This window comes from Canis lupus, chromosome 2 (genome assembly GCF_011100685.1).
Source record: "Canis lupus familiaris isolate Mischka breed German Shepherd chromosome 2, alternate assembly UU_Cfam_GSD_1.0, whole genome shotgun sequence".
NCBI lineage: Eukaryota > Metazoa > Chordata > Mammalia > Carnivora > Canidae > Canis > Canis lupus.
The window spans coordinates 43,397,807-43,541,985 of record NC_049223.1 but is presented as its reverse complement, the minus strand read 5'-3'; the positions used below and the strand labels follow the sequence as shown (position 1 = coordinate 43,541,985).

General features: G+C 39.0%; 1 protein-coding gene, 1 long non-coding RNA gene and 1 pseudogene across 5 annotated transcripts; 1 reads left to right on the top strand and 2 right to left on the bottom strand.

The window, feature by feature from the left end:
- Nucleotides 1-26,883: 26,883 nt before the first annotated feature.
- LOC100687542 lies at nucleotides 26,884-28,390 on the bottom strand (annotated as a pseudogene).
- Nucleotides 28,391-28,513: 123 nt separating this feature from the next.
- LOC111092278 lies at nucleotides 28,514-32,980 on the top strand. The gene is made up of 2 exons (XR_005355535.1): nucleotides 28,514-32,275; nucleotides 32,827-32,980. It is a non-coding gene; the product is annotated as an uncharacterized LOC111092278 (long non-coding RNA).
- Nucleotides 32,981-43,364: 10,384 nt separating this feature from the next.
- On the bottom strand, nucleotides 43,365-116,240 carry GPBP1 (GC-rich promoter binding protein 1). 4 transcript variants are annotated; one of them, XM_038530637.1, is made up of 13 exons: nucleotides 116,134-116,240; nucleotides 113,585-114,588; nucleotides 83,816-83,935; nucleotides 71,202-71,325; nucleotides 70,852-71,075; nucleotides 67,608-67,674; nucleotides 66,488-66,547; nucleotides 59,635-59,819; nucleotides 58,894-59,031; nucleotides 57,207-57,374; nucleotides 56,580-56,767; nucleotides 49,893-49,995; nucleotides 43,365-44,318 (listed from the first exon to the last, which is right to left on the bottom strand). In XM_038530637.1, exons 3-13 carry the CDS (start codon nucleotides 83,876-83,878, stop codon nucleotides 44,160-44,162), a joined length of 1,479 nt encoding a protein of 492 aa, XP_038386565.1. In that variant the 5' UTR covers nucleotides 83,879-83,935; nucleotides 113,585-114,588; nucleotides 116,134-116,240; the 3' UTR covers nucleotides 43,365-44,159. The 4 variants fall into 4 exon arrangements, with proteins under 4 accessions (XP_038386565.1, XP_038386566.1, XP_038386564.1 ...); XM_038530638.1 differs by lacking the exon at nucleotides 116,134-116,240 and adding an exon at nucleotides 115,841-116,039 and having other exon boundaries at nucleotides 113,571-114,588; XM_038530636.1 differs by lacking the exon at nucleotides 116,134-116,240 and adding an exon at nucleotides 115,841-116,038.
- Nucleotides 116,241-144,179: the final 27,939 nt, after the last annotated feature.

The following is a 144,179-nucleotide window of genomic DNA, read 5'->3' as shown; positions in this document are numbered from 1 at the left end:
AGGGGAAAGGGCACTGTGTTTCCCAGGAACAACAGGGCTGTGGCACCTTCATACCCCTTTCTTGGGTCCATCTGATCCCAAAGCACCTCTCCCAGTAACCAACGTATTCCTTCCCTCTTGCACGAAGCCCTCTCCTCACTCTAGAAATGAAGGAGCAGCAGGGGAAAAGACCCTCCTCATTATCTGAAGCAAGACAGGTTTCCCTTGAAGCCAAAGGTGGGGATATGAAGGGTCCCTGCCCCTGGAGGGAGGGAGGAGGAGGACAGTGCAGGACACATTCCTCAGATTTCTCAGGCTCACTCAGCTCTGTTTTCTTGGAAAGCTTTTCCCGAGTAAACAAAAATGGAGCTTTGGGATCTCCGAAGCCACCATTCACCACAAAACCTATGATTTACAAAGAAACTAAATGATACAGCGGAGAAGCCTTCAGCTGAGGTACTCTGGACCACAGGGCCTATTTTCTGGAGGAGATGGATGCTGTGTGAAGGGGGCTCTGGGGCGGAGTTGCCTCGGGCTGAGTACATGAAGATGTGGGTTTGCTGTGGTTCATAGAAAGTAAAAGGGAAAATCTAGAGAGGTCACTGGTCACCGTGTACAAACCAAAAACCCACTGAGTCTACTGTGGTCTTTAAGAGATGTGGGTTGAGGGGATCCCTGGGTGGCTCAGCAGTTTGGCACCTGCCTTTGGCCCAGGGCCTGACCCTGGGGACCGGGGATCGAGTCCCGTGTCAGGCTCCCTGCATGGAGCCTGCTCTGCCTGTGTCTCTGCCTCTCTCTGTGTCTCTCATATGAATAAATAAATAAAGTCTTTAAAAAAAAAGAGAGATGTGGGTTGAAACTCTACCACTCCTGCTTGATAGAAGAGGCGATGGCCATGACAGCAATATTATTATTAAGGCTTATGGCTTTTATAGCTTACAGAGTGCCTTTGCACATGCGATCTCATTCAATCCTAGTCTTCATCCCAGGCAATAAACAGTAGTTTTTACAATCCCCTTTAGAAAGCAATCATTAATAAAGATGAAGAAACTCAAGACATTTTGCCCAGATCACACCCCCATGAATCAGCTACTTAATTATGTGCCACTCATTTCTTGGTTCATATGTCCTAAGGGGTTTCATTTCATCTGCTACTGTCAGGTCACTGAGACTTAGAAAATAAATAATGATATTAATATTACCTAACCAAGTGCCTGCTACTACACTTATTGGAACCGTGTGTGTGTGTGTGTGTGTGTGTGTGTGCGTGTGTATGGCATATTCTATAGGATCTTCTTGGTAATTTTTTTAGTGGATCTGAATTCCAAATGGACTCATGAAGACCTTTATATCAGTGTAGTTGTGCTGAACTTTTGGTGAATACATGAATGAATGAATGACTGTCAGAAGGAGCACTTGCAATGTTCTAGCCTGAACATTCATCCCCTGAGGAGCTAACCAGAACCACCTGAAGTGGGTTGAGTTTCCACTCTCCCTGCCTCCACCAGCCATGCACACATGCCAGGGGCCCACCTCCAGAGACTGTGGTTCTGTGAAAGACGACACAGCCTGTGGATCCACATGCTTCAAACAAGACCCGGAAGTGCAGACTTCTGATTAGGAGCCACCTTCTAAGCTAACTCCTTCCTTTAGCAAATGAGAGGTTATGTGACCTGCTCAAGGTCACACATTTTATGGAGAAGAACATGGTAACCCAACACTCCAGGCTCTGGCAGAGGAAAACATCATATGGTACCAAGACCCCAAATTAAAGTCACTTAAGCAACCAAAAATATCATACGGTACCAAGAAAACATCATATGGTACCAAGACCCCAAATTAAGGCCACTTAAGCAACCAAAATGTAGCACATCTTTTTTTCTCCTGCTTGGATAGACTATGGAAAGTTCTAGTTAAGAAGGTAACCTGGGAGAGGGGGGCGGGGGTGTGTGCCTGGGAGGCTCAATAAGTTAAGTGTCTGCCTTCAGCTTAGGTCATGATCCCAGGGCCCTGGAATGGAGCCCCACATCAGGCTTTCTGCTCCACGGGGCTCTCCTACTGCTTGCCACTGCCCCTGCTCGTGCTCACTCGCTCTCTCTCTCTCTCTCTCTTTCTCTCTGTCAAATGAATGAGTAAAATCTTTTTTAAAAAAGGAAGAATAAGAATGACAACCTGGATAACAATTCCCAGACTTAGGTGATATCGAGTAAAAGACCTAGCCATATGCCATTTAGCCTTTGGCTATACAGAATGTCCCTCAGCAAAGTGCAGGGCCTCAGGGTCTTCCCTGAGCATGCGCACACCTAACCTGGTCTCTGAGTCCTATCACCTGTGTGAGGGCCTTCGTGGACTCTGTACTGAGAGACTTCCACTTCCTCATTTCTCAAGATGTAGGCAATGAACTACTCCAGCTGCTTCTCTCTGGAAGAGGTGGTGTGTCCTTGGAGGATCAACGTGAGGAGCCTCTGGAAAAGGAACTAGGAGGGTTCCCTGCGAGGGCCCCAGCGTGTGTAAACATTACAAGTGTCAGCTACTATATGAGAATGTGCTTCTTGAGAAAATATGAGGATATGTTGAGGGAAACATTGAAAATATTGAAAACTATCATTCAGGGAAGAGTGGCTCTGATATCAGGGCCACCTTTTTAAGAAGATATTTAACAAACACATCGGATCTTTAAGAAAACAATCTTTTTTTGCCCTGCTGAATTTTGTGCAGACCCTGCCCTGAACGGTGGTTTGCTGCCCCCTCGTGTTCATCTTTTTATTTAAAATGTTTGACAAATCTTTATAATAATCCTTACTGTTTTCCTTTCCTTCCTGGTCTTTCCAAAGAAAACTGTTCCTTGAGTGTCACTGAAATAGCCAAATTAAATCATAACTAAGTTAAATTAAAGGCTCTTCTTACTACATACATGACAGTTACTTAGAACACAAACACGATTTCTGTTTCTCTTCCAGTTGTCCTTCACCAACCAGTGCCATCAACAGGTTAGGAAGGAGTCCAAGGACCACATGACAAAGCCAGAACCACAAAAGTCACCACCATTTCACTTCAACATGTTCTCTTTAAGGAGAGGTTAATTCTCTACCTGAGAAAAGCTATTAGCTACCCCAGCACTTCCCAAATCAGGCTGGGCATCTGCAGAGCAGTATTTAGACTCCTGGGCCTCAACCCCCGAGACTTCTGAATAAGTAGATCTGGGACAGTTGTATTTTTTAAAACTCTTCAACTAATTCCATGATAGTTTCAGCTTTGAAAACCGCTGAACTACGAATGAGGACCGATGTGTATAGAAAAGACCTAAAGGACAGGATAAAAATTTAAAAAAAAAAAAAAAGTCAAGTTTCTTGATGGCAAATGAAGCACTGTAGTTTAGGATTTTGTCTATGGCCAAAAAAGGGCCTCTCTACGGTGATTCTGGGATCTGACACCCAAGGTGAAAGGATCCCTAGTATGGGTGGCGGTGGGCGGGAGTGGCGGGGGATAGAAGCACTGGAGAAAGAAGCTTCTGCTGCTAGTCTGCCCTGTTCCCTCTTTGATCCTATTCTCCATAGCCAGGCAGTCACCATGTTCTGCTTGTTCTTCCTTGTCAATCTCTCTGAAACGCAGCCCTTCCCTGTCTATAGTTCCCACTTTAATTCTAGTAACAAGGAAGGGACAAGGTCAAAAGAGAAGGGGACCTCTTCTAAAACATTCCTCTAATAAAACCATTTACTTATTCCCCTTTTATTAGGGGAACCATTTACATAAAGATATGCTGCTGGTTCTGTGTTTTGTGTTTCCAAGGATGCTTTCCACAGATTCACACTGGGCCCCGCCTTCAGAAATCCTCCAAAAAGTAAAGGGACAGATACATTTGGTTTACTGTGGCCAACTTAGCACCCATGTTATCTCTTCAGTCTTTTCAGGACTTCACTAAAGTAATAGGAAATGCATATGAGACATATAAAACCACATGGACAGGGGGATCCCTGAGTGGCTCAGTGGTTTACCACCTGCCTTTGGCCAAGGGCGCGATCCTGGAGTCCCGGGATCGAGTCCCACGTCGGGCTCCCAGCATGGAGCCTGCTTCTCCCTCTGCCTCTGTCTCTGCCTCTCTCTCTTTCTATGTCTATCATAAATAAATAAAATCTTTAAGTAAATAAATAAATAAAACCACATAGACAAATTTATAGGGGAGGACACAAACAGCAGATGACCTGCTGGATGGAAGAAACTAAAGAAATATAGGAAAAGTTCCCAGAACTTGAAAAGGCCTCCTCAATGCCTAAAAGAATAAATGAAGGAAGACCGACACAAAGTAATACTTTCACAAAATTCCATGGGCCTAGGAATAAACAAAGATAAAAGCAGGTCACATTCATAGGATCAGGAATCAATGTGACTTCAGACTTCTCAACCAGAGACACTGAAAGGCAATGTAGAAATTCTGTAGGGGAAAAGATTACTAACCTGGAAATACATATTGGGCCAAAGTATCTATCAAGAAGTAAGACACAGTCAGACTTGCAAGGAATTCAAAATGGTAAAGGTGCACTCCCTTTTGGGAAGGTTCTGGAAGATGTGCTCCAGAAAATGAAAGAATAAGCTCAGAAAAGGAAAACGTGTTAAAAGATAAACCAAGGCACATCAAAATTTTTAAGAGTTTGAGTCAAAATTAATTTGATCGGTCAGCATCAAACCAGAGGTGGTTAAGAGTGCTCCTCCAACAGGAGCACGGCAAAGAATTAGATAGAAAAGGTGTGGAAGAGAAGAAAGGAAAGTATATAATTGGCTAAAGCTTAAAAACTGGTTGGCTGTCTGGGACTGGTTGTCTCTACTGTTTTAGTTTTGTAACCTTGAGGCATTTCCAGGCTTAGATTTGGGTTTGCTTGCATAGGCCACCACAGCATTAGAACCTCTTCAGCCTAGTGGCCTCCTTGTTTCATTAATTTACCAGACAAAGGGGATCTAGGCAAAAGGAGCTCCAACAGAGTGAAGGGGTGAAGGCAAGTCAGAGGACAGGAGCTCTGCACGGGCTCAGAGCACAAGCAGTTCAGCTTAGGGCAAGAAGACAGAGAATGGGGAAGATATTTTTGGTAATTTGGAAAATATCATTTGGCACTTGACAATTTGATGATGTGTGTGCAAAATAAGTGCCAAGTGCACAACAAAGCTAAGCCAATGAAAAAGTGAGACAATTAACACCAGGTTAACCAAATTTCACATAAGGAAAAAATCACTCCCATATTAAGCTCAGCAATGAAGAATATGGTTTACAAAATGATGTCAATGTTATGTATATCAAGAGGTTGAAAAAAGGAATGGGGAGCCCAAAAGGCAAACCATCTACCATAATATAAAGCCAATAGCTAATGTTTCAGATTGATAAATTCAGAAACATGACTTAATTTTTTGCCTCTGAGAGATAGAGGTGAAAGGGGCCCATTCTCTGAATTCCTCTTGATAGCTTTTGAATTTTGATCCATATAAATATATTGCTTTTCTGGAGTTATTCTATTTGTTAAAGATTCATCAAATGGATTTCCTCTGGAAGGAAAACCAATGAACTGCTCACAGTGGCTGCCCTTAGTGAAGGGAAATGGGAGATGAGGGAAGCAAGTGAGAGAGAAAAATATGTTTCACTAAGCATCCCTCTGTATTTTTTAAATCTGTACTTTGATGTTATATTATTAAAAAGATACATGATTTTTTCCAAGGCAAAAGAAACAAGAGTTGAAAATAGTTGCCCCTGTGCAGTAGAATTGGAGAGAATTAAGGGGTGGAGAGTGTAGGGATATTTTGTATCATTTTCTATTTTTATATACAAAAAGATTTGTTGTTAATGTTTTGGTATATTTTTTAAAATATGCGTATGTTATTCTATGTATAAATTTTTAATAATGTTGGGACGCCAGGGTAGCTCAGTGGTTGAGCATCTGCCTTCGGCTCAGGGCATGATCCCAGGGGTCCTGGGATCGAGTCCCACATCAGGCTCCCCTCAGGGAGCCTGCTTCTCCCTCTGCTTATGTCTCTGCCTCTCTGTGTATGTCTCTCATGAATAAATAAATAAAATCTTTTTAAAAAAAATATTTTTTAATAATGTTAATGAAAGCTGTGGTGTGGTTTCTTGGACACCAAAGTTTAAACACTGTATAGGCAGCACCATTAATTTAGGCAGGCAAAGGTGATTCTGATCCGCATTCTGGAGCCAGGGAATCTCCCAATCATGGAAAGTTCTTTGGCCCCCTCTGCTGGTAAGTGATACAACTTGTCAAGGAGTCTGAGAGTACTTGAATGTCTTCACTAAAAACCTCCTATAAGCTAAGAAATTCATTAGTTGAGTAGTTTCATTTCTATTAAAAATCCCATTAAATTATCTGAGAATGTTCTACATTCCGTAACAATGTCACGGAAGGAAATATTCCCATTTCACACTTTTCTGTGAATTCCAAATAACTTTTTTCCCCTCAGCCATTATTTTCACATTCTCCAATAAAATCTGGGGACGCCTGGCTGGCTCAGTTAGTAGAGCATATGACTCTTGATCTCAGGATCATGAGATTGAGTCCCAAGTTAGGGGTAGCATTTACTTTTAAAAAACTTAACAAATAAATAAAATTTTTTCTGGTACTACTCAAAGATGCTTTTCTTTCATGCTAGAGCTGCAAGAGAATGCCAAATAGTAAATTTAAAGATTTTTTTTCATCCTTGTAGTTAAGTTCCAGATGCCATATGGACAGAAACAAGTTCTCTACATATTAGTCTTTGCTGTCTGAGGGGACTTCCTCTACCTCCTGCCTCAGATGTGAGGAATCCCTGGAGAGAGCCCAGACACGTAAAAATCCACCTAACCTCATCCATATATCTACAGAGAGTTAGCAAATACCTTTATGGATTTTCTCTATTTTTGATTACCTAAGTATTACTAGTTGGCTTTAAAGATTAGACCTTTTTAAGTTGTCACAACATCTTTTAAAGGAAATTCCCCAAATATTTTGAAAGTTTTTTTTAATTACATACCCTATAACCCCACAATTTCACTACTTAGTGACTCTCTCAGAGAAACAGAAACATGTATACAAGGCTGCAAAAGTGGAGACTGGAATTGTTTGTAATATCTAAAAAATGAAAACAATCTAACTATTCATCAGCAGGAGAGTAGCTAAAGTAGATGGTTGATTACTTAAGCTATTCAGCATTTTCAAAGAATAAGGTAGTTTACGTGTGCTAACGTGGATATATATCCAAAAAATACGGTGAAGGGGAAAAAGTATATTGTAGAAAGATCCATACAGCATGATGTCACGTATTTTTTTAATATTATAAATTCTCTCCATGTGCATATATAACCATGTAAACACATGGAAAATACCAGGAGGGCCACATACTAAACAGATAACAAGAGAGAGGGAAATGAAAAGGGCCTGGAGTGGTATTCAGAGATGCCAGCTTACAAATATATGGACTCGTTAATTGAGTAATTAAAAATTGATGCAAAGGTAATCTTCTCTCCATCCCCACCCAATCCCACGTCCCCAAAAGTAACCAACCTTAAGAATCCTTCTATAACTTTCTCTATGCTCATACAAAAATATACAACTATGCATGTACATATACTTTCTTCTTTTTGATTTTTTAAAATAGGATTAGACGACACATAATATTCTATAATTTCCTTTTTCCACTTAATAATATTTCAAAGATGGGGGCACCTGTCAGTTAAGTGTCTGACTTCAGCTCAAGTAATGATCTCAGGGTCCTGGGATCAAGCCCCACTTCAGGCTCTGCACTCAGCAGGGAGCCTGCTTCTCCCTCTGCCTCTGGCCCTCCCCTTGCTCATGCCACTTTCCTCTTAATCTCTCTCTCTGTCTCTCAAATAAATGAGATCTTTAAGGGCAGCCCAGGTGGCTCAGCGGTTTAGTGCCTGCCTTTGGCCCAGGGTGTGATCCTGGAGATCCAGGATCGAGTCCCATGTCCGGCTCCCTGCATGGAGCCTGGTTCCCTCTCTCTGTGTCTCTCATGAATAAACAAATAAAATATTTTTTAAATAAATAATAATAATTAATAATAGTTCAAAGATGCCTCCTCAGGTAACATATATATTTTATTATTTCTAATAGTTTCACAATAATCATAGTATGGATGTATCATGATTTATCCAAAATTCCCTTATTCGGGAACATTTCAGTTGTTTCTAGTGACTTTTTGCTACCATATCATATAGATATATGAAATATACACATATATCATTTATATGTAATATAGTGACAAAAACACTATAATTACATATGCATAAATATATACTCATGTAAAAAAAGAAAAAAGAAAGAACCATTAACAATATCTTACATCCTGCCATTTATTGAGGAGTATTAGATCAAAGGGCATACAAATTTATGGTTTTATTAGATAATGAAAGCTATTTGTTTGTTGGCCATGAGTGTCCTATATTTTAATATAGCTAACGTTCCTCAGTCTCATCCAGAATAAGGCAACCTTCTAGTTCAAAAGCTGACAGGCTTTCTCTAAGTTAAGGGGAAGGGGAAGCTAAGACCTAAAGAGATTAAATTATTTATCCAAATCACACAGAGCTAAATACATAAACTGGTAACTACTTGCACTGCAACTGCTTGTTAATCAAATTTTCTGCTTTTCACTGGACTTTAGCTGCAAGCAAGTAAGTTTGGAGTTTCTTGGGCTACGATGAGGACAAAGCCTGCCTGAGAGCAAAACAACACAGAGCTGCACAGAGCTGACAGGCAGCAATGGCTCCCTCCCCAACAATTCCAGTTTATTTTTTTTTAAGATTTTTATTTATTTATTCATGAGAGACAGAGAGAGAGAGGCAGAGACACAGGTAGAGCGAGACGCAGGCTCCACGCAGGGAGCCCAACGTGGGACTTGATCCTGGGACTCCTGGGCCGAAGGCAGGCACTAAACCGCTGAGCCACCCAGGGATCCCCAGCAATTCCATTTTAAAGATAACTGCAGTTTACTTCTCACCATTTGTAGCCAAAAAAATTCTGACTAATTCACCACATTCCCAGTCACATGGTTCTTTCTGCAGAGAATTTTAGGTTTTTTTTTTAAGATAACTGACACACTACAAAACTATTCAAAACCATGGAACTATCTGAAAACATAAGATTAATAACTATTTAATAAAACAAATGCCTGGGCAGCCCTGATGGCCCAGCAGTTTGGTGCTGCCTTCAGCCCAGGGTATGATCCTGGAGACCCGGGATCGAATCCCACGTGAGGCTCCCTAGATGGAGCCTGCTTCTCCCTCTCCCTGTGTCTCTGCCTCTGTGTGTGTGTGTGTGTGTGTGTGTGTGTGTGTGTGTGTCATGAATAAAATAAAATATTTAAAAAAAAACAGATGCCAAGTTCACAGGCTAGTGCGTTTCTTTCCTTTAGTACACTAAGGAGGGCCTTATTTCAGTGAAAAGCAGAATGAATTGAAGTGGGATGGGGAACAAAAAGACCTTATGGACTTCATAGGTTGAGAGATATAAGCATTCTATTTTTTTTGTATTATATTTATTATTTTTTTAATAAATAAATTTTTTATTGGTGTTCAATTTTCCAACATAAAGAATAACACCCAGTGCTCATCCCGTCAAGTGTCCCACCAGTGCCCGTCACCCATTAACCCCCACCCCACCCCCCGCCCTCCTCCCCTTCCACCACCCCCAGTTCATTTCCCAGAGTTAGGAGTCTTTATGTTCTGTCTCCCTTTCTGATATTTCCCACACATTTCTTCTCCCTTCCCTTATATTCCCTTTCATTATTATTTATATTCCCCACATGAATGAGAACATACATTGTTTGTCCTTCTCCAATTGACTTACTTCACTCAGCATCATACCCTCCAGTTCCATCCACGTTGAAGCAAATGGTGGGTATTTGTTGTTTCTAATGGCTGAGGAATATTCCATTGTATACATAAACCACATCTTCTTTATCCATTCATCTTTCGATGGACACTGAGGCTCCTTCCACAGTTTGGCTATTGTGGACTTTGCTGCTATAAACATTGGGGTGCAGGTGTTCTGGCGTTTCACTGCATCTGTATCTTTGGGGTAAATCCCCAGCAGTGCAATTGCTGGGTCGTAGGGCAGGTCTATTTTTAACTCTTTGAGGAACCTCCACACAGTTTTCCAGAGTGGCTGCACCAGTTCACATTCCCACCAACAGTGCAGGAGGGTTCCCTTTTCTCCGCATCCTCTCCAACATTTGTTGTTTCCTGCCTTGTTAATTTTCCCCATTCCCACTGGTGTGAGGTGGTATCTCATTGTGGTTTTGATTTGTATTTCCCTGATGGCAAGTGATGCAGAGCATTTTCTCATGTGCATGTTGGCCATGTCTATGTCTTCCTCTGTGAGATTTCTCTTCATGTCTTTTGCCCATTTCATGATTGGATTGTTGGTTTCTTTGGTGTTGAGTTTAATGAGTTCTTTATAGATCTTGGAAACTAGCCCTTTATCTGATACGTCATTTGCAAATATCTCCTCCCATTCTGTAGGTTGTCTTTGAGTTTTGTTGACTGTATCCTTTGCTGTGCAAAAGCTTCTAATCTTGATGAAGTCCCAATAGTTCATTTTTGCTTTTGTTTCTTTTGCCTTCAGGATGTATCTTGCAAGAAGTTACTGTGGCCAAGTTCAAAAAGGGTGTTGACTGTGTTCTCCTCTAGGATTTTGATGGAATCTTGTCTCACATTTAGATCTTTCATCCATTTTGAGTTTATCTTTGTGTATGGTGAAAGAGAGTGGTTTAGTTTCATTCTTCTGCATGTGGATGTCCAATTTTCCCAGCACCATTTATTGAAGAGACTGTCTTTCTTCCAATGGATAGTCTTTCCTCCTTTATCGAATATTAGTTGACCATAAAGTTCAGGGTCCACTTCTGGGTTCTCTATTCTGTTCCACTGATCTATGTGTCTGTTTTTGTGCCAGTACCACACTGTCTTGATGACCACAGGTTTGTAGTACAACCTGAAATCTGGCATTGTGATGCCCCCACATATGGTTTTCTTTTTTAAAATTCCCCTGGCTATTCGGGGTCTTTCCTGATTCCACACAAATCTTAAAATAATTTGTTCTAACTCTCTGAAGAAAGTCCATGGTATTTTGATAGGGATTGCATTAAACGTGTACATTTCCCTGGGTAACGTTGACATTTTCACAATATTAATTCTGCCAATCCATGAGCATGGAATATTTTTCCATCTCTTTGTGTCTTCCTCAATTTCTTTCAGAAGTGTCCTATACCCTATTTAGGGTATAGATCCTTTACCTCTTTGGTTAGGTTTATTCCTAGGTATCTTATGCTTTTGGCTGCAATTGTAAATGGGATTGACTCCTTAATTTCTCTTTCTTCAGTCTCATTGTTAGTGTATAGAAATGCCATTGATTTCTGGGCATTGATTTTGTCTCCTGCCACACTACCAAATTGCTGTATGAGTTCTAGCAATCTTGGGGTGGAGGCTTTTGGGTTTTCTATGTACAGTATCATGTCATCCGCGAAGAGGGAGAGTTTGACTTCTTCTTTGCCAATTTGAATGCCTTTAATGTCTTTTTGTTGCCTGATTGCTGAAGATAGGACTTCCAATACTATGTTGAATAGCAGTGGTGAGAGTGGACATCCCTGTCTTGTTCCTGATCTTAGAGGAAAGGCTCCCAGTGCTTCCCCATTGAGAATGATATTTGCTGTGGGCTTTTTGTAGATGGCTTTTAAGATATTGAGGAATGTTCCCTCTATCCCTACACTCTGAAGAGTTTTGATCAGGAATGGATGCTGTATTTTGTCAAATGCTTTCTCTGCATCTAATGAAGGATCATATGGTTCTTGGTTTTTCTCTTGCTGATATGATGAATCACATTGATTGTTTTACGAGTTTTGAACCAGCCTTATGTCCCGGGGATAAATCCTACTTGGTCATGGTGAATAATTTTCTTAATGTACTGTTGGATCCTATTGGCCAGTATCTTGTTGAGAATTTTTGCATCCATGTTCATCAGGGATATTGGTCTGTAATTCTCCTTTTTGGTGGGGTCTTTGTCTGGTTTTGGAATTAAGGTGATGCTGGCCTCATAGAACGCATTTGGAAGTACTCCATCTCTTTCTATCTTCCAAACAGCTTTAGGAGAATAGGTATGATTTCTTCTTTAAACATTTGATAGAATTCCCCTGGGAAGCCATCTGGCCCTGGACTCTGTGTCTTGGAGATTTTTGATAACTGCTTCAATTTCCTCCCTGGTTATTGGCCTGTTCAGGTTTTCTATTTCTTCCTGTTCCAGTTTTGGTAGTTTGTGGCTTTCCAGGAATGCGTCCATTTCTTCTAGATTGCCTAATTTATTGGCGTATAGCTGTTCATAATATGTTTTTAAAATCGTTTGTATTTCCTTGGTGTTGGTAGTGATCTCTCCTTTCTCATTCATGATTTTATTAATTGAGTCTTCTCTCTCTTCTTTTTAATAAGGTTGGCTAATGGTTTATCTATCTTATTAATTCTTTCAAAGAACCAACTCCTGGTTCTGTTGATCTGTTCCACAGTTCTTCTGGTCTCGATTTCGTTGAGTTCTGCTCGAATTTTAATTAACTCTCTTCTTCTGCTGGGTGTAGGGTCCATCTGCTGTTTTTTCTCTAGCTCCTTTATGTGTAAGGTTAGCTTTTGTATTTGAGTTCTTTCCAGTTTTTGAATGGATGCTTGTATTGCGATGTATTTCCCCCTTAGGACTGCTTTTGCTGCATCCCAAAGATTTTGAACGGTTGTATCTTCATTCTCATTAGTTTCCATAAATCTTTTTAATTCTTCCTTAATTTCCTGGTTGACCCTTTCATCTTTTAGCAGGATGGTCCTTAACCTCCACGTGTTTGAGGTCCTTCCAAACTTCTTGTTGTGATTTAGTTCTAATTTCAAGGCATCATGGTCTGAGAATATGCAGGGGACGATCCCAATCTTTTGGTATCGGTTCAGACCTGATGTGTGACCCAGTATGTGGTCTATTCTGGAGAAAGTTCCATGTGCACTTGAGAAGAATGTGTATTCAGTTGAGTTTGGATGTATAGTTCTGTAGATATCTGTGAAATCCATCTGGTCCAGTGTATCATTTAAAGCTCTCGTTTCTTTGGAGATGTTGTGCTTAGAAGACCTATCGAGGGTAGAAAGAGCTAGATTGAAGTCACCAAGTATAGTATAAGTGTATTATTATCTAAGTATTTCTTCATTTTGGTTATTAATTGGTTTAAATATTTGGCAGCTCCCACATTCGGGGCATATATATTGAGGATTGTTAAGTCCTCTTGTTGGATAGATCCTTTAAGTATGAGATAGTGTCCCTCTTCATCTCTCACCACAGTCTTCGGGATAAATTTTAGTTTATCTGATATAAGGATGGCTACCCCTGCTTTCTTTTGAGGACCATTTGAATGGTAAATGGTTCTCCAGCCTTTTATTTTCAGGCTGTACGTGTCCTTCTGTCTAAAATGAGTCTCTTGTAGACAGCAAATAGATGGGTCCTGCTTTTTTATCCAGTCTGAAACCCTGCACCTTTTGATGGGGTCATTAAGCCCATTCACGTTCAGAGTTACTATTGACAGATACGAGTTTAGTGTCACCATGATATCTATTCAGTCCTTGTTTTTGTGGATTGTTCCACTGAACTTCTTCTTAAAGGGGAATTTTAAGAGTCCCCCTTAAAATTTCTTGCAGACCTGGTTTGGAGGTCACATATTCTTTCAGTTCCTGCCTGTCTTGGAAGCTCTTTATCTCTCCTTCCATTCTGAATGAGAGCCTTGCTGGATAAAGTATTCTTGGTTGCATGTTCTTCTCATTTAGGACCCTGAATATATCCTGCCAGCCCTTTCTGGCCTGCCAGGTCTCTGTGGAGAGGTCTGCTGTTACCCTAATACTCCTCCCCATAAAAGTCAGGGATTTCTTGTCTCTTGCTGCTTTAAGGATCTTCTCTTTATCTTTGGAATTTGCAAGCTTCACTATTAAATGTCGAGGTGTTGAACGGTTTTTATTGATTTTAGGGGGGGATCTCTCTATTTCCTGGATCTGAATGCCTGTTTCCCTTCCCAGATTAGGAAAGTTTTCAGCTATGATTTGTTCAAATACATATCCTGGCCCTCTGACCCTTTCGACGCCCTCGGGAACCCCAATTAAATGTAGGTTTTTCTTCCTCAGGCTGTCGTTTATTTCCCTTAATCTATCCTCATGGTCTTTTAATTGTCTGTCTCTTTTTTCCTCAGTTTCCCTCTTTGCCATCAACTTGTCTTCTATGTCACTCACTCGTTCTTCCACCTCGTTAACCCTCGTCGTTAGGACTTCTAGTTTGGATTGCATCTCATTCAATTGATTTTTAATTTCTGCCTGATTGGATCTAAATTCTGCAGTCATGAAGTCTCTTGAGTCCTTTATACTTTTTTCTAGAGCCACCAGTAGCTGTATAATAGTGCTTCTGAATTGGCTTTCTGACATTGAATTGTAATCCAGATTTTTAATTCTGTGGGAGAGAGGACTGTTTCTGATTCTTTCTTTTGAGGTGAGGTTTTCCTTCTAGTCATTTTGCTCAGTGCAGAGTGGCCAAAAACAAGTTGTATTGGGAAAAGGAGAAAAAGAGAGAGAAAGAAGGAAAGAAAAGAGAAAAAGAAAAAAGAAAAAAGGAAGGAAAAAAGAGAAGAAAAAGAATGAAAAAGAAAGAAAGGGGGGAAAAGGGTGGGGGAAGCAATCAGAAATCAAAAAAAAAAAAAAAAAAAAACACGGGGGAGTATCTTCTGATTCTGTGTACTTTAAGTCCCTTGACTTAGCCTGGAACTTGTCCGTCTAGCTGGTCTTCTGGGGGAGGGGCCTGTTGTGCTGATTTTCAGGTGTGAGCACTTGGGGGAGCTGCTCTGCCCCCTGCCTGGTGCAGGGCTCAGTGGGGGTTGTTTACCCCGTGAGGCCCCTGGAGGAACAACCCCAGTGGCGGAGGCCAGGTCTGGAAACCCGGATTCATCTCCCGCAGGAACTACTGAGCTCTCCGTCTGCAGGGCCTGGAGGCTCCGGGGCGGGGCCGCTGATCTGCTCAGCTCGGGGCAGGAGCGTCCTTGCTGTCCTGGGCCCTCCCAGCCTCTGCCTGTCCCGGGGGAAGGCCGGATCCTGGGCTGTGTCGGGGCGCCCTGTGCTCCGGGGCCTGCGCTGTTGGATTCGCGCTCCGCCCCGCAGCCCCCTCCCCGCGGAGCCGCCCCCGAGCCCCTCCGAGCTGCTCTCAGGTCAAGGTGTGCGCGCTGCAGCCCTTAGGGAGCTCGGCGCACTCTCCCGGGGCGCAGGTGTCTGTTACTGTCCCCGGGAGCCCGAGGGCATCCCCGCCCTCCCGGGGTCCTGCTCCAACTCCCCGCGAGCCCCTTTCCGCCCAGGAAGGTTGGTGCAGCTCCTGCTTCTCCGGGTCGGGGCTCTCATGTCCTGGGGACACTCGCCCCGGCCTCAGCCCGGCTCCTCGCGGGGCCCCTCCCCCTTGGAGGCCTTTTGTTTCTTTTTTTTTTTCCCCGTCTTCCTACCTGATAGAAGCGCGAACTCTTCTCACTGTAGCATTCCAGCTGGTCTCTCTTTAAATCTCAGGCCGAATTCGTAGATTTTCGGGATGATTTGAAGGTTATCTAGGTAATTTGGTGGGGACAGGTGATTTGGGGACCCTACTCTTCCGCCATCTTGCCCCTCCTCTAGATATAAGCATTCTAAAATCAGAATGCTCTCCAGAAATCTTCAAGTCACTGGGAGACAAATAGGAGGATGAAAAGTACCTCTCTGCTCTTTACACTTGGACACTTGGAAAGTTCATGTTCTAAACTAGCTGATAGGTTGCAGATATGAGTTTAGCAATGCACAGTGACAGTGGCCAATTGTTTTTGTAAATAAAGCTTTATTAAAAACATCCACACTCATTTGTTTCCATGTTTTCTAGGATTGCTTTCTCATTACATAAGTAAAGTAACTACAAGAGAGTGGGCAAATAACCTACAAAGTCAAAAATATTTACTATCTGGGTATTTAGAGAAAACTTTTGCCAACCCTTGAGCCAGAAGGTTGCCTTGTTCTGGGTCAAGTTGAGGAATATTGGCTCCCTCACAATTAGGACCCTCATGGGTTAGACCCTCATGTCAAAGCAAACATTTCATAATGCTGGAATTCCCATTATGTGCAGGCCCTATATTCCATGCTGGGAGTATACAAATCAAGACCACCTAGCCCTGACCTCTAGAAGTTTTCTATCTACTGGGGAACATAAATATGTAAACAAACAGCACGCTTGACAAGGGATTTGAGAGTTATACATTTAAATGAAGCAATATAGAAAGAATGCTTGGCACAATGCCTAACATGTAGTAAGCAATTAATAAATGATAGCCCTTAACATCTATTTTTATTGCAATTCCCCAAATGCCTTGAGAGCTACCCAATCCTGCCTAGAGAAGACAGAGGTGTTTCTTGCAGAGGTGCAAGGTTAGATGTTGAAGCAAAGGAACAAGAAAGAACCCAAGGGGGGGCGGGGATAGATGGTGGAAGAGTAGGGTCCCCAAGTCATCTGTCCCCAACAACTTACCTAGATAACTTTCAAATCATCCTGAAAACCTACGAATTCGGCCTGAGAATTAAAGAGAGAACCGCTAGAATGCTACAGTGAGAAGAGTTCATGCTTCTAACAAGGTAGGAAGATGGAAAATAAAAAATAAAAAAGAATCCATTGGGGAAGAGGCCCCCGGAGGAGCCGGGCTAAGGGGGGTGGCGAGAGCCCCCAGGACAGGAAAGCCCCGTCCCAGAGAAGCAGGAGCTTTACCAATCTTCCCGAAGGGAGAGGCCCTTGCAGGGAACTTGGGCAGGATCCCAGGAGGGGCAGTGGAGCCCCCAGGTCCCCGGGGTCACTAACAGAGGAAGTGCACCCTGGAGAGAGCAGGCCACACCCCGCGGGCCAAGCTCCCCAAAGGGCCTGGGAGCAGCTCAGGCGGCCACTCCGTGCGGAGGTGGCTGCATGGCCCCAGAACGATTCCAGCAGCACAGGCGCCGGAGCCCAGGGCGCTGGGGGACACAGCCGGGATCCTGCACTCCCCCGGGGACAGGCAGAGGCCGGGAGGGCCCAGGACAGCGAGGGCTCCTGCCCCTGGTGCTCTACCCCTGCCAGCTGTGCAGGTCAGCGCCCCCCCCCCCCCCGCCCCCAGAGCATCCAGGCCCCTAAGGACTGGGAGCCTGCGGTGGTTACTGCGGGAGCTGACTCCAGGGCTGGCGAGCTGGCCGCTGCCACTGTTGTTGTTCCTCCTGGTGTCACCTTGTGCCTGGGACTGAGCAGGGCCGCCAGGGAGCAGGAACCTCGCAGGATTAACAGCTCCCATTGAGCCGTGCACCTGGCAGGGGGCGGGGCAGCTCCCCCAGGTGCACACACCTGAGAATCAGCGTAGCAGCCCCTCCCCCAGAAGACCAGCTGGAAGGACAGGGGAAGAGCAAGTTCTTGACTGAGCAGCGCTGGAAAGCTCTAGGGGAAGTTGAGGGATTTACAATGTATAGAACCAGAGGATACCCCTCCTTGTTTTTTGTTTTTGTTTTTTGTTCTTTTTTCTTCTTCTTTTTTGTTGTTTTTTTTCCCCTTTTTTTCCTCTTTTTTTTCCTTCCTTTATCCAGTACAACTTTTTAGCCACTCTGCACTGAGCAAAATGACTAGAAAGAACTCACCACAAAAGAAAGAATCAGAAACAGTCCTCTCTGCCACAGAGTTACAGAATTTGGATTATAATTCGATATCAGAAAGCCAATTCAGAAGCACAATTATAAAGCTACTGGTGGCTCTGGAAAAAAGGATTCAAGACACTTCATGACTGCAGAATTTAGATCTAATCAGGCTGAAATTAAAAATCAACTAAATGAGATGCAATAAAAATTGGAGGTCCTAACGACGAGGGTTAATGAGGTAAAAGAACAAGTGAGTGACATAGAAGACAAATTGATGGCAAGGAAGGAAGGTGAGGAAAAAAGAGAAAAACAATTAAAAGATCATGAAGAAAGGTTAAGGGAAATAAATGACAGCCTCAGAAGGAAAAATCTATGTTTAATTGGGGTTCCAGAGGGCGCCAATTAAATACACTTACACCAGAAAGTGTATTTGAACAAATCATAGCTGAGAAGTTCCCTAACTTGGGGAGGGAAACAGGCATTCAGATCCTGGAGATAGAGAGGTCCCCCCCTAAAATCAATAAAAACTGTTCAACACCCCAACATCTAATAGTGAAACTTGCAAATTCCAAAGATAAAGAGAAGATCCTTAAGGCAGCAAGAGACAAGAGATCCCTAACCTATATGAGGAGAAATATTAGGTTAACAGCAGACCTCTCCACAGAGAACTGGCAGGCCAGAAAGGGTTGGCAGGATATATTCAGGGTCCTAAATGAGAAGAACAACCTGCAGCCAAGAATACTTTATCCAGCAAGGCTCTCATTCAGAATAGAAGGAGAGATAAAGAGCTTCCAAGATAGGCAGAAACTGAAAGAATATGTGACCACCAAACCAGCTCTGCACGAAATATTAAGGGGGACTCTAAAAGAAAGAGGAAGTCCAAGGAAACAATGCACAAAAACAGGGACTGAATAGGTATTATGATGACACTAAATTCATATCTTTCAATAGTAACTCTGAATGTGATGGGCTTAATGATCCCATCAAAAGGCACAGGGTTTAAGACTGGATAAAAAAGCAAGACGCATCTATTTGCTGTCTACAAAAGACTCATTTTAGACATAAGGACACCTACAGCCTGAAAATAAAAGGTTGGAGAACCATTTACCATTCAAATGGTCCTCAAAAGAAAGCAGGGGTAGCCATCCTCATATCAGATAAATTAAAGTTTATCCCAAAGACTGTAGTGAGAGATGAAGAGGGACACTATATCATACTTAAGGGGTATATGTAACAAGAGGACCTAACAATCATGAATATTTATGCCCCTAACGTGGGAGCTGCCAAATATATCAATTAATAACCAAAGTTAAGACATACTTAAATAATAATACAATTATACTGGAAGACTTCAACACGGTGCTTTCTGTAAATGACAGATATTCAAACCACAACATCTCCAAAGAAACAAGAGCTTGGGGGATCCCTGGGTGGTTCAGCGGTTTAGCGCCTGCCTTTGGCCCGGGGCGTGATCCTGGAGTCCCGGGATTGAGTCCCACGTCGGGCTCCCGGCATGGAGCCTGCTTCTCCCTCCTCCTGTGTCTCTGCCCCTCTCTCTCTCTCTCTTTCTCTATGTCTATCATAAATAAATAAATAAATCTTTAAAAAAATAAAAAACATTAAAAAAAAGAAACAAGAGCTTTAAATGATACACTGGACCAGATGGATTTCACAGATATTTACAGAACTTTACATCCAAATGCAACTGAATACACATTCTTCTCAAGTGCACATGGAACTGTCTCCAGAATAGACCATATACTGGGTCACAAATCAGGTCTCAACCAATACCAAAAGACTGGGATTGTCCCCTGCATATTTTCAGACCATAATGCTTTGAAACTAGAACTCAATCACAAGAAGAAATTTGGAAGACATTCAAACACGTGGAGGTTAAAGAGCATCCTACTAAAAGATGAAAGGGTCAACCAGGAAATTAGAGAATTAAAAAGATTCATGGAAACTAATGAGAATGAAGATACAACCATTAAAAATCTTTGGGCTACAGCGAAAGCAGTCCTGAGAGGGAAATACATCGCAATACAAGCATCCATCAAAAAAACATTAAAAAAAACTCAAATACTAAAGCTAACCTTGTACCTAAAGAAAATGGAGAAAGAATAGCAAATAAAATCCACACCCAGCAGAAGAAGAGAGTTAATAAAGATTCAAGAAGAACTCAATAAAATAGAGACCAGAAGAACTGTGGAAGAGATCAACAAAACCAGGAGTTATTTCGCTGAAAGAATTAATAAGATAGATAAACCATTAGCTAGCCTTATTAAAAACAAAAAAGACTCAAATTAATAAAGCACAAATGAAAAAGGAGAGATCACCACCAATACCAAGGAAATACAAACTATTTTAAAAACATATTATGAGCAGCTATACGCCAATAAATTAGGCAATCTAGAAGAAATGGACGCATTTCTGGAAAACCACAAACTACCAAAATTGGAACAGGAAGAAATAGAAAACCTGAACAGGTCGATAATCAGGGAGGAAATTGAAGCAGTCATCAAAAACCTCCAAGACACAAAAGTCCAGGCCAGATGGCTTCCCAGGGGAATTCTATCAAATGTTTAAAGAAAAAGCAATACCTATTCTACTAAAGCTGTTCCAAAAGATAGAAAGAGATGGAGTACTTCCAAACTCATTCTATGAGGCCAGCATCACCTTAATTCCAAAACCAGACAAAGACCTCACCAAAAAGGAGAATTATAGACCAATATCCCTGATGAACACAGATACAAAAATTCTCAACAAGATACTAGCCAATAGGATCCAACAGTACATTAAGAAGATTATTAAAAAAAAAAAAAAAGATTATTCACCATGACCAAGTGGGATTTATCCCCGGGGTGCAAGGCTGGGTCAACACTCGTAAAGCCATCAATGTCATAGATCATATCAACAAGAGAAGAAACAAGAACCATATGACCCTCTCAATAGATGCAGAGAAAGCATTTGACAAAATACAGCATCCATTCCTGATCAAAACTCTTCAGAGTGTAGGGATAGAGGGAACATTCCTCAACATCTTAAAAGCCATCTTATGAAAAGCCCACAGCAAATATCATTCTCAATAGGGAAGCACTGGAAGCCTTTCCCCTAAGATCAGGAACAAGACAGGGATGTCCACTCTCACCACTGCTATTCAACATAGTACTAGAAGTCCTAGCCTCAGCAATCAGACAACAAAAAGACATTAAAGGCATTCAAGTTGGCAAAGAAGAAGTCAAACTCTCCCTCTTTGCAGATGACATGATACTGTACATAGAAAACCCAAAAGACTCCACCCCAAGATCGCTAGAACTCATACAGCAATTTGGCAGCATGGCAGGATACAAAATCAATGCCCAGAAATCAGTGGCATTTCTATACACTAACAATGAGACTGAAAAAAAGAAATTAAAGAGTCAATCCCATTTACAATTGCACCCAAAGGCATAAGATACCTAAGAATAAACCTAACCAAAGAGGCAAAGGATCTATACCCTAAAAACTATAGGACACTTCTGAAAGAAATTGAGGAAGACACAAAAAGATGGAAAAATATTCCATGCTCATGGATTGGAAGAATTAATATTGTGAAAATGTCAATGCTACCCAGGGAAATGTACACATTCAATGCAATCCCTATCAAAATACAATGGACTTTCTTCAGAGAGTTGGAAATCATCTTAAGATTTGTGTGGAATCAGAAAAGACCCCGAATAGCCAGGGGAATATTGAAAAAGAAAACCATATCTGGGGGGGCATCACAATGCCAGATTTCAGGTTGTACTACAAAGCTGTGGTCATCAAGACAGTGTGGTACTGGCACAAAAACAGACACATAGATCAATGGAACAGAAGAGAGAACCCAGAAATGGGCCTTTAACTCTATGCTCAACTAATATTCGACAAAGCAGGAAAGACTATCCACTGGAAAAAAGACAGTCTCTCCAATAAATGGTGCTGGGAAAATTGGACATCCACATGCAGAAGAATGAAACTAGACCACTCTCTTACACCATACACAAAGATAAACGCAAAATGGATGAAAGATCTAAATGGGAGACAAGAATCCATCAAAATCCTAGAGGAGAACACAGGCAGCACCCTTTTTGAACTTGACCACAGCAACTTCTTGCAAGATACATCCATGAAGGGAAAAGAAACAAAAGCAAAAATGAATTATTGGGACTTAATCAAGATAAAAACCTTCTGCACAGCAAAAGAAACAGTCAACAAAACTAAAAGACAACCTACAGAATGGGAGAAGATATTTGCAAATGACCTATCAGATAAAGGGCTAGTTTCCAAGATCTATAAAGAAATGATTAAACTCAACATCCAAGAAACAAACAATCCAATCATGAAATGGGCAAAAGACATGAACAGACATTTCACCAAAAAAGACATACACATGGCCAACAAGGACATGAGAAAATACTCCGCATCACTTGCCATCAGGGAAATACAAATCAAAACCACCAAGAGATACCACCCTACATCTGTGAGAATGGGGAAAATTAGGAAGACAGGAAACAACAAATGTTGGAGAGGATGTGAGAAATGGGAACCCTTTTGCACTGTTGCTGGGAGTGTGAACTGGTGCAGCCACTCTGGAAACTTGTGTGGAGGTTCCTCAAAGAGTAAAAAATAGATCTGCCCTACGAACCAGCATTTGCACTGCTAGGGATTTACCCCAAAGATACAGATGCAGTGAAACGCCAGAACACCTGCACCCCAATGTTTACAGCAGCGAAGTCCACAATAGCCAAACTGTGGAAGGAGCCTCGGTGTCCATCGAAAGATGAATGGATAAAGAAGCTGTGGTCTATATATACAGCGGAATATTCCTCAGCCATTAGAAACGACAAATACCCACCATTTGCTTCAACATGGATGGAACTGGAGGGTATTATGCTGAGTGAAGTAAGTCAGTCGGAGAAGGACAAACATTATATGGTCTCATTCATTTGGGGAATATAAAAAATAGTGAAAGGGAATAAAGGGGAAAGGAGAGGAAATGAGTGGGAAATATCAGAGAGGGAGACAACATGAAAGACTCCTAACTCTGGAAACAAACAAGGGGTAGTGGAAAGGGAGGTGGGCTGGCATGGGACTGGGTGACAGGCACTGAGTGGGGCACTTGACGGGATGATGGGATGAGCACTGGGTATTATGCTATATGTTGGCAAATTGAGCTCCAATTCAAAAAAAAAGAAAGATTTTAGATGAAATGATATGAAAAATGCTAATTTCAACCTTTTTTTTTTTTTACATGAGCAACTAAAAATTTTATATGGTTCCAAAAAAAAGGAACCCATGACTCCAGGCCTGGGGGATTAGGCTGTGACTATGAAAAAATTCAGACGTGTCAGAGCAGCGGGTGAGGTGGAAGTCTGAGGCTCACCTCCTAACCCATCCGAGACCCCACCCTGAAGAATCGCTCCTGTTGCTAACCAACAACCACCAGAGGGAAGAAGAGGCAGGTTCTGTGAAAAGCTGTTTCTTTTTCGGATATAGAAGCCTCGACAGGGGCCTGGGTGGCTCAGCTGGTTAAGCAGCTGCCTCCAGTTCGGGGCTTGATCTCCGGCCGTGGGTGGGGTCCCGCGGCCGCCCCCTGCTCGGCGGGAGCCTGCTTCTCCCTCTCCCTCTGCCTGCCACTCCCCACCCCTTCGGTCATAGAAATAAATAAAATCAGGGAAAAAAGAAAAAGAAAAAGAAAGGAAGGAAAAAGGAAAGGGAGGAAGGAACATAAGCACGAACGCGACACGAGAAAAGAAAAGAGGAAAAGACCGAAAAGACCGAAAGAAAGATACGAGAGAGAAGAGCAGCGCAGCTAAGAAAGCGTCAGAAGCCCTCCCACTCCAGACCAAAAGCCCACCCAAGCCCAAATGCCCGCAGCAAACCCAACCGAAACGACACGCACCTCCCGCCGCTCCACGCCCAGAACGACCCAACCACTCAGAGCAAAAAAGAAAAAGACAAGACCCGGAAAAGTTTGTAGGCTGAGCGGAGAGACTAAAGGGCGGGAAGAGGACAGGACGCGCCGGCCTGAGGACACTGGGCCTTCTTCAGAGAAAGCAAAGGCGGGGGGAGGGGGTTGGTTTGCAAACCAGCGCGGGGCGGGGCCGGGGGGGGGGGCGGACGCCCCCGCTAGGCCGGGCTGTGCGGTCCCGCGGCGCCTCCGAGCGCCAGGCCCCCACCCCGACGTCTCCACCGCGCGAGGCCCCCTCAGGCCGCACCGGCGAGGCGCCTCCCAGGGGTCGGCCCGAGGTCATGACCTCCCGTGACCTCCGCCCCCCGTCCCCCGCGGCCCTCTTCCGGGCGGGGCGGCAGCGGCCGGCAGGGGCTCCCTCCCGGCGGGGCGGCCGTGGGGGCGGCGGGGCCGCGGCGAGAGGAGCCGGGCGAGGGGGTGACTCCCGAGCGGCTTCCTCAGTGGAGCGGGCAGGGCTCGGTGCCAGCGGGCTCCGCCGACCACTGAGGCTCGTTGGAGACGTCGAGGCAGGTCCTGTGCGTGTCCTGTAAGGTCCCCCGGGCCCCTGAGGGGACGACGACGGCGGCCAGGTGCCCATACTGGTGAGAGGCAGTGTGTCCACCTGGCCTTCAGAGATGGAGACGGCAGCTTTAGGAATTTGATCTGGTTGTGCGGAGCGTACATGTTGGCGGAGGGAGGCAGCACCGTCAGCCATGAAGAGATGGACGCGGGCCGCCAGTCAGGATTCAAACCAAAGTTTCTCCAAACCCAGTGTTAATGACCTTAACGTTTCCCAAAGCGTTCTTAAGTGGTTAGCCATTGATGTCAGGCCTTTGACTCTTTAAGTGTGATCTCTATCTAGCCACTTGCCAGCATTTGACACCATTTTCTACTTCATTACCTGGCTCTACTCTTTTTTTTTTTTCTTAAGATTTTATTTATTTATTCATGAGACACAGAGAGAGAGGCAGAGGCACAGGCAGAGGGAGAAGCAGGGTCCTTGGGTGGAGTGTGATGCGAGACTTGATCCCGGGACCCCAGGATCACAACTTGAGCTGAAGGCAGACACTCAGCTGCTGAGCCGGCCAGGTGCCCCACGTGGCTCTACTCTTATTGGGCGCTGCTGCCCGCGGCTCACTGCCTGTCATATACCCTACACCTTGCCTTCCTGTGCTGGGATGCACCTCGGCCGTAGTCCTCTCTCAGCCCTAACCTGTCTACACAGGTCCTTGTTAACTTCCTGCAGATAGATAGATGATAGATAGATGGACAGATAGAATTTTTTTTATAGTAAAAGGACCATCTTTATTTTTTAATAGATTTTATTTATTTGACACAGCATGCACAAGCAGGGGGAGTGGCAGGCAGAGGGAGAGGGAGAAGGCTCCCCACCAAGGAGAGAGCCCGATGTGGAGCCCAATGCGAGACTCCGTCCCAGGACCCTGGAGTTATGACTGCAGCCGAAGGCGGACACTTAACCAACTGAGCCACCCACGTGCTACAACGACTGTCTTACTTTTAATCAAGTTACAGAAAAAGGCCACACTGCTTTGGAAAGCACTTGTCGCAGCAGAAGACACAAGAGTGTTTTATAAGAGAATATTTCTAGAAGAAAACAGGCACCAAGCGTATCCCCGATTTTGCCTTCTGCTTGCCTTTGGTGGAAGGCTTCTCCATAACCTGGGTGGGGAGGCTACTTCACCCAGCTGACTGGGGATGTCATAGTGCCCCATGAGGCTGTCCAGGTGTCTGCTGAAGTCTGCCACTCTCTGCTTCTGGATTTTGGATGCTTTCTTCAGTAGTCTTTCCATTTGTTCCAGTTAAGGACACTAGAGGGAAGAGTGGATTGTCTTTCTGTTCCACCTAAAGAATAATAGTATAGGGGTGCCTAGATGGCTCAGTCAGTTAAGCATCTGCCTTCTGCTCAAGTCATGATCCCAGGGTCCTGGGATAGAGCCCCATGTAGGGCTCCTGTTCAGCGGGGAGTCGGATTCTCCCTCTCCCTCTGCCCCTCCTGCTCATGCTTCCTCTCTCTCTCAAATGAACAAATTTTTAAAATCTTAAATGAACAGTCTCTTTCTTTTGAAGTTTTCTTAAAGAGAGCCCCCCAAATTGCATTAGTTTTAGGCTCCACAAAACCTAAAACACCCCACCTAAGCTGGGATGGTGTTTCGTATGACAGCTTTAACAAACTATCACAAACTTGGAGGTGTAAACAACACAAATCTATGATCTTACAGTTGTATAGGTTTCAGAAGTTTACACTGGTCTCACTGGGCTAAAATCAGTGGCACAGAGGAACTCGTTCTGGAGGCTCTAGGGGAAAATCTATTTCCTTGCTTTTTCTAGCTTTCAGAGGCTGTCCACACTCCTTCACTTGTGATCCCTTCCTCTATTTTCAAAGCTAGTAACAGTGGTCAATTCCTTCTCACATCCACCACTCTGACATCCAGTAGCCACATCTCCCTGGTACTCTCCTGCCTCCTTCTCATTCATCTTTTTTTTTTAAGATTTATTTATTTAGGGGATCCCTGGGTGGCTCAGTGGTTTAGCGCCTGCCTTCGGCCCAGGGCCTGATTCTGGAGTCCCGGGATCGAGTCCCACATCCAGCTCCCTACATGGAGCCTGCTTCTCCCTCTGCCTGTGTCTCTGCCTTTCTCTCTCTGTGTCTCTCATGAATAAATAAATAAATCTTTAAAAAAAAAGATTTATTTATTTATTTTGAGAGAGAGAGAGAGAGTCATGTGTGCCTGACTGGGGTGAGGGAGGGGCAAAGGGAGACAATCTCAAGCAGACTCCCCACTGAGTGTGGAGCCTGACCTGGGGCTTGATCCCACGACCCTGAATTCATGACCTGAGCTTTTTAAAGATTTTATTTATATATTCACGAGAGAGGCAGAGACATAGGCAGAAGGAATAACAGGTTCCCTGTGGGGAGCCAGATGTGGGACTCGATCCCCATACCCTGGGATCATGCCCTAAGCCAAAGGCAGACGCTCAACCACTGAGCCACCCAGGCGTCTCAGCCCTTCCACTTTTAAGAGTCCTTGTGACTACACTGGACCAATGTAGATAATCCAGGATAATATCCCTGTTCATCTGCAGTCTTTTTTTTTTTTTATATTTGAAATACAACTTTATTCTGGTTATAAATGAAAGAGAATGGAAATAACAATAACATGTGAGATTTCACCACAGGATATTGTGATGTGACAATAGTAGTCTTATATTTGAAACTCAGGAAGAAAACAGCTGCATTCCAAAACAGCTAAGTGTGTGGGTCCAAAAAATGTAGGTACTGTTTAAACTGCCACATTCACTCTGAAGCCGATTCATCTCCGTCCCAGAGATTAAGCGCATGTTCTGCTCAGCTGTATAATCAAGTGCCAAACACGCTGCACCACTGACATCGCAGGACCGTTGCCCGTAAGACGAGGCTCCTGATGCTGGGCTCCAGATGTACCTTCTCACAGGGCACCATCCTTCCCCAGGAGAGCAGTTGTCCAAGCAAGTCTAGATCATGCTCATACTGTGCTGCCAAAGCTAAGTCCACGACAACCTCTGGAGGGGCAAGAGCAGGCATGGCAACAGACTCTAAGCTTGGGCCTCCAGTTAGTTCTCCAGCAAGCCACAGGAAAGGCTTTCCATAGCTGTGGTTACTTTTGGCAGAAATGTCATGGTACTGAAGGTTCTTCTTTTGGTGGAAGACAATAGATTTTTGCCTTAACTTTTCTGTCCTTCATGTGCACTCTGTTGCCACACAGCACAATGGGGATGTTTTCACACACTGGTACCAAATCTCTATGCCACTTAGGCACATTCTTGTAAGTAACCCTGATGTTACATCAAACGTTATCATGGCACACTGAGCTTGGATGTCACAGCCATCTTTCTACCCAGATTTCTCCTGACCAGCCATACCCCATATATTGAACTTAATAGGTCCTCTTTTGGTATGAAACATAAGGGGATGGACCTCAACACCCAAGATGACTACATACTTCTCGAGTTCACCAGTCAGATGACATTTCATGAACATAGTTTTTCCAGTACCACCATCGCCAACCAATACAAGTTTGAACTGGACTTGGGATTCTCCTTGGGCAGCCATTGTGCTGTTGCTTCCAGAAGCATCTCTGGCCCACGTGACTGAGGGCTAGAAAAATGGCAGAGGCGCAACTCAGATGCTCCCGAATTGCAGTCTTATGCTATGTGAGATAACATAGCCACAGGTTTGTGGGATTAGAACATGGACATCTTTGGAAGCTGTTCTGTTCCTACCACAGAGAAGATAAGCCTGGACCGCTCTGCACCAGGCTTCTCCACATCCACACCTGCACCCACTCCCAAAGGAGGAAGCCATCAACAAAAGGGACAATAAGGAGGGACAATACCGCAGGGGACAAGGTAGGATGTATATGAAAGAGGAGGAGGAGAGTAGGAGAGGGGGAGAGAGCACTGAAGTGCTAGAGACAATAAGTCTCTGACTACCCCCTGTTCTTCCTCAGTATTGATCAAACACCTTTTCTGCTTGACAAACTTGAGATCAGGATCTGTCACTTGCCACTAGCAGAATCCTGATTAATGAAACAGTCATTTAGTGAGAGCCTACTATATGGCAAGACACTGTGTGAAACACTGCATGAGCAATTGCATTTTCTGCTCCTCAAAACCACACTGCAAAATATTAGTTTTTGCGTTTTAAAAATGAAGAACCTGGAGTATCTGGGTGGCTCAGTTGGTTAAGCTTCTGACTCTTGGTTTTAGCTCAGGTCCTGATCTCAGCGTCCTGGGATCAAGCCCCACGGCAGGCTCCATGCTCAGCAGGGAGTCTGCTTGAGGACTCTCTCTCTCCCTCTCCTTCTGCCCCTCCCCTGATTGTGTTCTCTCTCTCTCTCTCTCTAATAAATAAATCTTTAAAAATAAATAAATAAATAAATAAATAAATAAATAAATAAATAAAAATAAAAATGAAGAACCTAAGGCTTTATGAAGTACCTTGTCCCAGGTCAGGCTCTAAGGCTCTAACCTAAGTCTATCCAAAGGATTTAAGCAGAATTTATAGGCAGAATCAGGAGTTTTCCTTCTGTGGATCATCTACTTCTGGAAGTCACCCCTAACTTTCTGTTCAATGGTTCTCCACCCAGGAAGACAGGTTTTCTACTGGTGTTTTAACTGTTCCTAACTAGGTCCTGACTTAGACTAGAAGTCATCAAAATAGGAAACTAAGTCAGTCCCATTCATTTCTCTCCAAGATCAACCCCCCTCCAGATTTTGCTAGCTAGTCTCTCTCTCCAGTGACCCCTTTCTGAATTCCAAATCTGTATGACTAACTGCTTTCTAGACATTGCCATTTGAATGCTTCAAATTCAACATCTGAAGTGGACCCTCTTTTTCTCTCAAAATACACTCTTCCTTCTCAATTTATTTATTTTTTTTTTTTTAAGATTTTCTATTTTTAGACCTGATGTGGGGTTTGAATCCACCATCCCAAGATCAAGGATCGCATGCTCTTCCAACTGAGCCAGCCAGGCACCACTCTCAGTTTCTTAACGGATGACACAACCACCTAAGCCAAGCACAGAGCGATATCCTTGACCTCTTGATTCTCTTACTAACAAAATCCTAGCGACTCTCTCTCCTTAACACCTCAATTTCATTCCTACTGCAATTGTCTTAGTTCACTTCTTTTCCATTCTTTGCCAGTATTATTCCAACACTCTGAACTGTCTCCCTATTTCTCATTGTACCCTCTTCCTAGCTTTTCTTTACACTGTGGCCAAAGTGATCTTTCTAAAATATATGTATCTGCTCATATGACCTCTCTTCAGTAATTCCTCACTGCCTCCAGGACAACATCGCAGATATTTTCATTGTCAAAATTTCCGTCTGCTACAGTGGCCTTTACCCATTCCTCCACACACATTCCTCTAATACTGCTCACACACTAGCTCTTGCATTGAAACACCCTTTCCTCCACCATCCAGCTAACATTTCTCAAAATAAGGAGGAGAAATTTACATATTTGCAGGGAATTTTCTGAAATGCCTTTATGCAGATCACAGTAATATCTTGGTTTTATCTTTGCTCTCCTCTCCCCTATTTATGTTCCCAGAGTCCAGGACAGTGGCTGATATATATTAAATTCTCCATAAATACTTGTTGAAGTAACAAAACAAAATATTTAAATAATAGAAGAGTAGTCATATTATAAATTGGGTATGCTTCTCCCCTAGAGTTTTCCCCTAGACAAACAATTTTAATTCTTCCAACCTTTCCTTTTAATCACTTTAGTGAACATCCACAGAAAAGGGGAAAAAATACACTCCAGCTTCTTCACAATGAATTGAACTTGGACTGGGTATTCCTAAACCAAGTATTTCACTCCTGGTTCTTTTCACTCCTGATTCTTTCCACTGCACTGATCATCAGGGTGATTGAATGATCTAGAAATATTTTTAACAACTTTAGTAGTAAAAGGAACTCAATACACCTTATGTCATGTCATCACATTTGCCGAATTCCTTAATAATAACTGGGGAAAACACCAACATTTTCTATTTATCTAAGAGTTGCCTGTGAGTAGGGTCACCCTTGCTCTTTTGGATCGAAATGTGCAAACCTACAGATTCACAAAGTAAAAAACTCATCTATTTTGGAAGAGACAGTAACAAGAAAAAATACAAAATGAAGATACAAAAATATTCTGTACATACATAATACGAAATAAATGTCTCACTCAAAAGAAATGAAGATCCAAAAAGAGGTTAAATAGTGAAGAATTAAATCAAAGCCCAAAGGTAGCATAAGAATGCTACAGGAAAGAGAAAGAAAGAAAGAAAAGAAAGAAGAAAGAAGAAAGAAAGAGAAGAAAGAAAGAAAGAAAGAAAGAAAGAAAGAAAGAAAGAAAGAAAGAAAGAAAGAAAGAAAGAAAGAAAAGGACTCAAATATACAACTCACCTCTCTCATCAGAAGACTAACTGCAACAATGTGAACCACTCAATTTTTCTTGGCCACAGGAGAATAAGAAATGGTGGAGTATAGTAGATTAGTCAACTGAATAACTGTAGTGAGAAACCATTTAGTAACAAATATTGACATTTCAACCTATATTAACATGAAATGCAAGTGGGTATAGAAGATATCCAAATAACTTATTTGACTTATGCAAGATAATTTGGAGTGGAAGAAAAGACTAATTAATACCTAGAAATAGCAACCTAAACTCAAACTGGGCTCAAGATTTAAAAAATACTACTACTGCTAATAATAATACATGCAGTATTTTTCTACATTGCTTTGCAATATTGTGCCACCTGAGGGCACTAAAGGCTTAAAAATATTTTCACCACGTTCGCCACTGAAATAAAGTTGTTCAAATTCTTTTCAATGAACATTTGTTGAGCATTGTTCATTTTTTTAAGAACAAAGAGACGAAAAAAAAAAAAAGAACAAAGAGACATAATGACACAAACACAAATAAAATATGATCAGTAGCCTTAGTGAATGAGTGGGAGTGGCCTTAGTGCTGGCTGCAGAGGAGAATGTCATGCTCCATATTAAATACTGTCATTTGCCAGGCTGGGCCCATAATTAGTGTCATTTGATATGAGTATATTCAATCTATCCTAGACATTGCTTCTCTAACTAGGGCCCAGATTCCCGAGAGTCTCTGAAACTCTTAGAGGATTGGTTCAGTTCACACTACTTTCATTATAATACCAACATGTTTCTGCTTTTGTCACTTTTTTTCTGAGGCATCTGTAGTGTTTTCCAGAGACTTCATGATGTGATAATGTTATTGCTCTGCTAATGAAATATGCTTGTATATCGTGGTTTTTTTTTAAGAAATTTCTAAGGTAGCAAGGTGATTCACTCCCTCATTGGTGCAGGTGCGGGGGTGGAGGGGGGGCCTCCCCAGCTGGAGTGTGGTCAAGAGAGTGTGCAACATCCTTGAATCCATGCGCGAGATCTTCTGTGCCCCTAGGGACTCTGGCTCACCCCATGGCAGATTCCCAGTGCCTCTTGGGCCCTGCATCTGCCCTCCCCACCACCAGCCTGCACCAACTTTTCACACCCCTAAAGGCAATTCTCCTGTTTGCTGAGATTACATGGTGGCTGGTGATTCGGATCTGCTTCAGCACCTCCACACCAGGATACTCCTCCCTGACAGTGGATGAGATGATCCTTGCTGGGGTTTTTTGCAATCTATATGTGTGACTTGCACACCAAGATGCAGATCATCACTGGCCTTGGAGTGATTTCTTCCACACCCTCATTGCGGCCATCCTCTATCCAATGACCTCCTTGTTGTCCTTCTTGAGAGAGGAAACCACTCCTAAATCATTGCAGGGTTACTGGGCCTAATCCCTATGTGCCTCTTTGGTATAATGTCTATGCCTCACCTACCCTGTGACAGTAAGGACATACAGCAGCCCCACTGACTCAGTGGATGGCCCAGTGTAGGTGAGCTCCCTTCATTTCTCTCTGCAGCCTGCAAAAAACACTTTCATCGAAATAACTCCTCCTTGTCCCTACAACACTCCCAAGCCAACTCCCAGCCTCTTACTGAAGTAAAAGTGCCTTTATGGAGAGACTGTCTTCCCACCTGCCTCCTGGTTTGGCCATTTTTATGGGTATGCCTCTGCACCCCACCCTTCCTTCTGTAGTATCCAAAAGGAGACACCTGTTCTGCCTAAACTATGCGTCAAGTTAAGCCACAAAATTAAGGAAGAGGGAGCCTCATCAGATTTCAGATTCGAGGCCCCAGGTTGTAACCCACACCACAGGTGGTTCTGTGGAGGGATAAATAAACAGGTTAGAACATATCAGAATGAACAAATTAGTCCTTCGGTCAAAACAAAAATTCTAAGGTAACTGCTTCAGACTATACATTTTGTGCATTTTCAAAGATTAACTCTGTTCTCTGTATTCTTACTGGGCTCTTGGTGGCTATCTTCAGTTAAACTTGCTATGGTTTCTGCACAGTATCCAGTAAATCATGCTTTTGGAACCCACAAGTTTTTCTTACACCTCTGTGGAAACATTACTAAGTACACGCTGAGATCTTGATTCATGATATTTTTTAATTCTTAAAAACTTTTTCTAGATTTTTTGTATCTGAAGTATTATTTTGTAACTTAATATTTCTTGCTAAAATTAACTATGTATTTTTCTTATGTTTAAGGGGAGTTGGCTTAACCTAGGGAGATCAAATAACTGATTTTCAACAGTTCAGAGCTACACTGCACATAAAGATGTTGAAAGTAATGAACTCATGGAAGGAAGGAATCTACTCCAAAAAAACTGCAAAAAGCTATACATAAAGTTTAATGAAAACATCTTCCTCTCGGCTTTATGGATGTTTTTAACTTGCTGTGTCTTATTCAGTAGAACTCTTTCAAATAGTTTCACCATGTTACTTAAATGGTAGCATCAGTTTGAGCCCCAAGAGTAAAGAAAAAGTTTAAAGAAAAAGGAATGGAATACTGTACTCCTGGTTAAATAGTGGGCCCAAAATTCATGACTACCCTGAACCTGAGGATGTCACTTTATGGAAATAAGGTCTTTGCAGATGTAATCAGCTAAGATGGGTCATACTAGATTAAGCCCTAATCCAAGGACTAGTGTCCTCATAAGAAGAGAAAGCAGGAACAAACAGACACACACAGGGAAAGCAGCCATGTGAAGATGGAGGCAGGGATTAGAGTTATGTTGCCACAAACCAAGTGATGCTAAAGATTGTCAGAAGCCACCCAAAGCTAGGAAAAGTGAAGGAAACCTCTTCCCCCAGAGACTTCAGAGAGGGTATGGCCCTGCCAACACCTTGATTTCACACTCCTAGGCTCCAGAACTGTGAGATAACAAAATTTATATTGTTTAAAGCATATATTTTAAACATCAAAGTCATGAGCTCTTTAAAAGCCAAAAATTATTTGTACCCTGCTTTTCCAAACCCAAAATATAAAAGCCACTGAAACATCAAACAAATCTTTTGTATTGCACTGACTGGGAAAAAAACACTTATCGACTGAGAGGCTAATTTAAATCCCTGGTACAACTGACACTGCTGAATACAGGAAGACTCAGTATAGAAGTCCCAGGAGTGCCATTTTCCAATGATATGGATATTGATATTATCCATGATAATGATATTCATCAAGTAAAAATTTTAATTGTACTGTGAAGATTCAGTTAATAGCCCATCTTCAAAACTGTACTTGCCTTACAAAAGGCTGCATCTATAGATGTGCTGAACTTAACTATTTTGCTTATATTCACCTCGTACTTAGTGCCAATTCATTATCAAAGAATATCTTCTTTTACGTGAATACTTGCCAACACAAGTGATGCTGAGGTAGTCAAAGCAATGACTAACTTTTTGAATCACAGAGTTTATACTGCAACAATTATGTTGAATATTTGCACTGATAGTACAAAAGAAATGAGTAAATTGCTGGTACGTCACTTTGAATCGAGGTGGTGACACCGAACAGTATCAGTAATCATTTTATTTTTTAACTCCCAGATATTAACAGTAAGGGAGGAGGGAATAACAGCTTCACTTAAGAATGTTCTGCTAAAACAGTAAAAGTTGCTGATTTTGCTAGATTTCAACCCTGGAGTACATATCTTTTTAATATTCTCTGTGATGCAATGTGACGTATACCTAAGGCTAAGTGTACCAGGTCATGTTACTCACATTTTGCTACCAGAAAGTATAAGGCAAGTAAATTACACAAAACATTTAAGTGAGAGTAGCTTACATTATTTATGACTTTGAGATGAGTTACAATGAAAAATAATTAAAATTTTAAAAATATGAGCTAACAAACTTAATTTACTTAAGACCATACAATCTAAGTCAAAGGGACCATTACAGTCATCTAGGGCAAGATTCTCCCAAATGAAAGAAGTCCTTCACAGTATCTATGAAAACTGGTCACCAAGCTCTTGCTTGAATACTGACTGCCACTGCTCATTCTCTCACAAGCAAACTATTTCATAAGAACTCTAGTAAAAAGATTTCTCATTCAGTGACTGAACTCTGCATCCCTCCAACATCCTTGGATTGGCCCTAGTTGTTTCATTAAGCAGAAAGCACATTGACTTAGGAAGTTAGAAGACCTCATTCAAGTACCAATCAGTGCACTCATGTATTCACAGGAAGACTTTAGGGGAGATTATGAACCTTCTTGAGTTTCACCTTGTACAAATGGGGAATACTCATACTTTCCACTGCACCCAGCAAATGGTTAAGGTTCAATGTTTAAAACTTCTTGGTAAACATGTTTATCCATGAAATACCCATTTAGAAAATTATCCTGCTAGAGTTCTTTCCATTGAGATACACAGAAAAAAAATTAAGTTGATATTTCTGAGTGGACTATGTGCCAAGTTCTCATAAAGGCCTTACATGTATTTTTTTGAGACAGCTCCAAATAATATCCCATCTTATACTTCAGTAAATTGAGGCACATACAAGTCAGATCATTCAACCAACACACAAAAACTACCCAATTAATCTCTTTTCCTAATAATACTTTAAATACTTGAAGACAACTTTGCTACCTGCTCTCTACTGGCCTTATCTTTTGGGCACCCTTGCACAAAAAATCTATTGCTCAGAATAGCCTGGCCAGGAAGCTGGCTCAGAATCCTGTAGTCAAAAGCAATTGATCAGTGGACCTTCTGAGACTCAAGAATGCCTATGCTACTCAGGTACAGCAAGGCAAACACTCATGAACAGCCACCCAGCCTGGAATGAAAGACATTCCAGAAGAATCCAACCTCTCTTCATAATTATCCCCAAGTCAAAAAGAACAGCTTGAAAATTTGTCAGTTAGCAGCTGTAATTTCAGAACTTTTGTCTACCAAATCCAAAGCTAAAACTCAAGGCAAACAACCAATATTACTCTCAAATGTTTTCACTAAAGTCACATCTTAGTAAAGAAAGAAATGTGATTTTTATTTTTCTGACAGACACATTGGAACTGGACCATCCAAAAGACTAATATTCCTTTCAGAGTAATATTGGTAGGCTTTGCATCACAAACATGCAGGACAGAGCTAGGCACTGAGAAAGCAGGTGCTCAGTGTGTGAATGATTTTGGTGATGCTGCCATTGCTTAAAGCATTTTTAGAATACTTTTGGTTAAGTTCTCCTAAATCAAGTTATATGTTTAACTATCTTTGATAGTAGCTCTCCTTAGCCTTACAGGTCACTATTTAACAAGTGGAATTCCTTCTTTCTCCCAGTTGTGAAATAAACCATAGAAAAGTGCATAAACCATGAAGACTTTGAATACATTTTAAGTGTAAATTCAGTATATTTTTAGAAATGTCAAAAGCATTGTTCAAAGAGAGGTTTTTGAAAAAAAATTTTTTTCAGGTATTCTGAATTGTGCCTAGCTATCTATTCAAAGAATTCAAGATTTAGCCTCCCTGGACTTAGTTATATCGATACACATATATGGGTTAAGGAGATCATGTTTCTTGAGCCAAGGCCACATCTTTCTATCTTTGGATTTCCTCATTCACTAACATTACATTATGTTTATGGTAATTCCCCAAAATCATTCAATTATTTTTTAGTAAACTTTCAGATTTACTTTGGACACAGAGGGGAGAAAAAGGCTTATTATTAAGAACAAAATTACTTCTTAGAACTTCATTTTTCAAAAAAAAAAAACTTCATTTTTCTTTTTTTTTAATTTTATTTATTTATTCATGAGAGACACAGAGCACGAGAGGGAGAGCAGAGACACAGGCAGAGGGAGAAGTAGGCTCCATGCAGGGAGCCAGACATGGGACTTGATCCCGGGTCTCCAGGATCATGCCCTGGGCCGAAGGCAGCGCTAAACTGCTGAGCCACCCGGGCTGCCCAGAACTTCATTTTTCTGAAGTCACTATGGACTTCATCAACTTTCCCCTGACATGCCTGGAGCAGTTTGCCTCTTTCATTGCTAACATGTATTCCTCTACCTAGACAATTCTTTACCTAAAGTCACACCTGGAATGTGGCATTCACAAGTTAACCCTTCAAACTGTCCTGCAGGGTTTTTTTGTTTGTTTGTTTTTTGTTTTTTTCTTTTAGTAAGCTCTATACCCATTGTGGGGCTCGAACTCATGACCCCAAGATGAAGTTACATGCTCCTTTGAGCCAGCCAGGCTCCCTGTCCTTGCACAGTTTTAAGCAATCACATACACGGACCATCATGTTAAGGGATTTTTAAAGCTAACCAGAAGGAACACTGTGTCTGATGGCTCAATTTTAGTGTGTTTGATGGTTCCCCACTGCTTGCAGGGTGAAATCAAAGTTTGGTCAACACAGTAAACAAGGGTCTTTGTGATCTGGTCCCTGCAGCCTAACCTCCATCTCCTGTACTTCTACTGAACTATTTATGGTTTCCTGAACCCGTTTGGCTGTAGCATGCCCTTGCACAAACCAATTCCTTTGCCTAAAATTTCCCTCTGCTCTTTGTGCCTTAGTAAACTGTTATCCATTCGTTGAAACCAAGCTATGACATCCTCTGGAAAGCCTTCCCTGAACCCTCTGACTTTACCCTATACTAACCCTATATGCCACACATACTTGAAAACTCATTTGCAATGTTTTTCCTACAAGGCTGTAATCAACTTCAGCCAGGGGTTATCTTTATTCTTCAAACTAATCAGCAGAGTCTGGCCTACTAGGCTCTCATTTTAGTCAGCTTATGATTTAAATTGAGAAGTTGCAGATTCAAGAAATATTTACTATTAAGACATTGACATTAGATTGTAAACTAGGGGTACCTGGGTGGCTCAATCAGTGAAGTGTCTGTCTGCCTTCGGCTCGGGTCATGATCCCGGGGTCCTGGGATGGAGCCCCACATTGGACTTTCTGCTCAGCAGGGAACCTACTTCTCCCGCTCCCTCTGCTATTCACCCCACATGTGCTCTCTGTCGGATGAATAGATAAGATCTTAAAATGTAAACTAGTGTAGGCTTCATATGTACACTTACTCTTCAATCAGAACTGTTCTTACTCAGGTTGGATAGAGCAAGCGATTTGAACTTCATTTCGTTAGAAGCTGTTTAGCCCTGCCTCTCACTAGGTATGGTGGGGTTGAGTCCTTAATGCAACGTGTTAGTCTATGGGTTTACTGACCATGTGGCACCTCTGGTGTGGCTTAACCTCATCACCAGCTTGCAGCCTCACTAAAGCTGAGTTAAGTGTTTCTGATATCTAGTTCCTCAGTTCAGATTTGACATACTGATTCTACCTCTTGCCTATCAGACTTGCCATCTTTCCCTCACCTCCACTCCAGAAATTATTTCAGTACTGTCTTCTCTGTGCCTAGTTGTTAGCCTGAAGCATGCACTACTGAAGACTTAACTTCACCACCTGTTGCTATTACCTGGGCCTTGTCTTACTGGTACCCATTAGACTTCAATTCAAATGCAGGCACTGAAATTCTGATGTGAACGTGATGCCTTGGAATAGCAACTTGCAATAACAAACCTTGGACCCTCACTTATTTCAAAGCTCTTGTTCCATTTTATGTCCTATTGCTGGTAGAGACGCTTTTGGGGAGCATCTGAGTGGCTCAGTGGTTGAGCATCTGCCTTTGGCTCAGGTTTGATCCAGGGGTCCTGGGATCAAATACTACATCAGGTTCCCTACTGGGAATCTGCCTCTCCCTCTATGTCTCTCATGAATAAATAAAATCTTTTAAAAGATCACATACTCTTTACCAAATACTTCTCTATTACTTCAGAGAAAAGCTCTAGTTTCCACCAAAGGCCATCTTTCTTTAGAATCGTCCATAATATCACAGGCACAATCCAAATGAAGAACTTTTTAACTTTCTAAAATGTATAGTTGAGAATGCTGGCAGAGTAACAAGTCAGGAAAGAAATACTCTTAGGGGAGAAAAGGAAACTAGGGCTGCCCTTTCAAAAGTATCCCCATGATTTACTAGTATCTGTACTGCAGTGATAAATTTGCACTTCTTTCAGGGTGATTCGGGATGCAATATATTTTATCCTGTGTGGACATAATACTACAACCATGTTTGACTAAAAGGGGCAAAATCAATTTCTTACAAGTTAAGCAATTTCTAAGACTAAATGATCACCCTGGTAATACTGTATATATCAAAAAACACATCTCTTTCACTTTAAAGTTGTTAAAGATTTGGTCCTTAATATCTAGAAGCTATCAGCAAACTACTATCTCCAGCTGGGCAGTTTTACTGCAGAAGACTTCTCAATTAATTTATGTATGGTCTATGGCAGATTTCATGCTACAGTGGCAGAACGGATGCAAAAGATTATATTGTCTAAAATACTTAGTATCTATCCTTGACAGAAAGTTTGACAACATCCAACTCAGAAAAAACTCTCCCAAAATGAAACATCGCACATCTTAAAAGGTGGCACAAAACCTCTATGCCTCTATTTGGTCATGAGAAACAGTCTCTAGTCTCCTTACTTCTCAACGCACGGGTTTTATCTATTCTGCATAATGACTAACTCTAAACTCGTTTCATGAAAATAGTAAAAATTGCTTAATACTGTCAGAGCATTACATCAAAAAATAAGGGGGAAAATTTCCAAATATTTTTCCACCTCTGGAGATTAAGGAGTACATTTGTTATAAAGAGCACTGAGTAATGTACAGTTCAACCACTATATTGTACAACTCAAACTACAACACTGTTACGTTTTAATAAAACTTAAAAAGTGGAAAAAATTTTTTCACCTCACCAAATGAACTTCTTAGAAAATAACTACACTCTACCTATTAACAGTATTCAGACTAACTGAAATTTCTGTCTATTGCTAGTTTGCGCTTTTCTCAATCATTAAAGAAACCATGTTAAAATGGAATTAAGGCTATGAGGACAAAAGTATATTCCCCAATGAAAAAAGCATTCATATCTAAATAAAAACACCATCATGGAATCATAAGCCTCTTATGCTGAAGTTGACACCTATGAATTACTTTTCAAATCATGTCACCGAGACTCACTGAGCTTGTTCTCATGATAGAGTGTCCATATAAGGGTAAGAAGCCAAAAAAAGGTTCTCTCTCATCACAACTCACCAGCCCATTATCTGTTATCTTTAGCATCCCAGAAAAAGGGAAAAAAAAAAATATTGAAAAGAAATGGAGTCAAACTCCGGCTTAGAACTGTTATTTCCATAAATAGTATCACGAAAAGATGGAACTGTTGGATCCAACTCTATTTTTGAAGATTTGAAGCACTGAAGCCTATCTTTATAATTAGTTCACGAGGACATGATTTACCATTAAGGTGCAATGATTACATTTCAGAAAACTGGTAAACCTCAAAGATTAAATCAGATTATCAAGCTTAGTTCATAGCTGAACATAATACCAAAAAAAAAAAAAAAAAAAAAAAAAACGAAGCAGAGATTGAAACAGCTCAATCTTAATTCATTGAGAACTCAACCAGATGTTTATCATATACACCTATTTGGAATAGGATCAACCTGCTTTCTCTAACATGTAATTTTAAAAACACACTACATGCTCCTTAGAGCTTTCTGTTGAATAAGATGGTTAAGCAGAAAAAAAAAAAAAAAAAAAAAGCTCAAATATTTATGCAGCAGCTACTGTGCACTCATGATTTTCATTCTCACAGTAACTCTTTAGGATACGAACATCTAGAAGCATTAAGTATCTGGATTAAAGTCACAGCTCATGGGCAGCCCCAGTGGCACAGCGGTTTAGCACCACCTGCAGCCTGGGGTGTGATCCTGGAGAGCCTGGATCGAATCCCACGTCAGGTCAGGCTTCCTGTATGGAGTCCGCTTCTCCCTCTGTGTCTCTGCCCCTCTCTGTCTCTATGAATAAATAAAATCTTAAAAAAAAAAAAAAAGTCACAGCTCATAAAGGGCAAAGCCAGTTCTCAAATCACCATTTTTTTTTTTAAGCTTTCCAGTGAAACCAATGTGCAGACAAGTTTGGGAACCACGACTCTTATGCATACAAAGAGTAAGGACCCTGTTGCATTGAACATGAAAAGTGTTCTTCCCAAACATCTCATGATTTAACACACTATAAACCTCAATCATTGTGCCAGATTAAGTTTCCACAAAACAAATACTACCTAAAAGTAAGTGGAGTAAACTTACAGGATAAATTAAACATCATCAAGGGATTAACTGCACAATTTAGGTCTCTTAGGTAAACAAGAAAAACTCAGTTACAAAAAAGTAATACTGAATTACACATTTCCAAGCTCTGCAATTTTTCAGGTCTGTGTCCCAAAGTGCTCATATTCTATACAACCACTACTTTTGTTGGAGCACCAAAACTGTCTATAGTTCTAGCATGCTGCCCTTAGGCAAGGAAATAACATTAACTAGCAAAATAGAATAAGCAAAGCTTCTTTGCAATACTTGGGAAGGCTCTGGGGGTTTTTCTAGTGTTTGAAATACCCGGCCCACTCTACCCACCATTACCAGGTGGCCACTATAACCTCCAGAAACATGAACTGTTCAAAAGACAAAGACATAATACCCAGCTCTCAATCAGTGATATCCTATTACTTAAAAGTCCTAGGAATATATTCCTAAATTTATCATGTAACCCAAAATAAAAATTCTCACTTGAAAAATTTCAAAAGGGTGTGCCTTTTCTAAATCCAGATACTTACATTCTAATAAAAGCACTATTTAATAAAACATCTTTTATAAAGTCATGAGTAGGAGATTATGGAGCATCCAAGTAGAATGTGATCTCAGGTTAACGATTTGGGAGGGAGGGTCAAAAGTCATTTATGAGACATCCCTAGTAAGTCCAAAATATGTTTGCATAACCATATTCTAACAACAATACATAATAAACACTAGTAAACTGAACTTAAGGTATGTGTTTATAGGAACCAGGCAGGCCCTTGAAGACATTGAATTTTTAAGAGTTAATATAAATCTGATGTTATCAAATCAATCTGATTATTTTTAGGTTTACACTTCTACATTTATTTCAACTTTAATAGAAATAGATTTATGGAAATATAAATAATTCTAATCCTTATCTTAATATAAAGCAAATAAGATACAATTTTTGAAATGTTATTTTAAACCCATTACCATAAGATTTTTGCTCATTAATTACATTTCATACCAAAAGGGGAGGGGTGCTGAGGAGGGAGGTAGTAATAAGAGGGAAGGATTACAAAGGAGGGACACCAAAAAATGTCTGGGAGTGACATATACTGTTCACTACCTTGATTGCAGTGATGGTTTCACAGAAGTCAAAACTTAACAAATTATATGCTTTAAATGTTTTTTTTATCAATTTACACTTTAATAAAGTGGTTTGTAAAAAACAACCTGCTGCAGAGAAGCTGAGTATGAATCAGTCCAAAGTACTCTTTTTTTTAAAACATCCATGGCCTATTTCTGAGTTAAACAAATCTACACTAGATGTGCAATTTAACTCGTTTCTGTACTTTATGAGCTCCCTTTCAACCCATATGGTCCAAGTCTTTACCAGCTACCCATTAGAGAGTAATTTTGCTAAGCTTTAATGGTTCTATTGAAATACATTTGTATGGATTCTCCCAGTCAGTAAGCAAACTTGTTGATGCTATCACTTAAGTAGAATAACCACCTCATTGTACCCTACCATACTTATAAAAGGTAAACTACTAAACACATTCCATATTAATGCATGAATGCACAAAAAACATTACTTAACTGCTGACAGATGAGACTTAAGGCCAAAAAAATTATCTGAATTATAAAGCAGAAAAGATACTTAAAATTTTTCTTAAGAAATCTTTTTCTGAAAGCTGTTCAGTGGAAACAGTAAGGTAGATTTTAATGTAAACCACATTTCAAGTCCCTTCTAGTTTATGTTAGCAAATACATTTTCCATCTGATAGATTTCATTAATCTGTTAACCAAACAGTGCAATCTGAGAGTCCCCAATACATTCAGTATCTGATACCGACAGAGCTTTGTCAAAGCATACTTTAGGTTCACCTGTGGATGTATGCACTACACTAACTCTCTAGGTGACTAGATTGCAGTGTGGCATATTATGTAGTAAGACTCTATTTAAAAGATAACTTTAAGATGTATTTAATACTTGTTACCACTCTAACTCATCCTCTGAGTTTTGTGGGGGTAAAAGTGTGCTTTTGTTGTTTTTCAATTTCCCTATCACCACCAGTCTCAGTGTGAACAAAAAATCTGGCTTCTCTTGAAAAGCTGGGGAGTTTGAGCAGGATCCTGAGGTAGAAATAGCAAAAACACTGCAACGTTCTGAGAAAATACAATTTAAAACAAAACAAAAAAAAAAAATGTGGATTAGCTTAATCTAACCTAAAACCTACATTTTGCTCTGAGATTATACTCTTTACAATCAGCATATATTTAAACATGGATAGAAATGGGATGAGAGAAGCTATAAGCAAATGCAGGAACACAAAACTAGAAAAACTGAAATATAAATATACAGAGCCAAATTACTCTTCCAGTCAATGAAATAGAAATGACTTTAAAGATATGCAAATGAAAATAAAGTGACGTTTAACATTCATTGATTTAATAAACTTAAACATTTGATAATAAAAGGCTATTTTCCATAACTTTTTTCTAAACTAATCACTATCTTTAATAAAGAAGGTATAACTTTGTTTTAATAAGTAAATGAAGCACATTGTGTTTAGAGACCAAAACCTTGAACACTAGAGAGAACAACAATATTCTGAAAATCCAGTTTATTTTCCATGTGTGGACAGATCCAGTCAGTGTGATCAGTTTTTCTGCATGTGTAATAATTTATCAAAATAAGTTTTCCCACAAGACTCTTCCATCAACTCTGAAAGTCCTGGTCTGACAACATACCCAAATAAAGTTCTTGAAAATCGCCTCTTAAAATTTGGAAGAAAGTGTGTCAAGTCTTTCCTGTAACGTTAACCGAACAAATGGCTAAAGAGCAATTTATGTTTTAAAAGGTGACTAGTACAACACTTGAGTTCAGGAAATTAATGTTTTAGTGCACTTTGCTCCAGTTTTAGCCAACATGCTACATTGTCCTTTTGGGGGCAGGGGGGCACAAAGTGGACTTGAGGATTTCCATTGTACGAAAAAGATATGACTCTGCAAGCAAAACAGTGTAAGCTGCCTTTTTTCTTAAGACCTGGACATTTTAAGACAGAAGCTTTGCAAAACATTACACAATTTTTTATTATTAAATGAGAAAATCTCATTTGTTACATCGTCACATTGCTAGTCAGAGAAATGCTGCAGTGATGAAGAAAGTCAATGTTGGATCAACCAAAGTCCTCATTTCTACAACATTCATTTACAAAGAAATAATGTTCAACACAGCCCAACACAACATTCTTGGTTTTCTTCATAGTGAAGTCCCTCAAAAAAATCATCTTCTAATGGGGTATTTTACTACATAAATTATAGTTCTTCATTTTTACAATTCACCCCAAACTGTATGAGAGATGTATCACACTAAAATTTCTAAAGCTGTTAGGAAATCCTTCACACATCGTCATCATCTGATGTGTCACTGCTACTTGTCTCTGTGTCATCATTCTCAATAGTGGGTTTGAAAGTGCTGTTTTTCCAGGGTCCAAACTTGAAGTCACAGATCAGGCCATTTTTCAAAATACCATTTTTCCTCAGACCATTCTTCTGTAACTAAAAGATCAAAAATAAGTAAATTAAATATATAACCTATCCTCCAGGGGTTACTTATAAATTAAGAATACTATAGTAATTCAATGTAACCATGAATACATTAATAAAATTATATTCTATGCTGAAAATTCCAGATGATATCATTTCCAGAAAACTAGTTAAATACAGGTAATTGAGCCAACAGTTCTAACAAATTATTTCCTAGGAATAAATCCTTACCTTTTAGAAAACTATAATTAACATCAACCAAAGCAAAAAGTGAATAAAATTAATGTGTTACTACTGTAGTGGAAAGAGCAGGTTGTCAATCAAGACAGGGTAGGTGTGGACGTAACTGTTATCACTTGTTAAGATACTAAATAATCCTATCCAAATTTTCATCTCCTTAATTGAAAGTTGCACTAAATACTAAACACCTTCAGATGCTAACCAGAATATAATCACCAGCCATTAAGCTTTGGCTGTTATTTTATTATTCTGACCAAACTGGGCTATTATAACACACTCCGGAAACTGCTTTATTCCCACTTTGCAGAATAAGTAGAATACAAACTATTCCAGAAGGTAAGTATTCAAGTAAGGTACACAAAATAACAAAATCAAATAGAGCCCTTTAAAGGCTTAACCACAGAGATTCCAACACGGGGTGGGGGGGGGGGGGGGGGAGTCTTCTATTTTTGAAAACGAGAGATATCAGAACGAAAGGGGTTAGTATGGTAAAATAAATAAGAACAGAGTCCAAAGATCACAAATAGGGGAAGGGGGTATGATTGATCCAAATTAGAAACAATTATTTAAAGACACAAAATTAAGATAAATTAATAATGGTAACATACACTCTCTAATAACACTTGTCTTTTGAATTATATTTATGAAAAAGGAGACTGTAATTTATACCAAAAATCTCTAAATACGACCTTCTGTAAGACCAAATTCAACAATATAATATTATTTGGATCTGTCTAGAAGTTTCACATTTTAGAAAGGTTTTTTTTTAAATCGCTAAATCCTGAGCATTAGGTTAGGATGCAAAGGAAAAGAGCCACTTAAATCACAGTTTATTTTGTTACAGATCTTAACAAACAAGAAATAAGTCTAGAGTCTTAGCCCTCAATTTCTTTTTGCCCTACTTCTCTATTTTCCACAGATTTTCTTTCTACCTAAATACTAAGTTTAAGCTAACCTCCCCCTCACTTTGAACAAATGACCTCATATTAGCTTTACTGAGAAAAAACATGGCCCACATATGTATCCCCTCGTGTTCTCAGCCACTGTGATGATTACAAATACACCTTGGTCCTTTTTTAAAGGTACACCTTTACCATCCTCCAAAGTTTCTACCCTTGCTTTTCAAATCGTTATCATCAATGCCACAAAGCTGTGGAAAGATATCAGCTGAAAAACTTTGATTTTAAAAAGGGGGGAGAGGGATGCCTGGGTGGCTCAGTCAGTTAAGAATCTGACTCGGGCTCAGGTCATAATCTCAGAGGTCCTGGGGATGGAGCTCCATGTAGGGTTCTGCACTCAGCAAGGAATCTGCTTGTCCCTCTCCCACTCGTGTGCACTAATAAATAAGATCTTGTCTTTTTTTTTTTAAAGATTTTATTTATTTATTCATGAGACACAGAGACAGAGGCAGAGACAGGCAGAGGGAGAAGCAGGTTCCATGCAGGGAGCCTGATGTGGGACCTGATCCCAGGACTCTAGGGTTATGCCCTGAGCCAAAGGCAGAGGCTTAACCACTGAGACATCCAGGCGTCCCATAAGTAAGATCTTTAAAAAAAAAAAACTAAATCTTTTCTCTGTTTTCTCTAAATGTCTGCATTGTCCCCACAAACATCTAACTTATTAGCAAGTTTTTTAAAAGCCTCCTAAGAACCAGCTCCTCCTGTATTCCTCTTTTGTTATGATACAATTATCAGTACATAGGTTGAAAAATTTCAAAATCCTGCTGATTCTATTTCAGATTTTAGTTTCATCAAGACTATTTTTTACTACCATTTCTCTACTTTAGGCCCTCATTTATCCTTCCTCTAATTATTACAATATATTTCCCAAGTAATCATTCTTTTTTTTTTTTTTTTTTTTTTTTTTTTTTTCATTTTTTTCATCAAGTAATCATTCTGATTTTGGTCTTCCAACGTACACTTTAGACTACACCTGTACTTATGTACAAACAATTGTTTCACACCCCTTAAAACAAATACCCAGCACACTGGCTCTCTCTCCTGCCTTCATCTTAAATATTATGAAAACCATCACATTCTGCTTTATATGGGAATCCATCTACCCGCTCAAAATGTCACTCTATGACAGGGGCTCATTTATGTAAAAGTCCATAGTATCTTGGGTGAAATTTTAAAAAGGGAGTTTGAAATCAGATTCTTCTGTTATCAGATAAAATATAAATTCTTTTATATATATATATATAACAGAATATATATATTTATATATACATATATAAATCTCAAGCCCTAATAATTTTCAGGTGTCTATGCCAAATGATATGTCACCATTAATATGAACATATCAATGTCCTTATCATTTGTTTAGAAAAAATTCGACATTATACTTACATACCATTGCTTTCCAACATACAGAATGCACAAAATTTTTATATTACTCAGTAGGATTTTATCCACCTGCCCCAGTTATCACAAAGTTGAAAGCCAACTATATTGATCGGACAGTATTTTGTTCCTTGAACTACTACCTTATGGTAATTGTACGGGGTGGCTTTCTCTTGACGGCTTTCTCCACATTCAGAACGAACTGTTTAAACAGATCCACAAACTGGTAAATCCATAAAATGGACTATTACTCACCAAACATGGGTGAGTTTCAAAAAACATGAAAGCAGCCAAATCTAAGACTATACAGTGCTTGGTTCAATTACTAAAACATTCCAGAGGCTAATTATGGTGACAGAAAACAAATAAATGTCTGCCAGGGACTGGAGCTGAAAGTAAAAGAACTGAATGCTAAGGGGCATAATGCATCTGTCATCTGTCAAAACTCATCCAACTGTATACATAAAGTCAATGTTTTTATGTAAAATATACAGTACAATAAACAAGACAAAAAATCCTTGTAACTATTACCTATCAGCTTTACAATCCTGTTATGAAAAATAACTAAAAACTTTTCAAGGGACACCTGGGTGGCTCAGCGATTTAGCGCCTGCCTTTGGCCCAGGACGGGATCCTGGAGTCCCTGGATCAAGTCCCACATTGGGCTACTTGTGAGAAGACTGCTTCTCCCTCTGCCTATGTCTCGGCCTCTCCCTGTTTCTCATGAATAAACAGATATTTAAAAAAATAACTTCTGAATAAAAACTTTAAACTGGGAAGGCAATACGAAATTGGAAAAGAAGTAAAATTATCTGTTCAAAGATGACATGACCGTATATGTAGAACACCCTAAAGATTCCACATAAAAACTGAGAACAAATATGGTAAATATGCACACTATAAGAAATAACTTAACCAAAAGAGGCCAAAAATTCCTTCAATGCAAACTACAAATCATTGCTGAAAAAATTTTCAAAGCACCAATAAATGTAAAAGAGTCCACACTCCTAGATTAAAAGACTTTTTACTAGGATGAGAATGTTACATCCAAAGCAATCTATAGATTAAAATGCAACCTATAATCTTTTTTTTTAATTTTATTCTTATTTTTATTTATTTATGATAGTCACAGAGAGAGAGAGAGAGAGAGAGAGAGAGAGAGAGAGAGAGAGAGAGAGAGGCAGAGACACAGGCAGAGGGAGAAGCAGGCTCCATGCACTGGGAGCCTGATGTGGGATTCGATCCCAGGTCTCCAGGATCGCGCCCTGGGCCAAAGGCAGGCGCCAAACCGCTGCGCCGCCCAGGGATCCCGCAACCTATAATCTATATTTAATCTAGATTAAAAATGTATAACCCCTATCAAAATCCCAAAGCTATCTGCTGCAGAAATAGAAAAGCCCATCCTGAAATTCATATTCAATTTGAATTCTCAAGGGATTCCAAACAGCCAAAATAATCTTTAAAAACAAGTAAGTTGGAAGTTCCATGCTTCCTGATTTCTAAACTTCTTTCAGAGTTGGAGTCATCAAGACAATGTGGTACTGGTTTAAAAAACAAAACAGAAAAGACCAATGGATTAGAAAACCAAAATAAACCCTTACATATATGGTTGATCCTTGAACAACCCAAGGATTAAGGGCACCAACCTGCCCTCTCCCACCCAGTGGAGTAGAAAATCCATGTATTACTTCTGACTCCTCCAAAACTTAACTGCTGAGAGTCTACTGTTAACTAGGAAGCCCTATAGATAACAAAAAGATTGTATGCTATACAGTATTCTTACAATAAGGGTAAAAAAAAAAAAAAAAAGAAAAGAAAATGTTAAGATAATCGTAAGAGAAAAATATATGTAGAGTATCGCAAAAAAAAAAAAAAAATCTGCATCTAAGTAGACTCATGCAATTGAAACCTGTGTTCTTCAAGGAGCAACTTCATACTCAAATTATTTTTGACAAAGTTTTCAGAGATATAACCCAAAAAAATGAAGGTAAGTCCTTACAACACAAACAAAAACTAACTCAAAATGGATCAAACACTTAAACCTAAGAACCAAAACTAGAGAACAGAGAAGAAAACATAGGGCAAAAGCTTCACGACATTGAAGTTTGGCAATGATTTCTGGAATATGACAATAATAGGAGTAGGAACTAAGGAAAAAAATAGTTAAGTTGGATCCAAAACTTAAAGCTTTTATGCATCAAAGAATACAATCAAAAGAGTAAAAAGGCAACCTACCAAATGTGAGAAAATACTGTAATTCATGTAGGAGTTAAGAGCCACAATATATATAGAAGTACCACAATTCAACACCTGATTAAAAAATGGGCCAAGTACTTGAATAAACTTTCTCCAAAGAGGATATACAAATGGCAAGTTCAAGAAAAATGCTCAAACACCTATTTAATTAACTAATACTGAAGAGCAAATCAAAACCATAATCAAATACCTACTTAGCAACCATTAGGATAGCAATTCTCAATCAATCAATTCCTGAGCACAACTGATGAGAATGTAAAATGGTACGGGTACTGTGGAAAAACAGTATGGTGGTTCCTCAAAAAGTTAAACACGACCATATGACCTAGCAATTTCATTTTTTTTCACATTTAAAATTTTTTTTATTTCAGCAATTCTATCAAACATTTCCTAACACTCTTTCAAAAAAGAAACTATGGAGACAAAAAACAAGAGGATTCAGAACACAAAATATTCTTATGCAAGGAAAGGGTGAAGACAGTGGTGCTTTTTACTTATCCCCATACTATTAAAAAAAAAAAAAAAGGCTGGACATGACAAATCATAGACATTTTATACTAATTTCTAAGCAATGTAGACAAATGCAATTTAAAACAAATTCAATTCTGACCTATACTGTGATGTCTAATAAACTCCTAAATAGAAAGGTATAAAATCTCTCTTCTCTTAAAAAATGCTTAGTATAGTATGTCATTCTGATTAAGGAAAGGCAATTTAAAGTGAATTTTTATGATCCAGGTCTTCTCACCTGTTCACTAATAACTTGGAATTCTCTCATTTCATCCTCAGTTAAGGGAGCACATGTTTCATCATTCTCACTGTCTTCTTGCCAGCCCATCTCCTTTAACAATCTGAAAAGGAGTCAGGAAAACAGGTTAATTTATAGCTTCACCCAAGTAGAATAATTCCATTTACACTGTAAGAAAACACCATCCAGATCCATTATAAAGTCCTCAAAACACATAAAAAAGAACTTACTATACGCTTTCAATCTTTTTTAAAATGAACAGGTAAAATTAAAGCCCAATAAACTGTTAGGAAGATCAGAATGAACTGTGTGCGACTGTTTTAACTTTGTCCTCAGAGGTTCTCTAGGCTGGAAATTTAGGAAAGGGTCTCTAGCCCAGAAACTTAAAAATAAAACAAAAACTGCTAAATTCTTATACAGAAAGTAAAAGCAGTATTTCTTCTTCTTCTTTTTTTTTAATATCACCACAATCTACCATATTCTTAGCTACTCATTAAGTTTTTTTTACTTTGGAAAGAAAAAGTTGAGCTATCTTACCCCTACCTTGCATTTTATAGTTGGTATCACCTCTTACGTACATGCCAATCATCAACCTCAACATATATTTCAATGTGAAAGGGGCACTATGTTCTACAGTAGCAGACCACTTTTTTAAAAGCTCTTCCGATGAAGAGATCTAAGTAAAATAATTAATATGGTTATTCTCTTTTCCTTCCAATTTTTATTTATTATTTTTTAAAGATTTTATTTATTTATTCATAGAGATACACAGAGAAAGAGAGAGACACAGGCAGAGGGAAAAGCAGGCTCCATACAAGGAGCCCGATGTGGGTCTCGATCCCGGGTCCCCAGGATCACACCCCTGGCTGCAGGTTGCGCTAAACCACTGTGCCACTGGGGCTGCCCTCCTTCCAATTTTTAAAAAGAATATTTCCATCTAAGGCACAGTGAGCTTTAAAAAAATAAGTAACAGGGAGCCAATGACTTTTCTCCAGTCAGGCAAATATGAAAACCAGCCACAGCTGATGCATCTGACTCAACTATTTCAAAGTTTCTTACATAGCCACATGTACTGTATTGGTCCATGTTGGTTTTTTAATATTTTGTTACTCTATTTATACCTAACTCATCTCTTAACTTGAACCAGCCACAAGGGTCTTGTACCTTTTCAAATAATCTCAGTATCAGTGCTCAGAGAATCTGAGCACTGATTTAACGTAACACCCATATTTTACACATAATCAAGATCAGGTAAAATAACTTGCTTACTTGATGGCAAAGAAGCAAACAGAATTCTAGTCTTCTCTTTCCAAGTTAGTATAAATGTCCAATCTCACCTTCCCCCTTCCCTCCAGAAGGTGTAACTATTAACTGTTTCTGGAAGAGCTTTCAAAACAAATGCTTTGCCCTACAGTTAGGAATATACTGTGACAGTGATCTACACCTTTCCTTTTTTGTTAGTGTTTCTCCTCATTCCCTCAAACTATTACACCAATTACATCTTACACTTTGACTATCACCCTTACATCTTATACTTTCACAATAACTAGCCTCTGCTAAGTGTTTCTAATGGCTTCCCAATTCCTAAAGAATAAACTCCTTAACTTCATGACCACAAATTCAAATTTCTTACATTAGAAAAAGTATAGATTTAGAAGCAGAGTACTTGGGTCCCAATTCCTATTCTATCACAAATAGGTATATAAGCCAAAGGCAAATTCCTTCACTTCCCTGAGCTAATTCTTCATCTGAAGCAATCAAGGAGTTTGCAAAGATCTCCAAGGCCCTGCCTTTTCAATGTTATCTCTAATTCCAGTAAGGACTACACACTCCTTCAAGATACTTCACTCACTGCCCCTTAAGTATGTATTCAACCCTAAATATCCTTTCACATCCCCTTCCTGTCCTATTATTGTCTCATCTTTAAAGATTTAATTTAGCTCTGAATTACTCTTTCTGACTGGTACTCAAGCCATGAGATCTATCCCAAACTCCCTTGAATTTCTCTGGCACTCATTTGATGCTTACCTACTCCCCACCCTTAACATTCAAACTATCCTCACTATCGTGATGAAATATTGAAACTTGACAAGAAAACTAATAATAACGTGTTTTTTGTATATGTTTCGTATTTTTCATTTTGTATTTTAGTTTACACATACGAACTAAGAATTGTTATCCCTGAGAACTTTATCACTGACGCCTGATTTGTTAAATTCAACCAATGTAAATACTTAATATGCACATAAAGTTTATGGAAATTTGAAGCCATGGAAAAGAAGTATCACTCCACCATTTTCAGAGAAATAAAACTCATAATCTGAAAGAAGCCATTAACTTTGTTACCTCAAAATATATATTAATGTGTTTCTGTGGAATACTTCTAAACATACACTATACACCAAGCAGAAAAAACTCAAACTAAGAAATTTAAGTTAAAATGCTTCCAAAGTAGTAGCACATTTACTTCCTTTTTTATTGACTTGAGATCTTTTTTAGCATGTACAACATTTCCACAAAATAATATAAGGACTTCAAAAAAAAATAAAAAGGACGATGACGTACAAAGTGAAATATTCATTCAGGTAGTCATCACTGTTAATCTCGTTATGCACTATGGGTTCCCTACCAACCCCCTAGAGTTTATCCCAATTTTGGAACTTCTCTTCTTGCTCTATGTGGCTTAGTTCTGAATTCCTATTCTCTCCATTTTCTCCCATTAGTAGTCACCTGAAGAAGATCACACTCTGTTGAGGTATAGAATGGCAAATCTCTCTTCCCCGCATCTTCATGAATCAAGCAAGAAAACACCAAAATGCTTTCTACATTACTATGTCTGCAGATGAAGAACTAATAAAGTTAAATCATTCATTATAGGTACTGGAGTGAGTATTTTCTATGTAACTGTGTGGCTCAACTTCCTTTTGCTACAAAATACTGCAGGCAAATACAAAAACAAAAAAGATACTAAGTTCCAACTTTACCATTAAGTTTCAACTTTTACTACAGTCTTAACACAGTTTCTACAGGTAAAAAATTTATCTTTATTCTTTTATTGCCTATGCTGTATCTCCTTTATTTTATTTTTTTAAGATTTCATTTATTGATTCATGAGTGAGAGAGTGGCAGAGACACAGGCAGGGAGAGAAGCAGGCTCCCTATGAGGAGCCTGATGCGGAACTTGATCCCGGGACCCCGGAGTCACACCCTGAGCTGAAGGCAGACGCTCAACTGCTGAGCCATTCAGGCGTCCCTCCTTTAATTTTTTTTTTAAAGATTTTATTCATTTATTCATGGGAGACACAGAAAAAGAGAGAGAGGCAGAGACACAGGCAGAGGGAGAAGCAGGCTCCACGCAGGGAGCCCGACATGGGACTTGATCCTGGGTCCCCAGGATCATGGCCTGGGCCAAAGGCAGGCGCTAAACTGCTGAGCCACCCAGGGATACCCTGTATCTCCTTTTAAAAGGTAATTCCTCTTTTACTATAATCATTAGAACATCTGGGTTTGTATAATTTCTTTTCTCTGCACAGGACTTAACTGTCAGACTAAAAATATTTAAAGGACTATTGGTGAGACTGGGAACTGGAAAAACATCTTCAAGTAAAATCTGATTATTTTAATTACGTGTGCCATTTGACCATTTAACTTCATTCCTAGTAGTCTGTTTTATACACATTTATACATATGTTTAAGGATATATAAATACAAGGATGTTCACACCAGAACTATCTGGGTTTTTTTTTTAAGATTTTATATATCTGAGAGAGAGAGAGAGAGAGAGAGAGAGAGAGAGCGCGCACACAAGCACGGAGAGGGGCAGAGGGAGAGACAATTTCAAGGAAACTCCATGCTAAGCACAAAACTCAAGGAGCTTGACCTCACAATCCTGAGATCATGACCTAAGCCAAAATCAAGAGTCAGACACTGAACCAACTGAGGCACCCAGGTGCCTCACAGCAGCATTATTTGTAAAAAAACAAACAAAAGTACAGGGAGAGATCCCAAATTAATAGGTAAACAAGTTTCATGAATTATATTCATACTACAGAACCGTAGCTCCAAATGAGATATATAAGATGGTCTACTAGAATAATGGGGGGGAAATACCAAAATGTCTACCTCTGCCTATCTTTTTAAAAAGGAATTAGTGTTTACCATTTTCTGCACTGTATGACACTGCAGCCATTACTTGGCCTACGATCAGAGTTACAAGTCAGTAACTACAGCATGAAGTAAAAGGGAATTCTACCCTTTGGGTGGGAATAAAAAGTATGGTTACTGATCCATTCATACTAAATGCATAGAAACAAAATACAGTTTGCCCGAATAAGTAAATTTATAGATATTACCTAGTTAAGTTAGCTCAAATTAATCTAGTTTAACTCTCAGCAAATGAACATTCACATTTATCACCCACCCAATAAATTATTTTAGGCAAAAAGAAGTTCAAGTTAGTATAGGAAGATTACAAAATTAAAACAAATGCCTGTATTCTCATATATAATAGTTACAGCTACATTTAAAAAGGGCAGGACATCATTTGGTAAAGGGGAGCAAAAACCGTTATGGAGATAAAGAATAATGTATGAATTGGACCTGAAAGACAAAGACTTAAAGAGGTCTTTAATCTAAATATTTTAAAAGTTATTCTACGGTAGGTATAGCTTACATCCCCACTGTCTTAGAATTAAATAAAGTTCTAGGAGAAATGGCATTAAACTAAACAGAAAGTCAAGTCAACCACCGAGACTGTTAACATATACATATCACTCCACACTGAGCCTGGTCCTAAACAATGTAAAAATTTTTTAACAGAAGAACAACTCAATTTACATAAGGCAATTACAGAGTGATATGTGACAATATAACTACACATATCAGCATTTTATTGCTTTAGTAGTTACACTGAAAAACTGCATAAATATGTATGGGAAAAAGCCTATAAAAATGAAAACTACAGGGCCACCTGGGTGGCTCAGTTGGTTAAATGTCTGCCTTTGGCTCAGATCATGATCTTAGGGTCCTGGGATCAAGGTCCCCATGGGTTCCCTGCTCAGTGGGGAGTCTGCTTCTCTCTCCCCCTCTGCTACCCCCACCACCATCACTTAAGCTCTCTCTCAAATAAAATCTGTAATAGAAAAAAAATGAAGATTACAGACTGAATAGTAATCTAATACTAGTAGACATAGTAGAGAGGTAAGTTTTGGTGCCATCATTTCTCCCTTCATGGTGTTGGTAATTCAATCAGTTGAAGTATATTTCTGTACCACAATTTAAGCTTCAATAAAAATCTGCTTAATTAAAACGACAAAAAAAATCAGAAGGAATTAAGCTTTAGTCCATAAATGCCTCATTTACTAATGTTGAACTACGTGGTTTATTTCAAGACCATATGAAGGGTAAGTCATTTATTTCTTAAAAAATACCTGCTATTATCTTACCTAGGGAATCATAGGAGGAAAAAAAAAACCTAAAAGTTCACACTAGACTTCAATACTCTTCAATTCTTAGACTACTAAATCACTTAAGACTTCACTATTTAAAAAGTGTTTAAAAACTGCAATAATGGAAGCATAAAGTGCTCTTGAAAGCCTGCAATAAAAAAATAAATCACATAGTGAGACAACTGGATATCCATATGGAAAAGGATGAATTTGGACCTCTATACTTCGAACATTCACAAAATGTGCAAAACAGAATAAAAGGGGGAAAAATGATAAAATGACTTTATCGAAATTTAAAGTTTTTGCATTTCAAAAGGCACCACTGAAAAAGTGAAAAACTCAGAATGGGGAAAAATATCTGCAAATTATCATGTGATTATGGACCTATATTCAAAATACATACAGAATTCTTACAATCAGTAAGACAAATAATACAATTTAATAATGGACAAAGAATTTCAATAGGTATTTCTTCACAGAAGACATACAAATGGCGAACAAGTACTTGAAAAGATACTCAACACAAACATTAGAGTGGTTAAGTAAGAATATGGAGAAACTGGAACCTTCATATGTTGTTAATAAGAATGTAAAATGGTATAGTCATTTTAGAAAATAGTTTGAAGTCTCAAAATGTTGAGCTTATGTCCCAGCAATTCCACTCCTGTAACTACCCACACCCAAAATGCCAAAAACATGTCCATACAAAAACGTGTACAGGAATTTTCAGATAGTAAGTACCATTATCCTGAATACTCATCAAGTACAAACAACTCAATACCCAACAAAACTGATGAACAAAATGTGACAGAGCCATATCGCATACTTGTCACTAAAGATACACAAAATAGTGACACAAGATACAACATGAATCTTGAAAGCATTATGCTAAGTGAAAGAAGCCAGGCATAAAACACCAATATATGATTCTATTTATATCCAGCAAAGGCAAAACTATCAAGAAAGTAGATTAGTAATTGCCCAGGACATAGAGGAAAAATGAGAAATTAAATGCAAATGAGCACAGGGCTTCTTCTAGGGGGGACAGAAATGCTGTAAAATCAGAATGTGATGTCAGTTGCACAGCTCTGAATGTATCAAAAATCATGTAACTCTACATGTAAGATGGAGGGAATTTGGTAAACAGTTCAAAAAAACTTCAAATAAGTCACAATTCTATAATAATATCAAAACCCTGGATGTAAAAAATGCTAAGAAAAAAGTAAAAATGAACACTAACCTGTGTTCTGCCTCAAGTGAACTTGAAAGAACATCAGTTTGTGGGAAGGTTGAAGACCGAATGATCTGCTGGGAAATTACTGAGGCATTGCCATTCTCCTGTGGAATTTCATTTTCATCAAAATTTCGGTTTATATCCCTTTCTTGATGAGTACTATTGCTGTTATGCAAGTTAAATGAATCATCATCCTGATTTGTAGGAAGTTAAAAAAGAAAAAGGAGTTAGAGATTACATCTGTTGAAAACTTTAATAGATTCCAGATAATACATAAATATTATAGTCATTAAATTTAGGAGATATTCTCAGAAAATATAAAAGTAAGCTGTGAAGAATACCCACAGTTTTCTGACTCTATGTCTTCACATTTATTCAACAAAGGCAAATCAAAAGGATGAAGGCAGGCAAGACAGAAAATACAAAACAAAACATTATTTCTGCACAGCAACAACAGAACGAGAAAAATCTACTTCAGAAAAGAAGTCCTTCTTTATACATATAGTAAACTAGCTTGCTTTCAGGGAGATGACTATTTTGATTAAAGTTTATTCAAAGGTCTTGAATGATATCTGACCAAATATTCCAATGACATGTTAATGTCAAACCAAGAGTTACTGCTAGTTCAATTACCTTCTCTGAGCCAGCATGACTTTCATCTTCATGTTCCTCTTCTACTCTGTCCCTTTTCAACGCTTTCAAAAATTCACTCTTCTTATCAGTGCGCATACGTGTCAGTTTGGTTAGACGAGGCTGCTGATTAAGTTTGTCAACAGGTGAAGAGGAATTTGAGCGATTACACTAAGAAAAAATTCAGAAATAGTAATAAATACAGAGACAAAGAATATCAATATAAAGTTTAACTACTACAACTTCCTATTTCACCCTATTCACAATACAAAATTGATTTTAAAGCCTATTTCCCTCTATACTTGTATAAGTTTATCCCACTGAATAAGTAAACAAAAGAATTTTTTTTAATTCTTTTTTTTTTTTTTATCCCATAAAACAATTAAGGTCTGGCACTACTAACAACCACTGTTCTAAATTGAGAGTTTAAATAATTTCGTAAAATCCATTCTAAAGCTACTTAAATATGCCTATAATACATATTGGAGTGGTTTTTAAAACTGTGTCCCATAGAGTTCTAAGGTCCTAATAACTCCAATAAGATCTATTTTATAATTATATACACACAGATACAGAGTTTATCAAGTAGGATTTCATGAAGGAAAATGTTTGTGGTAGGGCTGGAAGGAGGTGGGGGGGATATGTACTAGAGTCCTTTTTTTTATTTTGTTTTGACAGTGGAACACAGTAGAAAACAATGTTAAAACTCCATGTTAGAGATTTTTATCTATGGAAAACTACCATAATGCCAAAGTGTTGGCAATAAATGTCTATAGACTATAAGGAATCTAAGCCATAATACCAACTGAGAATGCTGGTCCTTTCATCCCAGTTCTAAATTTCTATTACTAAAAACCAGTAAAATGAGGGGCTATGATGTTCCAATACAATACACAGAGCAATTTCCAGTGTAGCAACATAGAAACAAATGCCTTTGACCCTGAACTCATCATGGAACTCCCTGATCTAGAAGCTTCAGAAACTTGGTCAAATGACAAAAAAAAAATACTTAAGCTACCAAAAGCAGCCAAAGTCCATAAAATAATAATATGCATTCTTCCTCTTCTCCTCCTCTCTGGCCCCTTGAGTGTTAACACTAATCATCCCCAAAGGAAGATTATATAATACAAATCCTCCTTTTTTAGTCAAGGTTCAATCTTAGAGCATAGTGTAACTCTATCACATATGGCAAAATTGCAATTGTCATCATTCTTTTCTTAAAAATTTTTACTTATAGCTGATTGGTAACTAGGTATTTCTATTAGTTTCTCTACATTTTAAGATACTTGGGGATTTTGTTTAAAAATACTTAAATTGGCGATCCCTGGATGGCTCAGTGGTTTAATGCCTGCCTTCAGCCCAGGGCATGATCCTGGAGTCCTGGGATTGAGTCCCACATCAGGCTCCCCTGCATGGAGTCTGCTTCTCCCTCTGCCTGTGTCTCTGCCTCTCATGAATAAATAAATAAAACCTTTTAAAAATTAAATAAGTAAAAATACTTAAATTATTCTTAAAGTGCAAAAATGATTAGCATTAGCAAGAGCTAAGTTTTTGAATCAAGTATTCTGAAAACACTGAAATATCTCATTTAAATGTACTCATTTAATGTATCTATGCCCTTTGCTCAGTTAATTGAATTATCATGATTAAGATATGTTGCATTCCTCAGGAATAATTTTAAATGACATACCTCTTTCACTGAAGTTGTTGATGGAGTAAAATTCTTGGCAGTTGATTTAAAAGCATTGAAGTTGCCAACACCATATGTAGACTCATGAGGGAAAGTCCCAACTTTATTTTCTTTAGTTTGGCTTTTCCATTGTGTGGGCTAAAGAAAAATATTCAAGTATTAATATGCATCGAAAACAGATCATCTGGAACATAGAGAAAAAGTGAACTCTATAAAATAAAGATGACTACTATGAGACTCATAAAGACAATCATTTTTGTAATGTATCTTAATCATTCCTACTTATTTCTCTTTCTACAAATCAAACCAAAGCTTCATATTCAGATAAAAATATCTGACTACTATGCTATTTTTTCAAAGTTCTATTAATCTAAAGTTAGATTTACTTTGCCTACTATCAAGAAAATACAAGTAGGAGCTCCAAAAACCTAAAAGTGAACACCAAGGAAACAGCACTATATATTATTAAGCAAATATATCATAGATCCATCTGGGAAAACAAAATTTTAGATTTCACTTGCTATTAAAAGAAGATAAAACATACATGGACAAACACACACAGCATCTAAAAGATAATTAAAATTAATGACATACAGTGAGCCAAGTCTTTGCACTTAAAAGTCAGTACCCACCAACAACCCCCACCCCCACACTTTGGTGTAAAATTTTTAACATTCTTTTCCTGAAGTAACTTAATTGGTACCAACTTAAAACTTGCATTTTTAAAAATGTAGAACTTACTTTTGTAGGTGGAGCAGCAGGTTTAGGGACTAAGCCTTTATAAACACTTGGACCAGTCCCATTCTTAACTGGCTGTGACTGAAGATTTCCTACCACTGGGAATCCAGATAGCTGTAAGTCTTTTGTATTACCTTTCTTAATGACCAGCATCCTTGGAGCTCTAGATTTAGGATTCGGAGGATACTCTGCATAAATAAAGCACGAGCAAGGGTTACATACAGTTTATATTTTAGCAAAAAATTAAACCACCAAAAAAGCAGCATATTCCAAACCTAGATTATGTTTAAGAATAATAGCTGCTTCCAGGGTAAAATAATTAAGTTATATAAGCATGAGCTATATAAGCTATAAGCGTGAGCTTCCTGCTTCAAAAATAAAGCTACAACATAATTAAAAATATAGCAAGAATTGAGCAATGTCAAGTAATACAGATGATTTCAGCTCACTAGTGGCCTAGAATGTTAACTATGACCAATTCAAGATTAACTTATACTCTTAGCATATTTTTAATTTTTTTAAATGCAAACTTCACCCTAATTGCACCTAATGCTCAGAATATAGAGTACATTTTATTTTTGCCTTCTCCTTAAAAAGACATTTTTCCTAACCCATTCTCATTCTTTTTATCTCACTTAAAAAGTTATCACCAATAAACAAAGAACTATATAGTTCCCTTATTTTTAAATTTCTCCCTGAAGTTATGACTAGCAGAAAACAGGATTCTATTTCACAATACCAAGTCAAATACTCATTGCCCATCTAACTACAATGAAGGCATTATATATACTACAGGGCTAAGAACTCAATCGTTCTGAAGATAGTACTAGCAACAACAACAGGAAAGCTTTCTTCTCAAGACCAACTGCAGTTGTTAAAACATGAAAAAAACTGAGTTTAGTTTCTACACACTCCTAGAATTTAGTGCAGTATTACACGTGAGCTTGTTCACAATTATTGTGGTAAAATGTCTTTCTTCCCTTAGAAAAAATCTCAAAGTATCAGTTTCATCATAATTGGAGAGCTTAGGGTAAAAGAACTGAGAGAAAGCTCAGAAAATCTAAAACAAAATTAGCACTGTGTATGAAATAAGATAAGATCCTGTGAGATGCCAAGTTGTCTACATGTTTGTGAGGATGCCTCACTTCAAACAAACCAAACCAAACTTCCTATGGACCATTTTAAAAACTAAACAAGGATTTGTAGGGATACGAAGGTACTCTCAAAGTTCATATGAGTGAGCTTCAAACTCCTCAAAATATAGAGCTGGTATGATGCTTCATTTATTTTAATGGTAAAGTACGAAAGAACAAGGACCTAAAGTAAACTGAGCAATATTCCTAAAAGTTAATAAACAGACGGCTCAACTACTAAGGCAAACATTTCAACTTCTTGAGGGTCTTAAGGGCTAAGGAAGAAATCTTCAGGCACGCAACACAGATATTAAATCGGTAATACATAGCTTTTCTAAAGAACCTACACAATTAAGTCAACAAAACAAAAATTAAGAATAAAGATCTCAAATGCAGGTGAATGTAGAACACCAGAAATAGCACTCAACAATTTAAGTTTTGTAAATTATTCTGGTAAACAGATGATGTAAGTGTGTGAGTAAAATTGTGGGAAAAAAAGATTTAAATTAGCAATTCTAAAAATTAAAATGTAAGAGAAAATCTTAACAGCCTGGTACTCAAACTCTAAATTAAATGAAACTCAAGAATCAGAATGATTGGTACTGAGAAAAGGTACTAAGCATTGCAAGGTCCCGGAGGAATTCAAGTGTTGAAACAGAGGACATTTCTATCAGTACATCACAATTAAAGGAGTTCAAACATGACTCATAGGCACTTCTAGTTCAACAAGGCCCATTAAGCACACAAGCTCATCTCTTCTTTACCTTATAGTAGGTCCTTACGTTAAAGTCACTCTAAGAAGAAAACAAATACAACAGGAAAAGGGTCATCTGGAAGGAGTCATGTCAACCCACATTTTTAGAAAAAGTAGTAAAGAAAAAAACTTTAGAGTATCCACAAAGGAACCTAACAGCTGAAGATGGGATTAATTTACCCTACAGAATCTTGGATTATAAATGGGACTCGAAAAAACCATATATGGCAAAGGACAGAAGTGAAACTTTTCAAAGATCAATCACTAAGAAAAAAATTCCTACTGAAGGAAATTCTAAACAAGGTACTGCAAGAAGTAGAATGGTCCCACATAGAAGGCTGAGGTACAAGAACAAAAAATTGACAAGGTACAAGAACAAAAAATTAACAAGAAATTATTGTGCATAAACAATCAAAATTAAAAGATAGAAAAGGATAAGCAAACATATTTTATCTGTAAGCCTCAACATAGTTCCTGACTACAAAGTTCACTTTCCTAAAATTTGATTCTTAGACATCTAGAGCAAGAAATATTCTGGCTTCTTCCTCAAAAAGGCCTTCAGGGCAAAGAGAGAATACTCTAAAAAAGGTGAAGGGATGTCTAGCTGGCTCAGTAGAGCACGGAACACTGGAACTCAGTAGTGGATTCAAGCTTCCACAGATGTGAAGAATTAAAAAGAAGAAAGAAAGATGAAGCCTAAGAAATAAATTATAAAAGGCTAAGTAGCAGGGAGCCTGGGTAGCTTAGTTAGTTAACCATCTGCCTTCCCTCAGGTCATGATCCCAGAGTCCTGGGTTCAAGCCCCGAATCGGGCTCTTTGCTCAGCAGGGGAGTTTGCTTCTCCCTCTTCCTCTGCCTACTTGTGAGCACACATACCTGTGTGCACTCTCCTTGTAAAATAAATAAAATCTTAAAAAAAAAAAAAAAAAAGACAAGAGCAATGTAAAATAAAGGTACCCAAAGGAAGATGATATGGTTTGCAAGGAAAGAGAAGCAGACATAGTGCTAATGCACTAATTAGGCATTCATATTCAATTCTTATAGTAGAGTTTAAGAAACATGTACTTTGTACCAAATTTACAGAATCTTGCTCCAATCACATGAATTTATCTTATCTATAAAATTAAAAATAGTTCCTGTGTCACAGTTACTATGAAATGTTTTTTCAAAAATACTAGAAATGTCCTAAAAAAGTCAGACTGTCCCCCACTAAAATACACTCCCAATTATATTTCAATATTATATCAAATTTTAGGTTGATTTACATTATAGAAAATGAGAAACACTGACAGAAATAAACATAACAGAGACTAACTTATGTCCTATACAACTACCCTGAATATACCACATAAACCTGCCCATTTAAAAACAAAGTGGGGGCGCCAGGATGGCTCAGTTAAGCATCCAACCCTTGATTTCATCTCAGGTCATGATCTCAGGGTCATGAGATCGAACCCCACGTCAGGCTCTGCAACTCAGCGTGGAGTCTGCTGGAGATTCTCTCCTCCCTCTGCCCTTCTCCCTACTTGCACGTTCATTCTCTCTCTCAAAATAAATCAAAACCTTAAAAAAAAATAAAAATAAAAACAGTGTTCTTAATAGCAATGATTACATAACAGCAATGTAAAGGATAATGGCAGCACTAATTACCAAACCTGAGTTATTCATATTCACTTTATATTACAGTTGACCCTGAATAACAAGGTTTGAACTGCACCAGTCTACCTATATGCAGTTTTTTCTGACAAATACAGTGTAATATTGTAAATATATTTTCTCTTCCTTAGCTTACTTCATTGTAAGAATATCTAATACATGCAATATACAAAATACGTGTTAATTGACCATATTATCAGTAAAGCTTCCAGTCAATAATAACTATTAGTACTAAGTTTTAGGGGTGTAAAAAATTATACGTGATCTTAAATTTTTTCCTTAAATACAAATTCAATGGTGGGAAGAGGACTAGTTCAATTCTTTGGAGAAAAAAAAATCAGAATTAAAATAGTGCCATCTTGGGGCACCTGGGTGGCTCAGTGGTTGAGTGTCTACTTTTGGCTCAGGTTCACTGCGTGGAGCCTGCTTCTCCCTCTGCCTGTTCTCTGCTGTCTCTGTGTGTCTCAGGAATAAATTAAATCTTTTAAAAAATGTAAAAATAAAATAAAATAGTGCCATCTATAATACAAAGTAATTTGGTAACATGTATGGTTCAGAGCGGGCATCTCAATTTTTCATCCTCTTTGTCTTTCACTATACTCTCCATATAGGTGTCTTGTATATATTTTGTTTCAGTCACTTACTACTTTATTCTTTGATCTCTCACTTAGAAATTCTTTTTGTTTTTTAATAAATCTACTAGAATATGTACTGCTTACTAGATTTGAACATACTGTAGTTAATATTCATTACATACCTGTAATGTGATCAAAGATTTTACACAACAGATCAACTTTACACAATTTAAACCTCTTACACAATTTATTATTAACAACGCTTTTCTCATTATAATTATTGTAAACATTCTCATCTCACAGAAAATTCACTCAGATTAAGTCATCTGCCCAAAGTCTAAATAACCATTAGGTAAAAGACCTAAAGTTTAGACCCAGGTCTGATTCCAAAGCAAATACCCTTAACCACTACATTATTATACCAGTGGACAAAACAGAATTAAAGTATAGCTAGGCCAAGTACTTCAAAATGTTTACTATCCCCAACTAAAAATACAAGAAGCCTATAACTGTTCAGAATGAGAAGCCTGTAAGTGTACACTATCAAATGAAGTCAAAGTCCACTGTTTTCTGATGCCAAATTACTGATTAAGGTTATCATCCTGATATAAGAGGCAACCTGAATGCGTGAACAATAGCATATAGCCAAACAAAGGGTTAACTACATGTGAATTAAATTTTCACACTAATTTGAAAAGGAAATTTAGTCACATAAAACACAGTAATACACAAATATCAAACTCAATCTGTACCACAGCAATTAAAAAAAATTCCTATTGTGAACACTAATTTTAATGCAGAAAATTAGTTTCTGATTTACATAAATTGATGCTACTTACATCTTTTTGGCTTTCGTTTTTTTAATTTGATGTAGTAGGAGTTTCAAACAAATGAGTTTCACTAACTTAATAATTATGTCAAAAGTAAGGGTATGTATGGTGTTTTTCTTTAACAAGGTCCCCCTACATTACTCAAAACTTCTGAAACAACTTACATGATGAATAAATAAAACTTCTAACTCTAATCCATTAGTCCAATTTACTTCTGTCAGGTTGCCTAATAAAGTCCTATTAATTTTCCCTTCTCAACTTAACATATGTTGCAATACCTTCTTGTTATTTTAACAATTATTTTCACATAAGATATTGAAGGAAAGTTGAGTCTTTTCCATGTATAAACTACCAACAATGCTTTTACAAAGAAATTCAATAAAGATTATTCCTTTCTCTTAAATTCTATTTACAAAGTTCATTTTTTAAAAAACTGGTTTTCATCTAACTCCATGCAATCTTGTCACCCATCTGTATACTTTTGGCTAGTATCACTGGAATTCTCTAGAAAATAACCCACCTTTAAGAAATAGTCAACTAATTTGCTTTTAGAAAGCTAAACAAAATCTTAAAAATTAACCTCAATGCTTTTAAGTAGTATTATCAGATATGAGCAAAAAATCAGAAAAGTCCATCAAGTTATCAAGAAATAGACACAAAAATAAATGCTGAGCTGAAAGATTATGCTTAATTACTAGTGAATGAAATTTTCACTATTTAGCATTTTAAGTACTAAATGTTAGCCTCTGCCAATAATATATTGCTGACATAATTCATCGACACAAAAACAGCCAGTAGGACTTCTGAAAACACACAAATGAACAGTCATTAATCACGTCTCAAGTAGCATAGAAACACATTTTTTTTCTTTCTCACATCCCAAAAAATTACATAACTTAATATTTTACAACTGTCACAGGCACACTCAAGTACCTTTAATTTTTCTTTTAATTTTAAATTATTAAGGATCTAGGGATAGATTTAGTATTACTCGTAGGCATTCAAAAAGTGATCCTAAGATCAAAACAATAAAGACATGATAAAAGCTACATGAAGGTGTTTCCAAAACTAATTAAGTTCTAAGTAGAATTAAACTTATGTAACTGTATTTTAAACAGTGTAATTACTTTCCCTCAAGGTATTATTTTTAGCTGGGATATTATGTTTAGACTCTTGCAATTTCTGATCTACAAAAGGATAGTTTCAGGGACAAACTAGTTTGTTTTTTTTAATACATATTACATTCCCGTTATTAAATTTTTACTTACCTGGAAGGAAGTAGCACTAGATAAGTTCTATTGAAGTCTTTCCTAAAATTCTCTCATGTCTTCCTCAGGAACATTGCTATTTTAAATGTTGCAATGGGGAAAACAGTATTTGGGAACCCAGGGGGGGGGAGGTGAGAAAGGAATAGTGAAGTGTAATACAATGAAAGCTTCATTGTATTCCTATGAGAAGTACTGGGAATTTAACAGTTAATCAAACCACAATTAACCATTTTCTTTTTTCTAATGCAGACACACTTCTTAGTTTACCTAAAGCACAGTAAAGAGTACATCTTCCTTTTAAACATCTTTTCAACTAGTGCTCAAAATCCTTAGACCAACCCTGAAACAGTAGAACCAAAATCTTTATATTAATACATTTTATTCTCATAGTTTCAAAAATGTATTTGCCTTTAAATCATCTCTAAAATTATTAAATTAACCAAGGATCAGTACCAATAGTATCTATAGGTAGTTTTATATGACAAATGCTCACTGACATTGATTTTTTAATTTACTTTCATTCTAGTCAAATCCAAATTATTCCTAATTTCTTAGAGATTCTATTTAACACCTTCCAGGTGGTTCTATATTCTTATGCAATCAGCTGTTCCCAGAAAAACTGAATAATAAGGAAACATACCTAAGAGAGGAGCTTGGGAGATTTTTTTGGTTGGGTATGTGTGTGTCTGGGCGTGTAGGCCTGGGGAGAGTGGTAGAAATACTAATTTGCAATACAGAAAAAACAATGCCATTCACATGGTTCTAACAAAAGTGTCTGACCACCCCCACCCCCACCCTTAAAAAGCCCTTAAATAAATCGGGAGATCAAAAGAAAACAAAATAATTCCCCAGAGTATCAACCCCATAAATACAATAAAGAACAGCACAGGAAGTGGCAAAGTTTAAAATAATGCCTTTGTCATTAGGACTAGTATGGTGTCACAAGCCACAATCCTTCTTTTCTTTTGGTAAGCTGATAATTTTCAATAGGAAAATACAAATGAACATGTGTTTAAGTTCCAAAGTGGATTCATCACCTTTGAATTTGGCATCAAATAATTAAATTTATTTTTCAGATATCAAATCTTCACATTTAAATTTTTTCCATTATTTTAAACTTCACTTGAATCTTTAAGAAGCTGTCTGATTTGTAATGAGTGCAGTTTAATCTTCTGTAAGATGCTATCAAATTAAACTCAGCAGTTTTAATGAAAAGGGAGTTATTACCCAAAAATGTCATTAAGCTTTGACAATCAAAAAGGCAAATAATTTCAATCATAGATTAGTTTCATAGGCAAATTTATACAATTATTTAACACTCTTTATGTATAACCATTTTCATACGTAAAAAGATTAATTTTATGTCATATGATGATTAGAAGTACTTAGTTTTCAGTTAACTAAGTTTTCAACTGTGAAAAACTAAAAATTAAACTAAGTTTTTGTTTCCTTAGATTATCAGGCTGCTCTTGAAATGACATTGATTCAATTACATTAACTTACAACCATTAAAAAACAAACAAAACTCATGAGTATACTTAATGTACTTATATGTGCAAATCAAGTATTTCAAATCAAACTCTCCATCCCTGGTATCCTGTTTTTAAAAGGTAAGTGCTACCTTTATATGTAGCTGAGCACTCAAAAACATATTTTTAAAAAGTTTAATTCTAGCCTGTTTATTTTTAAAAACACACAAAAAAAGGGAAATCTACAAATAACATTTTATACCCCTCAAAGATAGATTTAAAATTACTTACCCCATACACCTGCAGCTAAAGATTTATTCTGATTTGGTTCTCTCTCATATTCAGGATTTAAAGATGGCTGAAAGAAATTGGAATAAAAATAAAACAAATGTTAACACTGCTCACATTTTAAAAAAATAAACCTTTTCTAAAGTAATCTCAAAACCACAGTGAAGGGGCACCTCGGTGGCTCAGTTGAGCAGACTCAGTTTCAGCTTAGGTCATGATCTCATGACTTGTAGGATGGAGCCCTATGTGGGGCTCAGCACTCAGGAGTATGCTTGAGATTCTCTCCCTGCCCCCCTCCCTTCCACAGGCACACAACTCTCAAGCTTTCAAATAAATTAATTAAAAAATAATAATACAAGGATGCCTGGGTAGCTCAGTGGTGGAGTCTCTGCCTTTGGCTCGGGTCGTGATCCCAGGGTCCTGGGATCGAGTCCTGCATGGGACGCTCTCCGTGTCTCTCAGGGAATAAATAAAATCTAAATATACATATATATACACACACACACACACACACACACACACGTATGTATATGTGTATATATACACACACAGAAAAAACCTGGCATGATACAATCAACTATTAAAGTCTATTCATAAACCTTACTTTCAGCTCACTCTGCTAACAATCAAAATGGTTACTGTCTATTCTCACTTCTAGAAGGAAAACACAGAAATAATCTTTAAATATTTTTATCCTCAACTATCTGAGGATAATATGTGAATTTAAAAAAAGAAAAACCACAGCAAACTCAAGGCAATGTGGTCTTTGTACCAACTGGAAAAATTACTCTTTCAGCCTAAGGTCAAGAGGAAAGAAGAGAAAAGTCAGACTACTCCCCAACAGTTGTCAGGTTTTCATTGCTGCATGAATTAGTTAACACACACATTCTCCAAGCAAAGTACAAATTTTTATTTCAACAAGTGATTCACAGGATATTAAAAAGAAAATTGAGTTCAGCATTGAATGTGTATTCTAAAAGCTAAGTTTTAAGATCCCCAGTCAGATATTTTTCCATATTACCTAGCAACACAGTATACCTTAAAGGTACTTAACATGCTGAAAAAAAGAAATCCTCATGTATTTTACTTACCCACAAAAGTGAACTCTTAACACTATACTGACGTTACTGTGAAGTCCCCCCACACACACGAGTATGTATGCATACCAGTATGATTTCTTGATACCAACTAAATAGGACGTCAGAAGACTTTGGTGGAGGCTATAGGTGATTTCTAACAGGGCTAGGCCAACTCAGTAGTGGGGGTTGAGACGGTAACAATAGCAACAAGGTTTTATTGAGTGCTTGCTATGTGTCAAGACACTGTTTTTAAGTGATTTACTGCATTACTCATTTAACCCTACAACACTATGAAATCATACTATTATCATTACTAATTTACTTATATTACAAAAATTCCATTTTATGGCAACTAGTAAGTGGAAAAAATGAACCACTAAAGTGGGAAGGCATAGCAATTACACAGTTACTTCATTACAGGACCTAAGAATAATATTTTGTTCTTCTTTCTTCTCACCACTCCCCTGCCCTAAATCCAATCTATCAAACCCTTTGACTCACTTCCACCCTCCACCCAATTTACCATTAAACCATACCCAAAACATTATCTTCGCTAATCATAGCTACCCAGTTTAAGCCATTGTTTTCTCTGGAACTACTACAACTGCTTCCTAGCTGGTCTCCCTCCTCTCACTGTAATCCATTCAAGATCCAACTGAAATAGTCTTCTAAAAAAAATTTTTAAATGAAGGACGCCTGGGTGGCTCAGCAGCTGAGCATATGCCATTGCTCAGGGCATGATCCCAGAATCCAGGACTGAGTCCCACACTGGGCTCCTTTCGGGAGCCTGCTTCTCCCTCTGCCTATGTCTCTGCCCCCCACCCTTTCTCTCTCTGTGTCTCTTATGAATAAAATATTTTAAAATAAATATAATTTAAATGAGATCACATGACTTTCCTCCAAAGGGGCTTCCTCCTACTACATCTGTAATTAAACTGAATTTAAAGGTTTAAAATAATTGAAGATTATTTACCTTTATCTGCCAAAGTCCTATTCAATCAAAATCCCTTGCAACCTCTCTAACCTGGTTTAATAGTCACTACCCATACTGACCTTTTTATCCCTTAAACATTACAAGCTCACGTCTAACCTTAGAGGCCTTAGCTCACTTCTAACCTTAGTTAGAGGCCTTCCCCTCTTCCAGTTTTGTGTTTTGTTTTGTTTTGTTTTTTTTAATTCATAAGAGAAAGAGAGAGAGGCAGAGACACAGGCAGAGGGAGAAGCAGGCTCCATGCAGGGAGCCCAACGTGGGACTTGATCCCGGGTCTCCAGGATCACACCCTGGGCTGAAGGCAGCGCTAAACCGCTGGGCCACCCGGGCTGCTCTCTTCCTTCCAGTTTTAACAAAGCTCACCCCTTAACCAAAGTAGGTCCCAAATTAAATGTCACTTCCTAGGGAAACCTCTCCTGACCTCTCAAAGTAACCATCAAGTCACTTCTTGTCTAAGTTCTCTTGCAAAATACTACTTTTTACATCAATAATGCATCTAAATAGAATAGAAACTCAATGAGAGTAAGGACCTTCCTATCTTGTCCCATCTACCGACAACCACTCAAATATGTACAGAATGAAAAATGAGCATATACAGAAAAATAAACTACCAGGCATGAAACACAAGGCTCAGTGGGTTGAGTATCTGACTCTTGATTTTGGCTCAGATAATTATCCCATGAGATTAAGTCCTGAGTAGGGCTCTGTAGTCAACAGGGAGTCTGCTTGAGATTCTCTCCCTCTTCCTTTGCCCATCCTCCTGCTCCCATTCAAGCAGACTTGTGTACTCTCTAAAATAAAAAAATAAATCTTTAAAATAAACATAAAAAAATAATTGAACCTGTCAGGTCTGATTTCTATAGAAAACGAACCATAGTGATAAAATCTCCTGAGAAAGCCTTGATGCAGGCAGCCTGGGTGGCTCAGTGGTTTAGCACCGCCTTCAGCCCAGGGCCTGATCCTGGAGACCTGGGATCGAGTCCCATGTCGGGCTCCCTGCATGGAAGCCTGCTTCTCCCTCTGCCTGTGTCTCTGCCCCCACCCCCATGAATAAATAAGGGATTTCTCATGAATAAATAAGTAAAGTCTTTAAAAAAAAGAGAGAGAGAGAGAAAGCCTTGATGGTAAAATGGCACTTGTCAAAACCTCAGTTGTATTAAAATTATTAGAAACTTACAAAATCCTCAGCCTCAAACTGCTTGCGTTCTCTCTTGTCTTCTTTCCTCCCTGTTTCATTGTCAGGTATGCTGTTTTCATGTAGTCCTTGGCTTTTTCCAGAATGGAAAATACTGCTACGAGAACGGGAACTTCCACCATGGTATCCCCCTCGATGATTTATGTTTTCAGTACCATTTCTTCCATGCATCCGCCATCCATTTTTTTCTTTCCTTCCAAAATTACCTTTATTTAATAATGGTAAAGTATTATAAATTTAAAGATAGTTCTGTTTAAATATTCAATCACTATCAACATTCTTAAAAGATCAAGAAAATTATCCTTAAACTTTCATTTCTTAGCAAATTTTACCTCCATTAGGACGTCCAATACCAGAATCAAAGCCATCTGAAGAGTTGTGTCGTCGACGATTCACATCATAACGATTTTCTGTCCATGAAAAGTTTTCAGAATGCTTCTCAAAATTTAATGACGACTGAAACAAAATAAGCACATAGGTAAACATATGTATAAAACCTGGCTCAATTTATTTCCAAGAATTCTAAATGGCTAAGAATATTCTGTAGTTACTTTCAATACATTTGGTAACTGGTAACTTATTAAGATAGATTGCACCGTTGGTCTATTTTGTCTAATGGAAACCATTCTGAAAAAGTTTAATAACCACATATACTTACCCAAAAACTTTAAAAGTAAAATACTATTCTAAGGAAAACAAGGCAAAACTTAGTGTACTTCTCTTATGTAACAAAATATAATACTCTATCATATATTACTTGATTTTAAGTAGCTCAAGGTTTTCAACATCAGAAAGTCATGACAAATGAAGCTGAAATTCTAAGTTCTTCAGACTTATTTCCAAATTCCTCTTCCCCAAAACAAATGTTTGGGTTTTCTTTTAAATTATCAAAATAATAATATAGAGGCAGCTAGCTGGCTCAGTCTGTGGGGCTGGCGACTCTTGAACTCAGGGTTCTAAGTTCAAGCCTCATGTTGGCTGGAGGGATTACTTACGAATAAAATCCTAAGAAAAAAAATAATGTATAAAAACTATTTCTAAAAACTAGGAATCTATAGGGGCAGCCTGGTGGCTCAGCGGTTTAGCGCCACCTTCAGCCCAGGGCCTGATCCTGGGTACCCGGGATCAAGTCCCACATCGGGCTCCCTGCATGAAGCCTGTTTCTCCCTCTGCCTGTGTCTCTGCCTCTCTCTCTCTCTGTCTCTCATGAGTAAATAAATAAAATCTTTAAAAAAAATAAAAATAAAAACTAGGAATCTATGAAAACCTATAAAAAGTCACACCTATTTATAAAAGTTGCTGTTCTTCCCTGTATCAGTCCATTAATCTCTTATGATCATAATCAAAACTTCAAAACTCTTTTTAAACTTCCCTGACCGGGCAAGCCCCAGTGACTGAGCAGTTTAGTGCCGCCTTCGGCCAGGGGTGTGATCCTGCGGACCCGGGATCGAGTCCCGTGTCGGGCTCTCTGCATGGGGCCTGCTTCTCTCTCTGTGTGTCTCTCATGAATAAATAAATAAATAAAAATTTTAAAAATATAAAATAAAATAATAAGCTGCCCTGACCATTTCTCTGGACTGGACTTACGTTACAACTGCCTCTAGGACAATGAGCAGTGTTCTTCATTTGCAATGTAAACCCAGTGCACATACCCATGTCAGCCACTAGTCCCTTCCACAGTGTCACTTGCAGGACTTACTGGTGCTTCCCCCCTATTGCCCCCAGCCTCAGCCTCATGCTATGTATTGCACCATGAAAGATAGTCTCCTTGTCTCATACCTTCAGCCAGCATACATGAAACACTAACACATTACCACAGTAGCCTCCAAGTAGGGTTAAAAAAGCAAACCATTCACAGCCCCCTAACAGTTCTGGTGATTAGGATGTAATGCTAACAGAACCTAAATTTCCTGGAAAAAAAACAAATACAAGGGTCTCCAGGCCACATTAGGGTGTAAACAAAGACTCTCAAGATTTTGGCAGCAAGTGCTGTCATCCAAGTGATAGGTGGAAGCAAGGGTCCCTCAATGTGCTTAGCAGCTAACTGGCAAAGGGCAGAAGGGAAACAAGGTGCCCAAACGGTGCTTTAGGTTTTTTAACTCTCCCAAGTTAGATGATTGGATTTCTTATTATGACAACGGGGTCCCACCTGAAACGCAACAATACTGTTGTGGCTGCTGAGTCAAGGTAACTCCAAAGATGAAACACTTGATGCCAACAATGAGGATACAGTTTTAGAAAGATTAAAAACCCATTAAAAGAAAATTTAAGGTTACAGCCTACTTGGAAACAAAATAAATGCAGAACCTAGCTTCCTGTAGTGGAAGTGTTCTGTGCGCTTTGTACTTCCTGGTCCCTTTCTCTTCCCCACTACATCAACCTCAGCAGCTTTACTTTAATGAGAATGTCTAACATGCTGGTGTTTAAGAAGGGAACAAACTTTTATAGCTCTGCTAGACACACATGCACAATTCATGAGCTACCCACTCCCATGAGGAGACAACAGAAAGTAGGGGTTGCTGAAAATATTGATGAATGTGGGCAAAGACATGTCAGTGCAGTGCATGGCACAGGAAAGACCCCATCCTGGCAGTCTGCTGAAGCCAGAAGGTACACAGAGTAGGAAGCAACACCAACCTTGGGTGGAGGAATCAGAAGAGAAACAGTAAGTTTACAAACCATCCATGCAATCCCCAAAGGAGTTATTTTCTCCTCCACCCTGTACTTTCCCATATTCATTGATGAAGAAATCATGTAATCTCCAGTAAGCTTGATTTTTAACCCTGAAGTGCATGTACAAAACTTCTTAGTTTGTGCCCTGCACTGAGAGATAAGGTGCCCCAATGACTCAATTTAACTGATTTTGGAGTTTGAAAATTCAGCAGCAGGAAAGAGAAATTAGGGTGATCTTGCTGGTGAGGCTTTTAAGCCAATTCAACGTACTATTGTTTGTTGTGTCTTAGCTTGGTACTAATGTTACATGCTTGTACTGAAAATGCTCAAGATTCTTCCATTCGGAATACCACAAGATGACAGGTAATTCCTGTCCCCCCTCAGGTAGTCTAGCAAAAGCACTACAGGCTCCCAGAAGGAAAGAGAGAAAAGAGCAAAAAAAAAAAAAAAAAGCAAAAAAAAAAAAGCAGAGATATAGTAGTTGGAGGCTATTTTCCAGTACAGCGGTACCATGTGCCTGACATGTACATCCCTTTTTCAAAGGGAATACGGCTCTTGCCCTACTGTTGAGCTCTCAAAATGAAAGTGAACTCAGGGGATCCCTGGGTGGCGCAACGGTTTGGCGCCTGCCTTTGGCCCAGGGCGCGATCCTGGAGACCCGGGATCAAATCCCACGTCAGGCTCCCGGTGCATGGAGCCTGCTTCTCCCTCTGCCTGTGTCTCTGCCTCTCTCTCTCTCTCTTTCTGTATGACTATCATAAATAAAACACAAAAAACAAAGAACAAAAAACACAAAAAAAAACCCAAATCCTTAAAAAAAAAAAAAAAGAAAGAAAGTGAACTCAAACTAAGAACAGAAAAGGGGGCCCACTTGAACTCTTGATCAAATGTAAAGTATTTGAGAATGCAGCTGACCCCCACTGAGACATCTGTTTTGCATGAAATGACAACTACCCTCTAGGGTAAACCTTATCCCTTTCCTGATACCTTAACAAGCTCCCGGTTCAATAAGGCTCTCAAATCATAATCCCCTAAACGCCTGGGTCCGGTTCATTCTCTGCTGATTCAACCATGTTAAAAGAGGGCATTGTCCGTTGGGTGGCAGCAGCCATCTGACCCCAAGAACTCTGGAAGACCAAGTAGATTAAGTGTCATTCATCACAATGGGCTAAAATGGAGGAGGAAAAAACAACAACAACCCTGGCCTTAGGATAAGTCTAAGAACTACATATTTTATGTTTTTCTGCTTCTTGGGACTGTTGCCAATGTCCCAGTCATCTGATTGATCACCTTAAAAACTAGAGACTGGCATATTTCAAGGTAATTCTTTGGGGTTATAAACTGTGAAAATATTGCTGCTGCTGAGATAATCTGAATTACTCAGATACTTACAGTAGATTGCTGGCATAAAGAACAACTAAAATCAGAATATTGCTTAAGTCCGCAGCATGTGTCACACCAGATATTTAACTGTCCACCACCATAGACTGGTCACAAAATAGACTACTTTTTCTTCCTGATGGAGAAGCCACCTCTGCATGCCAGTCTGTGAGCCTGCCTAAAGTTGATCCATTTGTCCCACTGTGAAGGAGGCCATATTTAGATATGAAACCTTTGATCACTTAAGAGTTATCAACAGTGTTTCATCACTGTTGAAAATTTTCAGTTACAGTGTTGCTATTGCAATCTGACTGGTTAATAGGAATGTGACCCTTGAAATTAATCCATGTCATATATTTTGGTGTCACTTTTTTGGTGTTCCAGGCCATCAACATTCCAATAATAGTACATCTTTTGTCATAAAGGCCAACCTGCAATGCGTCAATATTCAAGTATTAATATTCAAGTTATTCTACACTCCATACTATCCAAAGACATCCAGTATCGTCAAACAAGAGGAATAGTCTCAGCATTCAACTCACAACAACCTATAAACCTACATTCCTCAACTCTTCATACACTTTAATGAGACAATTTGGTCAATGAATGTAGCACATCCAAAAAAGAGATCATCTCTTCTTAACCACTTCCTAGGTAGGAATTATGATTTAAAAAAAAATGAAGTTATTAATACTTTTAAAATACCAGGATTCTGCCCTGATTATTTCTTGACATGATGCTTCTTTCCCCTAAGAGAAAGTACAGGCCAAGCTACCTCTCAAGGTGATGGTCTGGTCAAAAAGAAATCTAAGGAATTCACCAACTTTTGTTAATAGAAGCTTTAATTAAATGCTGTATAAAACAATTAAATGGATTTGGTCCTAGTCTCTGTTAGAATAATCAGAGTGGCTAACAGAGTAGTACAACCATACAAAAATTCAAGTTTGGACAAGAACATGTAGGGCTGATCAGCTGATTGTTGGTACAGGCAACCCACCATGGGCTCTAAGCATTCCCTTCCATTCTTCCTTGTGTGCCAAGAATGCAAGGCTTCCACCACTCTTTGTATAGCCCATTTCTCAAGGTTATGTTTACAGTGAGCAACATTTATGAGATGACAGGTAACATCCATCTTTGGGACAAAGAGCAGGCTTATTATAAATATGGAAGATTCCCCACTCAGCACCAAGGGTAGTAGCATCCACCTGGACCCTTCCATGGCAACCATCAAAGGCTTTAGGGGGCATGAAGAACCACTGCCAAAATCATGCTTATCATGCTAGTAAGTAATAAAGTTCTTGGCCCTTGATCTAGGAATCTCATGTCTCCTGCTAGCACCTATGTTAGCTTACAAGTAGGATAAAACCCAGACCCTTCACAGATTGACACACAGCACAATAACAAGAAGAAATACAAGTAATAAGGCTAAAAAGGTAGATAGGAAACTGTTATTTGTGAATGAAAAATCCAAAATATAACAGAGTATGAACTAAAGTTGCTAGATACAACACTACCACAAGATGTATCTGTGACAAAGACTTAATTATAAAGCTTTTTAAAGTAAGTTCTAAAGGAGTAGTGGGGAAAAAAATTAAAACAAATAAATAATAAAGGAGTAGTGGAAAGGGAGGTGGGGGGGCTGGTGTGACTGGGTGATGGGCACTGAGGGAGGCACTTGGCGGGATGAGCACTGGGTGTTATGCTATATGTTGGCAAACTGAACTCCAATAAAAAAAATTTTTTTAATAAAACAAAATGGCAATAAACAAATAAATAGTAAGCTCTATGCCCAATGAGGCATGAACTCACAACCCCAAGATCAAGAGTCCCATCCTCTACCAACTGAATCAGCCACACACTCCAGTAATAAAGCTCTTCAGAACATCATTTAAGGGTACCTAGCTGGCTCACTCTGTGGAGCGTGTGACTCTTGATCTCAGGGTCATGAGCCCAAACCCCACGTTGGACAGAAAATTTACTTAATAAAAAATATATTACATTAAGTAAATACCATTTAAAATAGCCAACAAAGAAAATAAAATAGCCAACAAGTATTATAAGGTACTCAAATAAACCTAATGAAACATATATGCAAGACTGAAAAAAATAACTTTAAAGACGTTAAAAATGACACACATACATACAATACATAGTGTGTACAGAAGTACATTGTCATAAATCAGTACGAAAAGCAACCCGGGGGACTTTATCAAGAAAAGAGCTTTTGCACAGCAAAGAATACAGTCAACAAAACTAAAAGACAACCTACAGAATGGGAGAAGATATTTGCAAATGACCTATCAGATAAAGGGCTAGTTTCCAAGATCTATAAAGAACTTATTAAACTCAACAGCAAAGAAACAAACAATCCAATCATGAAATGGGCAAAAGACATGAACAGCAACCTCATAGAGGAAGATATAGACATGGCCAACAAGCACATGAGAAAATGCTCCGCATCACTGGCCATCAGGGAAATGGGGCCAGTGAGATACCACCTCACACCAGTGGGAATGGGGAAAATTAACAAGGCAGGAAACCACAAATGTTGGAGAGGATGAGGAGAAAAGGGAACCCTCTTACACTGTTGGTGGGAATGTGAACTGGTGCAGCCACTCTGGAAAACTGTGTGGAGGTTCCTCAAAGAGTTAAAAATAGATCTGCCCTACGACCCAGCAATTGCACTGCTGGGGACTGACCCAAAAGATACAGATGCAGTGAAACGTCGGGACACCTGCACCCGGATGTTTCTAGCAGCAATGTCCACAATAGCCAAACTGTGGAAGGAGCCTCGGTGTCCAACGAAAGATGAATGGATAAAGAAGCTGTGGTCTTATGTATACAATGGAATATTACTCAGCCATTAAAAATGACAAATACCCACCATTTGCTTCAACGTGGATGGAACTGGAGGGTATTATGCTGAGTGAAGTAAGTCAATCGGAGGACAAACATTATATGGTCTCATTCATTTGGGGAATATAAATAATAGTGAAAGGGAATATAAGGGAAGGGAGAAGAAATGTGTGGGAAATATCTGAAAGGGAGAACATAAAGACTCCTAACTCTGGGAAACGAACTAGGGGTGGTGGAAGGGGAGGAGGGCGGGGGGTGGGAGTGAATGGGTGACGGGCACTGAGGGGGGGGGCACTTGACGGGATGCACACTGGGTGTTATTCTGTATGTTGGAAAATTGAACACCAATAAAAAATAAATTTATTAAAAAAAAAAAAAAAAAGAAAGACTCCTAACTGGGAAACAAACTAAGAGTGGTGGAAGGGGAGGTGGGCGGGGGGTGGGGGAGACTGGGTGACAGGCACTGAGGTGGGCACTTGACAGGATGAGCACTGGGTGTTATTCTATATGTTGACAAATTGAACACCAATAAAAAATAAATTTTATTAAAAAAAAAAAGAAAAAGAAAAGCAACCCAGGGCACCTGGGTGGCTCAGCGGTTTAGCGCCTGCCTTCGGCCCAGGGCATGATCAGTCAGGCTCCCTGCATGGGGCCTGCTTCTCCCTCTACCTGTGTCTCTGTCTGTGTGTATCTCTCATGAATAAATAAATAAATAAAATCTTAAAAAAAAAAAAAAAAGCAACCCAAAAGAAATAACAAAGGTGGCAAAAGAGGCATCACAGAAATGTAACTCCCATGTCCATGAAAGAGTGAAAATGCTTTTTTTTTTTTTTACAAAGATTGGCAAAAAAATTAACTGCTAATCTAACAAAGTTTTGGCAAGAATTTAAAGTAAAGAGAATAGTTATACAGAACATACAGCAGTATAAATCAGTATACCATACAGAAAAGGAATTTTGCAATATCTAACCAAGTCTCAGCAATTTTCCTTCTACATCTAAGTTGAAGCCTTCTACTGAAACTGTGGTCCACACACAAGCAGAATCAGTATCATTTTGAAGGCTGTTATAACTAGGGCCCTGCCCAAGAACTACTGAAATCAAAATCTGCATTTTAACAAAATCCCCAGGTTATTTTCTTAATCATTAGTGTGAGTAGCATTGGTCTAAAAAATTCTTATCCAAAAAAAAAAAAAAAATCTTATCCATGTGTACAAGGAGATAGCATAAGAATATGCAATGCAAAAAAAATATATATATATATTCAATACAGTATTTCTCTATAGTAGCCAAAGTTACGTTATCAACAATTTAAACTTAAATGGACAAATAAAATGTAGTACAGATAAACAAAATAGGACACCACATAGTTTTAAGATGATTACACTACATTTCCAGATATCATGAGTAGAGAAAATTTCAAAGATATAATGAACGTAAAAGATGCAGACATATAAATGAAAATCACTGATAAAAATTTTTTAAACATACATGACAATACTGTTTGACATTCACATATGTAGTTATAAGAACATGTGCTGAGAATACCTCTGGGGAAAAATGAAGATTAAGGACTGTGAATACTACAGTGGACTTCAATGTATACATGCTTTACTTCCAAAAGAAAAGTTAACATAGCAGAATGTTGACAAAACTATATTGGTGTTTAGTAAGTATTCATTTAATTTTTATCTATCCTTTGTAAGTTCCATTAAAATCTTCAGTGAGGTTTTTCAAAGAATTATCAAACCATCTATAGAATGGATGAATCACTACATTGTACAGCTGAAACCAATATAACACTGTATGTTAACTATACTGGAATCTAAACTTAAAACTGAAAAAAAAAAAAAAAACAAATAAGCTGTAATATTTGCAACATGTATGGCAAATTCCCCAACGTGTAAAAAAAAGCTATTACAAATCACTAAGTAACAGATTACATGAACAAGTAGTTCTTAAAAAACCATTCACTAAAAAAAAAAAAAAAAAAAAAAAAAAAAAAAAAACCATTCACTGCACCAAAATATACTCAACCATAATTTTAAAAATGCAAATCAAAACAATGAAGTTCCATTTTTCATCTAATTGCAGATTTTAAATTGTGATAACATCCAGCATTGCCAAAACTGAAAACATTAGTCCCCCTCATAAAATTCTGATGGGCTTTTAAATAACTTTTTTTTTGTTAAAGTAGGCTCCACGCCTAGCATGGAGCCCAACACAGAGCTTGAAATTACAACTCTGAGATCAAGACCTGAGCAGAAATTAAAGAGTTGGGACACTTAAAACTGACTGAACCACCCAGGCACCCCAGTACAACCTTTTTTGAGAACTATTAGACATTATCTATCAATATGTACAAACCCTCTGATTTACTGATTCTACTAAGAATTTACCCTACAAATATATTCAAGAGATGCCTAGACATTCCTACAGCTTAGTCCATCAATAGGTAAACTAATCAAATTATCCATGTATATCTGCTCAATAAAAGATTACGCATGGACACTGAAAAGTTACATGTGCATGCAGTGATGATAGAAATTGGAGATGCCATCTTTGAAGTGAAAAAAATTTCATTTATCCAAACCAGGATAAAAATACATTCTGGTGTATGCATAAAAGCATGATAGTATTTCATTTCTGAAAATTAGTGTACTACCTAATAGTCAAGAAAAGAAATTTAGTAAGTTGGTAAGTATTAAAGTCTTGCACACATGAATGCCTATCTTAGCTCCAGCACTTTGGGGCATGTTATCTACTTCTCTCAACTTCAAACCATTTAAAATAGCCTTTTGTAAATGGAAGAAAGAAAACAGAGAATTTACCTCTTATTCACACAAATTGTTTTATACAATCATTGGTATGTAATAATGAATAAAAAGAAACATGTTACTATGGGCAAGAAAGAGACCATCCCTATCCCTTTACATACTTAAAATCTTTCTCTGGATTCCTTTAAAAAATAATGTAGCCATTTCTTCTTTGATGACCACAATATGAGCCACTAGTTAACAAAAACTCTACATAGTAAATAAGTTTCAATGAACTCTACTATCAGTCTGACTGAATTTTCCAATTCTCTCTTAGCCTGAACTTTAAATACACATTCTCAATGCAAACCGACACTGTTTATGCATTATTAAAAGAAGTTTTGGCAAAATATTAATCACTTTTTTAGATGTTACCATGAAAGAATCCATTATGCACTAATGCTACACTCTAGCCAGAGAGGTAACTAAAGAATATTGAATACAAATACGAATATGTACCTTCTGTAGTGGAATATCATTAAAACAGGTATTACCTTATACTTAAAAAGGATAAAAATTGCTGTATTTTCACACCTCTGGAATCTTTTTTTTTTTTTTTTTTTTTCAGTAGACTCCACAACCTTCATGGGGCTTGAGTTCACAACCCTGAGATCAAGAGTGACATGCCTTTCTGACTGAGCCAGCCAGGTGCTCCTGGAATATTCCTTCTTCTAAAAAGACTATGAAAGAATACCTCAACCTGATTAAAGGGATGATTTTATTATCCTTCCTAGAGTTAGATGGCCAGGAGAAGCATCTAAAACAAAGAGGCATCTAAACTTTTCCAGTATCTACAATCATTTCAGTTTAGTACTGCTTCAATAATATATGTTACTCCCTAAAATGGAACTACAGACCTATTAAAGGATCACAGTAGCAGTATCAATTTACATTTTCTAATGGAATAAGAGAACAGAAGACCACAAGATAAAGTACTGATGCACTACAGATGTGTGACAATTATTTTAGTTAAACCTATGTATATACAAAAACATATGTAAAATTTACTTTTTATTGGATCCCAATCAACAGCTCAAATGTCCATGCCTTATTCCACATAAAATCAACCACATGCAGTTTAAAATTTCACCACATGATGGGGCTAAAATTCTATACACCTCAGAAAACTACGAAAAAGTGCACTTCCAAAACTGTCTTTACTTTTTATTTCACATCCTCATCCCTTTGAACAAGTAAATGAAAGACTTACATTAAGTTGCAACAGAGAGTCCCCCAACCCCAGTAAATTAATCTCTGTTCCATTTATTCATGGTAAGATTAAAAGGGCTCTGGCAGAAAACTAGAGGTTAATTATAAATGAGAACCCATAAATAGTGATTTTGAGACATGGAAGGATAAGATGGAAGGTGTAAGAAGTCATTACAAAAGGTCTGTATTTGTCAAAATCACACTGTGTAAGGTCAAAATAAATAATTTCAAGTAGTGAGGAGTTCAAATAAATTTTCTGTAGGTAATGTAGAATAAATGAGAATAACAGATTTAGAATAGGCAATCCCAATGCTCAAAATCATCATTCATGAAGACCTATACCCAAATCAAGGGTCAGGTTCTGCAAAGCAGTAGGATTTCACCATATAAACAAACAGTTAGGGATGCCTGGGTGGCTCAGCGGTTGAGCTTCTGCCTTTGGCTCAGGATGTGATCACAGGATCCAGGATTGAGTCCCATATTGGGCTCCCTGCGAAGGAGCCTGCTTCTCCCTCTGCTTATGTTTCTGCCCCTCTCTCTCTCTCTCTGTCTCTCATGAAAAATAAATCTTAAAAAAAAAAAAAAAAAGTTAATCAACTTCCGATTAACATCTAAATGAAGACAAAAATTATTCTCAATATTTTCAATGTTTTATAACTTTCCAGATGTTGATAATTTATCAACTTGCTTGAAAATGAAAACAAGTCTTATACCTATTTCAGAGAAATTAAACAAAATAGAAAAAAGAAAAGTGTGTAGCAGGAAACTCATGTGTTCAGGCTCTGAAGTAAGCCTGAAAAATGAGCTGGCTAAGGGCGAGATTAGAGCAGCTGGGTTTAAAAAGAAGGGGGAAGGCGGGAGGAAATTGCAAAGACCTGCAGGTAAGAGGAAAAGGGGCAAACAAAGAATCTGTAATTAAGAAGTGATCTCAGCACCTTAATCAATAGAAGCCACCATTTTCTAACCATTTCAAATCCCATTGCATAGGCTATGAAATGAGATGTTTAACCATTTGGCAGCATTCCCAAATGAGTCCTATGTAAAGAGTACAGAATAGGAAATGCATCCTGGACTCTAGTCTAGACTCATAGTCACTGTGTGAAAAACAGGCAAGTCAATTAACCTTTCAGAGAATCCATCTGTACAATATTATGGGCCAAAATATGGGCCAATTTATTATGATCTGACAAGTCCTTACTGGGGAACAACTTTGCAAATTATAAAAACTGTTCCCATAAGAGTTGCTTTTAATAAACTGTTTTTGTAACAGCTGCCTATACCCCAAAAGGTGTTAGATGAACCCCTTATCATGGTGGAGCATGATTAACAGGCAAACAGATGATCAAAACTCTCCCTTGATTCCTTTGCACAATAAAAAAGAACAAAAATCAAAGGACCGCTATTAAGCCAGTTAGACTGATTTTAACAAATTCCAAGGTTCCTCTTTTAGCAAGTCTTTTAAGTGAAAACAATTGCAAGGCCTAGCAAGTCTTATTCAAACTATTCTGTTTTGGTTTTTAAGTAAAATGACAGTATTTCTTAGATTACTTATGTATGATATTTAACAATGATGCAAAGTTTTCATCACTCCTGAAATTTTAGTGAAGCCTTATTCAGTCTTATTTATCTGAAAAAGTAGTCTTTGGGGTATTAGGAAAGACCTCAAAAACCTCAGATTTTTTAACATATTTACCTATAGAACAGAAAGTAAAGCAAGTTATCTAAAGAATAGTACAAATAAAGGTAAGACGCAATGTGTCCAATGGATTTAACTGAAAAATATGCAGAACTTTGATTAGTACAAAAGACAACTGAAATAAATGGTACAGACGATGACGGAAAACTAACTTTTTAAACAATAAAAACTAACAGATCCCATATGAAATAGCATAGATGGTAATACAAAAAATTTTTCTCCACAAAAACATTAAAGGCTTTGCATTTCAACTACATTTGTGTACAGCAAGAACAAATGAGAGGTAGACACAAAGAGAGAAATGCAAGAAAGAGTACCTTTGTTGATGATGGTGGAGTAGGAAAATTAAGCCAGGCTGGAGCAAAGTCATGCTGCGCCATTTAGGTCCAGTCTCTCCAACTCAGTGAAACAAGGCTTCAACACCTCATGGCAAGTCCCTGTCATATAAAAATGGAAGGAATTAGACCTGGAGCTCCTTGCCAAAATTATCTTCTTATGCTCTTCTAAATGACAGTGATCATACTACTATAAGACTCCAATTATAATGAAATTCTAAAATAAGCAAAAATATAACAGAAACTAGATGGGGGGGGGGCTGAAGTTTAGGGGTATAGGGCTATGACCCAAAGGGAGGGTTTTTCTTGATTTTGTCTTAACTGTGGTTCCACAAAGGTACACATCTCTCAAAGATTAAATTGTACCCTTAATACTGGCCAATTTCACTGTAAATAAACTATCTCAGTAAACTTTATTTTTTTAAATTACTATGTTCTCATCACAAATAGACATCAAGTGTCTCTAGATGTGACACACTACGATGTACATGACATCATCTAGAATGTATTCTTGTATACCCCAGATGGAATCTGAAATCTGATCTAACTACTAACTTTCAGGAAGTTCAACAGAGAGAAATTAAGGAAATCGAAGGGAAGTAATCCAATAAATTCAGATCACAGGATACTTGATAGGTGAAATGACTGGGTCCCCCGCCAACAAATAAGTGGCTTTTAACATGTAGATCAAACATGCAGGCCTTATACAAATCCTTACTCAAACCAATCAACCTTTAAAAAAATGAAAATTATGAATCAAAATTTTAAACATTAGTGGAACATTAAATGACATTAAGAAATTACTACTCATTTTAGATGTGATAATGGTTAGTGTGATGGTGGTACATAAAAAACTGAAGTCTTTACAATTACATGGATATATCTAGAATCTGTTTTAAAAACCACAGAATGCTAATAAGGATAGTTGAAAAGAGGTTGCACATGTTTATAAAGGTTAGTACAAGGAGGTGTGTAAACACTTTTTTCTCTAGTTACATTCATGTTTAAAAATTTCCATAATGAAAAGGTTTTGTTGTTGTTGTTGTTTTTTTAATTACAATCATCACGATGAGTATCTGAAGTATTTTAGAACTCCTTTTCTGCATTCTAAATTTAACTTTTTGGGAGCCTTTATCAACTGCATCACTGAAAGTTTCAAGTTGCCAGCCCAATGTAAACAGCAAATGCAGTGGTTTTTGTTTTTTTCTTTAAATAAGGCAGAAGTCAACTGAGCAACTGTACTCATTTCAATATAAAGCTACCAACTGATGAAGGAATCAAATTTTCTGTGCATCACAATGAGTTTACTATTAACAAATGTTTATACTTAAAATTGTATAATCTCAAAAGTGAAATTTTAAAAAACAAAAGAATATCACTGTTTATCTTTCCTTTTCTGCTTCTATAGCAGAATCCTTTAACATCATACCAACTTGCTAAAATACTTTTTAAAAAATTCTCAAATTATAGAAATATTCCATTTTCACTATTACAAACTGCAGAGAACTATTTAAGAAAAGGTTAAGTGGGGACAAATACAAGAAATGGACACAAATGGTTAACTCACCATGGCAATGAAAATGTTTAAACTTTAGATAAAAGCTCATATGATATGAGCCATGAGCAAAAGGGGAAAAACCCTGATACAATTTGATTAACCAGAAATGACCAATTCCAGTAATACATTTATGAAACAAATGGAAGAGTATACCTAACAAAAATGAAACTACATAAAAATTTAGGCATTCTAAGCTCTAGACCATCTTATACATTTTGAAGTATTCAAAAATTAAAATGAAAACTAAAGTGTTTCTGGATAAAGGATATTATCCATTCTGACATTAAGCTACATACTAAGCTGCTTTGTGATGTTTATGATACGATGTTACATTAAATTTACACTTTCAATAGCTAAAGGGAATGAAAAATCATTTTTATAGTTTGTACCAAAAATTTTCAAAAAATTGAGGAGAATCTAAAATAATGAAGAATTTAAAGCTTATCATTTTAAATAGTCAAGTGGTAATTTATAGATTAAAAATAATCCCTAGGAGGCTAACCACTAATATTACCTATTCATTTTTGCAATGTCCGTTTTTTTTTTAATTTAAATCTAGTTTTGAAAAAATAAAGTATGAATAGTTAATGGCAAAAGTTTTCAAGTTCTGAAAAAAGGTAAAGAACACTATTAGCTAATACTAAGACATTTACACAAGTGTGTTTAAGAATCATAATATGCCACCCCAAAATATGCCACTTTATAACATAAGAATAGCTTTAAGTTTCACGAAGGCATTTTAATTCCTGCTATCTCTTACCTACCTAAAAACAGAGCCTCCAAAAAGAATTTATCAGTCCCCTTCCCTGGAGCAACTCTTCCCTACAGACACAGGTACAAAATCAGCACCACACCCAGACACTGCCACAAACTATCATTTCTCCCATCAATTCTCCTAAGGGCCCATTTACCTATCTTTCAAGAAGTCACCTGTTTTTCCATTTAAGTGCCCTTCACCCCACCCCCCCGACTTCCCCCTATGGAATTAGGTAGAATTGGCAAATTCTAACCATCCCTGAGTTATTCCCAGGTGGGAGCACCCTCTAACAAACTTTTGTTTTCTCTTGTTGATCTGTCTTTTTTAATCTACTTTACAGGTCCCCAAACCCAGGGAACCTAGAAGGATAGAAAAAGAAAGAAATTTTACTCCCTTAACCAGTGTAAAGGCAATTAAACTTTCAAAAGAACCACCCTATCATTTACTTTTAAGTACACTTAGTGCCATCCAAATTCATTCTATTCTAATAGAATAGAATAGAATAGATTCTAATAGAATCTATTCATTCTATTCTAATTCTCTGAGCTTCCAAAAAACTATGACAAAATAAACTTACTTAACCCACTCAGTTTGCAGTAGTTTGTTATGGCTTCCCTAGCAAAGGTTAAAAAGAAACAAAAGGCCCAAAATTGAGCCACCTGTGCTAAGACCCCATCAACAAGAATACCTACCTGATTGCACTTTAAGATCCTCCCAGAAAAAGAGGTACCTGGGTGGCTCAGATTGCTGAACAGCTGCCTTCAGCTCAGGTCATGATCCTGGGGATCCTGGGGACCTGAGATCAAGCTTCATGTTGGGCTCCATGCTCAGTGAAGAGTCAGCTCCTACCCCACACCCCCCATGATCTCTCTCTCTCAAATTAAATCTTTATAAAAAAGAGGGGAAATGACCCTCCCAGATAGGAAATCTTAACTGGTCAATCTGTAATTTCCTGGTCAGCACTAGTGAGGTAATCACCTGATAGACCCCTTCCACCATTTCCTAATGAAAGAGGAGGTTATCCACCTTTTCCTTGTCCCTGGCCTCTTCTGCCTATAAAAGGCTCCATTTTGTACAGCTCCTTGGGAGCTACTTTCTTTTGGACAGGTAGGAGGCTGCCCCATTCATAAAATGGTGAAAAAAATCAATTTGAGGGATGCCTGGGTGGTTCACTGGTTGAGCGTCTGCTTTGGCTCAGGGTGTGATCCTGGGGTTCCGGGATTGAGTCCCATATTGGGCTCCCCCGCTTCTTCCTCTGCCTGCCTATGTCTCTACCTCTGCCTCTCCATGACTCTCATGAATAAATAAAATCTTTTAAAAAAATCAATTTGATCTTTAAATATACTGATAAATTGTCTTTTAACAAAGACTAATACAAACAAGTATTAAAAATACATTCATCAAAAAAAATACATTCATCAAAAATGTATGTATTAAGTGGTACTTATAGGAGACTGCTAGGGTGCGGGGGAGCAAATTAGTAGTCCTATTAATGGTAATTCCAGATTATTAGGAATCTCCCATCAGATTCCGTTATAAGGTCTGATGGTCCCATATGGAAATAAAGATTTTTAAATGCTGATGGCACAAAAATCCTAATTTCTAATCTCAATCAATTTACAACCTATTTCTGAATAAATGCCTGAAGTCTAAAACATCAACTATAAGAAAATTCCCAAAGATTCGGAATTATAAGGATTTATATTTCAGACACCAAAAGCTTTAATATATAATAATAATATATAAATTACCATTTCATTGCTATTTAAAATGATAATTTGATCAGGGAACCCCATGTGGGGATCAACCTAAGATGGCAGCCGCTTAACCAAATGAGCCACCCAGGGGCCCCAAAATTCACTGATTAACTAAAAATCCAAAACAGATTTCTTCATACTGAAAAACGCACTTTGGCAAAAAGTACACAAATATGAATAAGATTTTTCCTATTTCCTTAATGTTTTTACTTCTGAACCCATCAAGTTCATGCCCAATGTTTTCAATGAAAAACTAAAATTGATTTCATCATAATGAACATCCAACACTATCTTTATAATGATTTAAATTTCAGACACCAAAAACTTTAAAAGTCACAAAGCCCACCAAAAACATGCAAAATCAACTAAAGATTAAGGCATTTCAACTAATTAAGGCAGATTTTTAAGAAAGAACACAGGCATCAGAGTCCAATGGTCCTGGATTCAAATCAACTCAACCAATTACTAGACTGGATGATTTTGGCAAGTTAGTATCAGACTGTTTTCTTCTCTTCGTTAAAATTTAGATAACTACTACTTACCTTTCACCTTGAAAACTATTAAAGTTCTAAAAGACAACTACCCTTTATTACCAGACTATCTACATACAATCTTTCAAAAAGGTTAAATTTTTCATTTAGCCCAACTGTTCCAATCCCTTCATTAATAAGAACCAGAAGATGACTATTCAAATTCAACCTTAATTCTCTTTTGAAAATAAGCCTGTGAAATACTCCTTTGGTATAAGCTTAGTTTAATATATTAATAGTTTTCATTTAAAAAGTGGGTCTTCTGATTCAGGACTAAAGCCCAGCACAGGATGTCAGTGTCAAAGATAAACTCAAAATGGATGAAAGATCTAAATGGGAGACAAGATTCCATCAAAATCCTAGAGGAGAACACAGGCAACACCCTTTTTGAACTCGGCCACAGTAACTTCTTGCGAGATACATCCAGGAAGGCAAAAGAAACAAAAGCAAAAATGAACTATTGGGACTTCATCAAGATAAGAAGCTTTTGCACAGCAAAGGATACAGTCAACAAAACTAAAAGACAACCTACAGAATGGGAGAAGATATTTGCAAATGACCTATCAGATAAAGGGCTAGTTTCCAAGATCTATAAAGAACTTATTAAACTCAACACCAAAGAAACAAACAATCCAATCATGAAATGGGCAAAAGACATGAAGAGAAATCTCACAGAGGAAGACATAGACATGGCCAACATGCACATGAGAAAATGCTCTGCATCACTTGCCATCAGGGAAATACAAATCAAAACCACAATGAGATACCACCTCACACCAGTGAGAATGGGGCAAATTAATAAGGCAGGAAACAACAAATGTTGGAGAGGATGCGGAGAAAAGGGAACCCTCTTACACTGTTGGTGGGAATGTGAACTGGTGCAACCACTCTGGAAAACTGTGTGGAGGTTCCTCAAAGAGTTAAAAATATACCTGCCCTACAACCCAGCAATTGCACTGTTGGGGATTTACCCCAAAGATACAGATGCAATGAAACGCCGGGACACCTGCACCCCGATGTTTATAGCAGCAATGGCCACGACAGCCAAACTGTGGAAGGAGCCTCGGTGTCCAACGAAAGATGAATGGATAAAGAAGATGTGGTTTATGTATACAATGGAATATTACTCAGCTATTAGAAATGACAAATACCCACCATTTGCTTCAACGTGGATGGAACTGGAGGGTATTATGCTGAGTGAAGTAAGTCAGTCCGAGAAGGACAAACATTATATGTTCTCATTCATTTGGGGAATATAAATAATAGTGAAAGGGAATATAAGGGAAGGGAGAAGAAATGTGTGGGAAATATCAGAAAGGGAGACAGAATGTAAAGACTGCTAACTCTGGGAAACGAACTAGGGGTGGTAGAAGGGGAGGAGGGCGGGGGGTGGGAGTGAATGGGTGATGGGCACTGGGGGTTATTCTGTATGTTAGTAAATTGAACACCAATAAAAAATAAATTAAAAAAAAAAAAGGATGTCAGTGTCAAAGCAGGATGAGGAAGGCACCTACGTAGAGGGACAGTAAGGTATGGGGAACTGAGCTGAAAAGAGTGAGGAAGGCGGGGGGGGGGGGGGGTCATCAGTGAGAAGAGTCAAGATGATAAACAAGGAGAGGTGGGTGTCCGCATACAGGTGGTGGCAGTGGCCACAAAAGAAGACCGATTATATACAGGAGAAATAATCAAGTAAGTGTTTAGAATAATGAAAGCTAAGTTTCATACTGTCAAAGAACACAGTAACTAGTAACAGGGTGAAAACTAGTGAATGCTGTGGTGTTATACTCTATCAGTAGAATCAATGATTAAATCACAGGCACATACTAAGATACTAAGGTTCACATATACCACAAAGGTACATATTTGTTTATGTATGTATGTATGTATGCGTGTGTGTGTGTGTGTGTGTGTGTGTATATACACACCTCTCCCAACTCTGCACTGAGAGGGCCTGAGTGACTCCAATAAACAAACATTCTTAACACAGGATCTTGGCTTCTAAAAACCGTTTTCCACTAAACAAAACCAGGGCTTTGAGAAATAGCTGATTTCCAAGGCTGGGGAAAGATGACAAAATAAGCCTAAAATATTTCACTTTAGCAAAAAGCAAGGAAATGTCCAAAAAAATTATGAAATACCAAAAGGGCATAGAAACAAGCCTGAATGGGTTCCCACTGGCCAAATCAGGGACAATTTGAGCATTAAAAACAAGAAAACACATGTGAAGACCACTAACACAAAATGGTGAAACAGGGAACTATAAGGGCCTACCTACCCCTTCAACAGAACAGCAAAAATGAAGCAAAATCTGTCAGAAATATCTTTGTCAGAACTCTGAAACAAAGGCTTACAGCAATCAAGCACACTGAATCCAGAAAACGGAAACTTTGAAACAGTATAAAAGCTTTGTGGCATTTTTACTTCCCCTTGACCCCCATCTCTCCCAAGCACAGTAGAAGTCCCAAAAAGACAGTGTGGGACCCAGGTCTCTGGTTCTAGAGTGAGCCCTAGAAATCTTATTCTCACAGAATTATGTTTGTCTGTATAAACCTGTTACAGATAACCCCTTGGGGGTTACCTAAGGAATCACAAGAGGTACTCGCCTTTGTTTTACCTAACACGGAAGGAAATGCTGCTATGTTGAGGGCATTTCTCACAAATAGCGTAAGGTGCATGAATCTCCTCTGCCTTGGGAAAAAGGTTTAAAAAAGTAAACAGTAGCACACCCAAAACATAGAAAGGCTGAGAGACAATTTTCTTTGGGAAATTATGACACTGAAAAGAATTCCCGTATAACCCGGAAGCTTAGAAAACCACACAGAGCCCCAAGGCCAGACACATGCTCAAAAAACAAAACAAAACAAAACAAAAACCTCAGAAGACCCTAAGCTTTCACCTCAGATTGATCTTTATATTCAATTTAAAAGAGGATATGAGAACTAAGATAGTTATAAATGGTTGGCTAACCACTGAAGAAATGCCCTAACACAGACCTAATGGGCAAACACTGGGAGAGTTACTTTTTAATTTCCCTTCATTTCTATTCCTTGTTGGCTTGACATGCATTGGCAACAAAACACTAGCTGAACATGGTAACGGTGTCTCTACCTTGGTAAAATGGCTCTTATTTGAAGAGCTCTCAGAACAGTAGTATCCATGGACAATAGAAATAAAACTGCTATTTAAATTTTTAAAAAAGATTTTATTTAATGAGAGAGAGAGAGAGAGAGAGAGACGCAGAGAGAGAAGTAGGCTCCTCCAGGGGTGCCTGATGCAGGACGCAATCCCGGGACTCCAGGACCACGCCCTGAGCCAAAGGCAGACACACCACTGAGCCACCCAGGTGTCCCTGAAATTACTTTCTGTAACAACATTCATGAACCTTTAGTCAAATCTTATTGAAGGCTACAACCTGGGGACACCTGGGTGGCTCAGTGGTTGAGCATCTGCCTTGGGCTCAGGGCACCGTCCCAGGGTCCTGGGATCGAGTCCGACATCTGGCTCCTGCAGGAAGCCTACTTCTCCCCTCTGCCTAGGTCTCTGCCTCTCTGTCTCTCTTGACTTAAATAAATAAAATCTTTAAAAATATATAAATAAAGACTACAACCTGTCTCAGCTGTGCTGTAATCACTGTAAGAGTTGGTTCCTTGTTTGAGCCATGTGAAAACATCTGTAATCTTTGGACAAGATAACATACTAATCCTCATATTCAAACTTTATTTTGTTCATCACAAATTTTTGCATTAATTTTTTCAACTTCACTAAAATATTATCTGAAAAAACAAAAACAAGAAACACTAGGTGACCACAAGCTAAGGGACGGTGACTTCAGAGACTACCCAAAACAAAGAACACAGACTTTACAAAACTGGTTTCAAAGTCACTGAATGAACACACAACTACATGCCCACTGTAAGCAACCCTGAGGATAGGAGGGAAAAAAACATTTGGTTCCCAAAGTTTCCAAATTACAATATTAAAAATGCTCAATTTTCTACAAAAATTACAAAGCATTCAAAGAACTATGAAAATATGGCCCACTCACCAGGAGGGAAAAATGAAAATTAGCAAAACAGTCCCTCTGATAGAACACAGACACCAACTGTCCTAAATACAAAGAGCTAAAGGAAACAGAGCAATATCAACAGAATATCCATAAGGAGATTAAGCATCATAGAAAGGAACCAAACAGATTCTTGGGCCAAAAAAGTATTAGTAACTGAAATAAAAATTTCACTAAACAGTTGCAATGGAAGAGCCAACAGAAGTAAGAATCAGATTAAGTGGAAGTTAGGTCAATTAAAATTATCAGTCTGGAGCAGGAAGGAAAAAAAAAAAAAACTACGGAAGAGTCAAACCTCAATTTTGACCTCAAACTTTCTAGTTGGGTTCTTCGTTCCAGCTTGTCTCTTAGTTCAGTCAGCAGACCCTAAGAGCAAAGCATACCCAGAAAGGAACAGAAAACTACCCTCTCAAGCAATTAAAGACTGCCTTGAGCCAGCAAGACACCTCTGTCAAGTGAATGACACCAGGACAGTGATTGATTTGACCTTGACTACCTACCTGCACAGAACGACTCATCTTTGCCACACATTTTTCTTATATAAACCTTGAAGTATTCTTGGCGTTTTGGAGACAGTCTCTGAGAACGTTAGTCCAATGTCTTCTTGGTGTTGGCCTCACTAAAATAAATTCCTTTGTTTCACTACCACTCGTATCTCTGCCTATAGATTTTGTCAGCAGCGAGTGGCTGAAACCAGCCTGTTTGCTCTTGCACCTCTGCACCCCAGCTACAAAAAGACCTGTAGGACACCATCAAGCATACCAATCACATGAGTATATAATATAGGCATACTACCGATTAAAATTCCAACATCCTTTTTTGCACAGAAAAGCCATTCTCAAATTCATTTGGAACTGCAAGGGATCACAAACATCCAAAACAATATTGAGAAGGAGAATATAGTTACAGGATTCACATTTCTGTATTTCAAAACTTACTAAAAAGCTACAAAAATCAAATCGCAATGGCATATGGAAAGATATATAAACCAATGGGATGGAAATGAGAGTCCAGAAATAAAGTCATATGGCCAGTTAATTTTTTTAAAGCACTAGCCATTTAATGGGGGAAATGATAGTCTTTTCAACAAATGGTGCCGAGACAAATGGATAGTCAATGAACTCCTATCCACACTATATACAAAAATTAACTCAAAATGGATCAGACCTAACTATAAAAGCTACAACTACAAAGCTATCAGAAGAAAACATGTGGGTAAAGGTTCATGATCTTGGATTTGGCGTTAGATTTTTAGATATGACACCAAAAGGATAAACAACAATAGAAAAAAATGGCCTTCATATAAATATAAAACTTCTGTGGCAAAGGATATTATCTAGAAAGTGAATGACAACTGACAGAATGGGAGAAAATACTTGCAAAACATCTGATAAGGGTCTAGTATCGAGGATATATAAAGAACTCTTACAATTCTACAACAAAAACAACCCAATTTTAAAATGGGCAAACAGGACACCTGGTTGGCTCAGCGGTTGGGTGTCTGCTTTTGGCTCAGGGCGTGATCCTGGACTTCCGGGATCAACTCCAGCATCAGGCTCCCCACATGGAGTCTACTTCTCCCTCTGCCTGTGTTCTCTGCCTCTGTTTCTCTCATGAATAAATAAAATGGGCAAAGGACTTGATAGACCTCTCTTCCCCCCTCACCTACATCTTTAAAAAAAAAAAAAAAAAAAAAAAAACAGTACATAGCAAGTGCTGATGAAGATATGGGAGAAATTAGTACCCCTGTACGTTGTTAGTGGGAAGGTAAATTGGTGCAAACTGTGGAAAAGTTCAATAACTCCTTATTAAAAAGTTAAATATATATTAATGACCAAGCAATACTAAGTATATGTATTATGTGTATACATGTGTGTATATATCCAAAAGAATTGCAAATGGGTATTCAGATATTTGTACACCAAATGTTCAATACCAGATCTATTCACAATAGCCAAGAGGAAGTATACCAAACATCCATCAATACATCAATGAATAAACAAAATGTGGTATATATATTATAAAGACATGAAGTACTGACACATGCTAAAGGGTTAACCTAAAAAACATGCTAAATGAAAGAAGCCAGACCAAAGATCACATATTGCACAATTCCAGTTATATGAAATATCCGTGAGTAAATCCATAAAGATGAAAAGCACACTAGTGGTTGCCAAGGATTGCTGGGAGGGAGGAATGGGGAGTGACTGCTAAATGAATACAGATTTTTCTTTTTGGGTGACAAAAATGTTCTGGAACTTAATAAAGGTGGTTTCACATCATTGTGAATGTACTAAATGCCACTGAATTGTATGTTTTAAAATGGGTCATGTAATGTGACTTTCATTTCAATAAAAATAAATACTACTATATAATAACCCCATGAATAAAACACCATCAATCAGGATATAAATGCATAGAGTGAAAAATTACAGGAGGAGGAGGTTATACATTTCTAGTTACCTTCTACCCCTCAAAACAAAAACAAAACCACTTATTACAGTTTTGCAGTGAAATAGCCAAATAGCCTGGGAAATCCTTAATGAACAGATCAAAGTGAACATCATCAGTGATGGAACAAACTGAAATTGTGTGCCAAATGACAGAATGCAATAAGCAAAAGGGAGCACTGCTTTACTGCTATAATATTCTAGCCAAAGATGCATAACCAAAGCAGCACAGCCTGTCTGAACACGAGAAATGCCAACTTGAGAGACATAACTGACCCATAATCTTCATGCATCAGGTTATAAAAGGAAAATTATTTTTAAAAAATGATCAGTCTGTGACACATGTTCATCCCATATTTTTGTAAGTCACATTTTAACTTTTAAAAACTATACTATGATGGGGCACCTGGGTGGCTCAGGGATTGAGTGTCTGCCTATGTCTTGCTATCTCTTATGAATAAATCTTAAAAAAAAAAAAAAAACTATGACATTTTGTTCCACTGAATTTTGTTTTCGTTGCTCTAATACCATAATGAAACTTTATTTAGTATGCACACTGTTAAGTGCTGAGTGATTTACAGACTTTCCTAAGAGGCCCCTCCCCCTGTAGATTCTGATGGCACAGGTCCTAATTAAACAGGACCTACAATTCTGTTATTTTTTTTTTTAAGATTTTTATTTTACTTATTCATGAGACACACCGAGAGAGAAGCAGAGACACTGGCAGAGGGAGAAGCAGGCTCATCACAGGGAGCCCGATGCAGGACTGGATCCCCAGACCCGGGATCACACGCTAAGTGGAAGGCATACGCTCAAACGCTGAGCCACCCAGGAGTCCCTATAATTCTGTTTTTAAGCCAGTATTTAAAGTAATGATGAAAAAAATAAAAAATAGATAAAGTAATGATGATCAGGAAAGGATGGTAAATACTGCAAAAAACATCAAGAAAGGGACGCCTGTGTGGCTCAGCGGTTTAGTGCCTGTCTTCGGCCCAGGGCGTGATCCTGGAGTCCCAGGATCGAGTCCTATATCGGGCTCCCTGCATGGGTCCTGCTTCTCCCTCTTCTTGTGTCTCTGCCACTCTGTGTCTCCGCCTCTCTGTGTCTCCCATGAATAAATGAAGTCTTTAAAAAAAAAAATCCTTCTTTCTCAAAAGACTTAGAAGTTAAAAATCCAGGGATCCCTGGGTGGCGCAGCGGTTTGGCGCCTGCCTTTGGCCCAGGGCGCGATCCTGGAGACCCCGGATCGAATCCCACATCAGGCTCCCGGTGCATGGAGCCTGCTTCTCCCTCTGCCTATGTCTCTGCCTCTCTCTCTCTCTCTCTGTGACTATCATAAATAAATAAAAAAATTAAAAAAAAAAAAGTTAAAAATCCTAATTTGCAAAATAAAAATAAAGAAAAAATTATTGCCTACAGAATATGGCCTCTAAAGGAAATTATTCTACTGCTTGACTATTTTTTACAGTTTGGACCATGAAACAATGTCCAGTATCTTATTATTTAATATACTTAAAATCGCATTCAAATTTAACAGATTAATAAATTTCACAAGAAATCTAGAGTATTACAAATGCCCATCCTTTAAAAGTTTTAACTTCATGCTTCTTTAACCTGGAATTTCTAAGACCCTTTTCATTCTCAGTTTACCTTTTTGTTTTTAAGATTTATTTATTTGAGAAAGAAAAGTGCAAGCACAAACGGGGAGAGGCAGAGGGAGAGAATCTCAAGGGGACTCCCTGCTGAGTGCAGAGCCTGACACTGGGCTCAATCCCAGAACCCTGACATGACCTGAACCAAAATCAAGAGTGGGACGCGTAACCGACTGAGCTACCCAGGCGCCCCTCAAGTTATTTAAAATCTTTCAACTTTTTAAAAAACTTTTCCTTTAAACTTTTTAAAAAAAAGTTTACCTCAAGTTATTCAAAATCTTTCCATGCTTTGATTAAAAAAAAAAATTGTTAAATTGCTATATACAAAAATTGCTACATTCACCCTCCAAAAAGAATTTAAGAGGAAAAAAAAGCATTACTGGAAACAAGATGCCCCTAATTCTCGAATTTCTAGACTACTAAAGGTATAATACACAATGTAACTCAAGAGCTGTGAAACTTTAATGAACTTAATTTTTTCTTTTAAGATTTTGAGAGTGAGCGAGAAGACAGAGCATAAAGGGAGATGTGTAAATGACTGAGCCACCCAGGAACCCCAGGACTTAATTTGCATAAAAACTCACTACCAAAAATAAATAAATAAATAAATAAATAAATAAATAAATAAATAAATAAATAAATAAAGTAAAACTCACTGTCAAAAAATAAGCGCTACTCTATAACTGAAGTGGGTTAAGTCATCCCTGAATTTTTTTCTATTCTGCTTACAGGACCCTTTTTCTTGTAAGGGTTGGTAATGGCACATTTTAAAAATTATATTGCAAACAAATTGGACTCAAATGGAATAAACTGAATTCAAATAAACTAGCCAATGTGATCAAAGCAAAGTGCTAGCTAAACAGTGAAAATACTCAAAAGGCTCAAGAAAGCAGTCCCCCAGAACATTCTAAACAGTTAACAAATGCTTAAAAAAAAAAAAAAAAAGTTGCAGAATCAAATCCTTTATCAGAAAGGTTGAGGTATAGGTAAATTACTCATCTGAAGTATTTATCAGGAGAAAAATGCCAAAGTTATGAGGGTTTTAATTAAGGAACCAGATATGCTTAAAAAAAAAAAAAAGACAAAAGATATACTAGGATCAGCTTAAACACGTTCTCTAAAAAAAGGGGGCAGATTTATAAGAGATAAGTAATTTACCCCTAAGCTACATGACCAGTAATGACAAGACCTGGACAGTAAGTAATTAACATCCTTCTGCCTTAAAAATCATGCTCTTTTGTTCATTATCAGTATGTCTCAAGTGCTCCCACACAAATTACTGAAAGTTAACTCATCCTCCTGCTCTGCACTGCTCCCACCCCAACAAACATATTTTCAGAAAGTAACCAAAATAACTTAATCTTCAAGTCTCATTTTACTTTATAAACTTGGGAAAATTCTGCTTCCCATAAAGAAACATTTCTGATATATTTGTTTGCTGAGACATAAATCATCAACATTTAAGGAGCAGCTACTCTAAACCAGCACTTTAAACAATATTCTCCCTCCAGAAGAATGCATACTACTAAGGAATGTAGTAAAGAGGGAGGAAAAAAGTGAAGGCAGGGAAATTAGCTCATTCTTCCTCGTAACTACAAGCAAAAAAGGAGCAATTAATGGTAAAGATTATCCTCAAACTACTAAAATGTGAAATGTAGCAGACTAAATTATGATAATATCAAATTAATTCCAGAATTGGTTACATTGTGCTGAAACTTTACATCAGATTTATTTACAAAGAAGACTAGAAGTCCTGAATTTGAGGACTGAAAGGGATGGAAAATTACTGACAAAAGTTAAGTGTGAAAAGAGAACATGTGGGAAAATTTTTTATAATCTCAGAAGGGGGAAGGAAAGCCTTTTTAAGTATAATACACAAAACAGAAGTGATAAAAATAAAAAATATATTTATATATTCAATTATAAGTATAAACACATAAAAGCATTCTACATGACAAATTCACAACCAAGGTCAAAGGAAACAACACTGGGGGAAAAAACCTGTCATAAATTGCACAAAGGGCTGACTTCCCTTCATACATCAAATGTTCTTACAAATCAAAAGAAAAAAAAAAATAAAGAACATACAGAGTTGACAGAAAAGGGTCTTACATGTGAAAAACTTTCATTCTAATTCAAAAGAAAAAGGCATGGGGCGCCTGAGTGGCTCAGCGGTTGAGCACCTCCTTTCGGCCCAGGGCATGATCCTGGAGTCCTGGGATCCAATCCCACATTGGGCTCCCAGCATGGAGCCTGCTTCTCTTTCTGCCAGTGTCTCTGTCTCTCTCTGTGGGTATCTCATGAATAAATAAATAAGATCTTTAAAAAGAAAGAAAGAAAAGAAAGAAGAAAAGAAAAGAAAAGAAAAGAAAAGAAAAGAAAAGAAAAGAAAAGAAAAGAAAAGAAAAGAAAAGAAAGAAAAGGAAAGAAAGGAAGGAAGGAAGGAAGGAAGGAAGGAAGGAAGGAAGGAAGGAAGGAAGAAGAAAAGAAGAAAGAAAGAAGAAAGAAAGAAAAGAAAGAAAGAAAGAAAGAAAGAAAGAAAGAAAGAAAGAAAGAAAGAAAGAAAGAAAGAAAGAAAGAAAGAAGGCGAAATACCCACGAAAAAGTATGAAACCACATTACATTAGTGCTGGAACTGTAAGTCGGTATGCCTCTATGAAGAACAACTTAGCATAGCTCTCAAAATTACACCCAGAAATTCCCACTTAGGGGCCGCGTGGGTGGCTCAGTCAGTTAAGCGCCTGCACTTGGCTCAGGACGTGATCCCTCATCCTGGGATTAAGGCCCCACACATCAATATCAGGCTCCCTGCTCCGTGGGGAGCCTGCTCCTCCCCCACCTCTGCCGCTCCCCCTGCTTGTGGCGCCTCTTTCTCAAATTAATTAATTAATTAATTAATTAATTAAATAAATAAAATCTTTAAAAGAAATTCCACTTTGAAGAATGTACCTCACATCTATAAGGATAACAACTAGCATTGTTTCTAACAGTTAAAAAAAAAAAGGAACCAATGCACAGCAAAAGAGTTGGTTAAGTAGACATTAAGCCATCAATATAAAAAGAACAGGGTAGCTTTACATATATTAATATGGAATAATATTCCAAATATTTCCTTAAATAAAAGAAGGCTGTAGAGCAAGGTGGACCTCATGCTACTGCTTACATCATACACATAAGGTCTCTCCAGAAAAATACATAAAGAGCGATTTCTTTAAAAATATTTTATTTATTTATTCATGAGAGAGAGAGAGAGAGAGAGGCAGAGATACAGGCAGAGGGAGAAGCAGGCTCCATGCCGGGAGCCCGACGCGGGACTCAGATCCTAGGACTCCAAGATCGCGCCCTGGGCCAAAGGCAGGTGCTAAACTGCTGAGCCACCCAGGGATCCCCTAAAGAGCGATTTCTTCAGATAAAGACTACTGCTAGGGGGGCACCTGGGTGGCTCAGTCAGTTGAGTATCTGCTTTCAGCTCGGGTCATGATCCCGGGGGTCCTAGGATGGAGTCCCACACTGGGTTCCCTGCCCAGTGGGAAGCCTGTTTCTCCCTCTTGCTTGTGTGCACTCTGTCAAATAAAATCTTAAAAAAAACAAACAAACAAAACGAACTACCGCTGGGAAACAGGCATGAGGGGATGAGGGGGTGACTGCTCTCTAAAAATCATTGTGCTTTTTGTAATCTGCACTGGGTATATATTCAAAGTAATTTTCTTTGCTCTGACTACCTTTTCTTGAATCCTCTAACTTTTAACATTACCCATCTTTTTCTTAAGCCAAGGCAGGCTGAAAAGCAGCATTCCAAGACCAATAAACAAGTTTCAACAAATGAATTTATAAAACGAGCCTAACACTATCAACTAGTCATTTCATAAAGAATTCAAACAGAAAAAAAAAAAAAAAAGAAGAAGAAGAATTCAAACCGGGACAGGATCCTTGACATGAAGTGAAAGATTTGGAAATGCAAGTACCTTAACTTCTTGATTATGAAGCCAAAGATATATACTGAATAGACACAGAGACGCACATGTGTGCACACACACAATTAGCTAAACAATTTGCTTAGGGTTTTATAAGTATTATCTCATTTAGTGCTCAGTACATCCCCAGGAGATTGACGTAATCTCTTCTTCAAACAAGGTTTTTTTATAGGAGCACCTGGGTGGCTCCCTTGGTTAAGTGTTGGACTTTGGCTCAGGGTCATGATCTCAGGTTGTAGGATCGAACCCCCTACATCAGGCTCCCAACTCAGCTGGGGAGTCTGATTTTACCTCTCCCTCTGCTCCTCCCCTGCTCGTGAACACATGCTCTCTCAAATAGCTTTTTTTTTTTTTTTTTACATCTTAACAACAACAAAAATCATGTTGGTTTTTTTTTTTAGATTTTATTTATTTACTCATGAGAGACACAGAGAAAGAGGGGCAGAGACACAGGCAGAGGGAGAAGCAGGCTCCATGCAAGGAACCCGATATAGGACTCAATCCTGAGACTCCAGGATCACGCCCTGGGCCGAAGGCAGGCACTAAACCGCTGAGCCACAGGCGTCACAAAAAAACAGGTTTTTATATAGACAAACGCATTTTCAAGTCCCCAGTGTCAGAGCACTCTTAAGTGGTAGGTGAAAATCTTTTTTTTTTTTTTTTTTTTTTTATTATTTATGATAGGCACGCAGTGAGAGAGAGAGAGAGAGAGAGGCAGAGACACAGGCAGAGGGAGAAGCAGGCTCCATGCACCGGGAGCCCGACGTGGGATTCGATCCCGGGTCTCCAGGATCGCGCCCTGGGCCAAAGGCAGGCGCCACCCAGGGATCCCTGGTAGGTGAAATTCTTAACCACTATACACATACGTACTGTAAATAACTGAGATTATTTAGGTATTATTAGGTAGAGAGCTCACCTTATACAACATTTTAGCCTATAATAGCTATTTAAATCTCTAAACTCTGAGCTTAAGTTTTAGTTTCACCTGTTAGGTACTGACCTATAGCTACAAGGAGCCTTAAACAAAATACAGATCTTAATCTCCCAAACACATAAAAGAGATATAGTTTTGAGCTACCAACTGCAGTCATTAACTTGCTATCTACCAACATAAGCCAACTTAAGTCTCCAACAGACTGTCCTCTCAAACTGTCCTTGATGGTCCTAATTTAAAGGACTAAGTTGAAAACATTTTCACTCACTTTTTTCCCCACTTCCACAATGTCCCTGTAAGAAGGAATCATTTTAATGGAAGAAACCAAAGAGTAATTCATGTGAAAAATCTGAAAACTACCAGTTCACTTAGAAAAACAAAGGCAACCAAGTTACATAGGAAAAGTCCTTACGAAGTCCTATCAGCTGAATGCATTTTTCAAGTAGTTTTCAACCTAGCTAGTATTCCATGAAAATTATCTCATCACTCATTGTAACAGCCTCAAGTGTAGCATCCTTGTAGAGCTTTAATAAAAAGGCCCCTTATAAGAAACCTTTATCATGCTCCTCTTATACCTAAAGCAAGATCACACTGAGAAAATTTGTAATATCAAAAATAATTGAAACTCTGTGGCACAAACTTCCTTTTGTATCTCTGAGGAGCAAACATAAGGTTATGTTTCTTCTTCAAAAAAAGACACTAGGAGCCAAAAATTCTGTTCGCTCACTTATTTCAAAGTTACTCCTTGAAACCTAAAGTTTGTTTTATCTCTTTAAACCTGAGGACAATTTCACTAGGTTTTAACCCCTCCAGTTCAAACAAGGAAACACTTTATTTCTTTCAAAATTTTACTTTTATGTAATCTCCACATCCTACAGAAGGCTCGAACTCACAACCCTGAGATTAACAGTCACACTCTCTACTGACTGAGCCAGCCAGGCGCCTTAGTGTCCCTAAGGAATCCTTTTAAAGGCAAGGGTCATAATGAGTTAAGTCCTTATCAGGCAGTTCTTTCAGGAAGCTAACAGCAAATCCCAAGCAGGTCTTCTGCAAGTAGATTAGAAGCTCCTGTAACAAATTATTTAAATCTAGGCAGATAAAACAACTTTTAAATAATCTAACAAACCAAGTTATAAATAATCCCCTAAACACCAATAAAAAATAAATTTATTATTTAAAATAATAATAATAATAATCCCCTAATAAATTTTTCCTAGTCCCCAAACAGTTAAACTGCAGTTCTATAATAAAAATACCACTTGCACATACTCAATTCTGGGGGGAAACATTCATTAACCTAAATCATCTAAGATATTCATTCTTTTACTCTGCAGGTAACTACTAATATAACAAATAAATGAGACAAGGTCCCCCACCCTCAGAAGACTATATGAGTGAAAGTAAACCAAATAATTAAGAGACTGTACTTTGAAAGAAGTACTTAGAATAAACAAGAGAATCCAAAGGGTATATAGGAAGCAGGGTTGCCCACTTTACATAAAATGATTAGAGGGTCACCTAGAATGTAACACATAAACTAAAATTGAGCTAACAAAGGGAAAACAGAAGAAAGAGCAAGCATAACAGCCCCAAGACGGGAAGGAAAATGCATGGTGTGTTCAAGAAAGAAAGAAGAGGGCCAAAGGCAAATGGTTTAGGAAGACATTAAGGAAGACTGCAGAAAAATGAAGGGAACAAGTAATTCTTAAAGGCTATAGTCTGCATGTTATTCTTAGGTCCAGTGGGAACACCCTGCTCTGTGAATAATAAACTACAGAGGGGCAAGAAGAGCAGAGGAACAAAGTTACAAGACTACAGCAATAGTTCAGGTTACAGAGATGGTGGGGCTTGGACAAGTCCAATAGCAGTGGAATAAAAAAGTACTTACTTCAAACAGATTTGCTAAATGATTAGACAAGAGGAAAAGCAGAAATCAAAGGTTATTTCCAAGTTTTTTAGGTTGACTAGATGGACTGTACATCCATTTATTGAACTAGAAAAGAATGGAGAAAGTATGGAGCTAAAAAAGACTCAAGAGTGCAGTTTTGAACATATCAAATTTGTAAACTAAGTAGAGAGCTCAAGAATGCAGTTAAACTACAAGAGTAGAATATTAAATTACAAGAGTAGAATATGAGAAAGAGATCTGGATTGTAGATTTAGATTTGAGCTCAAATGCGTACCATAAACTATGGTATTATATCCCAGGTTACACAAATGTTGCCTCAGAAGAATGTAATGCATTATGTTTACATCAATTTTAAACATGCTATAAAATGCAATCTAAATGTACCTGGGTTTGGGGTGCCTGGGTGGCTCAGCAGTTGAGCATCTGCCTTCAACCCGGGGAGTGATCCTGGAGTCCCTGCATGAGTCCCACATCGGGCTCCCTGCATGGAGCCTGCTTTTCTCTCTGTCTGTATCTCTGCCTCTCTCTCTCATGAATAAATAAAATCTTAAAAAAAAAAAAAAAAAGTATCTGCCTTTGGCTCAGGCTGCCATCCCAGGGTCCTGCTCAGCAGGGGCATCTGCTTCTCCCTCTGCCCCTCCTTCTCCCTGGTTTTCTCTTAAATAAAATCTCTCTTAAAAATAAATAAGTAGGGGATCCCTGGGTGGCTCAGCGGTTTAGCGCCTACCTTTGGCCCAGGGAACGATCCTGGAGTCCTGGGATTGAGTCCCGCATCAGGCTCCCGGCATGGAGCCTGCTTCTCCCTCTGCATGTGTCTCTGCCTCTCTCTCTCTCTCCCTGTGTCTCTCTGTCTCTCTCTCTATGCCAATCATGAGTAAATAAATAAAATATTTTAAAAAAATAAAAAATAAATAAAAATAAATAAGTAGGGCAGCCCCAGTGGCGCAGCGGTTTAGCACCGCCTGCAGCCCGGGGTGTGATCCTGGAGACCAGGGATCGAGTCCCACATCGGGCTCCCTGCATGGAGCCCGCTTCTCCCTCTGCCTGGGTCTCTGCCTCTGTGTGTGTCTCTATGAATAAATAAATGAAATTTAAAAATAAATAAATAAGTAAGTATACCTGGTTTCTGTTTAGTTCTGTCTTTTCAGTTTAATTTATCTCTGCTCCCCATCCAGTCTTCTCCCTCCTAGTTGATCATAATGGCCTTCAATCACTACTATCTACATGATGCAGCCATAACAGTACTGCTAAATAAAGTCTGTATCATTTTACAATTTCAAAACATTCAGCACTCATTATATTTTACTTGAGTCTAATGATAACCTTGTGAAGCAGGAAAAGAACCAGTTTTATTAGGGCAGGAATTAAGAGTCTTATAAACGCAGCCATGGCCATGATCAAATAGCTATTATTTACTAGAAGGGATGAAACCAAAATTCAAATTTAAGGATTCTATTTACTCTGCATTCACAGAACTTCAGAGCAGACCAACTGGAGGAGTTCAGGGATCTTATATTTTTGCCTTGCTACTAAATTAATGCTCAGTGCAAAGGAAACAGCAGGCATACAGTAGGCACTTAAACATCTTCTGAGGCAATGAACATCTTCTCTAGCAGACTAACACTCAAGAAATCCCAGAAACACTGGGGAATCAATGTTTTAAAGTCAGTAAAGTTGATAGTTTGTGCCCTCCTTTCTCATTTCCAAAATAGAAATATTGTCATTTAAAGTATATTCAAGTATAAATTAGATAATACCTAACATTTCAAATCACACAAAAGATTGCTCTATCAATTCAAGATGGCATTATTTTGCAACAGGTCTTACTTCACACAATTTCTCCTTTTTGTCCACATTTCCTATAAAAGATTTTAGAAAACAAAAGATGCCAACAAGACTTTAAAATAAAGCAGAGGGACGCCTGGGTGGCTCAGCAGTTGGGCATCTGCCTTTGGCTCAGGGCATGATCCCGGATTCCAGGATACAGTCCCACATCAGGCTCCCTGCGAGGAGCCTGCTTCTCCCTCTGCCTTTGTCTCTGCCTCTCTGTGTGTCTCTCATGATTAAATAAACCTTAAAAAAAAATATATATATATATACACACACATATACATATATATATATATATATATATATATATATATATATATATGTATCATTGACAAGCATACCAGTAGTTCCACACATATGGGAAACAGATTTTCAACAGTTCTACAAAGCGACTCAATGGGAAACAAAGCCTTCTCAACAAATAGTACTGGGACAACTAGACATCATCTACAAATTTTTTTTATCTACAAATTAAAAAAAAAAAAAAGAAAGGAAAAAAAGAACCTCAACCCTTTGCTCACATGGCATGCAAAAAAATCACTCAAAATGCATCACAAACCTAAAAGGATAAGCTAAACTACAAAATTTCTATTGGAAAACAGGGGATCCTGTGACCTTGGGCAGAAAAAGATTTCTTAGGACACAAAAGAGCACACAGCAATCTTACTTCCACATTTAAAATGCCTGTTCTTCAAAACACACTATTAAGAAAATGATGGCAAACCACAGACGAGGAGAAATTATGTACAAAACATGTCTCATATACATGTACCCAATATATATAAATAATTCTTACAATTCAACAAGACAATCTCATCTTTTTTAAACAGGTAAAATAGGGCAGCCTGGGTGGCTCAGTGGTTTAGCGCCGCCTTCCACCCAGGGCATGACCCTGGAGACCCAGGACAGAGTCCCGCTTCAGGCTCCCTGCATGGGGCCTGCTTCTCCCTCTGCCTGTGTCTCTGCCTCTCTCTCTCTCTCTCTCTCTCTCTCTGTGTCTGTCATGAATAAATAAAATCTTTAAAATAAATGAATAAAAATAAAATACAGTTCTTCTTCTGCAGTATCCACACTTCAAATAATGTCCTATGTCGAGCAATTACCATACTTAACCGTGCAAAGAATGCTTCCCTCAAAGTTCTACTGGACAGCACTGCTCCAGAGTAAAATCTACTTAGAACACTAAGAAAATCCACCGTAACAGAAGAATTTAGAGCAGAATTCAAATCCTAACTTTGTCACTTACTGATGATCTTACATAAATTAATCTCAAAGTTTCTTAAATCATTCAATGGAAATAGCACTTATTTCACTTTCTAATCTAAAATACTGTAAACATTAATTATGAAGTGATACAAAAGTAATATACTTCTAAATGAGAATAAACCCATGTTAAGGGTATATTATAAAAAAAAAGTCATAACTATCTCACTAAGGAAAAGAAAAGTTAGTGGCTGGCTAATATATCTTCTCAGTCTTGAAACAGTAGTACTTCTACTTTCCTCATATTATCACCTTAAAAACTTTAACTATGAGCCATCAGAGTCTGAAGTCTAGGCTCTGGATATACATAATGCGTAGGTTCAGAAATATCACTTACTGGTTGTGTGACTTTGGTGACTTAAATCTCTGTGCTTTCATTTTTTCATTTGTAAAATAAGAACAGTAAGACATTCCCACCCACACCATCCATGAGCTTTAGTTAATTCACTTCAAGTTAAAAGGCACAGAACAGCCTGGCAACATGGTAAGCACTGATAAACAGTAGCTATCAAAATCTAGTCCTCCTGAGAGGTGTTGATTTCCAGAATACAAAAAGAACTCCTACAACTCAAATTTTAAAATGAGCAAAAGATTTAAATACACATCTTCAAAAAGATATAAAATGGTCAATAAGCAAATGAGAAGCCATCAGTAATCATTAGAGAAATGCAAATCAAAACCACAATGAGGGTATCTCTGGGTGGCTCAGCGGTTTAGCGCCTGCCTTTGGCCCAGGGCCCGATCCTGGAGTCCCCCGAGCGAGTCCCACGTCAGGCTCCCCACAAGGGGCCTGCTTCTCCCTCCTCCTGTGTCTCTGCCTCTATCTATCATCAATCAATCTTAAAAAAAAAAAAAAAAAACACAATGAGATACCACTTCACAACCATTAGGATGGCTATTACTAAAAACATCGACAACAAATAATGTTGGAAAGAATATGGATCAAGTGGAACCCATCCATGTGCACTGCTGGTAGGAAAAAGAGAATTACCGTATGAACCAGCAATTCCACTTCCAGTATGTACCCAAAAGAATTAAAAGCAGGAATTTAAAAAAAAAAAAAAAAAAAAAAAAGGCAGGGATTCAAACAAGTTATTTGTACACCCATGTTCACTGCAACATTATTCATACTATCAAAAGTAGAAACAACCAAAATGTCGATTTACAGATAAGTGGATAAACATACGATACATAAAATGGATTATTCTTTTCTCTTAAAAAGGAAGGAATTTGATTCTACTATATGCTACAACATGGATGAACATGGAAGACAGTATGCAAGGTGAAATAAACCAGTTACAAAACAACAAATACTGCACAATTCCACTTATGCCAAGTACCTACAATAGTCTAACTCATCGAAATACAAAGTAGAATGGTGACTGCCAGGGGTGAGGGAGAGAGGAATGCAAAGTTAATGTTTAATGGGTACAGATAATTTCAGTTTGGGAAGATGAAAAAAGTTTTGGAGATGGAAGGTGGTGATGAATGCACAACAATGTGAATATACTCAATGCCACTTAAATATGTACTCAAAAATGGCTAAAATGGTAAATTTTGGGATTTTTTTAAAAAAAATTCTCTCATTCTACTGACTGAAAGGTTAGCAGGAAAGGAGAGGAAAAAAACCTTACCTCCAAAGCTCAGACTGTGGCTATAAAAGTATAAAGATTTAAATCTCCTATATTTATATAAACTTAGAATACACTTTCTTCTCTAAAGTTGTAACAGCCCAACCTACTAATTGTGAAGACTGGCTAATTCTAATTATGCTGACAACTACTGGTTGTGAACGATTACCTCCTACTGTGGTTCTGTAAAATGTCCACAAATTCTTTTGAGAAAAGATGAAACCTAACTATAATCCCTTGGTTTCAGGCTGGACTTCATGAATTGCTTGTAACAGAAAGAATGTGGCAGAAATGACTCCTGGAATAGGTCATAAAAGATATTCTACCTATCAGATCACTTGCCTTAGGAGCTGCAGTTGCCATGTTTTAAAGAAACTCGAGGAGGGGAGCCTGGCTGGCTCAGTGAATGTGACTTGGAGCCCCAAGATAAATGTAGACATTACTTTAAAAAAAAAAAACAAAAACAAAAACACACAACTCAATGAACTCAAAGGAGATCCACATACAGTAAGGGAGAGAGTCCTCCAGACAACAGCCAGCATCAAAGGCTGAGAGACCAAGGAGTACACCATCTCAAAAAGGATCCTCCAGCCCCAAACAATATCTATAGCCCTGGTAACCGTATTGGAGATTTTATGAAAGCCCTAGAGGGAGCCAGAACCACTTAGGTAAACTGTTGCCAAACTTCTGAACCACAGGTATCATGTGAGATAACAATTATTTTAAACGTATTAAGAAAATATTTGTACTCACTGGAAACTAATTTCTTTTATTACAATGCATATGTAAAGATAAAGAGAACTTCCTGACAATTTCTCAGTTTTTTTTTTTTGGCGGGGGGGAGGGAGCAGCCCTGGTGGCTCAGCGGTTTAGCGCCGCCTTTGACCCGGGCCCTGATCCTGGAGACCCGGGATCAAGTCCCATGTTGGGCTCCCTGCATGGAGCCTGCTTCTCCCTCTACCTGCGTCTCTGCCCCGCCCCCCCCACCTCTCTTTCTCTCTCTCATGAATAAATAAAATCTTTTAAAAATATTTTTTTTCAGCTTAATTTTTTTTAAGTAGGCTCCATGCCCATCATAGAGCCCAACACAGAGCTTGAACTCACCACCCTGAGATTAAGACCTGAGCTGAGGGGTACCTAGGTGGCTCATCGAGTTAGGCATCAGACTCCTTTCAGCTCAGGGCATCATCTCAGGGTTGTAAGATGGAACTCAGCGTGGAGCTTGCTTTGAAGTCTCTCTCCACCTCTGCCCCTCCCGCTCTCCCCTCCCTCTCTCTCCAAAAAAAAATAAATAAATAAAAACAAAACCCACCACACCTAAGGTAAGATCCAGAGTCAGACACATATCAACTGCCACTCAGGCACCCCTCAGTTTAAGAATTTCTTAAAGTGTATTTGCAAGTTCTGAGTTTTAAAGGAAACAGTACATATTTAACAATTTTAAAACTTTTTCTGACTAAAAGTAAGTACAGAAAAAACCTTTTTAAAAGGTTTCAAAAAATATAAACTATAAATTGAATTTAAGGGCAGAAAATGAAACACCAAAACATGGCACTCACCAAACTGTGAACAGAAAGATGACTCAAGAACAAGAAAATGAGTAGGATACCTCGTATAAAAAGATGCAGAAGCTAGCAATTACTTGAAAGGATATAGAGCAAAAGCCCTTGTAACTATTCTGCTGGGTGTGGCAGCTAACAAAAAAAGGTTTCAGGTAAAACCGAAAAACCTCCAACCACAAAAGTTTTATCAGTAACACTAACATTGTTTCTCATGAGGTTCCTGTTCAAAGTAATGGACCCGCTCCCCAGAAAAATATGTAAGCATCCCCAAAATGACCTATTTTAGAGAATTCTCAAACCACTGTTTCCCACACCCACCTACATAGCCAAAAAAAATCAAAAAACCCTTAGGAAACCCTGACATATAAAACATTTAAAAAGAGGGAGAAGGGGACAAGGAATACATCTCTTTCCAACCTGGTCCCCCTAAACATGCCAAATCTACCACCCTAAGTATGGGCTGCTAAAGTAACAAAACCACTGTACTTTATATTTCTGGCCACATAAGAGACTATGGAGAAAAAGAGAAAGCAGCTAAAAGGCAGAGATGAGTTAGTTGGTTACTTTCTTAGTGAAGGACCAAGCTAGATAATAAATAAACTGGAAATGGGGAGGGGCAGAGCATGAATGGGTTTCAGGTGATGCCATTAACAGAAACAAGAGGAGAAACAACTTCAGACTATGACAAATACTGATTTGACATCTATTAATCAGAATCTTAAAATAGGGCAGCCCTGGTGGCGCAGCGGTTTGGCGCCGCCTGCAGCCCGGGGTGTGATCCTGGGGACTCGGGATCGAGTCCCACATCGGGCTCCCTGCATGGAGCCTGCTTTTCCCTCTGCCTGTGTCTCTGCCTCTCTCTCTCTCTGAATAAATAAATAAATAAAAATATAAAAAAAAAAAAAAGAATCTTAAAATACTGGAAGTTAGAATAAAATGTTACACACGTATTAATTACACTTCACAATTAACATAAAGCCTTCATATAAAATTATTTCCATTAGTTTTATGGAATGCTAACACCAAAGATGTTGGGTAAATACACATGGGTCACTAAGCCCTTTTTTAGATCTTCCAAACCCTAAACCAAAATCTCCTAACTCCCAGACATTTCTACATCACTATCCTTACCTGGATCAAAATTGCTATCTAAACATTTTTGCCAAAAATAAAACAACAACAACAACAAAAAGTTAGTTATATCCAAGTCATTATCTGGCCTGTTTAGATTGTATCCTCATCTGCTAACTCCACTCTCAGAGTAGAAGTTCCCATCCCTATTTCCGGTGTACCTCTCTAAATTTCGTTTTTTCTTTTTCTGCTCACTACTGTTACTTCCTTACTATTCCTCCCCTTACTCCGTTCTCAAGTGTCAGGAGCTTTTAGCACAAAATAAATCTATGGACCTATCTCAGTTCAAAACCAGAGAAAAAGTAAATCAAAGCTGACATGCATTTAGCTTCATATGTGTGCAAAGAGGATGTGGGTGTATAAGACAGGAATACAACCTGAAACTACACTTTAATTTTAGCTAAGTTCTACCAGATAAGTTACTAACAAATAGCAACACCAACAATACCTTCTACTTTCAGCTTAACTCCAAGTTCCACTAGTAATGAGTACTAATCAAAGAGAAACAGTATATGAGATGAAAAAACAAAAATACCAGAGATAATGTCAAATAGAATGAATTAATGAAGTATAATTCACAAGAAAGCAGTATAGCATAGTGATTAATATGGAGCCCAATGGGACACCTGGGTGGCTCAGCAGTAGAGCATCTGCCTTCAGCTCAGGGCATGATCTTGGGGTCCATGACTGGATCGAGTCCTGCCTGCACTGGGCTCCCCGAGAGGAGCCTGCTTCTCCCTCTGCCTCTCTCTCTCTCTCTCTCTGTCTCTTTCATGAATAAATAAATATAATCTTTAAAAAAAAAAAAAAAAAAAAGAATATGGAGCCCAAGATTCCTACCCTAATCTAGATCCTAACCAAGTTACTTTCTCCCAGTCTCAATCTCCCAAAAATCTTAAGTTTTCTCACCTATACAACTTAGTTAAGACCACTTTCTTCACAGAATTATTCTAAAAACTAAAGTATACAATGTAAAGTCCACAGCAAAGTAAGTGACACAGTAATCACCTACAAATGTTAATTACTATGGTTATAGTTTTTAGACCTGTAGTCTAAACCACAGATTTTAAAAAATGGAGTAGAGAAGAAAGAAGTGAGGGGTGGGGGGTGGGGAGAGGCAGCCCAGCAATTGTTTCAATTACCATTGCTATCTGTTTTGATGCCAAGAACACATTTATCAAAACATTCAAGTAAGTAACTCTGTCCTCGAGCAATTGCCGCTAGCAAAGTTCACCAATGTTAAGCTATTCAAAGATTATAAAGTTAATTCTTAAAAACTGTTTCTCGATTATCTTTATCCTGATACCACAGCTCTGAGTAATGATCAAGAGGAATAATTTAAAGGAAAATAATCAAATAATGTTCCTTTCAGTGAAAAAAACATTTCCACTTCAACTTTTTAATCACATTTAAAACGCATATTCCTAGAAGAGTAACTTGAAAACCCATTGAGAGATGCATAAAATAGCATATTCTCTGAAGCAAGAAGGCAGAGAATGGTCCCACCATTTTTTAATATAAATCAACGTGGAACCTCAATTAGAAGTACTACACACAGCTCTGACAGACAAAACACAAACAAGCCAGTCTATTTTAACAGAGAATTACTGAATTCTAATCTCAATTTTAGATCAGAAAATGTTTTATTTGGATACCATTCTTCTGGACTCTACTATCTCTTATGCTCTAAGTGAAATAATTCAATAGCACAGCAAAAAAAGGTCTGTTTTGAAACAAATGAGCAACTGACAAGTTATAAAGCCATCTTGGCAAAATGTTCAAAACTACATTCTTTTACCTCAGAATGCTGATTAAATGAAAAATTCTAATTTTAGCTACACATACATATTCACTAATAGTAACGGTCTGAAAAATAAATATAAGTGAGTTTTTAAATAACAAACATTCCTATGCCTAGGAGTCACTGAAAAACCAGATAATAACTAATGGTCACTAAAAACACTATTATTCCATACTGAAAAATGTAATAATTATTAAAATATAGTTCTCACTCGTCAAAGGATCTCTATTACAGCAATACTTCCAGCTTTTTTTTTTTTTTTTTTTTTAAGATTTTATCTATTTATTCATGAGAAACACAGAGAGACAGGCAGAGACAGAAGGAGAAGCAGGCTCCCCACAAGGAGCCTGATGCAGGGACCTGATCCCGGGACTGGGATCATGACCTGAGCCAAAGGCGCTCAACCACCCAAGTGGCCCTACTTCCAACTTCTTAAACAAGTTTTGTTTATAAACTTAAGCCAGCATAACCTTCCAAAAAGAAAATATATCAAGTTATTTAAAAGAATTATGAATTATTGTGAATCAGGTTTAAAAACCAAGCCATGTTATAATTTACTCTAAACTACCTAAATAAATTGCAACACTAAACTCCCATTAGAAAGCAGCCTAAACTCACATTTATAAAATATAAACTGGCTAGCAAGACACATAAAATATGTTTTTTCCTTTTCCCAATCTGTGAAGCTATAAAAATTAAGATGAATAATGACCACAGGGATTTCATTTACTTCAGAAGCACAAAAAAGGTAACATAGGGACTGTTTGATCTGAAATATTCTTAACTCTTTCGGCATTTCAATCCACTTAATGGTAGTCTTCACACCGTTCAGGAAACTGAAGCCAAGCAGTATTATTCCAAGAAACTGAAAGGCTTCCAACATAGGATAAACTTGACTCTCATTACAGTTTACAAATGAGTATTTGTTTGCTCACCATGTAATACTTACAAATTCCAAAAGGACTGCACAGGAAGGTGTTGGGTTTTTCTCTGTAATCTTTATGTTTTCCAGTTTGTTTTTTTATTTTGTATCCTCTGAAATAATATCCAAGTTCTTTGAAGATACTTAACCTATGACTATTTGACATAGAGTTACTTCAAGTCAGCTACCCATACTTCTGTTTTAAAGTTTTCATATGGCTATCTCCAGAATTAGCCAAGTTCCTTGGATTTAAGATTTTAAAGTCTTCTTTATTATTCCATGTACTTGTCACTGTTGTATTTATCCACTCCAGATGAAATATCCAATTTATGAGCCAAAAAGCAAAAACAAAAAGAAAATTTCACATCTGAAGAGCATTCCTAAATATCAGCATATAGAGAGACATACAGCTATCTCAATACTACCACGCTGCTGGAAAACTGCAACATCTTAAATTTCCACGTAAATAAAAGATAAAATGAAAAAAACTCTGGATTCTTTCAATGTCTTCATTTAGAAAAGTTGTCCCATTGTGACATGAAAAGGGCTGAGGTCAAAATTTCCTAAAACTTTTAATAAAGGTAAAAATAAACTGCCATGAAACTTCAGCAATATTTAAACAGTAATTTGAAACTGCTGAAACTACTCAGTACACAAATCAAACATATCTTACAGTTTTGGGCTGAAGAACAACTACAGGAGAGGGGTGGGGGTTGGGGGGGGGAAGGGGAAAAAAACAAAAAACAAAAAACAAAAAACAAAACAAACAAAAAAAACCAGCTGAAATAATTTAACCAGTTATATAATCCGTTTGAACCAAAATACTGAAGAAATGCCTGGGTCTCTTTAAGTAGCTTGTAGAATTGTTCACTACTACAAATTGACTTCAGAGATGGTTCTTGCCACTTTTAATAAACTTCTGGGGCAAAATTATCCAAAAACATTGTAATCCCAAAATGGCCACTTCAAATATCCGGGGCCTTTTACACAAAACCTAGAAGATGATCTTCATATATGAGTAATTCGATCACCTGTAAAAGTCACACACACAAAAAAAACAAACAAACCTTAAATTACACAATGAATTTTAATTTTGAGCTAAAAATTAACCCCCACCTCCAAGAGTCAACTTCTGGAGAGAAATTCACTTCTACGAAATTATACTGGGGTCTGAAAGCAGCTTTGCCCAAGCAATCGCCCCCAAAACAGTCTGCTGTATGAAAAAGACTTTAGACGGAGAGGGAAAGGTAGGAGAGGCTATTACCGAGACCAGAAGTGAGCTCAACTGGGAAGGGGGTGCGGATATAATACAAGGAGATTATATAAACCTTCCTATAGTTTTCGAGTAAGATTTAAGACCATGAAACCGGCCCAGAATCTTATAAAAGACCACCTCTATTTTCAATTCTCTGGGCCCAGAGAAATGGAACAGGCAGGTGTGGGGCCAGGAGCATCAAATGCAACTTAAGAGAAAAGGGGCTACGAAGAGAGGACGCTCTCTCTGAGGCAGAATGCCTGAAAGGAGAGAGACCTTTCCCCGACTGAGGGTAGAAAGTAAGGAGGTGAGACGTGGGGCAGGAACATCGCTTCAGTTCGCCTGAGGGGGAGACTTGCCCGGCTCCCGAGGGCGGCTGTGGGGTCAGGGTGTCGGTCCCCGATTTCCTCGAATTAAGAAAACAGGTTTCCCCCGGCACCGAGGGGGCGGAAGGGGCCACGCCGTCCTCGGGAATCACAGGAGGAGCGGCGCTCCCCGCAAACACAAGCGGTCCCGTCAGGCCCCAAAGGACTCCGGGGACCTGGCAGCGGCGAGTCCGGGGCACCGCCACGGCCGCGGACCCGGCGAGGCGGAGCGCGCGGGCGCGCTACTGAGGAAACGCCGAAGGCCACAACTCGGCCTCGACTCCCCCGGCCCGCGGAGAGGAGCAGGAGTGCCACAGGAGGCGGGCGCGTGCGGAAGGCCGGGGGGAGAAGACCCGGCCGGGGGCGGCGGGCCCGCTCTCAGCCTCCGCCGAGCAGCCCCCAGCCGCCAAGCCTAAGCCGCCCACCCCCTCCCCACGGCCGCCGCCCCCACTCCGCCGGGGCCGAGTCGGTACCCGGAGGGGCGCCGCGGCGCCGGCCGGCCGTCTCTCTCCCTGCTCTCCGCCACCCCCCACGCCGCGTCCGCGGGCAGCCTCACACCTCGCGCCGCCAACGCCGCTCCCGACCCCCTCAAACCCCGACGCCGACAGGGGCGCCCCCCTTCGTCCCCCAGACTCCAGCGCGGAGCACCGGGGACGGCGTTACCTTCTGCCACACCAGAGGTGCCCCTGGCCTGGGGGTGCCGCTGCGCTCGATCCCGGGAGGAGGTTTTCGGTACTTTGAATAATCCCCTTTTGCCGCTTTTCCCTCCCCCACAACCAGTCTCAGTCCCAAAATGGCGCCGACCCGATCCGCAATGTTCTGGGTCAAGTCTCGCGAGATCGTGGAAGGTGGCGAGGCGGGGAAGGAACTAGAGGGGTTGAGGAGAAGGGAGGGGAAAGGCGGGGCGAGGAAAAGGAGGAGGGAGAAAGGGTGTGGAAGAAGCGGTGCGAACGAACCTACGGGGCGGGGCAGCAGGAGGAGCGCCTCCACCAGAGAACCTTCTGGCCCAAGCAACCGCTCACGCCCCGGCCGGAAAAGCTCCGCCCTCTACGTCGGGCGGCGGGGTGGGGGGAGGGGAACAGGGCGTGGCCACGTCTAGGGGCGGGGCGTCGAGGAAGCCCCGGAGGCAGGGGCGCGTGGGGGGCGGTGGCTCCGCGCAGTGACGTCAGGAGCAGCTGGAGTCGGGGATTACCCCCTGCTGCTGACGTGAGGACTGTGAACAATCGGGAACGTTCGGTGGAAGGGGGAATTCCCCGCCGCTCGCTCAGGAGCCCCCTCCCCTCCGCCCCTCCCCCGCCCGGAGCCGCGGGGAGCCTGGGATGGCGGGGCCTGCGGGAGGGTGAGAGGGGCAGGCTGAGCCGGGAGGCCGGCAGCCGCGCGAGCCGGAGTGGCGCGTGCCGCGGCGTGCAGGGATCCCTGCCTGGACGCTCGCAGCAGCCGCGGCGCGTTCGGCTCGCGGGCTCCGCGCTCGGGCCTGGGCGGAAGGCAGATCACATGCTCGCCGGCGCGCTGCCCTGCGCGGGCGGAGCGCTGGCCGCGCGGGCGCCGGGCTAATTGGCGCCCTGAAGCAGGGGATCCACCATGTTATGCAAATACGAGTGTGTCGGGCGTAAATGACACGTACGGGAGCCCGGGCTGCCGGGCGGAGACCGACTCGGTGGGAGCTGAGCTCGGATTCCCTTTGAGCCAAAAACGGCTGCTGGGTGTGATGGTGCTGATCATTTTTCTTCCTGCTAAGTCTGCAGGAGGTGAGAGCATTCTTATTCCACGGGGTCCCTGGCCCGCGCACCCCACACAGTTTTGGTTTTTTGTTTGCTTGTTTTTCAGTGGATTTCCTGGTAGTCATGGTTCTCAAATAGCGATGCTTTTTCGCTTTGTAACTCAAGGCTGTCTTTGAAACCTGTGAAGTTAGTTTTCTAAGAGGTAGAAAAGTAACCACATGTGCTTGGGGGGGGGGGGGGGGAGTGTCTCAAAGAGAGAAAATCCAGTAAACAAGAAGTCCTTGGCTCTCCGTACTCCCCCAGCCCACAAGGGCTTCGTGCGCAGAAACTTTATGGTCCTTTTCTTTTTTTTTTTTAAGATCTTATTTATTTATGAGAGAGAGAGAGGCAGAGACCCAGGCAGAGGGAGAAGCAGGCTCCACGCAGGGAGCCCGACGTGGGACTCGATCCTAGGTCTCCAGGATCACGCCCTGGGCCGAGGGCGGGCGCTGAACCGCTGAGCCACCCGGGGATTCCCTTTATGGTCCTTTTATATGCGTTATGGGGTTTGTATTTTAATGGACTGCTTCTAAACGCTCCCTGATAGGATGTTTGAATGCAAACTTAACAAAAATTACACCTCTCAATCTTTTGGTTCAGGCGCATTGGAGAGAGCTATTTGGGGCAAATAATACCTCGCCGAGAGCAAAGAAAGGAAAAGAGCATTTTCACAAGCTGGATGCCGCATCTGTGCCAGGCACTTCGTCCATACACCAGCTTAGGAAGTGGACGTTATTTGTAGCGTTTTGCAAATGAGGAAACTGGTTCAGGTTAAGTAACGTAGTTAAGGTTGCGCGACAGGGAAGCCGAGTGCCACCAACTTGGCGGTCCATCTTGAATGTGCTAGGGTCTTCATGCACATTCTTTCCTCCACACCACAGTACTTCAGTAGAAGTAATTGAGGTATTGGGACAAGACCTGCTTCAGCATCTATTTCTAAGCATGATGCCAATTCAAGAAATAAAAAGAAAGAAAAGAAAAGAAATTGTTGATTTGAGCACACACAAATTGTGCCTTTCCAATGGCACAAGACATAAAGCTAAAAAATAACAAAATGGAGAAACAATTGTATTTACTGCAAACTGTTTAGTATTTAATTATACATACTTAGTTCTACCCGTGGTATCTAAGAATGTTTGATTTACAAAATATGTTAAGAGCTCTTAAGAATCGTGACAGAAAAGATAGCCATACTCTTAGAAAGTCAAAGGACGAAAACAAGCTAGTCATGTGTATGTCAGAAATTGCATGAAAAGATATTCTACTTCGCTAGAAATCAGAAAAAAAAGAAAATGGTGAGATACTACTTTTCACCTGTTAGATTGGCAAAGATTTTAAAAGAACAGAACCTAGATGAGGCTATAAGGAATACGTAATTGCATTAACTCTATCAAGAATCAAAATCTAGGGGATCCCTGGGTGGCTCAGCCATTCAGCGCCTGCCTTTGGCCCAGGGCGTGATCCTGGAGACCCGGGATGGAGAACCGGGATCAAGACCCTTGCAGGCTCCTTGCATGGAGCCTGCTTCTCCCTCTACCTGTGTCTCTGCCTCTCTCTCTATGATTATCATGCATAAATAAATAAATAATCTTTAGAAAAAGCAAAAAAAGAATCAAAATCTACAGCGTTTCTGGAAAATAGTTTGGCTTTCATTTTTTAAAAAAGGTCTTTAAGAGTCTCTTTGCCCAGTTATTCTACATCTTCGAATTAATTTTAATAAAATAGTGGGAAAGGTGTTCAACAATTTTAAAGACATTCATTGATATATTGTTTATAGCTACAAAAAAATTGGGAAACAACCTGAATTCCTATAAATGAAGAGACCGAGTAAACAAATTATGGCACAGTACATTCATATATAAAATACGAAGCCATTAAAAATGATGATGTGGGGCCACCTGAACCACTAAGTCTGTAGAGCACATGACTCTTGATCCTAGGGTCCATGATCAAGTCCCATGTTGGGTGTAGAGATAACTTAAAGATAAACAAACATCATGATGTGCTTCTTGGTAAAAAGAAAATGGTGGCATGAAATCAGTTTCACAGCCTACCAGTAAAAAAAAGTTACGAAACTACCTAATGTTCCATTGCTTGGCTAAGTAAACTGTAAATCAAAGAACAAAATCTAACTGAATAGTTACAAAACTGTTAACCATGCGCATGTCTAGGTGGCACAATAACAAAGGATCTTTATTCTTTATACTTGATAAGAGACTATGTTACTTTTCTAATCATTTTTTAAAAAGTGAACTGAACAATTATGTCTGTGTCAGAAACCTTGAGTCCTTCGAAACTATATCTTTTTCTGTGTTCCCATTGTACAATCCTATGCTTCCCTCTTGATTAATTATCTACCCATTCCTACTTCTACCTTGATCCTGAAAAGGTCCAGGACCTTCCTTATCATTTCTCCTACACTTAGTAAACACTAGATTGTAATTGCTGATTTTCTTACTATTTCTACCACTGAACTGAAATATCCTTGAAAGCAGCAATTATGCCTTTTTCTTATTTATTCGTAGCAATAGCAAAGTTTCAGCCCAGATGTAAACTCTCCAATTTTTGTTAGATGCATCACTTCCCCACATGTAGTCTTTATTTTAGCCCCATACTAACTGCAGTTCTCAGAATTTCCCTTATTCTTAAACATTCTATGCAAATATTATTCCCTTTAACTAGATTGCCTTTCTCCTTCCCACTCTCTGCTTTATAAATGCTTGTTTCTTGTCTCTGGAGAGCCTGTTCAGATAACATTCAGGTAAACCATAATCAGGTAGACCTCAGAACTTCCTTCTCTGGACTCTCATATGGATTTACACTTATTTGTATCATTATTTGTTCTCCTGTATGTCCCCCTTTCTAGGTGCTGTGACCCTTGTCAGGGACAGTATTCCATTCATTCCCTTTCTCTGAAACAATACTCAACCCATAAAAGGTCCTCAGTAAATATAACTGGTGGCATAGATGACTAAAGCCTCCATAACCCACTCAGCCCCTGTTCCCATGCACCAGCACAGCCTTACCTGTTTCAAGTCACTGCCCAAGTGCAAAGGTCCTCTCTTGTTCTCTGTTGACTAACAGTTGTGGGCCTGCTATTGCACTCTTGTGCTTCACAGACAGTGTGAGTTGAGGCTTAACTACCTAACTTGGAAAAAATTACAAACTCACAAAGGCTTTCTCTTTGATATAATTTTTAAAAATATTTGCATGTTCCTCTTTTTTCTAGCAAGTTTCACAATTTTGTGCTGATCGATTTAATGAGTCCCTCTCCTCAGTGGGTTTAATAAGGCATGAGCCCAAGCCCATTTTGTTCCCTGCTGTGTCCCTAGCACCTGGCACAAGGCTGGGCACAGAGTAAGTACTCTATAAATACTATCTGAATGAAAAAAAAAAATACTATCTGAATGAAAGAAAGACTGTTTAATAAAAATGAAAACATTTTTAAGAGGAATGTTTCAGAAACAACTGTGTTCTACAAGAAATAAAGTTTATTTTAATTAAGTTATGTAACATGAAAAATGATTGAGTATATAGTTTTCACTTTGAAATGATCTCCTCCTTAATTATGGTAACATGTAATGATAAACTGGATCAATAAATCTGGTGTTCATTCATTTCAATTAAGTATAAAAATAGTATATATGGTAGAAAGCTCAAAAGATACAGAAGAGTATAAAGAAATGAAATTACCTATAGTCCATCCCCCAGAAATAATGAACCTTAAATTTTAATGTATTTTATCAAGTATTTGTTCCTTGTGTGTTATATCTTTGTCATAGTATATATACACTTCTATGCCCATTTATTATTTCATATGTTCTAAAATTCCCATATTTTAAAAACTTCATTTTTCCTATGTTCCATTTTAAAAATTAACATAAGATTTTATTTCTTAATTTAAAACATTTTGTACTAGTCCTATTATCTCTTTATTTGAACATAATAAGGATGATTACTATTTTTGAGCTTTTCCAATCTTCTTTCCATTAGAAAAGGTTCCTGATTCCATTAAGGTTTCCTCAGTATAATCCATGATTATAAATTTAAATTTATCAAGATTTTTCTCCTATGATCAGTTTTAAAATTTCATATGGGATTGGAGCATCTGGATGGCTCAATCTGTTGGCATCCGACTCTTGTCTTCAAATCAGGTCATGATCTCAAGGGATCCAGCCCCATGTCAGGCTCCTCACCAAGCAAGGAATCTGCTTGAGATTTTTTCTCCCTTCGCCCCTCCCCACACTCCTGCTCACACACTTTGCTCTCTCTCTCTTTCTCTCAAATAAAAAAATCTTAAAAAAAAATAAATCTCATATAGGACTAACACTGGAAAATTAACCACTTACTTCTTAAACAAAATAGATACATAGGTTGACAAATACTCCTCCAGGCTTCAGTTATGGATGGCCCAGTTTCCCTAATTGGCACATCCACTTCTGTACTCCTCCCTCTGTACTAGGAACTATGGAGGAACACCATTAACATAAGCACAAATTATCAGCAAAAATGTTTAAGTGTTCTCTGCCCATATGTGACTTCAAAAACACAGCCTTTTTTTACACAGCTTTAACAATTTTAAAAGTACAGCAGGTCTATAAGCATGTAAATTGTTGTACATAACGTGAAAAGCACATTTTACAATATTTTTAAAGGATTTCTATTTCAATATGTTTTATGCTTAATCATCTCTAGAAATGGAATACAATGAACCCTGACATGTAATCGTCCCCATCCGCTGCACCTTGTTACAGACTGTAATATGTGTGAGAGACTGAATCCAAACTGGGTTATTTTGCTAACTTGATTCTAGGTACAATAAACGTGGGATACAGCTTAAGAATATTCTCTGTGGTGGGATTTCCCTTTTTATCCTCTTGGGTTTTCAAGTTCATTTTGGGATACTATCCTCCACTTTTGACTCTGAATGCCCATTTAATAAAAGGAAATCCATCATCCATCAGAAACTTTATTGAATCAGACAGTAGCTTCCCAAGTGTAACTAAGTGGCAACCCTCCCAAACCATCCTACTTAAATGAATTAATGCTTCCCATAACATTGAGCCTAATTACCTAATTAGCATATAGAGATATAGACAGAAGCTAAATGGCATGATCAAAAGCCAATCAGAGGAAATCAGAGATGGGAGTAAAATCTGAAAATTTCTCCCTCTGTTACCTACTATTAAGCTTTCAAGTTTCAGAATTAGAGTAATCATAGATCACTCCAACTTTACTAAGACTAGAAACTGTTCACACTAACTGACTTCAATTAAAATTCATAGGAATTAAAGTAACAGTGGTTTCTATTATGAGAGCATCTTTGATTATATTTTCACCTTTTTCTTCCTTTTTATTGTGAAAAATAATACAAGCTTGTTATAAAAAATTCAAACAATATAAAAGTATATAAATTAAAAGTAATGTCCAACTATTCCTCTAGAGTGAAACTTTAGTGAAGTTTTTGTGATCCTTCTAGATTTTTTCCTATACATGTTATACACATATATATTTTAATGAAATTGAGCTATACATACTATTCTGTAATTTGTTTCTTTCAGTAGGTGATATATGGACATCTTTCCATGTCAGTACAGTTGATAATTTTTTAGGAATTATGTAATAATAAAAAGAATTATGTAAGAACCCATTGAAAGAATTTACCTTATCTTATTTAACCAGTGCCTTCTAGAAAGATATTTAGGTTGCATCTAATTTCTCCTCCTATAAACCATGTAGTAATAAATATTTCTGAATTCAGAGTGTGTTTGGAAAGGAAGGAGAAGGAAGTGGTGGAAAAATTATGGTAATATGCCAGTGGGTAAATCATTAAGCCAAGGATAATAGTTTATTTTTATTTATTTTTGTTTTGTTTTGTTTTTTAGGATGATAGTTTTAATTTGGCAAAATAACATCATTTACTTAGCATGATAATGAACCAGGTCCCAGTTAGTTGTGATCCATGCTACCATTTTTCTTAATAGTGCTACTATTTATATTTTATAGACTCAGATTAATCTGGATTCCACATAGTCCTGGAAATAGCATGGGCTTTGGAATTTGACCTGGGCTTGATCCTAGCTCAGTTCAGTTCAGATTTATTATATTAGGCCCTGCTGCTGTGCTATCTGTTCGGGAATGATACAGACACAATCTCTCCTCCAGATTCTTACAGCCTGAGGGATGAAGCTGACATAGTATCTATTTTGTTGAGTGTGTAGAGCAGGGCCTAGTAATAATAACTACACAATATTATTCTTTGCCAAGTGAATGAACTCCAAGACTGTGCCAAGTACTATGCTAGAGCCATGCACAGAGTACTATAACACGGCTTTCCAAGAAGCCTTAAAAACTGAGTCTGATGGGAATGCCTGGTTTAGTCAGTAGACTAAATGATGGGTAGACTGACTGATGAGCTTAGTCAGTAGAGCATGTGACCCTTGAGCTCAGGGTCTCAGGGTCTTGAGTTTGAGCCCCACATTGGGTGTGGAGATTACTTAAAAACAAAACAAAACAAACAAACAAACAAAAAAAAAAAAACACTGAGTGTGATGAGTTGAGCAGAATTCCAGGAGTAAAGAACTTTCTAATTAGAAGCGGTTGTAAAACCAAAAGTGCAAGGATGGAAATAAGCCCAAATGAGACATTGACAAAGATGCAAAGAGAATCAACTGTCTCCATACAGGCTATTGGGAACCATGAGAGAGGGCTGGAGAACAACACAGAGACCACATCAAAAAGGGTTTTGACCCTGTACTAGGGAGACCACATGTTTATCCTGAAAGTTTGGGAGAATCTTTTACAGTCTGTACCCCTTTATCTGCAGTTCCGCTTTCTAAGGTTTCTACCTCTTTTTTTTTTTTTTTTAAGATTTACTTATTCATTTTGAGAGAAAGAATGAGTGAGTGGGGGGAGGAGCAGAGGGAGAAGGAGAGAGAGAATCCCAAGCAGACTCCCCACTGAGCATGGAGCCCAACGTGGGCCTGATCTCATGACTCATGAGATCATGACCTGAGCCGAAATCAAGAGTCGGACATTTAACTGCCTGAGCCACCCAGGTGCCTCTCCAAGGTTCCCATTACCACAGTAAACTGGGACCCAGAAGTAGATGATCCTCTGACATAGCATCAGAAGGTTGGTAGTAGCCTAACTCTCTGTCACAGTGCCTGCATCATTCACTTCACTTCATCTCATCACAGAGGTATTTTATCATCTCACATCACCACAAGAAGGGTGAATACAGTAATAGGATATTTTGAGAGAGAGCCCCGTCTCACATAACTATTAAAGTTACAGAGTACAATTGACTCAAACAACACAGGTTTTAACTGTGCGGGTCCACTCATACATGGGTTTTGTTTTGTTTTGTTTCATAAATACAGTATACAGTACCGTAAATGTATTTTCTCTTCCTAATGATTTTCTTAACATCTTCTTTTCTCAAGCTTACTGTATTGTAGGAATATAGTATGTAACACATAAACGAAATACATGGGTTTTTTTTTCCTTTTTTTTTTTTTTAAGATTTTATGTATTCATGAGAGACACAGAGAGAGGCAGAGACACAGGCAGAGGGAGAAGCAGGCTCCATGCTGGGAGCCCGATGAGGAACTAGATCCCAGGGCCTCCAGAATCATGCCCTGAGCCAAAGGCAGATGCTCATCCACTGAGCCACCCAGGCATCCCTACAAAATACATGTTAATCAACTGTTTAGGTTCTCAGTAAAGTTTTGGTCAACAGTAGTAGTAAAATTTAGGAGGAGTCAAAAGTTATATTCAGATTTTTGCAGGGTCAGCACCCGTAATCCCCACGTTGTTCAAGGACTAACTTTTATAATTGCCCTATTTTATTATGATTTATTATTATTAATCTTCTGTGACTAAAATTTATAAATTAAACTTTATCCTGGGTATGTATGTATGGGAAAAAAACATAATATATATAGTGTTTGGTACTATCTGTGGTTTCAGGCATCCACTGGGGTTGTTGGAACACATCTCTGGATAAGGCGAGACTAATGTATTTTAAGCAAGAGAGACATGATTGGGTTCACTCTTTACAAAGGACCTAATAAACAATATTAGGAAAATGAAATTCTAGAAGAAAAAGAAGCTAAGGGGTGATTGCAGTAATCCAAATGAAAGGTTTCGGTTTCTCCTACACATCGTAATCCCCCTCCGTTTTTCTTGTAACACAGGCAATTGTGTGAAGGGTCATCACACAAACTGGTCTTTCTGGCTGGAACACATGTGGCCTTCCACTTTCTCCCACCAGTTCTTACAAGCTTTAAAGCCTCACCCTAAATGTCACAGCCTCCTCTGACACCCTGCCTCCCTGTACTCTCCTTTATAGCACTGAACATAGTTATAAATTAAACATTTATATGATTATTTGTTGGGTATGTGCCTTATGGATATGTGCCTTATCCCCAGGACTCTAGATTTCATGAGGAATGCATGAGTAAGTGAATGGGCAGGGAGAGAGGTGAACAAATTCAAGAGATCCAGATCCAGAGATTGTTATATCTAAATGTTTGTGAAGATAAGGCAAGGAAAAAATAGTCAATTATTAAATGTAGTTTCTAATTTAGTCACGTGGGTTGATCCTGGTGGCATTCCCTGAGTTAGGAGACCAAAGCAAACAGGTTAGGTGGAAGATGGAAATCATGAGTTCAGTATGGAATATGTAGTGGATACAAATCTCAAACCACAAACTCAATTGGGCAAGAAATAAAACTTGACAAAATTTCTGTAATAAACTCTCTACCCCAGTGTTAACCTCAGCCATCTCCAGCACTCACTCCAATGATAACCAAGGCTACTGATTATCCTAGAACCATATTTCTTTACTCTTGGAGTTACTTTGCATCTATTTTATTTGTAATTTTTCTCCTTGATTGTCTTTTCTTTTTCTTTCTAATTTTCTCTTTTTCCAAGCTATAAGGTTATTGAAGCAAAGTTTGTTACTGCTGTTTGATGTCTATCAAGAGTACAACAAAAGTAAATGTGCTTGTAAATCAAAACGAGTGTTTTTTGTTAGAAATAAGGAGATGCTTTCTGAAAGGAAGAAATTTATTAAATATTGGAATGGGTAACAGAGAAGTGTAAGAAATTGCCATCTTTTAAATCCTCAAACTTGGAGGGAGTTTAAAGAGGGGACCTTTTGTAAAACAAAACAAATACATATGTATATATACATATATATATTTATTTATTGTATATATACATATATATATTTATATATGCTTATATACACCCACATATATCAGCAAGAGAAATGTCTGGCCAGCAATTCTTTTCTCTTTTTCTTCTGATAACCGAATGCCATTTTTTTGAGGAAACCCATTCTGTGTAGTATGAGTGGGATTAACACCCCCCACCCCTGCACTCAGTTCTAGGTGTGGACATGTGTCCTAGACCTGCCTAATTAAAATGCTCTCTCCATGGCCATAGTGTTGATTGGGGCACCTGACTCAAACTAGTTACAACAAAACCTCTGAGAATTTTCTACAGCTGCTGTCAGAAAGCTGTTCTCTTTCTATTGGGGCTACTAAAACTGAAAGGGTGTAAATCTGAAATTTCCAGTAGGAAAAATCTGGACTTTCCATCTTGCCTACCAGGTAGTTCTCAGAGACAAACATAATCAGAGCACTGACAATATGCTTTTAATCCTTGGATGTAGACTTCCCCAAAGCAGTGATCCTCTCTGGACGTCAAAGTAATATAAGCAAATAAATTTCCTTTATTGCTTTACTAGTTTGTGTTGGGTTACTGTCCGTTTCAGTCAGGAGGGTACCTATGAATTTAGGGTCTCTATCCTATAAAGTGACTGATACTATGCAATGTTTTCTTCCAGCCATGATATTCAGTATCATTGGTGAAAGACTTTCCATTTCTGGTAAAGAAACTGGCCATCAGAAACAGCCAATGGGGGAGGCGTTAACAATTCTGGTGCTTCTCTCTCCTTTTGTATCAACACTATGACTAGCCCAAAGAAGAATCAAATCCACTTATTCTACCTATAAATAAGTTACCCTTTAAAGCAGGATCCCTTTTGTGGAAAATAAATTGAAAAGGAAACAAGTTATCCTATCCAATTTTCCTCTATCATCCAGGGCAGAAGCTCTTTTCACATCAGCGGAATGAAAAGGGAATCTGAGAAAGGTTCTGGGAAGTCTCCTTCAGTGAACTTTTTTTTTTTCTACTGCAAACTTCTAGAAGTGCATAATGGATAGGCAGTGAAGGAAGGCAATCACTTTGTGGGGAAAAAAGCCGGTGACTCAAAGAGTGAGAGAAAAGTAGAATTGCAATGAGAAACTAAAATTGGTTAAGAAAGAAAACTAAAGGGACTTCATCAAGATAAGAAGCTTTTGCACAGCAAAGGATACAGTCAACAAAACTCAAAGACAACCTACAGAATGGGAGAAGATATTTGCAAATGACATATCAGATAAAGGGCTAGTTTCCAAGATCTATAAAGAACTTCTTAAACTCAACACCAAAGAAACAAACAATCCAATCATGAAATGGGCAAAAGACATGAACAGAAATCTCACAGAGGAAGACATAGACATGGCCAACATGCATATGAGAAAATGCTCTGCATCACTTGCCATCAGGGAAATACAAATCAAAACTACAATGAGATACCACCTCACACCAGTGAGAATGGGGAAAATTAACAAGGCAGGAAACAACAAATGTTGGAGAGGATGCGGAGAAAAGGGAACCCTCTTACACTGTTGGTGGGAATGTGAACTGGTGCAGCCACTCTGGAAAACTGTGTGGAGGTTCCTCAAACAGTTAAAAATATACCTGCCCTACGACCCAGCAATTGCACTGTTGGGGATTTACCCCAAAGATACAAATGCAATGAAACGCCGGGACACCTGCACCCCGATGTTTCTAGCAGCAATGGCCACTATAGCCAAACTGTGGAAGGAGCCTCGGTGTCCAACGAAAGATGAATGGATAAAGAAGATGTGGTTTATGTATACAATGGAATATTACTCAGCTATTAGAAATGACAAATACCCACCATTTGCTTCAACGTGGATGGAACTGGAGGGTATTATGCTGAGTGAAGTAAGTCAGTTGGAGAAGGACAAACATTATATGTTCTCATTCATTTGGGGAATATAAATAATAGTGAAAGGGAAAATAAGGGAAGGGAGAAGAAATGTGTGGGAAATATCAGAAAGGGAGACAGAACGTAAAGACTGCTAACTCTGGGAAACGAACTAGGGGTGGTAGAAGGGGAGGAGGGCGGAGGGTGGGAGTGAATGGGTGACGGGCACTGGGTGTTATTCTGTATGTTAGTAAATTGAACACCAATAAAAAAAAATAAATAAAGTAAAAAAAAAAAAAAAAAAAAAAAAAAGAAAGAAAACTAAAACAGGAAAATAACATTACTCAGTGTTTTCTTTGTTGTTCTTTCCTTTAACTTACGCGAAGTGTACTTTCCAATGACAAAAACATTAATCCATTAAGCAAATAGATATAAAGTCTACTCTGACCTAGGTACCAGGTGAATGCTGAGGATAAAAATAAGATACTTATGAGTCCATCTATATTCATAAGAGCCAAAACTTAGCTCTAGGAAGGGAAGGAATATCAAACACCCACTATATTATTATAGTGATGTACTTCAGGCTCTCCAAACACCCTGGGCAATGGGCAAAGGGAGGAGGGTGCTTACTCTATCCTTAAACTAATGAAGAGGGGAGATTGAAAGATTGAAAACTTGGTGGGGTAGAGGATGCATGAATTATCCATGAGCCAGATATGGACTCAGTGAAGGAGGTTGGACTTACCCATTGAGACCACTTGAAGGGCGTGGTGACTCCAGCAGAGAGATGGGTTACTGGAAACCCCTGGAAATGATCAAAGACAGACAAAGCAAGACACTGATTAAAGTGGTAAGGACACATTTTAATCAGTAATATACCACTGCAATAGGAAAAAGAGTCCAGTGTGAACTGAACTCAACTTCAATTTGTGCAGAAGTGTCTGAGCATTTTAAAGAAAGGATAAAGGAATAAGGAGAGGAGAGAGCAGAGGCTTCATAGAATTAAGGAAATGAAAACTCACAAAAGCCTGTCTGTGTGAAACACATCTGAGTTCCTTAACTGGCCCTTATTAGAGTTAGAGTTCTACCTTCCTACAAAGTGGGAGACAGGGGCTCTATCTTCAAGCGTTGGCTAGAACATACAGTAAATTATTCTGGTGGCATGGAGTTTCCTCAGGCAGGCGCTTTAAGAAGGCAGGGGTGGGGCTATTGTCATTCTAGGGATGTAGCTTTGGAATGTTAGCAACTGTCAGTGCTTGTTCAAGTCTTTATAGACCAAGGATGAAGTCTACTTTTTCAAGGCTCAGAGAAGCCTGGCCAGAGTTTGGTCAAGGAGAGATTCTTTGTCAAAACCAGGAGCTAAGGAAGGTTCACACGTGGCCAGCTAGAGGAGCCAGTAGGATTCCACAAATACAGTTTTTAAGGTTAGAAATTCTCAAGGGTTTCTAATTCTCAAGGGAAGGGTTTACTAAGTGTCTGGAAAAGCACTCTGTGAGAGAGAATCAGCATTTGGAGTATATCCAATCTAGAGGGCACCCTGTGTCTACCCCTCATCCTTGTTTCCTCTCCCTATTCCCTGTCTCATCTCAAACAAGAGGAACCAATGAAATTCAGGGCAGGGAAATAGTAGGAAAGACACTGATTATAACCCCCCCCCCCCACTCCAACAAAGGTTTAAAACCTGAGAAGATTAAAGTTTGAGGGAAGGAAAACATGAATTGGTGAGAGCCTGGAGTATAAATGATCCAAAAGTGATGTTGAAAATAGTGTGGAATATGCCTGAAATTTTGTCCCTTACTAAGAAAGACAAGAATCATTCCAGAGAGAGGGTTTAAATGTAGAACACTAAGCAGAAATAAAGTTGTTTTCTGTTTGCATCCTACCAAGTCAGTTTATTTATTAAACTATTTGTACACATACACACTCCTCTATTACTTCACCTTCCAAATATTCCCCTAAAAGTGACTATTTGCACAGGATGCAAGGGTGCTGAAGCACCCTAAAGCACAGGGTGCTTTATTTGCATCATGCAAATGTTTATGGTAGTCATGGATGGGAGGTTTCCTGGTGTCCATGGTATTCTGAAAGGGGTCTGTTGATTCCAAAATGAAAAGCTCTTACACTAGGCTACTGGGTCTCAGCTCCACATATCTACATCCTTCTCCTTTTGTTAGTCACAGATATTTTGTGTTGCACCCTTTACTGTAATACATTCGAAGTAACTCATAATAAAACACAGTTCAATGTGTAAATGTTCAGTTCCAGTTTCACTGAGATGCATAATGGGATACTCATATATTGTATTCATGTTTGTACAAGAAAACAGAAATAACAAAAGGAACAACAGCAACGAAAACCAAGAAAACAGGCCCCAAATGGTGTCCTAAGTCCCACCTCACCAGAGATTTAACCTAATTACTTTTGACTCTCTCAGAATCTTAAACCAGTCAATCTGGAGTGGCCTGATCAGCACTAGTTAGGTAATCAGCTTGATACACCCTTACCATCCCCTAAGGGCAACTAACCTTGTAATAACCAACCCCCTTTCTTTATTGTTTAGCGAAACTTCCTTGTTCCTGCTCCCTTCTGCTTGTAAAAGTCTTCATTTTCAACAGCTCCTTGGAGCGCCTTCTTTCTGCTAGATTGGATGCTGCCCAATTTGAATCAGTTTTAGGTCGAATAAACTCTTAAAATTTTTACTATGCCTCAAGTTTATCTTTTAACAGTCCCATATGTGGAAGCATTGACTGTAAAAGCTACAGATGCAGTCTAAACCAAGTACATTATATTGACTTAAATAATTTTCGCTGTTGTGTTGTTAGTGGTATTTTTTAAAGTTCTGAATGTTTCTTGGTAAAAAGTTTCCATGAAAAAAATAGTTTTCTTTTTTAAGGATTTCATTTATTCGTAAAAGACACAGAGAGGCAGAGACACAGGCAGAGAGAGAAGCAGGCTCTTTTCGGGAACCCGAGGTGTGACTCGATCCCAGGATCCGGGGATCGTGACCTGAGCCAAAGGCAGACAATCAGTGAGGCACCCAGGCATCCCAAGAAATACTTTTCTTTCAGTTTACTCAGTAGTTGTATTTGATGTACCTTAAAGCCACACAGGAAATGGTGACTGTCAATCTTTTAAGAGAAGTTAGATTGGGGCACCTGAGTGGCCCAGTCAGTTAAGCGTCTGCCTTTGACTCAGGCCAGGGTCTCAGGATCCTGGGATTGAGCTCCACTTCAGGCTCCCAGCTCAGCTCAGCAGGGAATCGGCTTGTCCCTCTCCTCTTGCCCTCCCCCAACAAGCTCTCCCTCTCTCAAATAAATAAATAGAATCTTAAAAAATGGAAAAGAAGTTAGATTAACAATATTTATGTTTACTAAATGCTATCTTTGTAACAGAGAAAAATACCCTCCTAGATTCCCAGGTCACCCTCAGGGGATGAGCCTACCATTCAGCATTCATGAATTGAGCAGATCCATGAAGGTCACCAACCCCACCCCACTTCTCCCTCAGGCCTTCTCAGTTCTTCCCTATCCCAACCTCCTATCTTTCCTCACGGAGGAGGAATTCTTGGATTAAACAGAAATCTATTTACGTATTTTTCTTTTAGAAATGCTAAGGAATTGAGGAATTACTAGATCTGATTACTTAACAAAGAGAAATCTTTTTGGTATGTATGTGCATGTCCCTGGGTGGGCACAAACCAAAGAGAAATCTTGATTGAATCTTGGGTGCTCTCCTATTCCCTAAGTCACTTATGTACTCATGACTATAAAGGAGTGTTCTCTACCATTCCTTTATATGGATTTTGTTTTCAGAGGATTATCTCTCTATACTTAAGGACTCTCTTGTAGAACCATGCTGATTGGACCTTTTACAATTTTACAAGTGTCCAGTTGCTGTTCTCAGGGACCTGTGTACTTTCCTAGGACCAGCTTTTCCCATTTCCCTTAGCACCGGTTCCTTACTCCTTTCTGCAGACCTTCTGACCAAGGCATCACTCCCCTGAAAAACTCAGTTGCTTCTCTCACTTGCCAAAACAACTTTCTGTATCAGCCTGCATCCTGGCACTTTGTTAAGGAGGAAAAATAAGAGACCCCAGATGGAGTACTGAATGAAAGAGTTTTTACTGCTGAGCAGGGGAGCCCCAATCCAGCTGAATCTAGTCTCTAGTGGATGTACTTTGGGCAAAGGGAGGACGGTGTCATATTTTAAAGCCAGAAAACTACAAACTGTCTTTATCCTATGTTAGGACAGTTGCTGTGAGCAAACACCAGGCTGGGCTCCAAGGGATCCTCTGCCTTTGTGGGGCTCCTGCCTCAGGGGCATAACTTCCAGCAGCTTCAAACCACAGCCTGAGACCCTCTTCCTTCAAGTGAAATCTCCATGCCATTGGCTCTATGTGGAAAGAGCCAGGAGTATGATTATAATCACCCAAGAGATCCACTTGTGTCAGTGGAAATAAACAAACCAGCAGAATTTGCTGTAGGGATAACTTCATTACTTGTAAGTTGGGTGAAGAAATAAATTTCCAAAAAGCATTCTGCTACCTGCAGACCCAAAGGAAAAGTAAAATTGTTTTATGAGAAGGAATATATTTTTTAAAGATTTTATTTATTCATGAGAGGCAGAGACCCAGGCAGAGGGAGAAGCAGGCTCCCTGCGGGGAGCCCGATGTGGGACTGGATCCCAGGACCCCAGGATCACAACCTGAGCCAAAGGCAGACGCTCAACCGCTGAGCCACCCAGGTGCCCTTGGGAATGAATACTTCCTAAGTGAATGGTTCTGCTAATTAGAATAGCAAAGTTCTAGGGACGCCTGGATGGCTCAGTTAAGCGTCTGCCTTTGTCTCAGGTCATGATCCCACAGTCCAGGAGTCCAGGGATTGAACCCTATGTCAGGCTCCCTGCTCTGTGAGGAGTTTGCTTCTCCCTCTCCCTCTGCCGGTCCCCCCTGCTTGTGCTCTCTGGCTCTCTCTGTCCAATGAATGAATAAAAATCTTTAAAAAAGGGGCACCTGGGTGGCTCAGCGGTTGAGCATCTGCGTTTGGCCCAGGGCGTGATCCTGGAGTCCCCGGATCGGGTCCCACGTCGAGCTCTCTGCATGGAGCCTGCTTCTCCTTCTGCCTGTGTCTCTGCCTCTCTCACTGTGTCTCTCATGAATAAATAAATAAAATCTTTAAAAAAAAAAAAAAGAATAGCAAAGTTCTTAAACATGTTCATACAAAATTAAAAGTGTTGCATAAATTATTACCATTGTGTTACAATGTCTGTTGGGCTGGCTGAGAGACAGTGGCACCCAAAATGGCGGACCTCTCAAATTGGGTCAAAATGGCTGATCTTCCGGCCAAAGCAGCCATGACCACCACGTCATCTCCAGTAAATCGAAGCCTAGACGGGAAACCGAAACTTTCCATCCAGGACTTTCCAGCCAGAGACCATCCCCCATCCTCTGTACTATCCCCACCCCAGCCAATCACCTAGGGACACGGTGTTCCCTTGCCTAATTTGACAAAAGGGACCCACCCGGGTCCTACCTGGAACCAATAAGGCTTAAAAACCCCCCACACGCCCCAACCCCTGGGCGACTTCCCTGACTCGGGCCACCTCTCCGAGTCACGGGAGTGCTCCCCATAAAAGCACTCTCGAGGGATCCCTGGGGGGCTCAGCGGTTAAGTGCCTGCCTTTGGCCCGGGCCCTGATCCTGGAGACCTGGGATCGAGTCCCACATCGGGCTCCCAGCATGGAGACTGCTTCTCCCTCTGCCTCTCTCTCTCTCTATCATGAATAAATTAATAAATAAAATCTTTAAAAAAGCACTCTGGAACCTACTGCCTGGCTCTGCCGTTGTTGTTGTTTTTTTGTTGTTGTTGTTGTTTTGTTTTGTTTTTAATTTCTCCACCGTTCATTTGGGAAAAAAACCTAACAATGTTGATTGTCTTAAAATGTTACCTGTGTCTGTGTCAAGTACTCTTTTATGCCCCCCAGCTCATTTTGTAGGACCTGATAACACTTGTTCTCAAGAGCAATACTTCCTCTTCCAGCTTTTAGATGCCACCTCCTTAACCTTTATAAAATCTCTGGAAGATTGGTTTGTTTTCCCTTCACTAAGAAATGGGTACTGACATTTTCAGAGTAATTACTTCCAGGCTGTTACATTATGGGTGATTGCTTTACTATTTTGTATTTTCCAGATTTTGAACAATAAACATCTGTTTTTCTCTTTTTTAACTTTGAGAGATTTTTTTTTTTTTAAGATTTTTATTTATTTATTCATGATAGTCACAGAGAGAGAGAGAGAGAGAGAGGCAGAGACACAGGCAGAGGGAGAAGCAGGCTCCATGCACCCGGGGCCCGATGTGGGATTCGATCCCGGGTCTCCAGGATCGCGCTCTGGGCCAAAGGCAGGCGCCAAACCGCTGCGCCACCCAGGGATCCCAACTTTGAGAGATGTTAAAAGTACAGACAAGTGCTGACAAAAACAATACTTGTGTCCCCATAACCTAGAGCTCATCTAGAATATTTATAATTAACAAAGTAATACAAAATTAGTATATGTTACAGAATGGATGCATGAATTTTTTTCTAATATTTTATTTATTTGTTCATGAGAGACACACACAGAGAGGCAGAGACATAGGCAGAGGGAGAAGCAGGCTCCACGCAGGCAGCCCAATGTGGGACTTGATCCCAGAACTCCCAAATCACGCCCTGGGCCAAAAGGAGACCCTCAACCACTAAGCCACCCAGGCATCTCTGGATGCATGAATTGATATGCCTACTTGACATCTTCAAATCCAATATGTGGCCTTTCAGCATGAGCTTCATCTTTTTGTGCTGCTGATTTTTTTCTTTTTTTTTTATTTTTTACTTTTTAATCAAGTAAAACATTATCTTGTAGAATGTAAAGAGGCAGACTCTAGTGGAATCCTGAAAGAGAGATCATTACTAAATGTTTAAAAAGTCCAGCTGCCCTAAAGAGAATAAATCACAGGTGAGGAATAGTTTAAAATGATGAAGATGCTCTTGGTCTGGACATAAGAGAGCCAATATGTGTCAAATACTCTTCTAAGTACTCATTTAACCTTGACAACAAGGGATATCATTTCATTATTGTTCTATTTTATGGACAAAGAAACTGAGGTATAGCAAGTATAAGTGGCTTGCCTAGAGTTACACAACTGGTAGGTGGTGAAACTGGGAATGTTAACCAAGACAATCTAACTCCAGGGTCTACGTGCTTACCTTCCATCCTCTGTTGACCTCCCATGGGTTAAAATGCTAGAACTCCAAGGTCCTAAATCAAATCTTCTTTTCTCCCAGTAGAACCCAAGGAGTATATCAGTTATCTATTGCCTCATAAAAAAATGCCAAACTGGGTTTTAAACAACAACAATTTATTTAGTTCACTGGTCTGCAATTCTAATGGGGTTCATTCAGCAGGGATGCTCATCTCTGCTCCATGTAGTGTCAAGTGAAGCAGCTAGTTTAGCTGGAGGCTGGAAAATCCACTTCCCATATAGCTCACCCTCACTGCTGGTTAGTCGGTGCTGATTGATACTGAGAACTCAGCCAGGGATGAAACCAAGCAGACAAACCTTTCTATATAGACATTTTTTCCAGCTACTTCAGCTTTCTTGGGGCATAATCGATGGGTTTCAAAGGCCAGCATCCAGAAGGGACAGGAAGTAGATAGAGTCTGCTGGTGTCTTAAGGCTTGAGGCTGGAAACTGTCATAGCATCACTTCTGCCTCATTTCATTGGTCAAACACAGAGCCCAGATTCAGGGGAGGGGGACATGCATCCTGCCTCTCAATGGGAGTAGCACCCAAAGCATTTGGGACCGTGGTTTAAAAACTTCAGTGCCGGGACAACTGGGTGGCTCAGTGGTTGAGCATCTGCCTTCAGCTCAGGGTGTGATCCTGGGGTCATGGGATCGAGTCCCACGTTGGGCTCTCTGCGTGGAACCTGCTTCTCCCTCTGCCTGTGTCTCTGCCTCTCTGTGTCTCTCATGAATTCAAAACAAAACAAAAAAACTTCAGTGCCTATTAGATTTCATCTCCAAGTTTGTATAGCTGTGTTCCTATAGTTTTTTTTTTTTTTTAAAGATTTTATTTATTTGAGAGAGAGAAAGCAAGAGAGCAAGAGAGCATCAGCAAGGGGGAAGGATAGAAAGAAGCAGACTCCCCACTGAGCAGGGATCCTGACGTAGAACTCTATCCCAGGACCCTGGGATCACGACCTAACCAAAAACAGATGCTTAACCAACTGAGTCACCCAGGCGCCCTTCCCTCAACTTTTGATGACCCTGTGGCTCTCACTGAAAAGAGCTGACTTCAGGCCCTGTTGTAGCCTACATACTGTGTACTGACGTTACCCCTCTCACCAATACCCTGGAAGACTTAGCACTCTGGGAAGGAAAAAGATGCCCCTGACCCCATGCTCCACCAGTGGTGTCAGTGGTATCAGACCTCAATCCTTAGGTTAGCCCTTCTACCAATTACAACAGTCCTCATGTTGTGGGACTTTTCTGAACTTCTCTTTTAGTTTCTGCCAATGTCCCACTTAGAGCCAGCATCTTGGTAAGCTTCGGTCAGATGATACTGAAACAGCACACCCTACAACCCTCATAATCAAACTGCTTTGCTGAGTATTACTCTTCTTCCCTCACCCCTGCCTCCATCCTCTGACTCTAGTACTTAGGATGAGTTCCTTTGGCAGCAGGAGCCCTCAGTCTGTGAGGTTAAGAGGGGCTCTTAAGTATCCTCCCCACCTTCCTATTTTTCTCATTTCTCTGTCCTTTCCCCAATACACATATTTTTACTTTTTTTTAAAGGTTTTATTTTTTTAATTTATTCATGAGAGACATACAGAGAGAGAGAGAGAGAGAGGCAGAGACACAGGCAGAGGGAGAAGCAGGCTCCATGCAGGGAGCCCGACGTAGGACTCGATCCCGGGTCTCAGGATCACGCCCAGGGCCGAAGGCAGCGCTAAACTGCTGAGCCACCGGGCTGCCCCCAATACACATATTTTTTGAGAGCTTTAGCTCCGCACAATAAAGGCTACATGATTTTTGAGGCCTGGTGTGAAATGAAAAGGTGGGGCCCCTTATTCAAATACCAAGAAAGAAGTACTCAAAATAAAGCACCAAATAATAAATCAGGCACCAAAATATAAAGTTTTGTTATCTTCTACAGTCTCTCTCCTGCCCTGTCATGGTATCTTGTTGTTCTAAATAAAGAAAAATTGAAGTAAATTATTAGCATGAATTTTACCATTCATTTATATAGTATGCAACGTCAGTTTTAAATGCAAACATAAAAGCATTTAACTTACATGTATAATCACCAAAATTGCCCAATTTATTTTTTGGAGTTTGTATTTGCATATATATACTTTGTTCTTACCAGAACAGTGAAACTCTGTATAAAACTAACTCATCCATTTCACTTCCTTTTTATAATGCTATAATTTAAACTCAGATTCTTTTCCAAAGAGAAATAAAAGAGCATAAATGTGAATAAGGGATCCAAATGACAACTTCCCTAGGTAAGAGGGTTTCTTCTGGGATGATAGAAATGGTGATGAGGGGCGCCTGGGTGGCTCAGTCGGTTAAGCAACTGCCTTCAGCTCAGGTCATGATCCCAGGGTCCTGGGATTGAGCCCCTCATCAGGCTCCCTGCTCTTCAGGGAGCCTGCTTCTAACTCTTCCTATGCCTGCTGCTCCCTCTGCTTGTGTTCTCTCTCTCTGCCACATAAATAAATTTTTTTTTTAAGTGGCTTGGGATGAGATGGAGGTGTTGGCTGCACAACTATTTGACTTTTTGACATGTATACGTACATTGTACCAACACATTTTACCCTCAGCTTTCTGATGAGTAAGGACTGACTAAAAGGGAAAGAAAAACAAGTTGCCCTAATTTCCCTTTCACTTTATATCATCATGCTCTCATGGCTCATACATGGGATTAGCAAAGGTAGGAAGGTATGGTAAGGGTTTTTGATGGTTCACGCTTCTTAGAACATGACTGCTTTTTTTTCTGTTTTGGAAACAAGTTCTGGTGTAAGAAGATAACATGGCCCTGGGGACTGTCAGTCCTCTCTCCCTACTCAGTCATAGATGTACTATGCTATCCAGTACTTAGTTTGAGTCATAGGGAACTCCCACCCCTAGTGGATGTAAGAAATTCTGTGCCCATGGGCATTACAGGTGGTATGTGCAAATGGGCAGCAATGAACAGCAGACACACATAGTGCTTTAATCTCTTCCATTTCTGCACTGGCTTCAATGAAGCTCATTTGCCAGGCATCAGTTCAAAGATGGTATTTTCAAGAGTTATAAGAGTAACAGCGGAACACCAAACCAGGTGCAGAACCATATGTTACTTCATAAGTTGTATATCGCTGAAGTTCACCTTCATTCCAGGGCCAAAATTCAGCCCTCTCGGGATATTTACCAGGTCTTGAGCAAAGGCAACACCTAGAGAACTACTGCAATATTTGGATGTCATTTGCAATTAAAATAAGTTTTTAAAATTATTCTATTTTTAAATTGGACGAGATTATAGGTTATAGGTAGACATTCTCTAAATGGCAGCTCTCTGACCTAGCCCTGTCACTGTTTGATTTTCTTATTTCCTTTTCTTTATCCATGCTCTTTAGTTTAAACTGAAATATAATTGATATTTAGGAATGCACAAATCTCCTTTGTATAGCTCAATGACTTTTTACCTATGTCTACCCCATGTAACCACTACATGGGCATGATAAGGAATATTTCCCTCACCACACAAAGTCCTCTTGTGCCATTCCCAGTAAGCACCAACTCCCCATCAGAGGGTGCCACTATTCTGATTTCTGTTACCTTAGAATAGTTTTGTCTATTTGTCTTTTCTAGAACCTCATAAAAATGGACTCAAACAGTGTGTATTCTTCTATGTCTGCTTTGTATAATATTTCTGAGACTCAAAAAAAATATTCTGAGACTCATCCATGCTGTTACAGCTTTTCTTTTTTTTCTTGTTGCTAGTATTCCATTATATGAATATATCAGAATTTGTTTATTTATTCAAGTGTTAATGGACATTTGAGTTGTTTCTAGTTTGGAGCTATTATAAATTAAGCTGCTATGAACACTCTTGCATGAGTTTTTTTTTTTTTTATAGAGATTGTATTTATTTATTCATGAGAAATACAGAGAGAGAGAGGCAGAGATACAGGCAGAGGGAGAAGCTCTTCCATGCAGGGAGCCTGATGTGAGACTCAATCCTGGGTCTCCAGGATCACACTCTGGGCTGAAGGCAGCGCTGCACCGCTGAGCCACTGGGGCTGCCCCTCTTGCACGAGTTTTTACATGCATACTTGTTTTCATTTCTTTTGAGTAAATACTTAAGAGTGGAAATGGTGGGTCATATTTTACTTGAGTAGAAATTACCACAGTTTGCCAAAGTAGTTCCATCAACAATGTATAAGTCTTTTCTTTCTTCTTCTTTTCTTTTTGCTTCCCCTCTTTTTCTTTTTGTTTTGCCCCATTGCTTCCCAGCCTCATAATCATTTTCATATAATTGAGAACAAGGCTCTGAATTTAGGGACAAACTGTGTTCATAGCTAGAATATTGAAAGTCTGAAAGTCCTAAGCAATCTTCTTAATAATATTAAAGAAAAGGTGTGAGTGTGTGTGTGTATGCATCTATGTGCCAAGGGAGTGTTCTTAGATAATTTGTGGGGCAAACTGGAAAGTGGGAACTTTAGGAACATTAAGCATATTCTTTTACTCTGCATATTTCGATTTTCTCTTTTAAAAATTAGCTGTTCCAGAGTAGTATAAGAGATGATTTTTTAAAAAAGATTTTATTTATTTATTCATGAGAGACACAGAGGCAGAGACATAGACAGGGGGAGAAGTAGGCTCCACTCAGGGAAGCCCGATGTGGAACTCGATCCTGGGACTCTGAGATCATGCCCCGAGCTGAAAGGCAGATGCTTAACAGCTGAGCCACCCAGGAGTCTCAATAAATGATTTTTGTTTAAATTTTGAGATATTTATAAATGGCTCTGATGTTCAACCTATATGTGACAGTTTTGGAAGAGATGGTTTAACAGATAGTCCCAGATAATGTTATCTATTTTTACTGAATTTTCTTAATGTTTTACTATCTGAGAGGCCTCAGCATTTCTTTCTCCCCCCCTCCCCACAAAAATCTTCCTTATTGGTAAAAAGAGCCACACATTTAAGAAATGAAAAAAATATCTATGTAGGTAAAATAGCATTGCTAAGATTCCATGGAAGCAGAAGAGAATTGCAGATGTACAGCTATGGTTACCCCACCTATCCCAGCTCAAAGGGGAAGTTGGGTCTTAGAGGGTTGCTGGTCAACAGCAGTGAGTGGCTTAGGGACCTGATCCAGAAGAGGGCAGCCAAGAGCTGCCTTAACTACTACAGAGAGAACAAGCAGAGACCTTCAAAGGTGATTATGAAAGTGTTTCTTGTCCCTTGTGGAAGAGATATAAGACCAGTTTGGGGCCTGCTGAGTTCAAACTTGACTAGATTAGGAATAGAATTTAATAGACAAAGCTAGGAAACAGCTCAGGTACTCTAAAGTGAGATTACAGAAAAGCAGAAAGCTGTTGGCCTGTGTCAACATCAGGGACAAGAGAGATAATGCAAGATCAGGATCCACGAAAGGAACAGGTTGGCTGGCAAGCTTTTCTATTTTTTTAAAAATATTTTCCTTTTAAAATATTCGTGATCATGGGCGCCTGGGTGGCTCAGTTGATTAAGCGTCTGCCTTCTGCTCAGGTCGTGATCCCAGGGTGCTGGGATGGAGCCCCATGTCAGCTCTCTTCTCTCAGTGTGGAGCCTGCACCCTCTGCCTTCTGCTTTACCTACCTGTGCTCTCTTTCTACCAAATAAATAAATAAAATATTTTAAAAAATATTTGTGATCATTGTGAAAGACTGGAAATTATAACAAAAGTTTGTTCCAATAATGAGTTGGGGGTCCTTACAGGGCTTGAAACCAGAAGAAAGTTGTGATATACCATTGCACCAGGTCTTAAGCCTCCTATGGAGTATTTTTAGAAGTAAGAGCTAATGCTTAAAAGCTCTCTAAATGTTACCTGAGTTCTGCTGTGTTATGAAATCTAGATAGGATTGGCCTGAATGTTAACTACTTACTGTGGAAAGTCCAAAGCCCTCTCCAAGATTTTTGTGCATCTCTGGGAGAGAGAGGCAGGTATTGGGTGTTATGTTCTTGTGGCCACCATTACATATCTAAAGCTAAGCATTTAGCGTGGGAAATATCAGAGAGGGAGACAGAACATGAGAGACTCCTAACTCTGGGAAACAAACAAGAGGTGGTGGAATGGGAGGTAGGCGGGGGGTGGGGGTGACTGGGTGATGGGCACTGAGGGGGGCACTTGATGGGATGAGCACTGGGTGTTATGCTATATGTTGGCAAATCAAACATATATATAAAAGACATGGGAGAAAAATAAAGCTAAGCATTTAGAACAAATCCTGGCACACTTTACAAGTGGTACTCTTTTCTCCATCTTCATTCTTCTTTCTTCTTCTCTTTTGCTTCCTCCTCCTTCTCCTTGTTACTATTATGACTTCTGGCTTTGAGTTCCTGCTTCCACTGAACATGGTCAGTTAATGGATACCCAGGTTGTCCCATTTTTTAAAAGATATTATTTATTTGAGATAGAGAGCATGAACAGGGGGCAAAGGGGAAGGGAGAAGCAGACTCCACACTGAGCAGGGAGCCCAATGTGGGGCTTGATCCCAGGACCCCAGGATCATGACCCAAGCCAAAGGCAGATGCTTAACCAACTGAGCCACCCAGGTGCCCCAGGTTGTCCCATTTGGCACCATGTGAATCAATTTGTCATTTTCATTCCCTTTCCATTTCATTGATACATACTCATAACACGACCACTCCCTCCCTTCCCCACAACACACATAGATGAGTGTATCTGTTAACATGAAAAACTTGTTTTTGTCAGAATTTAATAAAAATTTGAGGAGACAACTGGGGTGTGAATATTTATAGCTGAGCAATGTAAACTCATTCCACTTTAAAATTGGGTACTTTTTGTTTTGATAGCTACACTAATGCTTCCACAAGGCTGTTTTATTTTTAATTAATTAATTAACAATTAATTAATCAAAAATTATTTTAAATTATTTAATTAAATAATTAGATTATTTAGTTATTTAAGTTAAAAATAACTATTAATTAATTAATTAACTATTTTTAAATAAGTTCTATGCCCAACAAGGTGAGGCTTAAACTCACAACCATGAGATTAGGAGGCCCATGCTCCACCAACTGAGCCAGTCAGGCATTCTAAAAACTGGGCACTTCTTAAAAGTCCTTTTCCCCGAAATTGTTCTCCTCAGTTCCCACCCATATAGGGGCTCAGCAATACACTAGCTAGATTGTTTCTCTTCTTGTTCTCTCCTGGGTCTCTTACGTCATTAGCACCCTCTCCTTCCTTGACTACAGCCTCCAATGCCAATTCCTGTTCTTCATGCAGAGCATAGCAGTTCTCAGTGGAGTCTACTTCCAAGCTAAGGTCCAGACCTACTTTTGCATATCCAAACCCACCCAAAGGTTCAGCAGAACAAAAAACCCTTTATTTACCATGCTCCAATTTCCTTCTAAGGACACACTGGTTGTAAATTTCATTATCTACCTCTCTTTGCACAAAGCAGATAGAGTGAGGGAGTTTTAGCAGAAAGCTACCTGGAATAAGACAAAAATGGTAAAGAAGTCATCTATCCTAGGGAAGAGATAAACATTTGGAGGGCAAGTATCTGCATAACATGGCAGTTTTAGTCTGGCAACCGAAACCTAGAGGAATTCAGTTTGTAGGGAAACTGGGCATGCTAAGAATTGTATCCAAAATAAATCAAGTCAGTGGAAGCTTTGAAACAAGTCTCCTCCACCGCCCCCCCCCCCACCAAAATGGGGGTAGCAAGATAATCAAGTAATTCCAGGCAATTACTAGGGGACTTGATAAAGCTCACCCATATTCCTAAATGATATGGGGCCTCAAGAAGGGGTATGAAAGAAACCCTCAAATTTGAAAAATCCATGTGAAAAGGATTTAAGTAAACATCCTAGCTAAGCTGCAGATATGGACTTGAATACGCTCTGATACTCATGGTGTAATTAATAATTTTTCCATTCTTGGGGGAAACAAATGTGATTAAATAAAAGTTATTGCTGTCTATCATTATGAAGGGAGTCACACTAATCACTATGTGCCCTTTCCAATAAGATAAATTTTACCAATTGCAACAAGGGAAAAGAAAATGTAATGGTATTATAACTTCACTGAAAATCTGTTTAAAAATTAACTGAGTACAGGGGCACCTGGGTGGCTCAGTCGGTAAGTGTCTTCCTTTGGCTCAGGTCATGATTTCAGGGTTTTGGGATTGAGCCCCGCATTGGGCTCCCTACCTGGCAGGGAGCCTGCTAACCTGCTTTCCCTCTCCCTCTGCTGCTTCCCCTACTTGTGCTCTCTTTTTGTCCAAATAAATAAATAAAAAGCTTTAAAATAAAAAAAAATGACCAAGTACAAGACAAATATAAAATCAGTCATGTTTATCCAAAGTCATAGTAGTAAAAATAGTATAGAGCCATATAGGAAGTGAAACAGAAAATGGAACAAAATAGGGAGCTTAAAAATATGTGGAAACTTGATATTTGATAAAGACATCACTGCAAAACAATGTAGAAAGGATTATTTCTTAGATAGCATGAGAAAACTGGCTCACCATATAGGAAAAATCAAGTTGGATACTGCATTGTGCCATATGCAAAGGGGATTCAAAATGGATTTTATAGCCTACTAAGGTAATAGAAAATACAGACTATCTTTATGAACCAGACAGAAAGCTTGGTAAGCAAGACCCAAAAATACAAACATGAGATGAAAAATGCCATTGCGACTGCATGAAATTTAAGGATCCCTGTTCAATAAAGTACAAATTTAGGAGGCAGGTGACTAGGAGAAAATATTAGCAATGGCTCAAATTTACAGGGTATTTAAGCTAGAATATACAAAGGGCTTTTGCAAATCACTAGGAATAAAATTGGAAACTGAATAGAAAACTAAATAAAAGATATGAATAGGAAATTTGAAGTAAGGGAAGACCAGAGGACTAACAA

Excerpts from the sequence above, each read along its gene's own strand:
- GPBP1 (XM_038530637.1), bottom strand. The coding sequence starts at position 83,878 with ATGGCGCAGCATGACTTTGCTCCAGCCTGGCTTAATTTTCCTACTCCA. Across the intron at positions 71,076-71,201 it reads TATTGGACGTCCTAATGGAG|GTAATTTTGGAAGGAAAGAA; the intron begins GTAAAATTTGCT and ends TATTAAATAAAG. Across the intron at positions 57,375-58,893 it reads CAACAACTTCAGTGAAAGAG|TGTAATCGCTCAAATTCCTC; the intron begins GTATGTCATTTA and ends ATTTTTTCTTAG.